Here is a 144,179-nt window from a genome sequence, read left to right as displayed (position 1 = left end):
ACTTGCTACTAACGAGATGTAAATGGGAGAGAACAGTTGCAAATTTTTACTGCGCTTATAACAAACCCCCCGACCCCCTGCATGTAAAAACTGGAGGCAAACAATACCAATTAACAAAGCCAGTTAGATTATGGAAAATATGTTAAAACCTATGGCAGCAGAGACGAGGTCAAACCGGGAAATAGTGGGTGTAAAAGAACACTTAGCGTTCCCCTTTGTTTCTTTGTCTTCCATGATTTTATTGCTGAATTAGACCCCTGTTAAGAACAGCACCTTGCAGACAGGGTCTCCTTTTACATGCAACAAGGTTCTCCACCTCGAGGCCTATAAAGTCCAGCCAGCTGGCTCTGGAGTGATGAATTTAACTCGTTACATTACAGTCAGAAAGAAAGGAAGGAAAGGAAGTAGGAAAAGCTGGACAGACGCGCAGATATTAATGATTATATACAAATAGTGTCCCAGAAATCCCAAAAGATAACAAGGTAACCGTAGGAATCATTCTAGTGAGACTAGCAGTGCAGATCTAGTCACGAAAGTCTGGCCCCTACATATAGTATCTTCATTGGGCCTCCTTATCATTTCATACACCGATTGTCACTGTATGAATGATGAAATGAAGGAATGTAATCTGTGCATCTTCTGTGGTTGTCATGGTGGATGTCATCATATAAACAGCTTCATGGATGTATCAACATCTGTCACCCCCCGACTGCTGATTGGAGCTTCGTCAAGCATGGCGACCTGCATGGCTCCGTTTCTGTGGTGGTCAGTAATGCAGTGTTTTGAATGCTTTCGAAAAGACCACACTGTTTAACATCTCGACATATGTCCACCTCCTCTTGGCATGATCTGATTACGGCGTGAATCTACGACATAACCTCTGTCAGTGTTAAGGTCTTCATTTTACACTAAGAATAAGACAGAGGTAGAAAAACACACTATGCCTGCTTCTTAATTTCAATATCAAACAAAGTCATAGTAGTCCTAACAGAAACAATGTTTTATTTGAAAAATGAATGATAATCACTGGCTACATCGGACGTTGTATAATAAAACTTTCAAAACAAATCACAATCTATGCTGATGTAAAGCCGGATTTAAATTGAGAAGACAGAATTACACCTATTGCTCAACTCAAAACTCAAACTGACTAACTGAGTTATGCAAGTTTTCTGATGCTGCAGCTTAAGGTTTGTTTCATCGATAAAAAGAATGCACAAATCATAAGAGTTGTATGTTTCAAAAGTTAGTGTGTGTCACAAGCATCATAAACCTGTGTAATATTGTCTGATATGTATAATGTATAATAAAACAGTAGACCACTTGGTATTTCTTTTTAGTGTGAGCTGTTCCAAAGAACTGCTGGAAGTGACTTTTAGTGTTCACTAACTGAGCTCAGCCTGACAATGCCTCCTCAGTAACACGAGAAGATGGTGATGATAGATCCGCAGCTGATACCATCTGGGTCTGTTTGTCAAGTTGAACACAGCGCTGCTTCAGTTCTCAAATTTTAACAATTGATGTAAAAACGTGTAAAATTCCAGAATTACAATTAAAAACTATTTCCAGGCAGTCCTCATATGGGGGCCGTGGTACCTTTCTACAGCGCACATAACTATAGGGTCAGCATTGTCACTCTATCCAACACTTTGAACAGAAAACTGTCAATAGGTAATTGATTTCCATTAACTTCTCTTCTTGCAGCACCATTAGGCAGCCATTTTTGCCGCAAATAGTGAAATAACCACAAAATAATAGATTACATTGAGTAAGCACTAACATTTATGGTCTCCAGAGGAAGACCATTTGGTTATTCTCTTCGCATTCAGTACAATTAGTAGGTTCAAGTGAAATGTCTCAACATCTACCCGATGGATTGCCACAACATTCTACACAAATATTCATGATCTCCAGATGATAACCCTCACCCTGACCCCTTAATCTAACATTATTAACATGTTGAAATGTATACCTGCTTAACTTGCTTGCATTTCATTGTGTTTCTATTTTGTGTTTTCTTGTAAACATTTAACTCAAAGTGCCACTGTGACAAAGTGCAGATGCTAGCAGGACGTTGGTTGTGTATAATACTTATACTTATTTTAACTACTTCCTCCTTCTCTGTTGTTGTGCATGTGAGTGACCGCTGACCACCAACAGCAGCGAGTACCAGTAAATCAAATATATCTACAGAAACAATTTCACCCACATTCACCACATTAATACATATAATGTGTCTTTTAACGTGAGTCATTACCGCCCTTCCCGTCATACAGGCTATATGTACAAAGCAGAAAAACACATTGACTGACCACTCCAAAGGCCGAACCTGGAAACAGTCAGCCTCGTCTGATTCCTCCTCTCACACAACGGGCCAGAAGTCGCAGGAGCGTGTGGAAACTAAATGCTACAAAAGAGAAAATATTTTGTGGATCAAGCACCTGTTTATTACTGTCATTAGCCAGCTATCTGAACAGGAGGCTCTGGGTTAAGTGCATCTGGCACGGCTTAATATAGCACGCAAACTACTGCAATGGCAAGTAACCATAAAACCGCACGTGTAGTAGTTAATATCCACCTCACTCTGCGCCATTAAAAACTGATTAAGGACTTCAAACAGCCTCCATTACAGGAGCGGTCTTCTGCTTTGGTTTAGGAGAAAACAGTGAGGGCTCTATAAACAGCTCTGGTTTGGACTGTTGTGGGCTGATTGGTGTTCTACTGTATTAATGTGGTCAAAGTTAGTCAGTAGGATTGCACTCCACTTTGACTGGGCCTGGGTGTAATTGTGGGGACAGGATATATGACTTCAATGTGTTTTTGTACTTAAACATAAACACAGATGCACTGACCCAACACAAACTTTGCTAAAGGAAAGGAGTCTTTTCTGAGTTGGAAGACAGACTGGAGGTGCGTTGAGCCACAAGGTGTTTGACTTTGGCAAAATGTCTAATCTGAAAAACATGGGGTTTGGATCGGGACATTATCTAATCAAAGCATCTCTATAGGTGCATGACATGCTCTTTTTTTTGTTTTTAAATCCTCATGTCAATCTCCTTGACCACAATACAAAGAAACGGAGTAGTAAGAAAAGCCAGAATGATTCATGAGTGCTCACTTAGATCATTTTGCAAATTCGATCTCATACAACCTCTGATGGTACGAGGAAATTCCAGATCGACGTGCACCTGAAAATAAACTAAAACAGACTATGCTTTAAGAGCTGCTGCATTTTTCTTCTGGTACAAGTAAGTGAGTGGAGAAAGGGGGAAAAAAACACAGTCGGCATATGTTAGGTACCACTACTATTCTTTCACATCATCTTCCAAAAAACATGAGGTATGCGAAACATCTGCAAAGCATTTGCAGAATTAAAAATAAATTAATAAATAATAACGGGCGTCTGGTGCTCTGCCAGGATTTGGAGTCCGGTTTAATAGCACATGGCTTTATGGTTTGTATTAATTTACCCTGGGCTTTGGCATTTGGCTGAAATGAAAGAGACTAGCCCCTGGCAAAATACATCATATTTACTAATAAAAATACATATTGGAGCTGCAGGATTTTCGACCTCACTTTTTCCATCCTGAATTACTGAGCTTGAAGTGCAAATGTGTCCGTGCCTGGTGAGAGGTTCATTTAAGTGTGAATACAATGTTCCAGCTATGCATACCTTTAGCAGCTGATTAGAGGCCCGATAAGACATTAATGCTTCTACGGAAATATAATTCAAGCATGAAAACGCCAACTTCCAACTCTGATTTACTGATACGACTTAGTACTTGTACTGCTTCTCAGTTAATACGTGTCGATTTTACATCTCATACTCTACCCTTATGTTATTCAGTGTCTATCTAATATTTTATAGTAATAAAAACTTGAAGAGGAATTAAATGTATTGTATGTATACAGATTTTTCATCCATGTGACTATCCATGTTTCTTTTTTCCTTGGCTAACTTCTTATTTTTTCGGTTTAATGTCAACCAACGTCAAGCTGCATTACCACCATCTATGTTAAACATCCTGATACAGAAGCCACTTTTATGAGCAGGCCGATTAAAGGCACCTGCCCTTTATCAAAGGCCATTTATACACCACAGATGCTATCACGTTTCATATTCCTGATGAAAGCTTACGGAAATGCAAAAAAAAATATTTTCCCACTTTGTCAAGAAAGTTGCAGCTGCTATTCGTGTTTTATCGGCAACGTAAATCAAATTGTGACTAGAAGCTTTAACAGGAAACTGTGAAGCTGAAAATGAAAAGATCAAAAACACTCAAACAGGGTCGCATGTTGTTAACAGATTGTTAGTATAATTCACATTGTGTGTTTGGACACAGCCAGGGAGCCATTTTAAACTCATTTGGTAGATAACCATAATACAAAAAGGGTCGTTTTTGATAATTAGCAAAGCATTGGCTGGCCTCAACACATTTTTCTACTTTCGGCTTTGCAGTGATGGTGGCTTCAGGCTCTGAAAGGCGATCAAAGGCGCTTCATACACCATTAACCAGGAAGTGCTGCTATAACGACTCAAGTCTGTTGCTACTTTTGACACCCTCTCAGTTCTGCTGGAAGTTTGCACTCACCCAGAGTAGATTCGTTCAGTTTAAATACACCTAATCTCTTTGTCATAGATTTCATACACAATAACAGTAAAACAGTGAAGGGAGAGCAGAATGGGATTCCAAACAGCTCAGTACTGCAAATGTCAATTAATTTTCTGTGTGATAATGAAGGTAAGCCTTCATTTGATATCATAACAGATGAATAAGTAGGGAATAATTACAAACATGTTGCATAAAATGTTTCATACTAGCTAGATTTTTTTAGATTTTGGACATAAACTTTTGATACTGCCTAGAACAAATTGATGTATGTGGACAGAGGGAGCTTAAATAGGTTTAATGACATATGGGACATTATTCCTGGGAAGTGATCAGACTAAAATTAAAAAGTGAAATATGAAGATCATAGCACCTATAAAAAGTAAAAAGCCTCTTATGATTGTTTCTATTATGTTCTGTTATAACTTATTTAAATATTTCATTTGATAAATATGTGTATTGTTTTGTGTTTAGTATCATTTACTTCTAATTTTATTCTACGGAATGTCTGTTGCTTTTAGTGCCAAAATCAATAGAAGTTCTTTGAAAATTGTGATCTTATCTTTTATTTTAAAAGTCTTTACGCAAAAAAAAAACAGCAGCTGCAGCTCTGAGTTCTCAGTTGTTACTTTGATTATCTTAAAACGGTTTGAATAAAATATGTCTTTATTACATGACAACTGATGATGATAACTTTTATTTTGAAGGCTAAACCTCTCAGTAGTGTTTGTCTCAGTGTGTTGTAGCCTAAGGTTGTTAAATTTAATTAATTAATACTTGTGGATTCTCCTTTCTCTGTTTCACCAATATCATTGTGTCTATTTTGTTATCCTGGGTCCTCACAATGCAAATATCTCATGTGCATGAACTCAAACAGCACAATATGTTTGACCTAACTTGGCTGTGAGTGTATCCATACACACCATAGAGTCCGTGCCCCTCCCTCAGTCTCACACACTATCGATCTCAGGTGTTGAGATTCCTCGGTTTTGACTGTGGGCCTTTTGAGGTGAAACGGTTTCCAGTTCAATGTGAGAGGCCCGACCGAGCCCTTCTGGATGTCATTGGTGTTCAACAAAGGGCAACCTCAGGTCACCACACACATACACGCACAATTATAGTATTTCATCACTGAAGTTATCACAGACTTAGCTTCAACCGGGGTCAGATGAATCAGTTTCTCCAGAGAAACTTCTCCTTTTCCACTTATACAAACACTGATCCTGACCCTGTGAGAACTCTGCTTAGAAAGACCTCCAGAGTTGATAGCTGAGAAACATAAAACCGGTGCGCACACACACATTAACACACAGACATTCAAAGAGAGGAAATGGCCTCTGAAATCCTGACAGAGAATGTGTGAAAGGGTGATTTTTTCCAGTTCTGCTGAATATCAATGCACATGTGCAGAGGTGTGTGGGCTTTGTATGAACAACTGTTTTCAAGTGGCTACGCTGTCATTGTGCCAGAAGAGAGAAAAAAACATAAACGATATAGGATTGTGATTATACAGTCACAATCTATATCTGCTTCATAAATACAATATTTCTTTTTATCAGCTTAAGGCCAAAAAACATAGTACATATAATTTATCTTCCATTTTATCATCAAATTTTTGCTCAAATTAATATATAATTCATTACATTCAAGACTTAGATTAAGTATGAGATCAATCAGTGGCTTTATCTTCTTTCTTTTCGCAGCTGGATGAATTTATAAACTGGTGTTTCATTAATCTTATCTCACAAAGCGTACAGCATCAGAGAGTCCGTCCTCTACCCCCTGTTGAGTTATATATATATTTCTATAGTAGGCAGACACAGGTTAGTGTAGATATCAGAGAGAGCAATTTGCCATGGTTTTAGTCACAGCAGGGGGTCAGGTGGTGAGGCTGTGACTCATTCTGCTCATCTGGTGTGAACAATGATTTCTTCAGCTTTCTTATCTACTAGATAACAGATATTAAAGAATGCCTTGAGAGAGGGATCTGGACAAATTACATTAAGTTGGTTATTATCCCCGATGCTACTGCACCAGGACACATGGTGAAGCTCTCAAGATCCATGAGCCACATATCTGCACCCTGATTTTATACCAGTGGTAATCATTGATTCAATCCCTCACACACTTCACATCCACTTTGATTTATCGACAGATGTCCCACGTGAGCCTCAACCCTTACATTGCGTGTTATTCATCTTAACCTTAATTATAACTTATTTAAGAGTTGTGGGTTAAGCAAGCGGACAGGGAGAGATTATTCTGTGTAGTTCCACACATGTTTAATGTCCCAGTCCAACAACGTGTGAGACTTCTCCTCAGAACCAAAGGCATCACATCTTACACCACATGCGTGTAACGTGCGCCATATGCTGTATATAATGAATATCAATTTAATTAAGTAAATTCTCAAACATAAAACTGAGAAAAAATAAGGTCTTCTAGATATTTATTTTGTATATTTTTGACAAATGAATGAGCAAATCTCTTTGAAGGTTTCCCATACGGCATTACTGATAAAGCTACTGTATATATACTATTTATTGAGTAAAATGTTACATAATAAATAAGAGTCCGAATATGAAGTACATTTCTAAGTAGGTTTCTAAGACAGCCATAACTAAAAGTATGTTTATAACTAAGAACTGTGACGCACACGTTACCCATGGTGCATGTGTGCACCCATGGCTCATTTAAATCGAACCTGTATGTTCGAGTCACACTTTATATTAGTAGCCATTAGCAAACGTGACAATAATTATAAATTCGTTTTAATGGTAAATGTATGTAGTTAGTAGTTGAGAAGAGTGTTGTATCGCTTAAAGGTTTTGTAACTTTGCAACAGAGAACTTGTGCGTGAGAAGAGATTTGCTGAAAGAGAAAGAGAACTAGCGAGGGAGTTTGTTTGCATTCCCACATAGTGTTTATATCATTGGTGAGCAGCACAGTGCACCCCGGCTCTCGAGGACTGTGTGTGTGTGTGTGTGTGTGTGTGTGTGTGTGTGTATGTGTGTGTGTGTGTGTGTGTGTGTGTGTGTGTGTGTGTGTGTGTGTGTGTGTGTGTGTGTGTGTGTGTGTATCATGAATCATTCACTCGAGGACTTGGGACAAGTCTATGACAGCAAAGTGAAACCATTAGACCTGGAACAAGGACATTTCATTCAGAAAATTCAATACAGTTTACTTCTCTGTACAACAACTTTCTGTTTCCCTCATGGAAAACATATTTACACAGAAGATTTAAACATAATGCATTTGATTTGTATAACTTTTACGTTTATGTTTGCAGTAATTAATTTCGAGTGGTGGCAGTCGGCCGACTCCACGGAAAGGAAAGAGAAATGGAGCCATAAGTGCTGAGTTGGCCATGTCAAAAACCTCAACAGATGTAAACCTTTGGTTTGCTTCAACCCCGTTTTGTTGAGTTTTGTGGAGCGTTTCCTAAAATATGTTGTTGTCTTAGAAATAATAATTGTGTTAAATTGTGAATACTGTTGGCTTAAAGGAAATCCATGTTTGCATGTGTTGAAATATTAAATTTAGTGAGGTAAATTCAATAATAACTATTTTAACCAGCACCACCAATGTGATAAACCAGAACTTAAACAGACACTAAAGAGTAGTATCAATCCTCTCAACCAACTTTTTCTCAAAGTGTCTAAACAAAAAAAATACAGTAATTAGTGAATAGAATAAGCAAACATTTAGTAATGTCCAAACTAAACTAAACATTTCAAAAGGCAATGGCAACCATTATTTTTCCTCAGGTGAACCACAGTCACACAAGAATAAATCCACCTTAACTACCAGCCTACAACAACACAGCTGCAATAGCAAAAGCCAACCAGTCCAATCCCGTGGTGTCAGGGTCCGGGGGTGTCGAGAGAGCTGACCCCCAACACACTGCAAATAAAACTGATTTACTGCTGCTTCGCTGGCTGCACCACACTTTATAAAGCTGTCCTGGACAGAGTTATGACCCCAGGTAACACACGCACACAGGAACATATAAACACACACATATGCATACGTACAGTACTTGAAGACACACTGAAAGATGGAGAGAGATCTGACCAGGAGTAGACCCATGAACATGTGAGCAGTTACGTTAACACAGCCACAAACAAACCTTTTAAGGGATAGATTAGGATTCGCATGAAATAACTATAATTGGCATTTTTAGGACCCAAAATATGAAAAAACAATTGAGCCTATCTCGTTCCTACTGCTGATTTATGACGATTTGATATTTCTATGATTAGTTTCTTAGGCGTTTTAACGATCATTGCACAACGGAGGGAAATGCAGTGCAACTTGATTTGGAGATATTGAGAGAATGTAAAAAAATACAAGGCCTCTCAGAGCACTTGTTTACGTTTTTGCCGGCTCGGCTTTGCCATTCTTCAGGGAGGTTGTGCAAGGCAGAGGTCCTACCTTGTGAAAGGGGGGGAAACGAGCAGAGCAACTTGCAGGAAGATACTTTGTGAAGCTTCTTCTAATCGCTGTGTTTCATCACACCATGAGATATCTCACACAGCGAGCTGACCTGGTCTCGATCATTCTGTCTCACATTGCTAAACTGGCGTACACAAAGTATCAAATAGTTTTAAAAAAGGACTAAACGCAATGAGATTGAAAAAGAAACATGACTCAGTTTTGTGAAATAGGCCTTAATGGTTGGATCCTCCTTTTTGGCTTCTTAAAACACATATGTATTAAATATGGAATATGTCATATGGCACGTTATAAGTTTTCATCATATCATTTGCTCTTCATAGCCTAATTTACTGGAACTGCCCATACCTAATGCACTATAGCCACTGCTCCCCAAATAAAGAAGAGGTCACTTGTCGAAGAAGCTAATAACATCCCATAATTGAGTTTTATTAAGTGGCATCCAGCAGCCGTGTTACACAGTCTTCAGCAAATCCCCCTGAACCAAAAGCTCCATACATTCCAACAAGTCTTCCAACCTAGAAACCCACATAGGTCATTTGTTCCAAGTAGCATATCCTGAAAGCCACAGGGGAGCGGACCTTCACCCTCATGATGATGAACATGACGATGATATGATGATAATGTTGAGCAAAGGCACGCATAAAAGAAACAAACAGAAGTCTGTGTGGAAATCCTGTGTTGGTCCTTCCACCTGAACGACACCACACTGTCTTCTCCTCGTCTTTGGAACATTATTCCAAAGACGAGGAAGAAGGGACACATCTGGGGGGGGGGGGGGGGGGGGCGCCTGGTCGTCTAGGTTGGAGGACTTGTTGGCTTTCTGATATATCTCATAACATTAACTGTGACTGTGTGCTATGCTGACCCACAGACTGTTTATTAAGGTGGACGTCTTCATTTCCTCACAGTAACCAGAAGTAAAGCCAAAATACACTGGAATCGAACCCTGCCTTCTTGCACCAGTGATGCCATTTGGAGTCTGCACAGTAGCTTGCCGCAGTATCGAGGTAGTAAATCAATCGGAGTCAGTCCCAGCTTTCAATCCTGTCAATCACCCTGTTCATAGCATCAAATAACTAATTAAAACTAAGTTTATTAAAGAAATAAATACTTGGACATACACCAGCGTAATTAGAACCACCTAAAATGACAGAAACCATATTTGAAAAAAAAGGAATTGGTCTGATGAGTTTGATTTAAGTTAGTGAGCACTCTCTCCACACAAACACACACGCACAAAACCTGAAAATAACAGCCCTCAGTTCCAGAGGGACTCAGCTAATTAGAGGATGACATTGTGAAACATCCAGTGGTGAGTGATGACACCATGATGAACCTGAACCTATTAGTCGAGGATGCAACTCCTCTTTGAGATGACTGTACTGTGCTGTGTTAACCTCCGACCGGCTCACACAGGGTACGGCACATGCATGTCGTTGTGTTGTAATTTGTGTATGAGAGAGCTGAGGACCACACACACGTCAATAATCAAAGTCTGCAAACTACCAGGCTAGAAAAAAGAAAAAAATATTTCACTTATTCATTTCTGCATCATCATTGCCCAATAATCAAATAAACCTACACTATATTATATCATGCTTTTACAGATACTCGATTACAACCCAACATTTGCATGACACACCCCATAACACACGCACACACACGTGACGCAGCATTGAGCCGGGCATTAAACCATCTGCATCTTTAGCTGGCCCCATTTTCCGACAGAGAAAAACCAGAGACATCAGCTCACGAGTTTACTTCTGCCACTCAGTCCACTCGACCAGTTTATCCCTCCAACCCGCTGCCGTGTTGGATCCCTGACACTGAGCAGATGTGCTGCGTTTTGTCTTGTCATGACACAAAGCTACTGAAGTAAATGTGGGAATCAGAGGTTGTGTTTGATTTCAAGAATACATAAAATACAACAATAATAAAATATATACGTGGCAATATACTGTGATAATCTGACAAACGAAACACCTAACTCTTTCGGAAGTTATTGCGGTGGCTTGATTCACAAATAGATCAGAAACTAAATGCAATCCTTGGACAATTACAAAAACACGTGTGACGCTTGACATTTCAATTACACTATGAGGGCCAGAGACATTTCAGCCGCAGCGGATCATGATAAAGTGTTGGTGCTGAGACTAAGCAGATGTGCTGTGTGTTATCTTGTCATGCTACGGTGCTACCAAAGTCAACCCCTCAGTCTTCAGAGGGCTCTGGCTGCCCGCTGCCCTCCTTTGTGGTCGGCCTCGAACAGTTTCCTGATTAACAGCAGCTGTCAGTGCGGGGGGGGGGGGGGGGGGGGATGACCAGACCCATTATTAACTATTAACTCTTTCTTGTGGGGCTGTTAGGAGAGGGACCTGGATCGCTAAATAGCAGCAGATAGCGTGTGTCAAGTTTGCACCGTGTGTGTGTCTGTGTGTGTGTTTGTGAGTGTGGAACTACTTTTTTGTCATTGCCACAATAGAAAAACTCACTTTAGCCTTTTAAGCCGATGTGTGTGTTTCATGTGATTCCTCTTATTAGGCCTCAGTGTGTTGTTGCTGAATCACATTGCAGGGGAGTGTTCGCTATGAGTGAGATGTAGCCACAAGCTTTCACCTTGTACCAGACAATTACACACACAATAAACAAAGGCTAAGTTGTGTCAATAAACAGCAGCCGCCACTTTGATTTATAGAAAAAAAAGGTAAGGCATGTGTCAGGGGTCTATCTGTCATTCTCTCAGCCGGCCGCTCTCACCCTGGGACCTCCACCTCTGTGCGGTGTGGTCCAGACGTGGAACTTGGACTGTAGAGTCCTGGTGGTGCAGGGAGGACGGCTGATCCCGCTCTCTGTCACCCAGAGATGAGAGGTGATCCTGGGATTACAGCTCTGTTGGTTCAGGTTGGGTCACTCCAGACACACTGAGGCTGGCATAGACACAGGAGCGAGAGAGAGAGAGAGAGAGAGAGAGAGAGAGATGAGGGGAGGAGGCAGGAGGCAGAGAGTTAAATAATAAAGAAATGAGATGAGAAGGAGGGGGGCTGAGATGAGAAGGAGGGGGGCTGATTGAAGGAGACATCTGATTGAGGAAAAACAACAGGAGGATATGTAAATGGTTACAGAATGGATGTGATGCTGTGCTGCTGAGAATGAATGGGTGGTTGATATGACGGTAAATGGACAGAAACTATCAAATTTATATAAGGAGTGAAGGAAGATTAAACATTCTGATAACTTACCGACTGCTCTACAACTTGAGCTCTTTCAATGTGATTTTCTGACACTAAGTGTTGGGCCTTAACTTCCACATCATACAATATATATTGTATCCTTTTTTAAAGATTTTATGTCGGATCAGTATCCCCTGCCCCTAATTCTCCCATTTCCTACATTGACTTGGATGTTTAAATATTTCATTCATCGTTGTCATCCTGACTGAAACTCAAACCGAGTATATGCAACCATCTGAAAAGAACAGAAAAGTGCTCCTGTCATGCTAAAGGCCTGTCATGGGTGGACGCATTGAGCTGAGGGTCAAAGAGGAATCCAACTAGCCTGCACGGGACCTGCTCTCTCCACAGGTGCAGCAGCTATTCTGTTTCAGACAGAGGTCATTGTCATCCCCTCCGAGGGGTGGAGAGATGAAGGGAGGGATGAAGCGACCAGAGGACAGGAGCCTTCAGCGCCTTTTTGGCTTGACAATGGGTTACTTCTGCCCGGCTAAACAGTTGGTTTGTGTGGAGGGTGGAGGGAGGGCTGTGTGTGAGAGAGAGAGTGTTACCACGTGCAAGAATGAACCCGCACACCCACACACGCACACACGCACACACACACACACACACACACACACACACACACACACACACACACACACACACACACAGCTCTGTGCTCTGACCTTGTCCTGACCCGAGCCAATATCGGGTTCACCTGTCCAGAGGGGGTCTCCTCCTCGTCCCACTGTCAGCTCATCACTCTCTGTCCAACCTGTGGCTGAAAAATGAACTATTCTTTTCCTCTGTTTGCAACAACTGTGAATGAGCTAAAAAAGGAGGGTTATTTACATGATGTAGACTATGGCAGGTTTATACACTGAACCTTTAATGTTGCTGAGATAATTCCCTTAAGTCACTTGAAAAACGTTCAGCCGTCCGATTCCATAGATTGTGGTGAAGTCAGTGACAAACAAAGCAAGATTTACAAAACCAAAGTGAGTGAAGTTGTGATTGTGTTCAACCTTATCTAAAATTGGGACAGGGCAAAAAAAAGACCCACACGCAGTGTGAGGGGATGGTGATAAGAAATGGCCCTTTTGCTCCCTCCTGTGGGCAAAGCAGTCACACATGACTAACTGACTCGTTCCATGCAGAACATTTGTAAATGAAGACCTGCCGAACATCGAAGAAAAAACATGCCATTGGCCATTGATACAATAAACCTTACATGTGAACCAAAAAAGGTACGGCACACTTAAGGGAGAGAAACAGAGAGCAACAGTTTGTCTGACACCAGGATGTTACAATCATTCCTCAAGCAAAGCTCTGAAAACATACATACACATTGCATTGTTAATAAATACAGAGGTATTAACAGTAAAGGTATAGATGTATGGAGCGGAGCAGTGGTCTGGAAGTAATAGGGTTGTCCTAAGTTCTCAGCCTCTCCTGCTGTGAGGGCTGAGCGATGGAGAGAGGAGTGCATGGCCTTCACCTCTGCACGACACCCATCTATCCACTGCTGTAACAGGAGCGCATCAGATTGACCGTTTGAGTCGTGCACTCACCACAACAAAAGGTCAGGGAGAATGTCTGTCTGTATGCGTGCGTGTCTGTGTGTGTGTGTGTGTGTGTGTGTGTGTGTGTGTGTGTGAGTGTGTGCGTGCGTGTATTTCATGAAAGAGACATCCGTGGTTTGCACTACTTAGCCTCTGTCCTCTCATCAAAGGACACAGGTGAGAGCAGCTTTGTGGATCCTCAGTTCTCATGTTACCCTTTCAGCTCAGCGAGTGCACATCAAAGACGGGGGCTTACAGAGTACAACACGCACGCACACACACACAAACGTGAAAAATGCACGAACAAATCCTGTGCACAGAACTTGTGCACGCATACGAAACATTATTAATACACACACTGAGTCGGAACGCTCAGCACCACGCACCAGCAGGCAGTATTATCTGTACGAACGAATGTATGCGTGCAAGCACACGCACACAGAGAATATGTGTGTGTTTGTGTGTGTGTGTGTGTGTGTGTGTGTGTGTGAGAGACTTATGTAACTCGTCCCAGTTTTATCAAATTACTCTGAGCCCGTCACACTATACATTTTACATACTAGTAATGACCTGCCAACTCATCATAATTTAAAAAAAACTTAAAGCGTTTTCCTTTGCTGGACCTGCATGAAGCAGACCTGTCAGGCCCTGTTAACAAGACAGTGGGGGTATGCCAGGTGCTTCATAGCAGCAGCCAGTGCATGCTGGACACACCATTTGCAGGCACAGCACACACAAATAGAAATTTAGCCAATGCTGACTCACAAGCACAAATATCCGCTTGACTAAACCTTTAATGTGCAGCAAAAAAAAGAAGCCAAATTGCAGCTCGTGAACAGCGGAAATATGGGAGATCAAGTATCAATGTGTTCAGTGGAAAGATGGATTTGTTCTTTCATTTGAGAAACTCTGCCAGACTTAAGTCATATGTATTACAAGCTGAGCTACAGATGGTTATTCAGGCTTTTATATCATCCTGCATGGCTAAACCACTGTAATCACCGTCTCACCTCCCTCTGCAAGTCCTATCTAAATGATGCAGAACGCTACGGCCAGGCTGTAGACCAGACCCAGCAAGGCGCCTCACATCACACCCGTTCTATATTCCATTAAGTTCAGGATTTAGGGTCTTATTCGAATCCACTCGCTGGTTGTTCCTCAACACTGGGGAAAGATCTTCATATAGATTTTTATTCACCTTTAAAATGAAGCTGAAAACTCATTTGTACAATCAGGCCTCCCTGGCAGACAGAGGATCATAACAGTCATTACAGAGATTGAAAAGGCAGAAAGCCTGTGTGCTTTCTAGAGATCAGTATGTCAGAGAGATTGAATGATACAGGTCGCATGTGTTTATGTGCTCGCGATACCGCTAATAGTGCAAATGAAGACAAACCATGCCTCAACCCACTTTCCCCCGCAGGCCACTCATAGCTAACATTGTGCTTTGCTCCATTTTAGGTTTTCTCACATTGTGTCATGAAGTCGAACCCAGTAAACCCTCTGTAACTCCCGACCTGACGTTGACATCCACACTGAAACTGAAGTTCCTTTCCAGATTATGCTCCAGCTCAAAACTTGCCAACATGTCAATGACTAAAAGAGTTGGACTAAAAATATACGTTTCATGTGTTGCTCATATTGAATATTCTGATCGGTAAATTCAGCCAAGGTTGATTATTGAAGGACCTCTCGTGATCACACAAACATTTTGTAACTATTGGACTGCTTGTGAGAACCCCAGTTGTAATACACAACTGGTTTACTGGTATGTATGTGTGTGTGTGTGTGTGTTTGTGTGTGTGTGTGTGTGTGTGTGTGTGTGTGTGTGTGTGTGTGTGTGTGTGTGTGTGTGTGTGTGTGTGTGTGTGTTTGTGTGTGAATGTGTGTGTATGTATGCGTTTACTCACTTTAGGGACTTTTCCAGGATAAACACTGACAAGACTTAATTAGGCAAAACCTAATATATGAGGTCCTGGTTAAGATTAGTTAAATTGTGAAAGTGGTTAGATTAAGGTTTGAGTTAAGTATAAACTGGTCATGGGTAAGGTAAGGGATACGGTTTCGGTAAGGCTTTACAAAATGGATGGAAGTCAATGCAAAGTCCTAATTAGGATATTTGCACAAAGTTGGACATGAAATAACCGAATGAATGAAAAATTTAAGCGTTTGTTAATATTTAATTACTCTCTGTATAATTCAATGGAAGATGTGTAATGGCAGTCTGGTTTTTAATCCATTGTGTTTATTTTGCATGTTTTTTTGCATGTTTACCTTTTCTGTTTTACTTTAAATGTCTTTCTTTGGTTTATTTATTGTGGGACTAACTAAGATCGGCTAGGACTCATACAGACCACAAACATGGTCTCATCTCTGTGCTAACTTCGCAATGAAGGAAATGGAAGGTTCTTTAGCAGCAAATCATCTTCAAAAACACAGACCCCTTTTGTCAGCTTTGTCTTTTTTGTTGTTGTCAATTAACAACTATGTTTGTGAAACGTTTGATTTGTTTCGTCAGTAAATCATATACAGCTACTGCATATGTATGGATCTCAAAGCTTCGACTCAATGTTTGAGGTGTCACACTAGATCTCAGAACATTAAGACACACAATCGATTATCCAACCGTGTCAAGAGGAAACACTGAAGACATTAAAACACGAGGCCTGACGGTCAATTGCAAAGTATCTTAGTCATTTCTCCTGACTTATGATATAATGTTTGCCACATGAAAGCATGAATCCAACGCAGAGGAATGCATAGTGTCATTACTTCTTTTTGCAGACACATAGAAATCCCTCTTCTGAGCCCACGAAGTGATGTCGCCTCTGATAGTTTTCTGCTCTGAGGTCATCTATGATTTGATATGGTGTATTTGTGTTTGTCTCTCTACAAATGCTCAAATCGAATGCCAATGTTGGTATCACAAGAAAAATGTCTCTTGTATAAAATCTGCCTTCTCCAAATTGGTGCTGCATTGGGATCAGCTTACCCCTGGAAACAACAACATGTCGTTCAGTCAATCTTCAGTGACAACCGCTGAAATGATCCAGGACCTGCTTCTTACAGGGAACCATAACCGACCCTGAGTCTGTTTCACAGTAGCACTCTCATCATTTCTCTTGAGATGTTGCAGAACCCGGTGTTGTGGTGAGAGGAAAACATCTGAGGAAAGAAGCAGGAAATGATCGGGAGATTCAATTAAACAGACAAAGGCAAAGGCAAAGCGTTCGCAAGGGAGGAACATAAACTGGAGCATGAAATGAAATGGTCCGTTTTAGAAGTATTGTAAATGAAGTAAAGCTTGTGCATATGTTTGCACAACCAAGCTTGTGTTTTATGACAGAGTCGCTAACAAATGCTCACACAAACTGTCCAGAATAGAACCAATTGTTGTCTGTGGGATCAAATCAAAGGAGCTGAAGAGAAACAGGGAAAGAAACCACATCACAGATTTCATATGTTGCAGTTCACTCATGAAAAGACAAACAGTTATTCTTCTTCTCACACAGCAAATCCAATAACCTGAGTTCTACTTTTTGAAAAAAATAAAATAATATATATATATATATATATATATATATATATATATATATATGCAAAATAATCTGCATATGAATATCTACATATGCACACATTGATTTATACGAATACTATTGCTACGATATTAGCCCCATCATTTTTTATCTGCGTGAACGCTCCTGGCTCAGTTTCCTGTGCAAAGATATGGTAAGGAAAGACGGTGTAGCTGAATTGCAAACTGTACATGTTTTATCCCCACTAAATAATATAAATTAGCAATTAGCAATCTCTACCATCAATTAATTGGACATTAAGTCACAGAGCTTACATTATTCGCATGTTTCCTGGATCGGACTCCCTGCTAAAGAGGGTGTGGAGAACAGATACAGCACAGCAGTCCACTACCTCGTGGCTTTTGCTTTTTTTTTAATAAGCATAACGTAGTCTTTTATGCCACTCACTGTGGGTGTTTAACAAAGCCAGGTTTGTCAAGTTGCCAGGAAGAATGGAAACAGGTGAAAAAAAACCTTTCTCCGACACTGTCTTATTTTAAAGCAAAGCATAATGTTGTCTATTATGTAGGTGAGGACCATGATACCCTGATGACGGCTGCTAAATTTTGCATGAGGAGCCACCGCTCACCTGTTGAGGATTATCTGAGGTGAACAGTATTAAAAATCCATCCAGGACAAAGACGCTCATCCACATCTGCTCGCACTGACCGGACTCAGAATAATCACTCTAACGCGAATGACCCGCTCTTCCACTCCTGCCTGCACTCACATCCGTGACCAGGTCTCCATAGTTTTTAATTCCAAATTTCACACTTCTGCACCGTGCAAGATGCAAGCATAAACAAGGATTACATGCATGTCTGCAATATTATGGATGGATAACGCTGGAATGTCAGCTTTGTGCCAGACTCTAGGACTGACTATAAACGTATAGGCAATTCTCTGAAGGACTGTTATGTTCATAAAATAAATTTTTCTCCAAGGGCAAAGTAAACCAAATAATGGTTCAGAGTATGTAAAGAAAGGATATCCCATTTCCACACACCCCTTTGGTACAGTACTTATTGAAAAAACTGAAAGATTGTTGTTGCAAATATACTTTTTTCTTCTTCAAATATTAAAGAAGTAAGGTATGGTCTTCTCAGTCTTTCAAACAAGTCTAAATGCATCTTGTTTACAGGAAATAAGAAATATGACAATGATCAAATTTGACTTCAGATTCATAATGAAACAAATATTAAGTTACGTCATGTTTTTGGGTGCTACGATTGATAATTAACTCGGTTTATTTTTCCACCATGTGTGTGAAATACTGCATAATATGTTTATTAGATTAACAAGTTTTTGGAAAGCTGTTTTACCAACAAGAAAGCTGCTCTTAATTTTTTCAAAGCAAAATATTCAAACTCAGATTTACCTCATTGTTTTCTTTACAATTTCAGGAGCAATTCACAGTTCAGGAGCTCAAACTAGACAGGCTGAGCATCTCCATCAACCTTTGTTTAAAACATCTCCTGGTCAGTTCTCTTTTGAATATTCTTCCGTTACTTTGTCGAACAAAAACTTATATTTATTGGATTCCTCTGTGTCATCAATAAAGAGGAAATGCTCTGCTGTTTATACAACTGAAATGAAAATAAGCTCTTTTAGGTTCTGCATTTATAGCATTTATTGTTCTCTCTTTATTACTTTCTGTTATATTAATATACATAAAATGTCCTTATTATAATAATAAATCACCTGTTGATAAGGTTTTGTATAAAACATTTTTTTTGCTGTCTTGGGAGAAGGTTTTAATTTAAGCCGTCCCTGGTTTCTACCACATCCCCACACATCTTATATTTAATTTATGTATTAGTATTAATGTTGTGTGAAATGAACTAAACTAAACTAATCAAAAAGTAATAATTTCCAACATCATCACTGAGACATCATCACTTTCCCTGCACATGTCCTCAAACTGCCCGTTCTTAACGTTGGTCGGAGAAACATCTGCCCCGCTGCTGGGCATACATTCTCACCATTTGTTTGGTGACATCTTAGCAGTGGAAAAATGGGCCTCAGTTCTGGGAACATGACAGTCAGTGGTGATGCCGCTGTGCAAAAGCATTCAGCTATTATGAGCCAACCCGATACCAGTAAGCTCGGTTCTGCTTGCAGCCTCATAAAAGTGGAGAGCATCTAACGCTCCCGCTTTGCATCAAAGCCCCAATTCATTCCCTATAATGTAATGTTTCCCACCCCCAACCACCAGCACCTTGGGGAGCGATGGCAGCGAATGAGACATCATCTCTGTGCCTCCTGCATGGCATGTCTGCTTTTTATTACAAGTTTCCTTTCTGAGCTTTCATTGCACAAATGTTTCTTTCTTTTTTTAAAGCTGTATTATGATAAATGAGTGTTGGAGGCACACACGGTGTTACGCTGCGGGCACATGTACCTTTGATGACGAATGGAGGGAGGGATGAGAGGTGTGAGGCTGGCGAGGTGAAAGAAGGATGAAGTCCTATTTTTCTTTCTTCAAAATAAAAGGTTCCCTGGTGACCATTTCAATTAGTCATCGAAAGGTAAATTGGTCCGTTTATTTGTCTGAACGCAGAGCGGATTTCAGGAAGAATGACTTCAGTGCTTATGAAGTCAGAGAGGAATTTCTCACACGACTCCCTCGACTGTGGGCTTTTGCATGTGGTGTTGATCTATATGTGTGGAGCAGTACGGTGCAGACCTGGTGTAAGTTTGGTTCAAATAGTTCCTTCTGACAAACTTCAAATATCTAATAACTTAAAAGACAACATGGCGTATGGCTGCCATTATTATTCAAAGCCAGTTTGGCCTGATGAAAGCACCGGGCTTTGTGTTGCCCGCTCAGATCAGGGTACAGCAGCTTTTAAACAGCCTGTTCACAGTATGGTGTGGACCGTACCAGGAAGTGCCACCGGCGGAAACACCCACCAACACCTGCCAGTCTTACTCAACATGGCTGCAGGTTGGCAAGCATCCAATCATCTGTTTTTACAGCGATACTCTGTCTGGAAAGTTCTGATGAGGTGCTAAGTGTCTAATAAAGGGCGAGATTAAACTCCAAGAATCAGGACACGACTCCTTCCTCACTCCTTTTACAATCTCTTTATCAGTTGCCAAATTATAACTGGTAGCACACACCATCAGTCGACAGTTTATGTGTTTTAAGCAACGAAAATATAAGGTTTCTAATTTTTCTAACTTACAACTATGGTGAAAATGACCCACTAAGTGATGGAAGTTCTTCACTTCCTGTTGATGTTGTCTACAAGGCCGGATCCAGTGATGTGCCAACTTCAAGATTTATTTTGGAGCTAATTTGCGCTAATTTGCTAATTTACTCCAGGTTTGGAACTTCTCTCAGTGACCCATGTTGGCATAACCAGAAAAATGGACATGGTTCAGTCAGGAGAAGAATTACATTTTTATGTAATGATATTTCTAAAAAAACATCCATAAGCCATTTTCAGATATAAACTCTGGAAAACATTTTTCCAGAGTTTTTCTTTCACAGATGAAGAATGCAACAGGGATTCTAAATCGGACGCATTCACGACAGATAAAATCTCTGGTGCCGGTGTGGCAGCATGAAGGAGGCAGGATGCAATCCCACGGCAGAAATCATGTGTTTTGGTTTACACCGACATCGCGATCAGGTCTTCAGTTTTGTGTATGTTTGCACAAAACTGAAGTGCCCACACTCATGGTGAGTCCTCGGGATAACCTCCTGATGTTTTCTCACATTTGGACACTAGACTAGTTTTTACAAGGGGGTGGGGGGGGGGGGTGTTGGGGGGGGGTTGTTGCGGGAGAATGACATTCTCACATACAGCCCCTCTGGAGTTCTGTGCATGACTGAAGGCAGCTACAGTGACTCTTCAGTCCTGCTTCTAAAGCCTTCATGAGGTCTCTTTCAGCATCCTGCTCTGTGGGGAGATCACTGAGGTCTGCCCACAAAACTATATGGAAACTTAAAAAAAATTCCATAAACAATAAATGTACACAAAACGGATTTGTTTAACCAAATCAGAACGAAATAATTCATTTTTTTTAAAGCATGTATAGACAGATGGGAACCTCAAACAGTGGTGCACGACATTGAGAGAGATTTTTGAGGAAAATGTAAAGATGGTGTTGATGAAAAGTCCAGGCTGTTTGTGCAGGTTTGTGCAGGAAGAATACTACAGAGTAAAGTCACGGGCCATTACATCTCAAATTCAGAACTGCTTCAACCCCTAACCAAATAGTAACTAAGACGGAATCATGGTAAAAGATCAGGTTCCTTCCATGCATGATCCATTGTACAAAAAAAAAAAAAATTGAACCATTTGTGCTTTGTATACAGAAAAACCCTTGGCCACAAAGAATGACCATGTTACACCTTGATTCAAATCAAATCCAAATAAAACAGAGTGGTGGTTTTGGACTGCCGGGCCTGGTTGCTGTTTTATGGCAGATGCTGAATCATTGCATGGGTCTGGCAGGTGGGAGGTAAAAGGCATCAGAGGGGGAAGAAAACACGAAGAGAGCAGATTTTTAAAAGGAGGAAGGAAAATGTGCGAGCAGAGACCGAGATGCAATGGAAAGCCCCCACGGTACCAACCATACCCACCGTCTGCTGCTGACACCTACTCACACAAACATGCTCCTGCATGCACACGCAGAAGCTTTCACAAACACACATTTCTATTTAGATTCATAAAGACTCAAATGTTCAACAAACGCTATGCTCCAATGAAATGAAAAACAACAGCAATAAACTTCTCATCATGGCTTATCCAAACACGCAAAGTAAACAGTTGTAACCAACGTCCCCTCCCGGCCTCATGTCACACACTATAGATCCTAACATGGAACCTATACAGTCTCATCAAAGAGTTTCAGTTCGAGGTGGAAGAGTGAGTCACGACTGTTATTTCCCGTCTCCTCAAGTTCACAAATCAAAGTGCGTCGAATCAGAAACACACAGAGACACATGTCCGTTCTATTCTACATGTTCTGGATAATCCAGTAACCTGGCAGCCCACTGTGCATGCCCCGAGCTCCCAGCAGGGTCTCTCTGCGGTCTGCAAATTGTTTATGGTGATGCGGCGAGGAGAGGTATCATAGCAACATTGTTTAAAGACAGTAAGAAAAGACAAGAACAAAAATAAACAGCATTTCTTGTGGTTTGTAGGAGAATGTTGTGTTTTCGTGTTAATCTGCGCGTAACACTTACTTTTATATCAAGCATTTAAAATGCCTCAAGAATCCTCTTCCTCCAAGACAGAGCCTGCTATCGTTCACAGGGGGAAATAAAATGGTTAAATATATCTCTTTTAAAACTTTGGAGGCAACGGAAGCCAGCAAGACTCCTTCTGTTCTCGACTATCTCTGCAGAATCTTAATTTATGGACAGCTTGGAGACCTTTACCAGCCTTTTGATTTCTCTCGCTGCCTTGCAATATAAAACAAAACTGTAACAGCTCTGGCCAGCGCTGAACGCTACATGGATGAAATTCAGTGTTGGTCCCGGCCTGTGCCAAGCCAAAAAGCTGTAACAACAAGAACAAGCACTAACTCAAATCTTCAGGGTTTATTTGGTTTGAGTTCCACACTGTCAGATACTGGCGAGACTGCTTTTGGCCACACAGCAGAGGAGAGAGGAAAATGAAGTTAGAAAAGTGCTTCAATCCAGGCATTTTTATAAGAACTGATTTATCAGATCAGAAAAACACAGAATGGAAAAAAATATAATTAAGTTGTGAAAATTGTGAGGACAAGTTGTTATTTTGGCCGTGCTTGAAGAGAAAAGTTTTTTCCAGGTCATTATAAGATGCTGGAATACGAAGCCGGAGGTATAAATGCGTTGCATTTCTTGTTTTTGTATTTACGGAGCATAAAGATATGATTACCTATTGTAACATTTTTCGTTTTAGTTCAACATCCTGGTCAATTTGCATATATCCTTTCCGTTTCATCAATAAGAAACAGACGGGGAAAAGGAAATAACGTGCATCTACGTGCTCCTTGGAACGTCCAACTTCCAGAATTTGGGAGTTGGGAAATTGTTCTGACTCTTGTTTGTGTTCATGTGCTTTATGCCGGAAAGCAGAAAAAACATGGTTACTGTGAATAAAATGTGTGGTACTAATGTGCTTACAGCCTTTAAACAACACGTCTGTCCAATATCTGTATAGCAACGAAAAACAAGAACAAGGATCAGGTGTGACGGGAGTATTTAATGCACGTTAACCATCACATACCAATCATACACTGCTGGATACACTGGAAGGCAGATTTGAGGAGCCGGGGATCAAACCGGCGACCTTCTCTACCTCCTGGGCCACATGTATGTGTAAACCTTAAATTAGGTTAGAGTAGAGTTACCAGAGCTGCTGCAGATGCGATTAAAGGAAAATACTAACACTCAGTGATTCATTCAGTAGACGTAGTGCACAGCGAACGTGAGCCGGGAGTAATAGTTAACAGCTCAATCTGTCAGAATCCAACCCAGCACGTTCAAGAGTAATGTCAAACAGTATATCGGTTCAAATGACTCAGTGTCACAGACCATCAGCTTTCCTCTTAGATATTCAGCAAGGGAACTTCAATATATAGAATTCGAAATGAAGTTTGGCATGTTTGTCAAAGCACTTCTGATTACAGAGCCATCCTAAAGGAATTAGTGGAAGTGGGTTATAAAAGCAGGTTTTATGATGAACACCTGTGTTGTGTTCAGCATGGAAGACACACACACATACAAATTCCCTGTGACTACCAGTATGTTTACTCCTAAAATCCTCAAACTAGATAGGCATTTAATATTGTCATACAACTGAGGGTTATGTTTTATGTAGGCTCAAACACACTCCTCTCGTAAAGTCAGGGAGTGAGTTTTAATTTTTCTCATTTTGCAGCCTCACTGCCCACACTGTTACTTACAGTCTCTTATTATTGATGTGACTAGGAGAAGAAGTTCCTCTGGTTTTTCACCGGAGGAGGTGGATGTGTGAACGCAAATGTCAGAGTGAGACGCTCTGCTTGTCTGTAGACCTTCTCTGCCTGGCCTCCTAAAGTCTGTAGAAATCCAGGAGAAGTCAATGTGTAAACAGCAGGGGAACCCAACTGGATTCACCACGAGCAGGTGGGGGGGGTAGATGACACTTCTAAAAATGCTGCTACATTGACACCTTCCATCCTAAAGAAAGCACATTCATTCATTCAGCCTGAGGGTTATCACATAGTTGTGACAGTGGAGGGAGGGTCTGGACTCGAGGGTATTTAATGTATACCCAGATAGAAATGCTCTGTGTTTATAAAGTCCTTTTCTAGTCTGTAGGACCATTCACACAAATGTATAGTCACACACATCAAATTGGGGAAATGAGGGGTTCAGTTTTAAATGGAGGAACAAGCTCCTGCTGGTATACATTCCAGCACGTGGAATGGCGGAGCAGGGGATCGAACCACCAAACCCTTTGGTTAGCGGAATACTCGTTCTACCTCCTGAGCAACAGCAATTGAAGAAATTGAATAGGCTGTGTTGTTTTGCTGTTAGAATTTTTTTTTCCTGTTAAAAACTAAATTCCAGTGGAATGGAGGAAGTGACGTAATGTAACAGGAACCAGTCAGGTAAAAATGACTGGACAGGGACTCGTGAGCTATGGCAGTAGCATGGCTACACTAACCTTAGCTCATTATCTCCTGGGTGTAGCTTCATATGTGCTAGACAGATATGAGAGTGGTATATTTTCCAATATGAGCTATTCTCTTAATCGAAGCTACATTGAAAGATTTCCAATATCACTGTGCATGTTAAGGTGAATACTGTCACGATGTACAGAAAACAATGCAAGAGACTAAGGATCCTTCACACTGGCAGAGAAAGTGCAGTTGAACGAAGACAAAGCGAGACCGAGATAGATCGTCCCATTGAGAAACAACCAGATGCAAGTAGGCATGCAGGTGAGCGGGGCTCAGCCGGTCCTCAGCAGGCCCACCTGTGCAGAACGGACAGGTGTGAGTGTGTTGGGAGCCAGGAGGCAGCTCACACCCAGCGGCGATAGGGGTGTGATACCCTCCACAGGTCCCAGAGGAGAAAACATTTGAGCATCATGCGTGTATCCTGGCCCTGACTAACGCACACCCCCATGGATAACACATTCCACTCAGCTAAACAACCGTGAGAGTGGTCGGTGTAATCGGCAAAGTAGATATCGACTCAGCAAGGGATGCTCACAAACACACACACAAAAACACACACACACATACACACACAAACACACACACACACAGTACCCCTACAGCTCAATCAGACCCTCCCAAAAGGCACTGAGGTGCATCGCTGAAATCCAAACCCTGCACAGACAGCACACTTCACTGCTGAGAGGCCGAGCAGCTCATCCTGAAAGATGTAATTTCTCAGGGAGAAGGATGGTGTGGGGGGGGAAGCAGGGACCAAAGTGGGCTGGAGGTGGAAGAGATAAAGAGATGACTTGAAGTAAAATAAAAGAAGTGGAGGAACAAGCATCTGCTGGTACTTTTACGCATAGGAACGTGGATGATATACTGTAGTGTTATAATGCAGAAGGGAGGCTCGAGGAAGAAGTAGTTTGCTATTAGTTCATTAAAAAGTCATTTTTAAAGCAGCTTCAAATATATCACGCAAAGCACAGAGAATATGAATATTTCCTCTCTGTAATGTTCTTCCTGTGTTCACAGATATTTCCTTTGGCACCTCCAGTTTCCTCCCACTTTGCAAATATGTGCAGGTCTAGTGAGACTGGAGACTCAAATTTGCTCATTAACGTGAATGTCAGTGTGAGGGTGTGTGTATGTACTCGCTCTGAGCAAATTGACCTGTCCAGGTTGTTTCCATGCCTTCAGCCCAGTGCATGCTGGGATTGGCTGGTAGTATCCCTGAATACGATAGTTAGGGAGAATGTATGAATGAATGAAAATTTGCTACACCCTCAATGGTGTCTTATATTTTTATATATTCCACCGAGTCAGAGATATTAGTGCTTTATGATCCTTGCAAGACTAGAAGAGGAAATGTGTCACCGCCACCATGTTTGCCATCTTGGCGGTGTGTGTATGCGTGTGTGTAAGTGTGTGTGTGTGTGTATGGGGGGGGTGGTAATTATGTGTGTACCCTCTTGGCAGTTGAGAGTCATTAAAAATGGGCGTGAGGGAGCCATCCAGCGGTTTCTTGTCATTAATGAAAAACAGCGCTGACAACCGCAGGAAATCACAAATACACACTATAAACACAAGATGAAGCACAAAATCCAAATACTCCCATTGGCTGTTTTGTCTTTGGCTCTTGGCTCCCTGCTACTAACACTTTTTTCTAATCTTCTTTCCGGTCATATTAAGAGTGATGACCCTATAAACACCCATAAAGACACGCACGCACAGACTCACTTGTGGGTCCGTCAACATCCATATGTGAAGCAGAACAAACTATTTCTTTCTGGTGGTTTATTTAAAGTTTGAAATAAACACGAATGGATTGCAAAGTTTTCTCGAACTCTGCTCTGTGATAAAACCGTGCACGATGGCGATCTAAACGTCAGATATGGTCATTGCGGTTGGGCTGTGAATAGGTGGAAGACGGACGAGGAAGTTGTGTGACAAGCCGTTCAATCAGCCCCTTTACTTCCTGTGCCAACAACCCTCATCACTTCCAGGCGAGTGTCTTTAACGAGGATGTGTTGTGCTCGGAGCTGCTCTGCACTTTCTCAACCGCAGCTCCATCACTTCAAACACAGCGTCCCTCAACTGTTTGTTTACAGGCTGCACAGCATTGATTGTATGGCAAACAGTGTGTAGGCCTGAGCACAGAACATACAGCACATGAGGAACCCTTGGCCATCGGTTCAGGAGCCAGTTTGATCCCTTTCTCTGCTCAAGGCTGTCATCTAGTGGCACCGAATATAATGGTACAAGAAAGAATTAGCTCTGAAGTTGCTTTATCATTAGTTGCAAAATAACCCAACGCCCTTAAATCACAGGATTTGCCCCTCGCTTCTCTCACAGCCCCCTCTTGGTTCCCTGTCTCACTCTTCTGCTTTCTCCCGAGCGTGGCTTGAGTTTCACACAGCTGCGTGAGCTGTGAACCCCTGTGGTGATTTGTAGCACTATAATGGCTCATCCACTGCTGTGCTGCTCCTCCCAGACACTGAGATAACAGCTCTCACCTTACTCCGATCCACAGCTGAAGGGGCTGCGGAGGGCTATCAGGGGTGGATGAGGGCGCCGGTGATGACCTCAGGGGCGGGGGAGGCAAGGGGAGAAGGGGCGGAGGACTTGCAGGTGTCCAAACCTCGCTGGCTAAGGACAGGTGCACTGCACCTGTGCCACATACGTATGTTCAGTCACTCACGTGTGTGTGTGTGTGTATCTGGAAACTCCTGAACTCCAGCTGTGCGCATTTTCTCTTTGGCCTTCACACGCTTCCCTATGAGACACACACACACATAAACACACACACATAAACACACACACACACACACACACACACACACACACACACACACTCACACACACCCATTCTCTGCCTATAAATCGTAGGTTTTTAGCAACTATGACTTTGGGATGAAAACCATTGTCCCTGCAGAATTGAACTCCATGTCATGTCTTTTAAATAGGGTTTCAAAGGGTCGGACAATTTGCGTTAAATTTCGGGAAACTTTCGGGAAACTTTCCATGGGAAGCTAAGCTCGGAAATTTTGGGAATTTTGAAAAAAAAAAGACGATTCCAATTGTTTGGCCAACTATTAATATCTCTGGCATTGCATTAGTGTTTCTTTACAAGCTTTTTTCTCATTTTACGGACCAATGCCACGTGCACTATTTCATGTGTGGAGACATTTCAATGTCAATGTAGAAGGAAAGAAGGAAAAGAATTAATTCCCATGGCAAGTTTCCAGCTTTGAATATTCCCAGGATTTTGCAACCCTACTTTTAAATTAAACCCACTCCGGACAAATTGCAGTAAAGAAATTTCTTCGTAGTCAAATGTGATTACAGCTAAAATATACTTTGCATGACCTGTTGCCACCACGACCGAACCCCAGATACACACTCATACAAAGCTAATTTATTTTTCATTTTATATCAGGTCTTGTTCACTGGCTGACAAATGTATGGCACCGCCATCCATTGCTATCACAGCTAACCATTACTCATAAAGACATCATGACTATAACATCCTCCTCTGACTGTCCAGCTTGGCTCCTGTAAAAGGCAACACATTTCACTTACTGCACTTCTCTTTCTCTACTTTGCTATTTGCTTCTGCAATCTGAATAAAGTGTGGTAAAGTTGAACAATCCATTTATATAGTGGCACTTTCTCTATCATACACCCATCACACACTGCAATCAAAACCATCAAGTAAAAGTAACAATCATTATTGTTATTTGGTTCTAATTTTGTATTAGATGTTTAGATTTAAGTTTGCTGTACATGTGGCGTTTACATTTTGTGCTCACTAAGCCTTTTTGTGTTCCAGCTGATTCAGCAGTCTGAAGGTTTCTATCAGATTTCGGACAGAGGGGAGTTTAATCAGGAGCCATTGTTCCGAACGAGCAGCCCGCTCCTCCTGCAGGGAGTTTGTCTTTGAGAGAAAAGAGAGGAGTAAAGGGCAGAGGTGAGATGGGTGAGGAGGGGAGGGAGAGGGCTGGGAGAGGGAAGGTGGACAAAGGAAGTGGAGGAGGAGGAATTTAACTAATGTAGAGTATATATATATATATATATATATATATATATATATATATATATATATATATGAACAGGGTTAGGCTAGGACAGATGAAAAGTAAAGACTTAAGTAAATCAAAGAAGGACCTAATTTGATTTATTATGTCGCAAACCAGTGGCTGGAAAATGACGATGTTATACAGGTTCGATCTCAAATCTATTTTAATGTCACTGAATTACATCAGGAAACGAAACCAGATCTAACAAGTAGGCAACACATCACACACACACACACACACACAGACAGAATTTCCTCAACGTCTGGACTGCATTACACAGTGTCGAGAGGAAACCCCCTGCTCCCTAATTATAGTCTGCATCATTGGAGACTGAGGGCTCTCGAGAAATCGTTTTATCATTGCAATGTGGCATAGAGAACACACACACACACACATACACACACACACAGCACTTTTCAAACCAACAATAGACAGCTGCAGCATTAAAACCACCATCAGCATTGAGGGGTCTTCTTATGTGGCAAAGATGGCACTTATTTACAAGTGACAGGAAAAGAAATGCCAAGAGAGAGAGGACAGAAGCAACGAGCAGAGAAAGACGAGGTCTCTCACTGCGGCATCATTTGATTACGCCCGATGCTGATGGACAACTGAAGGGCACTGTGGGAACTGTAAACACGAGGCACCACAAACGATGGCGAGCGGAGTATCATGTGATGGAGCCTGGAACCCTCTGCCTGAACAGGGAAGTGTGGTGGAGAAGGCAGAGGCCCAACCGATAAACAGAGTGAAGGGGTAATGTACATAAAGGCCCGCTGCGTCGCTCGCAGGAGATGAATAATGAGCCGGGCTGTGGTTGGAAAACAACAAAAGCTGCTGACTAACTGTAGCGGTGTGTGGTGAGGTGGGGACGCTCTGTCATCTGGGCTCTGGCCTGCGCAGGGGGGCCTCTTTCACCTAAACATGCTGTGTCTGAATACAGCAGGACCGTGGGTCTAAGTGTAGGTATACTCTATATGGCTTAGTAGCACCTTTTCTTAATACTAATAAATCCTTAAAAATTACAATCAAAATGAGAGCCAGTCCATAGCAAGGTGGTACATCAGGCCTGTAAACACGTAAGAGGTAAATTAAAGACAGTGCTAATAGTTGTACTGCAGTAAATACCCTTCTTAATTCAAATAGATCTATTTACAACAGAGATACCGATACTGTCAACAACATTGACGTTTAAATTGCAACTTTCTGTTGACGTGACGCACTGATCACCCTGTGGTCTTTTTTTCAGAATGTTCTATGTGGCTCTGGGGGAGCTTTGTTAAAACATGACACTATACCCCTGATTATGTCAACAGGATAATCACAAAAAAAAGATTGGTAGGATTTAGAATTCTAAAGATGTGGAGTTTTGCCTTTCACATGTGAGAAAAACGCAGCAGTGTAGAGATCAGGTCCGGGGCGGTCAGGACAACTGGAACATCTCAGAAGCGTTCAGCTATGAATATATAAATTCCAGTGTGGAGATTACATTTTTGTGTCTACACCACATCAACACCAGCATCGGCCTCTATCACCAAAAGCACTGGAATCTGGTGTTTTTTCCAAGTGGACATCGTCGCCTCTGCTACATGTATGACACGTCATTTTCAGACATTTGTGTTCTCACATACAGCCACTCCGGAGAGTTTCAGGAAACTAGCTAGAGATCAGTGCATGTCTGAAAGCAGCCCTGGGGAGTTAAGGTTTGAATATTCTGGGAGCTTAAACCGTTTAAATCTTATACATCTTATATCAGGATATCACTGCCTCTGTTGTTTGGATTTTGACCATTCCATTAATTCTCTTTTGCAAGTATTTCTTATGAAAGTAAATCACTGCAATATAAATGTAAGGCTTTAGATTGTATGTCCATGTAATAGTTGTCTTCATTTTCCATTCCACATGTCAAGTACATGTGCGGTTGCTGTAGTTGTAACCCCCTTTTTCAAGAAAAGGATCATTTGGTAAAAATTGTATCCATTTATTTGCAAAATAATAAGTACAGGCGTAAAAGTAATAACAATTAAAATAGTAAGAAAGATTAAAAAAAGCACAATTATAACAAATAAGTTTACACTTTGTTACTCTCTTGAATCCACTACCAAACTGATTCGTGGTTTGTCTTTTGGATAAGACACTGAAAAGTTGTTTTGTCAGATCTCCTGAGGCATCAAATTATTCTCCATTCAAATCCGATTTGTTCTCCTCCTTCCTCTTGTTGACTCCGCTGAAATACTTCTCTCTGAAGGCGTTGTGTCCCTGGAAGGGGCTGAAGCGGGGATCCGCCAGATGAGCCAGGCTGTCGAACTCCTGCAAAGAGACAAACTCAGAGATCATCGTACTGCACTAACTTAGCCCTGCTCCGCAAAAGTGTTGCTCGTTTTCTCAAATTAAGGAGCTTTCATAAGACATTGCATCATTATATGGATTGTAATATGTGCTTGAAAAGATCAGTTTTTATGAGTAAAATCCAAACTTGTATCCAGCTTCCCGGGACTTTTTCCTTTTTCCGATAAATTTTGATACAAAAATGAAACTGGACAAGTTAAAATAGTCTGTATTTATAGAGTGCTTCTCTAGTCTTGATGATCCCTCAAAGTGCTTCACAGTACAGTGCACCAATGGGCAGCACTTTCTCTATCACACATCCCTTACACACTGCCGACACTGCTGTCAGGGGTTTAGTATCTTAGGTTACTTTGGCAGGCGGAATGTGGGAGACAGTGATTGAACCTCCAACCCGCTGGACAACCCGCTATACCTCAAGAGCCACAACCGACATGTATATGCCCTTTTCTTCAAAAGGAGCACATGTGCAGATTTGATAACACCATATCAATACATATGTCATCTTGAAGGTTCTCTTCTCTTTCCCAGTCTATGACGCTCCTCCCGCCACATGTCTGTATATTATCCCAAGGTTTGCATAACTTCTCCATGTTCGTATGTCGGAGCAGGGCTGCGCTCTTGTGTCTGAACAATGTATATGAACTGTTATGAATCCCTACAACTAAACAGTTTGTCTTGGCTGTTAGGTAGCCGTTGGTCAACGGAGGGATGAAGGGAGGAAAAAAAAAAACAGCGATGCTGGGAGGAGGAATAATGAGGTGAGTTGAGTTGGACAGGATGACTCTGATGCTGGGGCCTGTAAGTTTTCAGCTAACACCTCTCGTTCGCTTGCTGATACTGCCAAGCAAACTAAAAACTGTTTCCATGACCACGTGGAGAAAAAAACTCAGAGCGGTAACAAGACTAACAAACCTAACCATGACCCCAAATGAAGAAGAATAGAGGGGCATGACTACGACCAACTGACAAACAGTGCAAATAATCACTCGGACTTTGCCAACAATTATACAGGTGGATGGATCCATATAACTTATGTGAAATACGTATTTGTCTAATTTAACACTATATCATGACCCATAAATTTAAAAGATCTGAGCGTTTTCTGCACTAGTTTAGCATAACCAGCAATTAGCCTGGCCCTGCTTTACTGTCAAAACACTGGAAGAGTGTGAGTCCACACATGTCATAGACATGCGAACCCATTCAAGTGTTCGCCCTGATGCGGACTGAGGCATATTGGGAAAGGAAAAAACCAGCGAGAGATACCAGTCAGATAAGATCAAACAAGTGTGTGTGCGTGTCATACGAGGCCCTTTATGGGAGCAATTTGGGGTTTTGAAGTGGAGCGGATGACAGATCCAAAGATGGATTGTTTTCCATACGATGTGATTAAGCCATTTAGGGTTGCAGTATAAAAGACATGAGCCAATGGCAGCCAGATGGTGAGGATTAACCCGAGACAGCCAGAGAGACACCATCACTTCCACTGGGATGACATGTCAAAAAACATACACAGGCATATCCTGCATACATGTAAATGGAACCTACTTATGTGGTTACATATACATTGTACAAACGTACGCTTTACAAATTAAAAAAAACACGGCACAGGCGGAAACACCAGTGCTCTCCGTTTACATAAAAGTCACATCTATGTTGCTGCTCATGCTCACACATACAAACACGTTGATCAAATTCCGCAGCACGCACAGTTTGCTATGTTCAAATGTGTTGTCATTTATGCTACGTGACCATGTTGCATAACTTAAAACAATATATTTACACTGTATGTTTAAATGTATGTTTCCTGAGCACACGTGGGAATGTTGGTCTTAAAATGACGTGGAGAGGAGTTATATGAGCACATCACATCAAAGAGATAGACTATAGGTTAGGGAGCTGCTTTTGTGTTTTATCCTCGGAAGTTAAAATCATGTTATTATCCACACAGATCTCATCCATGGCCTCCCTGGAATCTAACTGAGGGAGATCCATCAGAGAAACCCCTTGAGGTGGAACATGTTTGGCATGAATCATCAGATCAATTTTCTCTTACCCTTTTGCCATTTGAATGATTAATAAATTCAGCTCCATTGCAAACACATTCAGAAGCATAAGCACACACCTCTGGCTCCTTGATCTTCTCCATGGTGATGAGGCGTCGTGATGTGTGGCTGGAGAGCATCTGCTCACAGTTACTGATGAGCCGGAGACATGGATTAAGAGGAACCGTCTCCTCACAGTACCTGGAAAGGACAAACACACAAAGTTATTCATCTCCAAAAGGACACAGAAAGACAGGCATAGAGCACTTTCCTTCTTTTGGGCATGATGAACTGACTGGGAACACTTAGAGAAACAGATGAGAGGAACTTGTAAGGCCCCGGTGACAGTTCAGTTTGTCAGGAAGAAGTAAAAAAAAAAAAATCTCTCTGGACACAGGGACCAATCCTGTCAAATTTACAACCCAATTTTAGTTTCTCCGCCTTCTACGCCAACACATTTCTCACTAAATCCCTGCACATGTGACCGGTGGAGCGAGACCACAGCTGACACAGCTTTCTGTGCACAGACGTTGCTGGAAAAAGTAACTCTGACCCGACAGGTCGACCGCTGCTCTGTCATCACAGCCTGGCCAGGTTAGGAACCATTACCAGCACATGAGGTATGCGTTTGCATATTTGTGTCGGTAGCACTTTCTCCTGCACCATCCCTGGAAGCGACGGTCTCGAATCAAAGCTGGATTTGCATGTCACTGTCTGTCTGCCCTATTACCATGGCTACATGCAGGGCCTCGTCACAGTGAGGCGATAACTCTCTCCTGCCAATCAGGAGTTGTTAGCAGTCAGCCTGACCCAATGGAATGGTGCTAATCTCTAAGTGGAGGTGAGCGTCGTCTTCCATCTTCACTGCTTATTCTTTATTACAGTTTTTATTTTATCTTTATTTTATAGAGGGCACCTTCATAAAGGCTGCAGCTGATCACTGAATAATTAGTTTTACACTATTTTTCTTTTTCCTTATATTAATGAGCCATGAAGATGCACTTACATTTGAAAAGACAGTCACATAATTATCCGAATAGGACACAAGATTATTTCCTGCCTACTCTGATTGGATCACTGGATCAGTTCCCCTCTCGTAACAGATTACTTTTAAAATCATGAAAAAAAACTATATGAACATATAACGCAATGCATTATAAAAATGTAAAGTAGAATAATTAGTAAAGATATTTGCTGATATATGTGTTGGGAGTAAGAGTTTAAAAAAAGTAACCTCAAATAAATCTACAGAACGTACAGATAACACAGTAAATGTTATTTGTTACATCCCACCACTGGAAGCAATGAACAACGGCCTTAAGTTTAAGTGTCGAATATCTAAATGAATGATTGGCTAAAGTGTCAGAAAATATATACTGAGGTAAAAAATGATGGGCTGAAAATGAAACATTTGTACTCAACGACACAAGTATCCCCTTACTTCGGACAATTTAACTTTTTACTCTACGTCTTCACTTCGCTTGTTTATGTTGTAATTAGGTGAGTTTATGGCTGTGCTGACGGATGCTCCATCGTCTGTCTTTATACGTTTTCTTTCGGTCGTATATATTATTAAAAGGGGGAGACAGGTAAGAGAGTTTAAGGGGTCTAACCTGATGTAGGTGCCGTCTCTTACTGACAGGACTTTATGTCCCCTGTCATCAGACACACACACACACAACTCCCCTTTCTCATGAGGCAGACAGACACACACAATCCCCATTGGTTCTATCACAGCCATAGCCACATATGTGGGGGTGATAGAAACCTGATATCTCCCCTGTAGAGCCCCAGATTAGGCCCAGGAGACAGGCTACGTCTGAGCTTACACACACAGACATACATATTGAAAAACACACGTTGGGATTGTGCACAGAAACACACACACTGGTAGGTCGGCGTGCAGACCACAAGGACAGATAGTTCACATATCTGACTTGGCTGGCCTCAGACGTTTATTTTGGCTCAGTGCTCTGACAGGCACAGAGTAGAGCACCGGTAGATGAGTAGCAAAGACAAATGTGTGAACATGACGACACACATGTATGCATGTGCTCATATACCAGACCACACACATCCATGCCTATTTAGAAACATAAACTATGCCACGCTTTCCCTTAAAGTAGCAGTTTCTAGATGGGTTCGATGATACACTGACTTGGAATAGGGAAAATGGTGCAGCTTTCATTCCCAGTGCAACCTTAATACCCTAAGCCATGATAATCGCTGCTTAAGTTAGAAGAATCAGGCCTAGAAGATCAAGGGTAATGCATCTCCAATAAAAAGTATCTCCAATATTTGGTTTGGAAATATATAGATGAAGAATTCTAAACAGACTTTGGTGTATTTGTTGTAGCAGCCCCTCTTCTGTTTCAAGAAGCCGGGGATCATGGGTAATGTCCAGCTTTTAGTTGCGTTTCTGTTCCGTTTATAAGAAACTAAATAAATCAGTACATAGCGCTGCAGAGGGTGCTGTTGCTCAGTAAATATAACATGGTGTTGCTTAAATTGACAAATGCAAAGGGATGTGAACAAAAGTCAAAGATTGGCAAGCAGTGTTTGGTACATTTGTACTTTTTCACAAACACACTTGGAGAAAAAGAGAGGATGCACGATGGTCGTATTGCCTTCCCGGTCCTATAATCAGGGCCCTGAAGGAGTCTCAGCCCTGCAGGGTTTTTCTTCAGTTACTGCCACAGTCTGTTTTTAAGCCTGAACAGTCAAACACCTGCACTTCCAGTCAGCACTTACACTTTCTGCTTAAAACGCAGAACATCCAACAATGTACAACTCTGTTTCAGAGGAGCCTTCTTACATGTGGTCAACTCCCAAACTTTCAGTTGTGGTTTACTGAGGCCAAGCTGTATGGGCGGGAAACCCTCAACACACCTGAACACTGTCATGCACACAGGTGGTCACATAAAGAGGTCCATGTTTTATAGGAGTGGGAATGGAATAGTGCTGAAGGGAAATGCTCAAAGGTAAAACAAAAAACAAGTGGGAAAGTGAAGTGGAACGCTCGTTTTGTGTTTCTTATGGATTTACAAAGCCAGGTTCAATTAAATATAACTTTTGGATTTTATAAAAAGTTACCTTTTTTATAATATGATCTGTCTTTTCTTCATGTTGTTAGGTTATTTAAGCAATTCATGTTGTCAATTATAGTTTTGGAGGTTGTGCTCTGCATTTTAAGTCTGTATTGTGCAGTTGTGGTTTATGGTATAAGTCTGCCCCCTATTGATAGAAACTATTATTTGGAGAATAGCATCATTTAAAAAAAACAGGGCTCTCCATTGTTACCACAGTTTACCCTGTTTTATAAATAGAATGTATGTGAACATAAATCTTTTTGCACCAAGGCATGTTTTAAACAGAAAAAATATAAGTCATAAATGAAGTGTCAGTAAGACAGTCAGGTATGACAGTAACAGACATCAGCATGCTTAACTGAGCCTGAATGTAACTGTCAGAGGCTGAATTAAAACATAAACTACGAAAAACCATGATTGTGAACAGGCTCAACATACAGTCAGTTTGCAGACTCACTCTGGCCTGTAGACAGGCAGCCAATAGACGAGCCTCCCACCAATAACCAGGTGAAGAGCTGAGAAGTTTAACAGGTCTGTGAAGATGTCGCTGAGATGGTACGCCTGTGAGACGGGGACGTGAGACTCTAAATATCTGGGTAGAAGATTGAAAAAAATGTGAACAAGGTTAGAACAGAGTAATGATGACAAATACACATTTGACATTAAAAAAATGATTTGCTCAAGTTTTACAGTTGGAGAGATTGTTTAAGGATCTAATGGAAAGTTGCTCTTGAGCACGTTTGGCTTATGCTTTTAAAATTATCTCAGAGAAACAGGCCCAGCCAATATTACTGTCTGATATCAGTGTTGGTAAGATAGAAGGTGAACTTACAAGCCGTCAGCAGGTTTAGTGACGTCTTTGTGGGAGCCTGTTCGCCTTGTGGACTCACGGATACCATATGGAGCTGTAAACAAAAGAAACACAGAGGAATTTCAAAAACAAGAACTCAGAATTCAAATTGTGCACAGTCCTCCAAATATTTCTGCTTGATTTCATTAAGACATTGGCATTATTTCTTGAGAAATTCACCAAAATATTGAAAAACACGCCATTGAGATAAGGAAAGTGAAAAAAAATATTCCTGGATCTGATACTTGGTTTCAATAAAATCTTGGTGGAGCTAACAAAAGACGAGAAGAAAGGAACCTGAAGTCTGCAGACGTGTAGGTCGAGCACAGGCTGGTTGTAATACAGCAAAAAACTGTAATCCAGCGCGTTGAACACTACAAGTAAAATGTGTACAAGTAAAGCAGATCATTTCTACAATGGTGGTTTGGCAAAACTTAAGGTTTATGGACAAGCACCGATTTGGATATGTTGTCTCAGAATCCGCTACCAGGACAAAATGTTAACAGCCCCATCTAAAAAAATAAGCAGCTAGAATTATACCACAGTTACGATACATCAACAAAAGGTTTTCATACTCTGAATTTCTAAAATGTTAAATGTGTTTGTTAAGAACATAAGCAGCACCTACGATCAGTAATAATGGCGTCGAACAGAGCAGCCTCCCTCCACACAGACTTGGATGCATCGGACACCATCACATCCACATACATCTTCTCTTTTCCATATTGCCGCAGGTTAGCTCTGATATTCTCATCGGGTCCTCGCCATTTCTGGTTTGTACGGCTCGAGCGACCTGAACAACAAACGCACATTTAGGAAATCTCTGTGATAATAACGTAATAAGACCAAGTAAGCTACGAGTAGACAAAACTTACCTCTGCCGTGAATGGTGTTGTAATCAATGTCAATTCCACAGACATAGGATCCAAAATGAGAACATGCTACCAACAGGCTTCCTGAAACAGAGACAAAGAACTGACTCAGGATGTCCCACACACAGGTGGAAGTCTGTGGGTGATGGGCAGAGGCAGAAATAACTCACCTGTGCCAACAAAGGGGTCAAAAACCAGGTCATTCTCTTTGACCCCAGCGTGGTTTGCCATGATGAATGACAGGCCAGCATCCATACTGGTGTTTCCGATAAAGTGTCTGTTCTTCACACTGTGGGAGCGAATCAGTTCACGCTGGCCGTCCGCTATCTGGTACAGGATGAGGAGTGTTCAGCTGCAGGTAAGCTTTTCTTATGATTCTTCTGATGCAAACAAAAAATCCTGAGCCTCACCCATCGGCCAAAGTATATGTAGTATGGATCCTCGGGGATGTTGTTGGGGTCTGTGCCGTAATCCTCCAACAAGCAGAAGATGTGCTGAGGGCTCTTCAGGCTCACCGTGCCCTCAAATGGAAGATACTCCATAGCCTGACATGAAAGAACAGAACATGATGCTCTGAACGTATACACAAGCTTACAAAGAAAAATACACTACACATATTTCTGAACACATCCCACAAATCCTAGGACTCACATTAATCCTTTTGATTCGGTCTGGAAACTCAAGAGTCTTGTTGAAAGTGTAGACGTTGATTTTGTAGGTGGAGTCCTTGTGCAGGAATGGTGTCTGTAGAGGAATGCGGAGGAGGAGCACAAATACAAATAAAAACATATTATTATATACTCTAGATTGCATCAAATGGATTCCATCGGTTTGTCTGCATGAAACAATACAACAATAAACTGTAGCACCACAAACCATTAGCTCTGAAGGGTAGGTCAGGAGGGATGTTCTGAGTTCACTGTGCGTCTGTCCGTGGCCCCATAACTCAAAAGCTGACCTGGAAGGCAAATGCATCTTAGAATACATCTACATTACAGTCACTACAGTGTAGAAAATACTGCCAAGGTGACAGGACCACAGATTAATGGATGCATGGCAGGGACATCACTCACTTTGCACAAACTGATCTTGCCATGATGCCACGGACATCGTCCTCAGCCAAACCATCCAGACACCAGAAAGGAGCCTGGAGAGAAGAAGAGAAAAGTTCAGCGGCTGATGTGGCCTTGGTATGTCATTCTGTAGCAACACATTTTATTAGGCACAGCAAGGAAAACAAAGGAATAGGAATTATTACAAATGCACTGGACATGCAAACCTTTTCTTTGAAGTGTTCACCAGGATGGAAGGGTTTTCCTCTGAGGGCCAGCAGAGCCTTAATCTCCTGCAAGAGGGGGCGGAAAAAGCTCAAATACTGACTCATGATTTTAACTCTATTGGAAAATATTACACTTACAGGCAGATTAAGGAGAAACAATGGGGATAAATTGCGTTTATAAAGTGTGGGAATGTTAAAAGTTTGTTTCAGCAAGGACTAAATTATCCTGAGTTTTAATAATGCTGGAGCAACAGCAGTCTTTTGTTAGACCTTTCTCGTGTGGTAAATGCACATGTGGGTCATTGTGTGTCAAACCATCACACTTTTGTTTCACACATCACAGATATTAATGGTATTTTTCAAGCTGATTTGGTCACATGAGAAAACTAAAGAACTGAAATTGCATGCGTCTTGGATATGGGCTCAGTGTCACATCTCCTTAAATACAGGTAATACAGATCGTTTTTTTAAAGCTCTTTGCTTCACAGTTATCTGAACAGAAGTCTTTACCCAAATAAAAAAATAACAGCATTATAACAGAAATTATAACAGTTGAAGATTTAAAGTTTCACCAAAAGTTAGTTGATAATATCATCAAGACCTCAAAAAAGTTTGGTCTGAAGTTTGATAGTTGCTGAGATATAGTAGTGTATCGGAATTGGCATCACATCACAAATTCTTAATAATGTTTTAGAGCAGCAGTTTGTGATCAGAACATGTTCAGACAGACAGTAGGCAGCTTTCCAAACTGGATGTTTATTAAATTGATTGAAAGCAGTGGCCATTCTAAATTTCACTAGAAGTACTTTCATTCTCATTGTGACCAGTACTCAACATCAGAGAAATGCCCCTTTAGGTTATTTTCATTGGAAGGAGACATGTTATCACAGGAACAGAGTAAAATATATTTAAAGCAAAATCACTCAAATATCCTGTTCATGATTCTGTTTCAGTGTGCATTTCAACTGATGCCTTCTGAAAAGTGGGTCCACTGGGGCTGGGCGATAAAACCATGTGAAAAGTTATCACTGTGTAATTTTCATCAACAGCAATACAAAAAAGGTTCAATATATATGTTGATTTATTGTTTATGCATTGTGAAAGCACAGTGAGGAAGAATAACATATGGCTGATACAACTCAGATTTCTCATTATCCGTAATAAAGAGTAGTTTAAACCCACAACCTTGTATCAGGCGCACAGATCAGTATTTAAATGTGTCATGAATAATTATATGCTATAATGATCAATATCCCCTGATTTGTCCATAGCATCCGGCCCTAGTGTCCATTTGATCCGGAAACTGGTCCCCGCCATGAAGACAGAACACACAGAGACAGGTCAGGTGGAGAAACGTGTGGAGGAAATGTGGTAGAAGAAACCAGATCCTCTCATGGAGCTACATCAGACAGTGAGTTGTCCCAGGTTGACAAGCTAAGTGTGTTAGCTAACACAGAGCCCCGCACGGGAGGCGGGACTCTTCCCCCAACTCCTCAAGTGATTTAACTTTTACACGAAGGAACGGACAGAGGCCGCGAGTAGTTTATGCAGGTTACCGGTAACCTGAAGTCCAGATTATCCTGAGCCAGATGTAGCAGATACTGGAGGCGTGTTCGACCGGTGGAAGCCGCCATCTTTGTTGCGATCTCAAAATACGTCCGGTTGGAAACCCGGCTCTGAAACAACGTACCCAGGTGTCTGTTAAATTACCATAAATGGTTGAAGAATGGCCTCCTCTCTTTAGTTTATTAAAACACTTAAGCTGGATGGTGCCAACATTTTTCTCCAGGTGGTCATTAAACACATGTCATGATTATCGGCTGTTTTTCTTTGAAGAATCTTGTTATCATTGGTTATTATCACCATTTTACAGATACTTTATACAATTTATTTTTAACCAAATGAATTATGTAATCGCCATGTTTTTTTGTGTGTGTGTCATGCACAGATTTGTATAATACAATAACGTGAGTAGACAAAGTCGCGTCCTCTCTCCTCTCTAATCTGCTTTACTTCAGCGGCACCCTATCATCTCCTGATACTCACTGCTCATTGGCTGTCAGTATCTTCTCTAGCAGCCATTGGCCGAGACAGACGTCCATCACAGCGGGTTTGCCAGGCGTCTCTTGCTCAGTCCTGCTGTTGTCAGCACTGCTGCAGTGATGCCAGGTGAGATTCACATGAAACCACAGGATTGATGTGGTTTTTTCTACTTCTGGAACCATGACAGGGTGCTGCAGGTGAAGTGGGGATCCAGTCAGTGTCTGACATGTAAGTTCAATCATGTCTCATCAGTGTTTACTCCAAGTCTCTGAAAGGTTGTGCAGGTTGATTCGAGTCAGGCTACTTTACAAAGCAAGATGTTTCCTCATTGTAGACTTCTACACAGATTTTTTTTCAAATGTTGGACGTCTTTGCTTCAGTTGTTATGAAATGTGTGACAGGAAAACAGCAATCAGGTGGAAAGTACAAAACCTGTAATCCCTAAGATTACTGACATGTGTTTACGTTGTTGATATGAAATTTGCATATTAACACAAACCGTAACAGCAAGGTTTCACAATATTACATATTATTGTTTAGTTCTTCTAATAGAAATATTGAACAAAGGATTTGGTCTGATAACCAAGATGATGCATTATAATAATAAATAATATAATAATAAATATGTATCTGTCATAAAACTTCCTGGACCCATATCCAAACTTAAATTGAATGGGATCTTCCAGGCTTCATCCTTCCACAAAGTTTAGTTGTGGTTATTGGTTTATTAGTTTTCTTAAATGCCCAATTGCATTTATATAATCTTCTCCTAACAGAGCCAGTGATGGGGACAAACAGCCAGAGCAACGCCACGGTGGACACTGAAGATGACGCCCCAGCTCAGTTTGGCAACGACACTGCAGTGGGCATTGTCTCTGTGAAAGGCTTAAAGGAGAACTGGCAGAAGTGGTCTGAGCAGCACCAGGAGTACCAGAAGCACAACCCCTTCAGTCACGACGCCAGGCCCAGCGGGGCAGTCCCTCAGAGGGGGCAGGAGGACTACGGGAGGCCCCTGCAGGGCTCCATGACGGAGCAGCGGGGGAAGGATGCTCACTTGCGCATCAGCACAGAGGTTCAGGAGCTGTGTGAGGTGATCAGGAACATTGGGGAGCCGAGAGACTGCGAAGGGGAAGGAAGCAGCTGCGATGGGAAATCGGTCCGTGTAGAATTTGGGAAACTGTTTGAGCATTATGTGAATATCTCAAATAAACTGGTGGGGATTCTTCTGCGAGCGAGGAAGCAGGGGCTGGTTGACTTTGAGGGGGAGATGCTGTGGCAGGGGAAGGATGACCATGTGGTTATCACTCTGTTACAGTGAACTGGATTAGTGTTGATGCCTTTATTCGTGGTGCATCTCCAAAGAACATTAGATGTACAAGTGCATTTTCTCTAAATGCTAAAAACAAAATAATCTAACCTACTGTTCAGATGCATACAAGTTAATGGACGAACATAAGTCTTTGACAATCAGAAATGTTGTAAAGCAGACATCTACAATGCCAATTAGCAGCATTTGTGAGCAGTGAAAGATGTCAGGCCACCATCAGCATGTTGACAATTCCGTTTTCAAAAAGAATAATAGTCCTTTAAACCATTCGCTCCTATATCTAATAGAAGGATGAAAGTTCATCCATCTATAATATATACCACTTATCCTTTTGAGGGTCGCGGAGGGAGCTGGAGCCAATATCGGCTGCCATCGAGCAAGAGGCAGGGTAGACCCTGGGCAGGTCACCAGCACATTACAGGTCTGACAAACGGAGACAAGCAATCATTCCATCAATGTAGACACTCAAATGAACCCAGTCTTTTGATAGTGGGAGGAAGCAGAAAAAAATTCAAACATGCAAACTGCCATTCCGGGATTCAAACCGGGAACCTTGTTGCTGTGAGTGAGCGCTAACCACCACACCAGGAACGTAATCAATAGGGTATATGACAAACAAGTTTTTATATTTAACGATAAAGACATCAGGGATATAATGGATGTAAAAGTTCAATTCTACCTCATATTTCCCACCTTTGTAGCAGTGTTTGCAGCAACTAAGTTACTTCAAGTACAACAAATACTTTACCCACATTAAAAGCTGTACGGTTTTCCCACCCCATATGCAGTTAGCATCACTGAAATTAATCTACATAAGGTGTGGGGAAACCTTACAGCTTTTTGATCTGGGTAAAGCCTTGGAGCGAGCAGCTGAGATGAAGTCAGAGTGGTTAATGAGAGTGAACCAAATAGAACATGAGGCTCCCTTTGACAGACAATATGGTGCTATAGGATGAACCTGATCCGACTTGGCTTGGTGCTTCAGAGTGTGTATTTATTACCAGTGTGCTTGTAATTTAGGAAACCTTGTTGTAGTTTGAAACTCAGAATACAAGAACCACAAAGACACAGTATGAGACAGTATGATGAACTAGTGAGGCTGCTGCTATTGGAAGAGCACACACTCTGCCATGCACATTCATTTTACTTTCTTAACAGGAGCACCAGCGGATTGATAAATTAACCAGCACTTCTCATTGTCTTATAATAAAGTAACTAAAGACACCGTGTCCTGTTTGTTTTCTGTTACTTGGAGGTGTTTTGTGATCCTTAAGCACTAACTGCTGCATTTAAACTAATGAATGGGAAAGAGAGAGAGGTTCTAAAGGGACATCCTTATTAGGACTTTATACTTTGTACAATAGAAACACACTGAAGTCACCACAATGGAAGATATTCAGACTGAGAAGAAGCAATAAATTATTTATTCTAAATCAACAATTCTGAAAGTGCATACACATTTATACAGTAGGATTTCTTCACATTCCATTAATATATTAGGGAATAATACAGCTGCATTCGTAGTTACCACATGCACCATCTAGCTAGTTCATATTATATCTTAACACTGTTAGAGAACATTTCTTCAATTCAAACGATGAGTAAATAAGCCTTTTAATTTAGAGCCTTGTAAATGGTGAACTGCCTGTTTGATCTCTCAACATACGATTTATATCAATCGATCTTACATTCCAGTACACACCTATAAAGTCAAACCTGTGAAGCACTGCTGCATGACAAGAGACCAGTTTATGAATCATCACTTCTCTAGCTGTGAAATGATAATGATCTCAGGAAGTCTATTGTTCAATTCATCTCTCCTGTCCTCTCAGTAGAAAAAGACTGCCTTAAACAACAAGCTCTGGATTACACTGTCTATAACTTGGTCCAAAGAGTGAATAATGACTTATCTTTGGCGGATAAAAGAAGATTTAATTCACTTCTTCTTCTGTAAAAATACAAAAACTTATGTTAAGGTCTCAAGCAGCTAGACACATTTGGCTTTGTTAAAGCTTTCACTTTGGCTTTAAGTGTGAAGTGTTCTCACAAAACAAAAAACCTAAGTGGGCACTTATTACAAACATCATGGAATTACAAATATTATTTAATGTGTTCAAAGAGGCAGCCATCTAATGTGGGCGTGCAACATCCAACATGACAACTGCAAGAGGCTGGATTGTCCAGTCACTGCATCCCAGCCGAGTCCTGCAGGAAGTGGATTCAAGTGGTCAGTCGGTCTATTCTTTAGAGTTGAGAAGTTCAATCAGCTGCTCCGCCTGCAAAACATACACGAAAAGACAAAACAGAAAATATAATGACAACAGACCTGCTTCATCTTAAACACTGACATGACTTAACTGATGACCTGGACTAAATATGAGTTTGACTGTAGGTCTATGTTGTGCGGTCTCCAAGCAGGTGGCAGCATCTGGCTTTACTTTTAATCTATGTCCAAAAACCCAACCATATTATTATGGACTCATCTTGTGAAGAGAAACTGGAATCCCACTTCAAAATAAGAGACAGAAATGTGCAGGCACAGTAAAGACTGGCTGGGGATTAATCAGATAAGAAAAATATAACATCACAAGTCTTTTAAAACATGGTGCGTGCAAGAGATTGACACTTTGCTAATAACTCAATTATATACAATATATAAAGCCAAACACAAATGTAAAAAATGGGGCTTACCGTGATAAACCAATAGGAATTGAGCCTGTAGAATAGGCGGGACATGAAGCCCATTTGGCTGGCGGGCGCCAGGACATGAAGGTGTAAGTGTGTAACCGAACAGAATGGGGGCCAATGGAAACCAAACCTGCAGTCACAGGAGAGTGTTAGTGTTGACAACGATGTTTACTGAGTTTAATGGCGCTGAGCTGTTACAACAACAAAGCAACCGGGATGTTACCAAAGCTCAGTAATCACTCAGAAACAATCACACAGCATCTTACTAAATTATTTATCACAGTTGCCATTAGATAAAGTACTAATGCTCACTTGGTAAATATAGTTCAAAGGTGAAACTACTCCAAAATACATACTATAATGATCAGTACTGATAATTAGAACTTTTATCTGTGTCCGATTATCAGTGCCAATCGCTATTTGTTATCAGAGAAACGTAAGTAACTCTGTGCCTGAGGTTGATATGATCCAGATACAAAAGCGCCATCACTGAAAATGTTTGGGGATGTTCTTTTTGTAGTGGACTGGAGCATGTGACACAAACTGAAAGTGTGAAAAGGTACAAACAAGGAAAAGTAGCCTACCTGACGTCACTGAGGTCTGTGACATTGTTTTTCTGTAGGATCTCCTTCCCTTTCTCAACCATCCGCTTCACTGAGTGTAGCAACCAAAACAAAAAACTTGTAAAACTACTTTCCATTAATATCAGGATTTTTTTCTAACAAACAATGTTGCCACTCCGTTCCATTTTATCCAGTTGCTGGATTTAAGATAGTGAGAACTATACCTTGTTCATAGCATGTTTAGCATTTCTTTCCACACAAGATACAAGTAATGCATAGCCAGTGAAATAAAACTTGTTGACATGAATTGAAACCAGGGACATACAGTGGTCACAACCTTTTCAAAGTGCAAATATTTCCACAGGCACGTTGTTCAAACCTTACCCAAAGGCACGTCCTCCTTGTTGAGTGATTTACAGTTCCCTACATGTCTGGTTGGGACGACCAGGTAGTGGTGAGGAGCTGCAGGTTTGATGTCTCTGAAACACGAAATCTCTTCATCCTGCAGCAGAGATAAATGTATGAACAACAAGACAGCAAGTAGAAGTTTATTCTTGTGCTTCAAAACTGGGAGGGTTCATGAGTCCTTGAGATCCCCGAGTTGTGACACAGATATTTCCCCTCACTCTTGTTCATGGTGAGCCCCACTGCCTCAAGTTTCGTAAAATCTTTATTGAAAGTAAAGGGGAATTTGGCTACTTAGTCATCCTGCATTCATAACTTGCTCATATTAAATAGTATTTAGAAAATGCATGAGAGATGACACAGTTGAATTTCTTCAGTAACATTGTCTGAAACCTGACCTACAGACAGTGGGGGTCACCGTTAAGTAGACTGAGGTGAAATATCTGTCACCTCTCAAGAATTTGTTTAAATTCAAATTTAATAAGAGCAGGTTATGAGTGCCAACTATGCCTTTGATTTACTCAAGTTTCCGTTAAACTTGACATAGAGACAGTGGAGGTCATATCAAACCTTCAAAGTGCAGCTGGTGTGACTGGCGTTTTCGCACACAACCGACCACATGAGCGCATTGTGTTTGCTGTTGGGTATAATAACCATCCTAAACAGTAAAATAACAGACAAACAACAGGCTCTGTTCAGCTTTATATGGTTTCTCCGAAGGTTGTGACCCTGGAAGGACATAGCATCAGCATCCGTCTAGAGATCTGATCACAAGGGGACAGCTGTTTTCCAAGCTGTGACCTCTATTCTGAATTTACTCAGTGTTGTTAGTGATAGGGCAATGGGTTGGTAAATCTGGGCTACAGTAGAACTAGCTTGTTAGCTACAGAGGCTATTTCAGCTTGAAGTGGAAAAAGTGGAAAAGGACAACAGATTTAAAGTAGTTTATATCGCTAACCCTGGCTCATTAATTACATTTTACCTGTTGATTAATGAGCACTGTCGCTGTAAAATAAATGAACAAATAAAATACAATGTACGTGTATAGTATATATGATGGCTGGGTGTGGTTCACTTGGCAAAACAAATCAATAAATCAGAATATCTGCAACCATTGCACTTCATAAGAAACTTGACAGTTAAATTACTTTTTAAATCAACCTATAGAGACACGGAAACATGAGCTACAGCTTCACAAAGCTAGTTTTGATCTCGGAGAGGATTGTAAACACACAAAATAAACAGGCTAGCTAGCTAGCTAAAAGCCTCCACGTCATACATTATAGGATTTTAAATATTCTCACACAGAGAAGAAGCTCCGTTCCCATTTCATTGTGTACAATCTTGCAGAAGATACATTTCTTGTCGTATCCTTCCGCTGGTTCGCTGCTGCTTTTAGGAACTTCAGCCTGAGCAGATTGAGTCACTGGAACTTCCGCCATGTTGAACTGTTAAAGGTGAGACCTGCCCAGTCGTTTTCAGAGCTCATCGAGCTCACCAGGGGAAGCGAAAGACTATCTGTGTAAAAGATCGTGTAGTGAAAGACAACCACCACAAGAGGGCAATGGCCTCCAGCATATTATATACATCATATTCTATTAAGGGAAAGTTACATTTATATATAAATATCATTAGACATCTATAATAAACGACAAGTAAACATAAATATGTGCAGAAATATATAATCAAATATATAAATAAACAAAAATATATACACTTGATATATACATGATAAACATAAGCTCTTACCACATTTCTACATAAATGCATTACTAAATTGATACGTAATCGTATATACATGTATCAATTTATACATGTGAAAAGTTGCATGTCCGTCATATAAATGGGACTATTATTTCATCCATTAAAAAAATGACTTCAAACAAATCTTAATCCAACAAAGACATTTATATCTTTTTTTTTATAAGGGAGATACATTTATTGGTTCCACACACACATGCACACACACACGACATGTTAATTGGGGGAAAATTTGTTCTCTGTCTTTGACCCATCTGGTGAACACAGGAGGACACACAGAGCAGTGGGCATCCATGCACGGCGCCCAGGGAGCAGGTGGGGGAGTAAGGTGCCTTGCTCAGGGGCACTTAGACAGTGGGGTGGGGTAGGCACTTAGACAGTGGGGAACAGATCCAGGTATTGTCCATCCAGGCCAGTGAGATACCAAAGTCAGTAAATTGCGTGCTTACTGTACGTGAGCCCAGTGAAAGGGAGAGATTGAAATAATTTCCTTTATCAGAGTAGGTGAAGAACAGCAGTCATGATGAGATTGAGGTTTGTAACCAATGGCACAAAGGATGAAAAAACATGCATAATGTAGTGTGCAATGTATTAATCTCAGTAATGTTATTGTTACAACAGCATAATAATTTCTGACTTCAACAGACAGGCTTTGTTATATCATGCAACAGAGAGGAAAAATAAAGTTCCCCTATGCTGATGTAGTGTTCCTGCCTTGCTGTAAACACTCCATTTTCCTCTGTGGGTTGACATCTATTTCCATGGTATTTTATAGGTCAACTGTAAAGTTCAGTAACTGCTTGAAACTTCATTGTTTTGGTTGGAATGTAAAGAGCTTGAATAAATAGATTGAAAACTTTCCAGCCTTCATATATCTGACATGACACTTGTCCGCACTCTGCAGGCAAATTAAGGGGAAATCCATCTAACATTAGATCAGATTTGGTATCATTATGAGCTAATGAAAAAAAACAATCAGGGCATATTTACTTTGGACTGAGACCTGTGACTCCCAGAGTAAATGTTTCTTGGTTGAGACTCTGGGGCCCCTTGACTTCCATTTGACCCCACACACGCCCTCATCTCTGCTGGTTTCAGAGGAAACCAAGTTATGCAGGTAAGGTTTGACATATTTTGATTTGGTTTGTCTCAGTATTTTTCCTCAGCTTTTTGAACTGCAGGTTACCATCATGTGTCTGTACGTGACCCCTTGTTGCCCTGCAAACTGTGATGGTTGTTTGGATGATATTTTCTTTTCCAGATACCTGAAGTTCCTGAATGTACAGCGACCTATTGTGAGACTGCAACTTACGTTATCAAAGTTTATCTGTTTACTTCTATCTCTGCTCAGTTGATCAATATTTCTAGGTGAATGTTAATGATTCTGCTTGGGTTTTTTCCGTCTGTACTTATTTTAGTTATGTTCTAGCGCAATTGTAGGAGCATCAGTGAGCCTTAATTTAGAGTCCAACATACTTACTTGCTATTTCCTTATTTGGTTCATGTAAAGATAACTTTCTTGATAAGTGGAGAAATGTGATGTTGTAATGAGGATATATTCAAAATTAAGTCAGTGTCACCAGGAAAGATGAAGTTTAATGTGGGTCCACAAAAATAAAAAGACACACATTGGCAGTTCATAAACAGACACACTGGAACATGGAGGCTTTTGCTTTGAAATTTCTTAAAAATACATTTAAATATATAGATAAGTTAAAAGAAGTGAAATAGTTTAAAGGTTTCCTTATAAAACATGATCCATTCAAATGCAAATAGCCAGGCAGGTGTCACACTTACAAAAAACAGAAGTTACAGTTGACAGTCAACGGTCAGTACACAAACACACACACATGGATAATAATGAATTGTTCATAGTGCAACTATTTTCAGTTATTTTCACTCCTGAGAGGTGAGGAATTCATATGCTGCTGTAAGAGAACATAAATTGGAGACATCATGTTGGAAAAAGCTCAAAAATACAATCTCCCCCAATAAGGCACAATATCATGTTACAGTGTTTATACCATTAATCAACTATGTAGCTTTTTGTCTCAAAGGTTTATAAGGCTGCTCATGTCTTTTAGTGAAACACAATAGAACATATTCACCTGTTCACACATGGCAACACTTACTGTAAACATGTAGTTTTGAATTTCAGGTGTTCTTTTTAGACAAAATAGAAATTAATAGACTTTCCAAAATCCCTGAATGTGCTTACACTAGGTACTTGGAACTTTGTGTTATTACCGTCCATAACCCCAGGAGGGCATGCAGGACTTAAAGCTTCAGACGCTGACAGTTACTTTCTGGGTTCAGCACAGGGCAAGTCTAAGGCAGCAGGGAGCTTAACAACAGGGTTTATCTAGACACCTCTATTTAACAGGCACAGATGAAACCAGTGCAAGCAGAAGGTCCGGCCTAGGAACCACCAGAACAGGCCTCATACGAGCTGTGTGTGGACTAATCTCAGCCAGGCACACACGTGATACAGTGGCGACTGTTCTTTCAGGTTTAGTACAGTAGTAGCTAACCCACTTGAAGTGTCAAGGTTGTGTAACTGACGTTCCTCGCTCACTTCTGAACAGTCCAGACCTCGAGGTCTTGTACGATGAAGTCCTCCTGCGTGGAGAGCGGTGGGTTGTGAAAAGTTGGACAGGAAAAACTGGCCCCATGGTTCAGATCAGCATCCAGCCACAGAGCGAAGCCATCCCTACAGATGGAGCAAAAACCAACACTTTAACATCAGATCTTTACTGCAGGTGACTGGCATTGTAAGCTTTCATATCTCACAGCTTGCCGGTTCAGTTTTTATTACTTTACTGCACTGATAACCACTGCATTATCTTATTGATCTTTCCGTGAGCCTGTCTTTATTTTACTGGGAGAAATCATTAACCACATGACTTACCCTCCTCCACCAATCTGCAGAGTATCATATTTGCCATTGACAAAGTAGGAATTCTCTCCACTCCACCTGTACGCCTGAATAAAAGCCAAACACACGACATTAGAAACTAATACTCAAGCTTTCATATATGTGAGATTCTACATACTAATATTTTGTATTCCTTTCTACATTTCACAACTTTCTAGAGATTTTGTTTAATTTCAAAACTTGAGAAATTCTCTTCAATGTTTCCAAAAATTATGGAAATAATACTTTCTTCTTAATAAAAACACACCTGCTGTCAGACCTACTGATAAACTATAGGTAACACAGAATGATCGGTTGCTCTCTTTACCTGAAAGTCTGGGTTGAAGCTGAACAGAAAGGTTTCACCAGTGCCATAGAAGTGTTTACTGACTCTGAATGGATCTGTGGAAAACGCTCCGAACACCTGAAAACACAAAGGCAACGGTTATTAAACGAGAAGCCACAGATGTCAGTCTATACATATATATATATGATCTTTGTAGCTTTAAATGATATATTCTGAACAATGAGCGTTATCACTTTTGATACATTTATAAACATCCTTAACTAAAAATAATTTGCCCATCATTTTGAGAAATGTGCCTTTTTATCGATAGTGATATATATTGATATATTTGTTATTTATCTTTTGGAGGACATTGGTACAAATGAAGATGCAAACCTTTTTGTGCATGTCTCTGACGATCAGCAGCACAGGATTGTCCAGTTCAGCCATATTCCTGTAGAGTGTCTTCAGGCTGCTGCCATGGATGGCAGTGCTGTAGGCCAGCTGCCATGGATAGCCCCAGGTCCTTGCTGGCATCTGAGCCGCAAGCTGTTGGTAAAAAGGAAATTAGTGGTTAATCTCATGATTTCACAATATTTCACAAGGCTGTAACTAATTCAAGATCCTCCTCTTAGATTCATCGGGAACTCACCTGCTCCAGGTCGTGGGCATCCAGCAGCAGGCTGTGCTTGCTCAGCACCAGCAGAGCATCATCTACCTCCTCCGGCTGCTCGGGCTCCTCGGCCTCTGAGTCCTCAGAGCTGCACAGACTCATGCGGCGTCTGGAGTCCTTCATTCTGATAATCTGCAGGAGAAAACACAGGCTTGTCAAACCTTTTCACACTTTATAGTAGCTTGAAGAACAACCATTTCTCCAGATGCAACAGATGAAACCTGCACTTGTCCTACCTCCACATAGGGCTCCACACAGTCACTTGCTATGTAAAGTACTTTGACATTCTCTGGCAGCAGCTTCATTTCTCCTACAGTTCTCTGTCAAGTTCTACACATCAAGGCTGCACTCATTTTATTGTACTCTCTGGGTAACTTTCACTTTCCCCTTTTGAAAGGCCATTGGTTGGAAATTTGGGTAGAGGGGCCTCCCATTGGTTAGCCCTGACACTGTTAACTTTCTTTTCTCATCAAACAGGAAAGTGAGGCACGGTTTATTTGTGACTGGGAGGGAGGTTGGGAGGATGTCCATATATGGACACTTGGGATTTCCCAGAACATCTGGGCGCACAGCCAATCTCCCAAATTCTCCATCTGCTAATTTACCGTAATTCAGGAGATGCTTGCAGGGTTTATATGGCTGCAGATAAGCATGGCAGCTTAACATTTACTTCTTTAGCATATGTGTCTGTCAGTGCAGTGCAGTCCTCACCTCCCAATTCTTCTCAGTGGGGTTGACAGGGTGGCTGAGGAGCTTGTGGACCTTGTTCTTCTTCACGACCAGGTGGTGGTTCGGATGCTTCTCTCTGATGAGGAGTCGGGGCTGACGGTGCTTGAGGTGGTCGACCCTAAAGGGGCGAAGGGAGACCGTGATTAAAAATAAAAAGATAAACAAGCATCATAAACTGTACTGACATGCAATGCTGTTGTGGCTTTAATAAGTGGTCACAGTTGAACAGATGAGATTCCACATTCCTATTATGTGTGGAAACGTGCCTGGGCTTGAAACGTGCCTGGGAAAGTGACACACAGTTTGAATTTTTGAAGGGATCACAGAGAAGTTATTAACCCCTACAGGAAGTTTTATTTATCTATTCTCAACTCTCTTCTATTAACAGTTAATGAGAAACAGGGATTCGAAGTACAAAGCTACTTGATTTATGGATGTCAAACCTTGATTAAATCTCTCTCTCTCTCTTTCCTCTCACTATTTCAATCCCTGCCTGTCACAGACACATAGACTCCAGCTCTTTGGCTTCCACCCTTCCACCATTAGACGCCAAACTAACTCTGCTTGCTGTTCTTGCACATATTTAATAACTAATAAAAACAACACCACCAAGTAGTTCTCAATAGGTTTGAAAAAGGTTCATTCCTCTTGCATTTGATCGGAGTTGACTTGATTCAAACCCTGGTTTCAATTAGAATCTCATCGCAGTTCTCACAATTTCTTTGCATTAAGTAGAAACAAGCTGAACTAAATACTTTCTATTTTAAATCCAGGGAACCCCACCATATACAGGACCCTGCAGCTGTGTCGATGAGCTGTGTCACTTACTCTCCGACGCTGTAGGCAACTCCCATGGCTGACTGCGGATGAAGGTGTTGAGACTGTGAAAAGAAGGAGGTAGTTGGTTTGGTAAGAGCTGATCCAGTGTGTCTGCTCCGAGTCTGCCATTGCCTGCATTATATACCAACGGATCAATTGTGTTATAAGACCCTATTGACCGTAAACCCTCCCCTTCTCCCCTCGCAGCTCTGCAGGCCCTGCAGGTTTTCTCTCAAGGATTTCATTATGACGCCTGGAGGCCAAACCTGGTTACACATTAACTTGACCTGCTCTAGGTCCCTGTCCTTAACTTTTAGGTGCATTTCAGACTGTTACTGTGTCAAGGCTGTGGCTCAGATTTGTAATGAAGTGGCTTGATAACATGAAAGAGGCCTGTCTAGCCTGGCCTGGCTTGATTGTCTCAAACTCCTCATATGAGTGTGATTATGCAGGACATTACATTAATTATTTTATCACATCACATGAAACAAGCAAAACATTTGAATTAACAAATCATCAGGCACTAATAATCGACTGCAGTGGCAGTTGAGTGGGTGAGTAACTGTTGAGTACAGAAAGGTTGGGTGTGGGAAGATTTTTTTATTTTGGCAGCAGTGTGTATGTTAATTTTGTCTAGTTTGTTACACAAAAGCATGTTAAAAAAAACTTTCTAGATACTAGATATCTCCTTTAGTTTTTCTTTGTTTCTCTCGGTTTATCGCTCTGGGTTTCCTTCTCTAAGATTTGTCTTCTCGGTTTCCTTCTCTAAGTTTAGAGAAAAAGAGAAGTCAGTGTAATTATTATTATATATATTTTTAACCAGCCCAAAATGGAAGTTTCTCAGAGCGGGAAGAGAAGCCGTTGAATGAATAGTTGCTGCCTGTTGTAAGAGGAGCCAAGCAGTCATTAAATGTGTGGGCTATTTGGGATTGTGTAACATCCAGGAACTGGTTGAACAGTCATGTGGCAGCATAGCTTTGTGTGATATCTACTGTCAGTTAGGGTGTGTTTTTTATAGAATATGCATATTGCTTTTGATGTTTTTTTTCTTTCTGATTGTAGGTTTGAAAACAATCGGAGACATAGACACTTATCGCCCTGCATTTATCATTTGAGACCTTTATCATTTGAGACCTTTATCTTAACAGTCTCAAGTCTTTCAGGATTAGTCTCAGGCATTAATAGCAAGATTTAATCAAAGCAGCAACCCTTGATTAGAGTGTTGACCATTTAATCAATGTTCAATATCATTCAGACTTGATCAATTTCCATAGTAGGCTTTATCTCTCAGCGCTAATGCTCAAATAGAATTAGAGTTGTTTGTTGGTTCTGTTTGTGGTCACTGGAATTACATGTGTAAACAGTATCATAGGGCCATTTGAATGTGCTCCTGTGGAAGGACTAATCCTTATTGTGAGAGCCGCATGAAGCTTATGTAAACAGAAATATAAACTTTTTATCACCACGTCTGTCTTCAGTCCTCCATCCACTTCAGTAGCGAATAATTTAAGAAAACACAACAGCAGCAAATGTGTTTTAACAGCTCCTTTTGCAGGACGGCGTTTCAGTTAAATTACAAAATGGCAGCTTATGATAATAGTCCCAGTACTCAGGTTTGTTCATGTTAAGATATCAGGTCAGGAGATTGCAGGAGATTGCAGACTGGACACTGCGGGGTCAACAATCAGCTATGAGATGCTCTTACACAAGAGAAATAGAAAGAGATCAATTGGAGGCAGTGGTCCGGTCTGACGCACAGACAAGTTCGATTTGTAAACTCACATATATACAGATACACACGCTCAAAAGCTATTTAGGTAAATATACATGTATGTTCGCAAACACTATCAAAAGTCCCATACTTACACCTGATGCATGCAAACATGTTAGACACAGGCAGTGTTGAGAAAAGTAACATGTTTATTTTATGATGCAATTCATTATTTTGCTGGAGAAAGCAGTACAGATATTGGTCAGTTCCTCTGCACTGCTGCTGTGAGATAAAGGGGAAGGAAGGATATCTGCTTAGCCCTCTGCATTTGTTGCTCTGTGGTTTGTTGCTCTGGGGTTTCTGCTCTGCAAAGCTACACAGCCAAACTGGGATTCAAACCAGGAAACATAATGCCAAGAGGCTACAGTGCCCCCACACCACTGTTTCCACCCAATCCGTTTAAATGCAACTTGCAAAATGAATGAAAAAATTAAGCATAACTGAGGTCATGATGAGCAACTATATTTGTCTATTACCATCAAGCTTTTACATGACCAAATTTAGAGCTCTATTTTTAAGGCAGGATAATAAACAATTAAGGAAATGGTTAAGATAATAAATATGGCAAATTCCTCCCACCATGACTTTAAGGAAAAACTGAATTAATTAATAAATTTAAGTTTGATCAGACCATCAGTTAATGTTTGGGGACTTTACCAGGGGGTGGTTGTCTCTGAGAAATGAGCTGTGTATACAGCGCACACACACACACACACACACACACACACACACAAACGCTCACAAACACAAGAACAACGTCAAATTTCGTGGCAGTAAGTTGTGGCATCACTTGCTGCAGCACAATCATTTCTTCATCTCCACTTCAATTCCTGTAAATCCTGTCTGCTGAATTCTCTTTTGGCTCCAATCAGCCATGGGAAAAAACTTCGATGAGACAGCAGGCTCAGCTCCCGTGGGCACACAAGCACAGAAACCATGCATCACTCTGCTGGCTGACGTACTCTGGTGGTGTAGGTCTTTTTAAAGTGTTTGGGTTTTGGAGCCTGGGATGTAGACACACATTGGTCTCCTCTAAAACACAGTGCTGTCAGTGTGTGTGTGTGTGTGTGTGTGCATGTGTGTGTGTGCTTGAGAGAGCATGGAGTCTTTCCAGTCGGCTATGGCCGAACAGTCACTAAAAGATAAATACAAAAACTGACGCCATTGTTCCAGGAAGATATTTTTTACCACTTCAAATCATATCAATGTGTGCTGCCAGGTAGTACCAGCTCAGATTCCTGTTTATAAGTGTATGCGTATGTGCCAGATATTCTCATCTGTATGTTGTGTATGGGTGTACATGCATTCAAGTCAACAGCATACGTGTCTTAATGATAATAAAACACAAGTGAAGATTTGTCAATCAATTCAGAGAGCCGGGCCACAGTTCACAAAGAGGTAACAGGTGAGTGTGTCGGTACAACACAGAGTGAGGAATTGTTAACTGTATAAAATAGAATAATGGCTAAATGTAGTTTTGAAACCAAAAAGTTGCCATTCATATAAGATACCCCCCCCCCCTTGTGTTTTATAATATGTATGTTTCTTTATTAATGTAGAAAACTGGATCATCTCCGGGAACTAAGTAAACCACCAAGACATTAACAAACACTCAATTTAACAGAGACTGCCATTCATATATAAATTGTCTTGTACACTACATCCTGTTTTGCAGGAAATATTATCAGAACACCATTCAATACCTATACCAACTTCTTTCTATTTCGTTTTTTTCTGACAGTGGACGACAACCTTTGTGGTTTGGTTGGGAACTTCTCTGAGATGCAGAGAAACTGTAAAGAAGAGGAGCGCTCATTGTTCCTGTCGGTGGTTAATGCTTTTCTCTCGCTCAGCTTTTTTAGATTCTATTGTTCTTCACATCTTACATGGAACTCAGTACTTAGTTTTATTCAGTACTTAGTTTTATTCCCTCTCACGTACCTCATGTTTGGGAAGGATAATAAATCTTAAGGAAGCTCCACTTTAACAACTTACTTCTGGATATGGGCTGTGGTTCAGCAGTATGTGTCTCTCTGCGCAAGACCCCAGTCATGTACAGTGAGAACGCAGTCAGGATAGTGTCAGACAGATACGCCAGCACAAAACAAAACACAGTGACAAATGCGGACCTAATGAAATGATTGTTTGAGTTCATTAAAGTCCTGTGAGGGCCACAGACACAGATTCCTTATTTCTTTTTCAGATGACAATATTAATTGATTGCTATCAGGACGTGGAGAGGATTTCACCAAATCTGATAAAAAGTGTTTCCTTTGTGCCTTGGTGGTTTGGTCGGGAACTTCTCAGAGATCTAGAGAAACTGTGAGAAGAAGGGGGCTCGTTGTTTCTGTCAGTGGTTAATGCTTTTCTCCCGCTGAATGTTAACTTCATAAGACGCTGCAAAGTAAACACCGTAGTCTGATTACCTTAACTTTAAAAAGGTCACACTCAGAATAAACTATTATGAAATTAATTCATGAGTACCCCCACCTTAGTCGTGTAATGTTACCATGTCTTAATCGCAATACGTCGTCCTTTCAGAGTTGGAACAGTTACCATGAGTCCGAACAAGATGGAAAATAGGAATTTGTAGATTTAGCAAATTTCTAAAACAGTAAATGGTAATATCGTTCATCAAAATATGTCAGGTCGAGGTTTAAAAGCTGGATAATATTGGACGTGATAAAGTAGTGAACATAATGACGTAAGTTTTCTTTTACCATCTATCCGTTTGGGGGTCGCGGTGGCAACAAGTCAAAAAAAGAAAAGTTAAGCGATAGTCACATTTAATTATATAGGTATTATATAAATAAAAATGTGTGTGTCTCTGGAGTGAATATGCAGCTGAAATGAAGCAGTGCAGGGGTCATTTAAAGTAACATGACCACGAGTTCAACCCTGCAGGGACATTGATTTTCAGCCAAAGGTCATAATTGCAACGATTTGTATGCAAATGTGTATACACAGTATGTGTGTGTGTGTGTGTGTGAGTGTGTGTGTGTGTGTGTGTGTCGGTACAACACAGACAGTTGAAATGAGGAAGCTGAGAGAGCATGGAGTCTTTCCAGTCGGCTATGGCTGAACAGTCACTAAAAGATAAATACAAAAACTGACGCCATTGTTCCAGGAAGATATTTTTTACCATTTCAAATCATATCGATGTGTGCTGCCAGGTCGTGCCAGCTCAGATTCCTGTTTATAAGTGTATGCGTATGTGCCAGATATTCTCATCTGTATGTTGTGTATGGGTGTACATGCATTCAAGTCAACAGCATACGTGTCTTAATGATAATAAAACACAAGTGAAGATTTGTCAATCAATTCAGAGAGCCGGGCCACAGTTCACAAAGAGGTAACAGGTGAAGGTGTATCAGGTGCATCAGGTTTACATGTGAATATACATGTTTCACAAAACAGTCATCTTAGCTAAGGGTGATTCAGATGGATCAACCAAAACAATGCAATCAGTTTGAATCAATATATTTTCAGTGAGATAACAGAGAGAATAAACACATGCCTTGTACAGATGTCTGTTGACCTTGATTTCAAACTCATCATTCTACAGTTGCTCGAATTGTAGGTGTTAAAAACAATTTCACCTCCATATCCTTCCAGCAAATTGATGAAAGCAGGACAGTTTCAAACAGAGGTTTTGAAAACCACATTAAGACGTAGAGCTAGGGTTGGTAATCCTGGCCATGGGCTGTGGCTCAGCAGTATGTGGCTCTCTGCTGAAGACTCCAGTCACGTACAGTGAGTACATCAATTGTCGAGTTTCTAACAGTCTCACAGACAGGGAGCCAAAGACTCCAGCCCCTTATCCTTGTTTTTCAGATGGCGATATTAATTGATTGCTATCGGGAGGTGAAGAGGATTTCCCACAATATGATACAAATGTGTTTATGAATCAAATTTCCAACCCTACCTTTAGCTCAAGACAACTCCAGGAGTCTACGGACAACTCGGATCTGTTTGGTTCTTGATATTTCAATAAATGGGCTGATAAATGTTTCCATAATTCTGTCAGGTCCTTTAATTCCAATCGTTCCTTTCTTTTCTCCATTAGGTTTTGTATAATCATTGAACTTTTCGCAAGTAGCAGGTCCTTGAGAAGTATTAGTAAACAAAAGCATGTCAGTGCAGTTAGGCTTTTGTTCTATTTTTGCCTGCATTCTGAGACGCTAAATCGCCGAGCTCACAGAGCTGGTTTGGACTGGATACAGCACTGATCTTAATACTGTGTATGTGTGTGTGTGTGTTTGTGAGTGTGTGTGAGAGAGAGAGAGATCAACATTCGTTCTCTCTATATATATATGACTTTCCATCCCTCTCACCCAGTTAAACGCCACCCGGGACAAACTGCTGACTGAGCCCTCTGTTCCCAGAAGCATTTAACTTTAAAAACCATTGAGTGGTCCTCTAATGCAACCTGTGAAGCAGCAGGTAGTAAAGCACAGATTCAGGTCTGGTGACAGTGATATAGCTCTCTGACTGCTGTATCAGTGAGGCTCAATCAGTGATGTTTCAAAAGGAGTAAGGTTAAGGTGACCCACATCATCATGACCACAAGTGCAGACCACAAGCACTTTCAGAAATTTGCAAGAAGAATTTCCCCTGAAACTGCATGCAGCCTTGCTTCTCGGGTAATTTGTGGGTGCGGGGTCAGACTAGGGTTGAGTCAAGGAAATGCGTCATTAAATGGAGCGACGACGGCAAAAGAGTTCAGGCAGCTAACTCAAGCTGTTAAGGTGATAATCCATAGTATAAATTCCACTGTAGGTTTAAAGTGATATGTATCATAATCTGAAAAGGTCATATAGGAAAAAGAATGTGACCTACAGTTTGTTTTTAGGCAACATGACACAAAAAATACAGGACGGATTACCATGAAAAGGAAGGATGTGGTATAGGTAAGGAGATAACTCATTAGATGAAATTTCTCTGAAATTTGTTCAGAGAAACCTCACTCTGCAAAACCAATGCAAACTTCTCTCTCTGACTACTGTTCGCATAACAATAAAAGTTTGAGTCAGTTTGCTCTACTTTTGCAATCGTGTCAGATTAATTGATTCTGGTGGCCTGACTCCAAGCAAACTGACCAGTACTCACTTCTGCACTTTAGACCAGACAGAGCAATAGCCAATGTCAGCGCTATGCTCAATGTCCATTCATGCCAAAGCTGGGTTTTTGTATAGTAAAATGTTACTTCAGTTCACATTGTTACCTAATTTTCAGGGCAAACGTAAAACTTTTTCTCACAAGGTAACAAAGCAATTATTTTTGCCACTCTCACAAGTTATATAGTCAATACACCATAGGAGATTACAAAATGTATGCATTTATGAGTGTGGTCTGGTTGAGGCCTCCATGACAAATCATACATTTATGGGTTTTTCTCACCCTGGAACAGTGTGATTGTTAAACCAGTGCTGACATCTGGTACCCCCTTCCTAGTTTAGTTAATTTTGAACTAAAGATCTATTTAGAATGTATAAAAATGTTATATGATATAAAGATTGGAGGATAAATCCCTAATTAATGTTTCACAGAACAGAGAAAATACATTTTTTAGGTTTTTGACCAATCGTTTTTTTGAGAATCTACTCACACAACGTCAGGTCTTTATTTTTTTATCAAGCCATTGAAAAATAACAGCCATAAAGAGTTAAAGGACCCATCGTATGCCCATTTGACCACAGTTGATATGGTTCCTTGAGTTCTTAATGAAATTTCTCTGACATATTTTGGTTCAAAAGAATAATTTAAAACAGCACCTTTTTACCCTGTCTAAAACAGCCCTCCTCAGATTGACCTGTTTTGAGCATCTTCAGCATCTGTATTAAGAGTTTTCCGCCATGTTGTCTACCTGCTCTGACACAACCTCCTCCAAATCACTATCTGCTTCCTCATCTTGGAAAATCAGATCAAGGGCCTCTTATATCTTGCTGCCATAACCTCAGTCAGTGAAATGGCAGCTCACTAACCTTTATAATCTTATGACCCTCCAACCCCTCTTTTGATCTATTGATTCTAATTTGTTTATTTTTTGATTATTTTGTGATATAGCTTGTGCTTTCAGGTGCAGATCTTGTGTCTGTGTCAAGGCACCCTCCGACCTCTGAATGGCCTCTGTTCCTTTTGTGCACCATATATGATCACCCCTATGCTGTTTTACTTTTTTCACTGTTTCGAGATTCACCAAGATTCCCAAATGACCTTTCAAAGACCAGCAGGTGCCTGTATCTGCCCAAACCTGGGTACATGTGGAGGGGACACAGACAGTTCTTGTGACAATGTCAAGTTCCCCTGAAACTCTGTCTGTTTTAGTTCTAGAAGACGTTAAAAAAGTAAAAGGTAGATAGCCTATGCATTTTGGTTGCTGTGTACAAAACAGTTGAGAACTGGGTGACTGCCCTCTCTCCTCGGCCAAATCCCCTTCTCCTGTTCCACGGCCGAACAAAGTGTTCCTGTCCATCCAGGAAACTGTGAGACAGGGATACGCTCCACATGTTCCAGATCAACTGCTTTCTTAAAAAACATCGCTTATGTTGCTGCTGAGAGGATCTGTGAGCTGTCTAAGCCACAAATATCCAAGAATGTACCTTTTAGCACAGACATGAACTGCACTCAGCCAGCACATGTGATGGAGTCTGCAAAGAGTGAACTCCGGTCATGGTAGAGGAGCTACCACAGCACCAGACACTGCAGGGGCGTTGCCTCCACCATCTTCTGTGACCCCTCCTGCTGACCATGGGTCTTTGTCCGTTACCCAGCAGACACTGCGCTCCACCAGCTCCTGTGACCCCGCTGCAGAGCATAACAAATTGTGAAAAGTAACAAGTCATATATTCAAAATTCCACTTGAATAGAATTATAAGAATAATTATTGAAATAAATGATATCTTAACAACCAAAGCCTAAATTAGCTCATTAGGTCATAATTATCCATTTCAAAATAATGAATTTTATATTACCTGATTACAAGTGGTGATTCATTAGGGGAATGCATGTGATGGGTATAACACGTCAGTATGAGCTTTTACTGAAACAACTCAGGCCTTGTACATTCTTTAACATTGTGAGTTAGGGCGTCTTTCAACATATTAGGAATCTTGATAAAAAAAAAAAATCAGACATCTCACGTGCAATTTTGTGCAGTTCCAGATAGAATCGGGAGCTAATGAATTTATCAGGGGACTGTTGGCCCGTGTTGGGAGATGCATTCTATAGAGTGCGATTCTAATTATTATAAGAGAAGATAAAAGTGACAATGATCTACTCCTGGTCTTACCGTAGAGATGACTTTGAGTTAGAAGAGCTTGCATGCACGTTGTAGAGCTCGTTCTCTGTCCAAACTCATAAACGCTTTTCACAGTTATAGAATGTTAGTGTAAAACTAATTAAGTGAAGTTCAACCTGGATCATTGTTGCTCAGGTTGGACATTTGTATAGAATCATTGGCAGTTTGTGGTTTTTCATAAATTTCAGTTAAACTATTCAAATATTTCATTTAGACCAAAGTGTTACACTACGAGTTTTACAGGAAAAGAAATGAGGCATGTCTGCGGGTAGAATCCAACATTCTAAATTAATATTTAACTAAACACAACTGATATTGAAAAGATTAGCTGATATGGCACAATGTGCACAGATTTGGGGATAGGGCAATCACCCCGAACATTCATGCTCCTCTACGAGAATCTATAATAATGTGTGTCATCAGCCTGTCTACAGAGTTCATATCTAATGTGGCACTTCAGATGCTCTGTAGTGAAAATTGCATCACTGTTAGATTGGAAACTAGTTACAATTAGTACAATTAGAAACGATTAGAAACTGTTCAGCATAGCCACGTACTTTGTGTGGAGAATCAAACATAAACATTGTGAAACCATTGTGATACCAGTGCTTGCTGCTCATAAGGGGGAGTGCATGCCCACAGATTAAAGACAGATGGTTTTATAGCACATTCAGGTTGAATCAACAGTTTGGCAATGTGATCATTTCAACAGTTGTGGCGGTGCCAGTAAAGAGTGTTGCCCAAATTAAGGAGGATTTTGATATTTGTTTGCACTTAAAGCCACACATTTCAATTCATAATAACGAAACAGACTAAAATGTGTATACAACTTGTATAATTTAGGCTTTAAGCTGATCTCAAGCAAGCTGTGTCAATGGATCAGCAACTAGTGAGTAACAGTAGTGAAAAAATCTTACAAAAGTACAGAATGAAACTTCCTTCTACTGCAATAGACTGTGTACTGCAGGGAGCATGAGTGACTGCAGCGCTATGTGTGCAGTGCTTCTTCAGAAGCTAAATACCGCCCTCTACTGGGGAGGTGTGGCGTGCCATGGCGCAGTGTGTGACGCAAAACACCAATCCCCTTTGTTTCGGCCTCAACCTCAAATATTTACCAGGCTCCATCCCGTTACTGCAACACACAAGGAGGACGCCACATCAATGTTACAGTTAAATCTAAAAGGTGTTATCAACAGGAAAAAAAAAAGGAATTATGGTAGATTAAACTGGAAGAGGAGAAACATTCACAAGAAAAGGAGAGGAAGATAAAAACATAACAGGGAGTGCGTACCCCCCCCCCCCCCCCCCCACACACACACACACACACACACACTTGTAGTGTTTATTTTAATTAAATTTTTTAATTAAAATAAACACTATTTCTCACACTATTACTCAGCTGCCTTGCTGGATGTCACAATGTCTGCCAGCTGCTCCCGTGCCAATGACATTTACCAAGGCTTTCTTGAACCACTCTACAATTTTTCCATGGCAACGTTTTCTTCAGGCAAACGACAAGTTGCCTGATGGAAGGGAAATCCTGCATAGCAAAATAGATTTGGCCCCGATTTGGCCCACATCACATGTCCCACATTCAGCCCACGTACCACACAGAGTCATGGCACGTGGGTGGTCCGCTCCTGTTTGCCAGATCTGGGCCACAAGTCAGCCATAGCAGCAGTGGCCTGACTTAGATTTGTGCAATTTTGGCATAGTCACTGTTTACCACATGGGCAACAGTAGATTCTCATCCAGATAACACCTTGCCTAGATCACTGCATGTTTGCCAAAAAAGGCCCAAAATATTTTTAGGGATATTTTGGCCACTTTTGCTTTTTTACAAGTGGGCCACTTTAATTGATTTTGTTCAGGCTGCAAGAAGGCCAGAAATGCTGCATCACTTCCTGAAGTAGCCCATATCCTAATGGTATCCGGATCTTCTCAGTTGAAGAAGTGCACGGGTCACAGCACAATTAACACCTTGGGATACTTTTTTATTTTTCACCAAATCTTTACTCTTGACCAAATCATTGCCCAACATGAAACTAACGCTGTCTATAGGACAACACGGGTGAATCCCCACAACCACTGGACCTGTAACCACGTCTGACTCCATGTGAACAGTATGCAAAAGCCTATCTAAGATTTGCATTCCAGAGCAAGAACGCCATCCACAGCAGACTCCTAAGGGAAAACCAAAACACTATTTAAAATGAATGCCTGAGGCGCTGCTGCAGTCCTCAAATTACTGACTCGCACACGAAGCCGTGCATCAGAAATGGAGCATGAGCTTGAATATGCTGACAATCATTTGGAGCAAAATCAAGTTAAGAAACTTAATCTTTCCAAAAGTATAATAGTCCCAGTCATCTCAAGGCACAATGACACACCGTATGTAGTAGTGTGTGTATAGGCGAATGGCTGTTGTAAAATATAAATATAGACCATTTACCACCTCGCTCTCACCATTTGCAGTTTCTAATCATTGTTAATATAGTTCGAATTTTTGCTCTGCCAAAATTTGTATTCCTGTATCTGCGCACTCAAGTATTTGCTTTTTACTAATTCAATTTTGCAATATCTCATGCAGAATAACATAACTCCTTTCACATTGGGAGCTGGGGTTGTCTTTTCTACTGGTTTTGTAATCAATTTCATTCTGATGTCACATAGAAAGGGAGGATTGGGCAAAGATGGAAACTAAGACAAAGATGCCTCCCTTCTTCATGGTCACGATGATTTACTCACCTCTACTCACTCCTTACCCGAAGTAAGGGAATCCAAAAATCTCATATCCTCTAACTTATGTATTTATTGAGTCTTCCAAACATTTAATCATTAACAGGATCTTTTTTCAATACCAAATACAAAGTATTTACAAATCGTAACATTTACAACAAAATGCACAATACACTGTGCAGCCTCAATGAAAAAAGATATGAAAAGAGGATTTGGGAGTGGAAATCATGGAAAACTGCCAGAGAAAGACCCAGGAACACATCCATTGTTCAGACAAGCTCTGATAGAATTCGAAATATTACACATATTTACCATATAAACCATGACTCACATGAGAAGAGTGTCTCACATGTGACAGTGAACACCACCGTGGTACAGAGATCCTGCAGATTAGGACAGGATGGTTTGGGGCGAGGACACAGAAAGGACACACCGGTAGTGGGTGTATCCTGTGTAGGCTGCAGTCACAAGAGCAGGGAAAGTGAAGTGCTAACAACCTACAACCGAAAAGACCTGACATAACTCCAGGGGGATTATCCAGTCGACTGCCATCTCAGAACAACATGGCAAGGACTAAACTGGGTAAAGACATGTCCTTTCTAAAGCTGAGTTTCATTGATAACGACTGAAGGTGTGTGTGTGTGTGTGTTACCACTGTAGAACGGAACTACTCCAATCAGCTTAAGTGCTTATTTTGTGATCATACATTCATTGCTTTTATTTCTACATGTTAAGAAGGCAAATAATTGTTCCTAACTTTGAGAGGGTTACAATATTCAAACTTTCTTTTTTTCTATTGCTCCTTTTGCTCTGCCTTGACTAGCAGCAGTCATAGTTTCATGCCATTGTTGGAGTCAGGAGTGTGTAGAGATAGAAATCATGGCAGCATGGTGGCTCTGCTGGTGAAACTAGATCAGCCAGTCTGGTGAGTCTGTGACTGCAGGGTTGTCATGCGTTACCAGCGTGGGGTGATGCAATTGCACATGCCAACAGGGAGTCAGATAAGATAAGCCATTAACCGCTACATCTGAATGAAGAACACAGCCATTGTTCATCATTTAACACTAAAGCTAAAAGCTTAAGTCAAAGAATGGATTCAAATTTCATATAGTCCTGAAAACCATCTGCAGAAAATAAAATGTCCTTTCCTGTAGTCAATAAATCTTACCTTACTTGATACATCAATGTACAAGGGCACTGTGCAGTAAAATGTACATTGTCCAAGACAACGCAACAGTGCAGTAAAAATATAATATATCAAATATGAAATATCTCAGTCAATCAGTCATGCGTAACAAGTTGTGACAAACCTAAAAAAAACTAGATGGAAGAACTCTTAAAAAGTGGTTAATGTTTTTTTTTTCATGTCTCAGCTGCTAGGAGCCCTTTAACTGAAGCAGCCGTGGGCTTTGCACTGGGAGCTGTGGGAGGCTGCATAATGGGAGCCATAGAGGACCCAGTGGACCAGACCCTGTCAATGCTGACTGCAGCGGAACCACTGAAACCACTGATGGAGGAAGTCAGGACAGTGGGTGCTCTGGGGCTGGGGAGCCTCATAGGAGCCACAGCACTGACCACAGCCATGACTTCAGTAGTAGCTGGTGTGATTCTGGCTGCAAGTGTAGCGTCGATGTACGTGGCCACCAGGAGCTGCGGTGCCTCCCAAACACACTCTCGTGGCGTCTGGGCCTCAGCGGGACTGGCTGCGGCCTTCGGCACGACTCTCAGTGGAGCCACGTTCGGGATGGCTGTTGAATGGATTGTGAGGAGTTACGGCATGGTGGGCCTCCTGTGGGCGCTGAGCATATTCACCCTCCTCAAACCGCCCCTGCACCTTGTACTGAAGCTCCTCTGGAAGCAGGGAGAGGCCTGCCGCACTCTGGGATCCGTGGTCTTGGCCAGAGAAAGGGAACGGATTGAACTTGCAGAGACTCAGCAGAAACACAGAGTGGCTGTGCAGATGGAGCAGAGGATCCTGACGCTGGAGAAGGGAGACAGCTCCGGCGGGACCGAGCACGAGACGACATGGGCCGCTGAGCGCAGGCAGAGGGAGGAGATAGAGAGGAAGAAGAAGGAGAGTGAAGAAGCAGAGTTTGATCAGAGAACCGTCCAAGACTGGATCAACATCATGGTGGTCAAACACGTGGACTTCTTGGCTTTCTCAGGGATACCGATGACAGTTGTTGCCATAGTAACATCGGGCTTTGGGGTGCTAGGTTATGGAGGCCACCAGTCTGTGCTCACGGTGCTCCTGGCTTTGGTTGCAGTCATGGCCTATTTGCTTATAAAGTCCTCTGACTTTAAGTTCTGGATGTTGGTGGGATGCATGGGAATGCTAGCAACGTTTGTCATCGCCATGCTCACCCTGCACGCTGGCCAGTTGGTCGTTACTTCGGCCATGAGGATGCAAGCAGCAGGGCAGCAGCAGTCCAGAGAAAACATTAGCACTCGTATGAACTACCAATCCTCGTTGGAAGCACTGAATTCAGGTTTCTTTGTGGCAAAAATGTGTCAGCTGGGTTTAGGGGCTGCGGTGGGGGGTCCGCTAGTGAGGCATGCAGTTGGAGAGGTGAAAGTCATAGTGGGGGCCGCTATAGTGGCGGGTAGCCTACTGGCCGGGGTGGAGGGTTTGGCTCCGGCTCTGGGAGAAGGAGGGAAAGCTGGGGCACTGCTTGGTGTGGTGGCGGCAGCGGGGGTGTCGGTGGGTGGAGCATCAGCTTTGGCTGGAAGGTGGTCCTCATGGCCGGGAACTTTGGGAACATTAGCAGGGTTAGTGATTGGGGCATTAGGAATGGGTAAATGGCACCTAGTCAACATTGGATTGCAGGTGCCTGTGGCTTATGTATTCGCTATGACTAACGCATTTTAACATAACACTTGTACTGTGAACATTTTTGTCAGTGCCCTGATTTAAAACTAGATGACTGTTTGAGTACCTGCCATAAAGGATGATGATATTCTACCTTTTGTTCTTGTCACATGGAATGTGCCAAAAATAACCAGTGTTTTTCTACATTAAATAATGCGTTTGAAAAATGAGTATTTTTGAGAATCCAAGTGTCTTTTAGAGCTAAACTCACATTCATGTAACTAAATGTCTGCCTCCACCAGTTAACTTTCAGTTAACCTTCATGTAAATCCACACTCATGTGATATTTGGAGTGGAGACCTCGAAGAAATATAATATTTTGTTTCAAATTTGAATGTTGTTGCAGCGAAGCTACGATTTCAATGAGGATACGTCACATATCTTCAACCCAGAAACATAGAAGATCTACATCAGGGCTTCTCAACCTCAATATCAAGTGGGCCAAATAAGGAAAATGACACAGAGAGTATTTGTCAACTAATGGCAACAAAAAACTATTGTTATGTGGCAATGTGCATCATAAGTGTAAGTAATTGTTTATAGCTAATTAACTAGTGACACACATCCCTTTTCTTTTTCACTCTTATGTCATACTAATCAATTTCAGACTGCGGACAGTTTATACAAATAAGGAGGAAGGATTCATATAGAAATGCACATACTTACATCTATCCCCGCACAAAAACAACATCAAGAGGTGTTTTACTGACAGGTCCATTAATGTAAAAGCAAGATGAATATACTGTAAAAAAGGATCCATTGAGGAGGTCTTGTCTGAACAGCTACAGAGAAACATCCAACTGGAATTGTGATCATTGTCAGATATACAGAAAGAGTAGAACATGTTTGTTCATCATCAATTCTTCTGCAAACATAATCAGTTGGTGAGGTTGATGATTCTGAATAAAAACAAAAAGGTGAAACTTGATAAAGATCAGTTACCAAGCTGAATTTGAACTGACTTAAGGAAATATTGAGCAACATGATATCAATTTCACATTGTTAAGCAGCATGAAGATTTCAAATATCATTGAATCCGACTAAGCTTTTCAGAATTGATTATTTCTTCACTCTTTCTCTTTACTCAGAGTGCATATCCTTGCATCGGTAGGCTGTGACAGAATGCTGTGAAACCTGTTTTGAACAGTGGAGCAAATCAAAATAAATAAAAGGACAGTCCACCGGCAAAACAATAGAAGTGAAAACTTGATAAACATCAGTTACCTCAACATTGAGAAGGCTTGGAGTCACTGAAAATGCTCGTAGTCGAAAGTCTTTCCCAGTTTGGGGTTGGTTTCATTCACTACAGTATGAATGTAAATTTATAAATACATTGTTTCTACCTCCCCTGACAATGGACACAATCTAAATATTGTTATAATTTTGTTAATTCCCTTTATCATTATGCTGCTGCTGTTTGGTGTGCATAAATACATTTCATTCATAACGAGAAAAAACCTTGTATTCATATCACAACATTTTACTAGATATATTAGTTACTGAATATAAGTTAGTCCTTATGTGCTTTCATAATAGCTGTAATTATTAAATTATTTGCTCAACCTGAGACTGTATTATTTGATCAAGAAAATATGACTGTGCCCTGTTTGAAGTTGTATCTGATTTGATAAACAAAACAATTTTCACGTGTGGAGAGTTTGGCCCGCCCATCGCAGTGACGTACAGCGTGGGCCAATGACGTGTTTAGGCATGGGCCGGAAACGGACAGTTCTTGTGGCGGAACCCCCGCCACTTGGTAGCTTTTCGTACACGGAGCATAATTAGTGTAACTCCATGATGGCAGCGGTGATGGAAAAACATGTGGAGATGCCAGGTGAGTTCTTGTTTTCTGAAAAAAATCACGACTTGTCGATGAGCGATCTGCTTCCTGTGTTCTGCTGCCGCTGCCGCTGCCGCTCTTTATCAGTGTACAAATAAAGTCGATTGTGACGAAGACTATGGCTGCGATCGAAAAAAGTCCAAGCAATCTCCTTTCCTAACCCCTTCTCCTTGATCCTAAAGGTAAACAGCACGAGGTCAAGGGAAGGTGTGAAGTGGAATCCTAAAGGAGTTAGGAAAGGATAATCACAGAGCAGAGAACATCCCACTCCACTAACACTGAGAGTTTTTCTTAGATACCATCTATTTCTAATCGAAGCAGCGCACAGACCGCTGCTCTGTGCTGTGAGCTGACAGTTACAGTGAAGTTGTGAGAACAGATGTTTTCAGTTCATTCATCAGGAACAACTCCATAGAATGGAGAATAAAACCAACAGGCCGGAAATGTTTAAATAATATAACGTGAGTAATAAACGTGAAGAAAACGGTATTTATATGGAGAATATTCTTAGGTATGGGAGATGAAGATAATGTATGAGTACATAATTGAAATGATCGAGTGCTGGCTGTTGTCTTTTCATAGTCTCCTTTTTTCAAGTTAACCTTAAATGTTACACTCATAATGCTCTTATTCTTTATATCGATGTTTCCATGGAGCTGTAAAGACACTTTAAAAATGTATGAGAACTATTTCTCAGTGATTGACCACGTATAGTGGTACTGTGAGGAGAGCTGGGACCTCATTGAATATATAAGTATTTCTATTTGTCCCACACAGGGGACGATGCTGAGCCTCAGTTAGAGGACAACGATGACCAGAGTGGTTCCGAAGGAGGGAATGAAGAAGAAGGGTCAGATGATGGAAGGAATGAGGAAGAAGGGTCAGATGATGGAGAGAGCAATGGAGAGGAGGCAGATGATGATGCTGATGATGATGATGATAATGATGATGATGGGGACAAGGAGGAAGAGGCAGGGGAAGGTGAAGGTAATACCAATGCTGGATGGGCAGAAGCCATGGCAAAGATCCTGGGGAAGAAAACTGCTCCGAGCAAAAGCATCATCTTGGTCAAGAACAAAGAGTTGGACAAGATGAAGGAGAGAGAGAGGCAGGAGCAGCAGGAGAGAAAGAAACAGGTAATGAGCCGTGTGATCTGTGTGTGTCTGTGAGTTCTATGAGACACAACAATATTAACCTGTCTCCCTAATGTCCCTTTTTGGAAAAAAACAAGTCTGCCGGGGAAATCGCAGCCTTCCCTGAAGCTTTAATAATACCTGCAGTTTTGCATGGTAATACTACAATGTATGAAGTTCCCTCAGATTCTAACAGTGTGAGCTGTCCTTTCTGTCTTAATTACTGCATTAACCGCAGCAGCAACATGTTATGCCGGGTTTACACAGGAAGCGGAAGCACCGCAGCACCAAGGAAAGCCAGGCTCCCCCTTTTCTCCCCCTGTTACACAATTGTGCTTTTCATATGGACTGCGATTCGCAGCACAGCGCCAAGGGCCAATGTGAATGAGCACCGTTTTATAAATCAGATTTTTTGGTGTATTCCATTTCAGCTTTTGTGCGCATGCACATTATTAGTGTAAATATTTAGATGTTTGATAAATGAGACCCCTGGGTGAGTAGATTGAAGCCTCTTCCCAGGGAAAAACATATAAAAGTTGATTTCTTCTGACAACCTAACCATATATTTCTTATGCTGTATATGTGACTACATACTGTATTTGTGCTTGTGTCTAACAGGTTGACGAGAAGCGATCATGGGAGATGATGTCCAGGGAGAAACCTGACATAGTGGTGGACCGAGAAACTGAGCGAGCTCTTCAGAGGATTGCTACCAGGTATCTATCTTTTATGAGGCTGTGTTTGACATTGTTACACCTGCAATTCCTTCCAGATGTGACCGTGTGTTCTTCTGCTCAGAGGGGTGGTGCAGCTATTCAATGCTGTGAAGAAACACCAGAAGAATGTGGATGACAAGGTGAAGGAAGTGGGTGGCTCGGAGAGGAAGAAAGCCAAGATTCTTGGGACTGTGTCTAAGAGGGATTTCATCGATGTGCTGAGGAGGACTGAGGAAGGCCCCAGAGGCACCGGCACACCCACCGACACTGTGAGTTCAGTCATATCTAATACTCTGTTTGTTGCCTCCAAAACTGATACATTACTGCACTTTACTCTGAATGACAATTATTCTGGTAAATGAGAAGAAAATCCCAATCACCGGTTGGTTTATTTGGATGCCCATAGCTATAGACTGGGGGGGAATAAAATAATACTTTATTAATCCTAATTGAGGTAAAAGTTTGAAATAATCGTGATATTGATTTGACGTCATATCCTGAGGCGTAACACGTGACCTTTTCTCAGGGAGTAATAACATGTAATACCACTGAGTGTTCACATGGTGTCACTGCCGCCTCATAAAAGCCCTCACTGAACGTGTGTGTTGTCTCTGTGCGAGTGTAGGCTGCTGCAGCAGAGGAGAAGCCTGCCTGGAGCATCCTCAGAGATGACTTCATGATGGGGGCCACCATGAAGGACTGGGACAAAGACAGTGACAAGGAGGAGACTGAGCCTTAGACAGCAGAGGGGTTAGAGGAGAGTGATTCAGACTGACCTCATCTACACAGACTGAGGGGACTGCGTTGAGCAGGCTCAGGTGCCTTCTGCGGGAAAAGTCTGAGTTAAGGAACTGGGACGGAAAAAAATGCTTCTTTAATAACTTTTTTATAGCAGGTTACACTCTGATATAATTTGATGAATAACTGTCCAGGGATGGGAAAGTCTGTGCCCTGAAGAGAGTACGTGGACTGGAAGAAGTCAAAGGAGCTCGTCTGTGTGGCCTTTCATCACAGAGTCAGCGTCAATCGGCTGATGTTATTACCTGGAAACTCTGTAAATAGTAGTGTTTTGTACAGTGCTAGTTGAATAAACAGCCATGTTGTGTATCACCCACAATGCTCTGTGCTCTTATTGTCTAATGGACTGCAGTCGGTTCATGGTACTACAGGAGTCTCTGTAATTTACTAAAACAGCTGCTCCCTTTTAATTTGTATCAACCACCCAGGGGAAATGGTGCATCTGTTGGGAACTATTTCCTGCTGTGGATTCATGCATATTTGAAGCTGTAGTAAATTTTTGGGACTATACCAAATTAAACGTAAGAATGTGTGTTAATGGTAATGAAAGAGAAGAAATGAAATATAAAATGCCACCATACTGATCCATTTAATGGAAATGATAATCTATACAAATATACACATACTTGCATCACAGTGGAGCAAACTCAAACAAGTGAGCAGCTGGTGACCTTTGAGCTGAAATAGTTTGTCTGAAGTGTCTCTGCAAAATAAGCGCTATATTTGTTTTGATATTGAGACGAAAACAATAAAAGCTCATTTGCAAGCTAAAGACTTGGAGATTTTTGTTTTCATAAACCTGTTCTATAACGTTGTTTTCAAACCTTTGCCCGGATTAGGTTGGCAGAGAGTACATTGTGCTGGTGTGTAGAGCCCTATTAATAACAAAGGCTGTTTGTGTATGTTACACAGCCTGAGAGATGCACCATTCCATGTCTCACATCTGTCAGTGTGGCTACTGATTTAGCGACGCCATCTGGTTTGCAGTGGAGTGGGACTGTCATGCCTGATGGATGTCCTGCTTAGGTAGGGCACACCATGGAGGGCTGACAATAGTGCATGGCAAATAATAAAAGCAGAGAAAACGGAGGGGTGTAAAATAAATCCTGGTTCCTGTGTGAGTGCACAGAAGACACATGGCTATAGAATTGACAGTGAAACCGGTGAAGCCATCCGGTCAGTGGACAGGTGAATGGTGCAGACATCCTGGTTCATTGGCACCTGTCATGGATTTCTATGGGCTGGTCAGACAAGTCTGCTGGGTTTATTGAATCCCTGAGATGTATCTGTCAGAGCAACACAGCTACAACAAATAATAACTGTATGTTAGATTTACTTTTTTTTTTTAAGGTTCACTGAGTGAAAATGGTTCTTAATTAAATCCTAAGACTTATAAAGGACCCTTTAACTGGTTCTTCAGAATCAACTGGAACCAAAGCCCTTCAGGAAGAAAACTTCTGGAAAAGAGTTTGAGGAGGGTTCACAAATGACATATTATATGTTGTTCAGTCACAGGTGTATATATGTATGTGTTTTAATGGGGATAACTTTCCTTATAGGAACATAGTTTGCAACTAGACTGTTACTGGCTGTTACTTTAAAAAATATAGTCCGCCAACAGAACTATCGGATGGAGTCAAATTCCCAGCCTGAATGACTGTTTGCTCCTTTGTGCTGATTTAAAATCAAAATTGTAACTTTTAAAGCCATCATCCCTCAGTGTATGAAAGAAACTGATGGCATGTAAATATAATTCCTTGATGTGAAATACCACATAGCAGGTCTGGGACCAGTTAGTGAACATCAGAGGAAAAATGCATATTTTGCATGGTTGGCACTGTTGTTTTACACATTGTCTTCTTAAATGGTGTAGTGATGTCATTGAAATCTTTGTTAAATGTCAAATCGGAAAATGAATGAGATCCCTTTGGAATAAGAATATCCCAGCATAAAGAACAGCTAGATGTTAAAAATACATTCCACAGTGTCAGTATGTCACCTGCACAATGAGAGGATTCACAATAAGCTCACTAACCACTACAATCACGTGAATGGCAAACAACAGGTTATAAAAGTAATTGAAATAACATGGAGCAAAACAGTGTCACGTACAGACAACTGAAGAGATGTTTCTGTGGAATCGCTCAAAAGGTTTCGCCAAACTCCCAGTGGTCGGCTTTAGGACCCTGCGTCACGACGCACCACAGGCCAATGGGCCATTAGCTGTTGCAGCGCCGTCCCAATGGGCATAGCAAGCACTCCTATTTACTAAACCGCCTCGTAACGTGGAGCTGCAGCGGTGCTCTGCTTCCACAGCCGTGACCACAGTCTGAAGTGTGAGGAGGGGAAACACGTTGGACCATTCGCCGCATCTCCTGCCAGCGTCCGCCGCTGTCCGCTTGGCACGCGTAAAGAGACGAGTCGAGCCCAGCTAGATGGGGCTGGGGAAGACGCGCAAGAAACTGCACACGCTCCGAACGCACACTCCGAGGTTCTTGGTCAGCGGGCTACCTCTGAAGAAAGGTTCGCTCTCAGAGTGGAGCCGCTACTTTGAGCGGATTTCTCATTTCGCCGTACCGCGACATTATACCGTTCGCACCTTGCGCCACAACAACTAATCGCTGCAGTTTAGCGGAGAAACGTGAGATGCAGAGTGGTGGGAGCTCCGGTGCGGTGGAGGTGTGCTCGCGGCTGTGCGCCCCGCTGACGGTAATACTCAGCTGTTTGAACTCCCCTGTGTTCATCCATAGAGTTTAGATCTACCTCCATCAACTCACGGCACCTCAAGGCGCCTGTGGTCAGGAGTAGATCACCTTGATCCCTGGATCTCCTTTTCCTCTGGGGAAAGTTGAATGTATTTTCAGGCACACTTAACTGAAACTGGGGTACTGGAGCCAAAAAAGTGTTCAACCTCCTGTTTTTGGCCACTCGGCCAGTCTGCGTAAATGCGCTCCACTTTGATTTTTGTGCCAGAAACGCGTCTGCATGGCGATATTTAAATCGCCGCGGTAAACTCCCTCCAGGATCTGTTTTTATTCGTTTGAAATTGGAAGACGCGTACAAGTGGAGAAGATGAACCTGTGCATCGTCAGTCTTCTGCTCACCTTGGATTTAGCCACTGTGGCGCTCAGTTTGTCCACATGCAGCACGCTGGACATGGATCAGTTCAAGAAGAAGCGCATCGAGGCCATTCGAGGGCAGATCCTGAGCAAGCTGAAGCTCACCAACCCCCCAGAGGACTTCCCCGAGCCCGAGGAGGTGTCCCGGGACATCGTCGCCATTTACAACAGCACCCGGGACCTGCTGCAGGAGAAAGCCAACGATCGGGCGGCGACGTGCGAGCGGCAGCGCAGCGAGGAGGAGTATTACGCGAAGGAGGTGCACAAGATCGACATGTATCCCTTCTACCCGTCAGAGAGTAAGTGGAACACAAAAAGAGTGTGTGCGGATTTGAACGTGCGTGTGCCTGCGTTAAATGTATGTATGTGTGCCCACACATGTGGGTCCGATGCGCAGCCGACTGCTGGATCATTACCTGAGAGTGAAGTTCCAAATAGCGTTTGTGCGTGGTTACGTGTGCGTGTGTTTGTTTTGGAAAATCGGACCCATGCTCCTCTGGAGGGAATGTTGAAACAAGTTCTGAAACTCAGACCGCAGAGCCAGCACACAGTCCCTCTGCTGTACCTTCACACACACACTCTCTTTCGAGCATCAATAGATATGGTTTTGAAGGTAATCCCTTAAACGATTCAACGTCTTACTTATTCATGTTCAGTCAGAGAACAATTTTGGTTGGGTATTAAAATAGATCATTCAACACACATAATCAGATTTACATATGTAATCAGTTATGTCAACATACATTGTTAATAGCTGAGGATTAAAATAAGTCAATGTTCCTGGTTTTGTTCACAAAGGGTTTGGATTTAGATATCTCTGAGTTTTTGAGTTGTCTGTCTCAACCCCACTCACGCGATCAACTTTCTGCTAGAATTGTAATCCCATAAACAACTGACTATGAGGTTTGTGGATTATCCAGAATAACAGGGACACGATTTGCTGTGAAGGCACATTTGTTGTGAAAACACTTGCTGGGGATCAAACCACCAACCTACTGGTTACACTGCAGCTGCTAATGTACACCACATTATGCGGCTGCAGGGAGAACCCAGTGCACCATCGTCCCAGCTGTCAATGAGCTGAACAAAATGTGGCTTTGTCCATGTGTAATTTTCACACGATGGGTCGTCCACTAATCGGAGGGTTGGCGGGTAAATTATCTTTAAACTGTCAACCTGCCCTTGGGCTAGACACTGAACCCTGGCAGTGTGAGAAGAATGCATCCATGAAGACAAAGTGATAGATGTAGCAGCTCTTTGGCATTATTATCACTGAGAACCATTTATCATGCCCAATTTGTTCCTGATAACTGTGTCTAATTTGGATTCCCCACATTACTGTTAGTTTTATGAGTAGATTTTGAAACCTGTTGATGTTTGGTTTTTTCCCAGATTGCATTAACGGGAATTACATTTAGTGTTGTCATAGGCTGATTTGAGCCCTGAGGAAACTGTGAGCACTTGACTATATGCTTCTGCATCTTTGTGTCATTCTTAACATAGGTATTTGCACAGTATTTGCAAATGTACACAGCCTTTCCTTCTACATTGGCTGGGGTGAAATGTCTCCACACATGAGATAGTGCACGTGGAATTGTTCTGTAGAATAAGATGAGAAAAAAGCTTGTAAAAAAAAACACTAATGTAATGCCAGAGATATAAATAGTTGGCCAAACAATTGGAGTCGTCTTTAAAAATATTCTACAATTGATGGATAAATTAATAGAAATAGGCTAGATGAACAGATGAACAATCCTCAATTAGCATGCTAATATATTTCCCCCAGTAATATCATCGAAACTTACCTGACTAGTCCTGCACACTACAGCAGACCTCAATAGCTCTGCTGTAGTGTGCAGGATGTGCATGTGATGGAGAAATGCACAGTGGACGGTTGGAATTCAACGTGCAGCGTGTGCTGCATTCAATACATCTTTAAAATAGAGTTCTGAATGATGTTTCTATTGCTCAGCGTTTTTATTTTGTGTATTTTTTCTTTTTTTTTCAAAATTCCCAAAATTCCCGAGCTTAATATTCCCATGGAAAGTTTCCGGAAATTTACCGGAAATTGTCCACCCCTTTGCAACCCTAATTGTGACTACTCTAACTTTCTGTTTTATGTAGTTGTTCACTGTGTACATGGACTCCAGCCTCACTTCCTTCTATTGTTCAGTTTCCAGCCACTGCACTCACCTCATCACTACTCAGTTACCCAGCATACATTCACCTGGTCACACCTCTCTGTACTTCATGAGGATCTTATCACCGTTCATTCCTCGTGTAGCCCTCCTCTGTATGAACATCGCCTGTTTTTCTTTCTGAGACTGCCTGTGCCCTGTAGGTTTTGCAGCCTTGCTCTTGTTTTTGGATGTTTTTGATATCCTTTGCCTTCCAGTGTATGAACTCCGCCTGCATTCAAACTTAGACTGATTCCTGCTTGTGAGTCTCTGTTCTTGGTCAAGTCATCACTCTGGGGGATTTGCAACACAGAGCTGAGGAAGCCCTGTTTGAGTAATAATCTCTGCCGACAGCATCTGTGTTGAAATTACCAGCTTCAGTGGTTCTGACCTTTCACCTCCCATTTTGATAAAGCAGATTTGAGCCGATCAGAGAAACATCAGAAGAAAGACATGGCTATAGAAGCAAAGAAGTCATTGTAAAAGCCATTTCAATCAGGAGAGATTTCTAATTATCAAAATTGATTGCAATGCAGAATAAGAATAATTTGTCCATTTGGTGCTTAGGCCCCTCGTTGCGTCATCAAGGTCGAAAAGCGGTGTGGCTGCATAGAAACCAACAGAATCTGGTGATATAGAGATCCAGCAGGATGAGTGCAGAGACAGATCCATTGTCATAATGTTTGTAGAGGAGCGACATGAGTCAGTGGCTGGCCTCTCTGCTGCTGTGAATCTGTAGGTGCCACTGGGGGAAAGAGGCGGCTGGTTTCTCCGGCAGACTGAGAACCAAACAGATGAAACTACCTTATGTCTCTGTGTTTGTTGAACATGAATAAATGTTTTGATAAAGTTCTGTATCGTCCTTTTACTTTCTGAACAAAAATGTATAAGCGCAGTTTTCCACTCGAGTGAACGTCACATCACCTGCTTCACTGTGTCATGTCGGTGTCTTGTGTTCACTCTGTGTATGAGTGCGAGTCAAGTCGTGTGTCAGAATGTTTGTGTTCGAACCTTTCAGAGTAAGGCCGATAAAAAAAGTTCTATTGAGACTGTTATGGTGGTTTCCAGCGTTGATGACTGAGGCTTTCAAATGAACTACGATTCCCTTTCAGTCGGATGTTGATTGATAAGTCCGATTAAAAATAGCTGCAGGCAGTGCTTTGAGGACTATGAGTATTAATATGAATACGGGAATGTTGATTCAATTATATTCGCATATTCTTCTTCTTGTTGCAGCTGCAGGTTTCAGTCACACAGAGTAAATCAATGTGTTGAATAGTTATCGGTTCACTGACTAGTAGAGAGTAGATCTGAGTGACCTAACATGTGATGATCAATACTTAATGGTTCTAAAGTTTAGTTCAGTTATAATAGTTTGATTTTGATTAGGTCTGTATGTTTTACTGCTCTCCTGTTACTGCTCTCCTGGTCAATCGCATCTAGTTTCTAAAGGGTATAGCGGGGCCACTGCTCTAATAGAATCACAGAGAAGCGTACATGACTGCAAGTCTCTAACTCCTGGGCTCAACTCTGGGCGGTCACTTATTTTTTCTCATGCAAAAATAAATTAGCACGTTGTTTTGTTTGCCTTGAGATGTATTTAGCCTTAAATGATATCCTCGGTAAATACCATAAATATAAATAGATTGGGCCTGATACCTCAAGTGCAGTACGTCAGGAAAGTATTTACAGGGTATAAATAATATTGACTCAACAGGCTAAGAGGAAGGAGGTCGGAACTGATTCCCATTCATGTGAACTGGTAACACTGGCCAGGTCCTGGAGAAAAATGTTGACAGGAGAGAGATAAAGCAGTTAACCCTTAAGCTGAGGGTCTCCTTCACTTGACGTGCCAGCGTGAGTTGCTGTGAAAGTCACACACACACACACAGTATCAACCTTATATGGTTGGGCACCAGGAAGTCCCAAGGGGCAGCGACGTGTGGCCAAACAGGCCTGGGCCTTTACAAACATGTTGGGCAGCAGGTCGAGGGTTTATATGGCAGGTTGGAGATACTGTCCCTGGTCTCAGAGCCATCTAATTAAACCAAGTTCACTATGAGGCATTGTGTGTAGACCCTGTCTGCCATTTGCTCCATGGAAAATCAGTCTATTGGTATCTGCAGGTTACCAGGATGCTATTCTGGGGTCTCATACTGAAATCACAATTTATTTAAATGACAACAGGTGTCATGTCTACTCAACTTGTGGAAAATAGCTTCATAATGTCCTCCATGTCTCCTAAGAAGGATGGGACAGTGTGACATTGTGAAAGTGACATAATCAGGGTTGTAGATTGAAGATAAATCATGGGTGTTACCAGGTAGGGAGTGTTCTTGCTTCATAATAACAAAAAAACAAATAAAGATGTATTATTTTAAGGACACAATATGATGAAGTTGTGATGTGGTGGTATTAGGTGCAATCAAGGGCATTACACACCGAGGCTGCATATTCATATTTCCTGTTTGGCTTGAAAGTAGAAATTTGAGCAGCTCGTGTTCAGTGACCTTAGATGCTACAAAGGTCGCACTGAAGAGGACAGTTAGGTTGATCAGTTTTCATCAGGCACTAAACTCAGTCACCACTTCCAAACTTCAAACCCCTCTGACCTCTGTCAGTCATGTCTGGACGTCTACGACAAATATGTTAACTTTTACATGAACACTGTTTCCTGTGGTGGAAAAGAAGTGACCAGACTAAATTAAGGTTCAGGTTGTTGGGTAAATGCTTGGTGGTGGGCATGCTAGATGCTTGGCGTGAGCAATACAATACCCACAATACAGTTTGGCAATGCATGACATCAGCCCATTCCAAGTGTTTCCCTCAGTCACTGATTAAAAGTATTCTGTCACAGCCAATGTTTGTCCTTAATGATAAGTAGGTAACTGGTATACTCCACTGTTTGCTTTGGAAGAACTCTGGAAACACACACACACACACGCACGCACACACACACACACACTGACACACACACACATATTATACCATGATTCCAGCGTCAGTCCATGTGACAGGGACACGGTGCCCACTGCTATAAATATCCTGTCAGAACACGAATAAACTTGGCAAACATTTCAAACTGAATTTGTCTGTCTGCCCAACACAGGTAACAGGGCCTGTTCCAATTCCAAAGTTCTGTTGAGAAAAAATGGGGTTACCTGGTTCAGAGTGGCCCCTGCCTTTGTGAGCTTCTTTTAGAACTTTCCACTGGTGGAAATTTTTATCTTATTTTCAATATCAACTTGTGTAGCTTCTTTTGATTGCCGTAGCAAAAATGATTGGACTCGTGTGTTCACACTTAAAAGGTTTCGGTGTTGGCCGTCTCTGATAGACTGGGCTCCTGCAGGTTCTTTTCCACTGGTGTTTGCACTTGAAGTGAGAGAAAATGGAGGTTGTGTGTTCATGTTTTGAAGTGAAGATGTAGATATGGGCATGTGGCTTTTTATTAGTTTGCCTTGCTGAGACATGGTTTGTGTGTTGAGATGTATAGAGCCCGTGTGCGTGTTGTTGAGCTTGAGTGTGATGGATAATGATAGTCGGAAATCTCTGGCTAATCTCCCCTGCATTTCTCTAAATAAACCCAGTCGTGTGGCGGCAGTTGGTTTGAGGAGGGAGGTTTGTAAAAACAGCCTACACACAAACACAAACACACTGAGATCAGGTATGATTTAGTGCTGGGCGTTGGTCCAGACCGGACTAAATCAAGATATCGTTTATTTTAAAATTGTCTACTACAATTGGGTTTTTTTTGCATTTCACTCAGCATAAGAATAGCACTTTAGACAAGCCACAACATAATACAACTTGTTTGACTGTTGTAGCTGATCCCAGGCACTCATAGAGTCAAACTTAAGTTTGAATCAGTGTCCTGTATGCTAATTGAAAACATCACCAAACAAATCTGCATTTGTGGTTAAAACAGAGAGGATTTCAATAAAATGTCTCAAAGCTTCTTGGAAAACTTATTATAATTATAACTCTTATTATAATAAGAGTTGATTAAAATAAACACCCTTGACACTGTAACATCCAATCTTGGTATTATTTTTATTCGCATTGAGTCTCCTGCAGATGTGGAAATAAAATATATTAACATCAACCAGAGTTCTGACACGCACATTCAAATTGAAACATATCACTCCCGTAATAAAATCTCTCTGTTGGCTGCCATCACAACAGACAATCAACTTCAAAATCCTCAATCCTCAAGCACTCAATGGCTTCACTTCACAGTAAATGTCTGACTTGCATACTGGATACAACCTGGTCAGACCAATCAGACAGTGCTCTCTAGCTGTACCTAGAATCAGATCCAATCATATTGAGAGACTAGATTAGGATTTCAGGAGGTTTGAGGAGGGACCAAGTGGGAGGATAGGAGAGAGGTATACACGTAGATGGGTATACCACCAGTAATCAATTGGTGCAATATTTAAGTAATATTCTAAAATTGTTTGTGATACTTAAGCCAGGTAGTAATCATTTGTGAGCACCTGCTCGTGCTGGAATTCAATATGGTGCAGTGGTTACACAGCATATAAGGAGCTAGTTAACATCCGTCTTTCCTGCTGGTTAAACCTCACGTTGACGCTGTCATGTTGTCGCAATTTCCACAGTAACTGCCAGGTTGTCGGAGATATTAAGGTTTAGACTGGAGAGGTGGTGTAGGGTGAGACCAGTGGAGAAGACCAATTCCAAGATGTGGCCATGGCTGTGGTTGGGGAAGTCAAGATGTTGTGTAAAAATTGGAGCAACTGAAGGAATTTTGTTGTGGCTTTTAAATCTGTGATGTATCGAAAATTGAAATCCCCCCAGGAGGAGAACTGAGGGTGAGATGGGTCAGAAAGTCAGAGAACGCAGAGAGAAAGGAGGGATTTGGTCAACCTATGAAGGAATAGGGCAACGGTTTACCTTCAGGTAGTGCAGTTGTAGTGCAACACTGATGGCATTGATATTGATGCCAGAACGTAACTTTTCCTGGACCTGTGTTGTATTTAAATAAAGTTTTTCAACAATCCGACACAGTCACACTAATGGGGTTAACAGTCTTTTCAGCAGCGAGACATTATAGCTTTGCACTTGGATTTTCACACTTGATTTGTGAAGCGAAGACTCATCAACACATACAGAGAGACAGAGATGTCAAACCTTACCTAGCACACACAGCCACCCAATCACTGCATCAGAAGGTGTACTATTGAATACTGTGGTCCGCTACTTGTCGGACTGCCATTATATATGGTTAGCATACTGACACCTTACTGAAGTGTTCAGTAGGTATTTAGACAGGTTAATTTGTACATGTTGTGCCAATTCCATGTCCAAGCAGACGTCAAGTGAGTGTCCTCTTCCATCCAGGATCTGAGCCTCTTTCGTTGCCATCTTTTCTTCAGCTAATGCCCTACTGAGGATGTTCTCACACCTTTATACTTATATAATTCACAGTCATAGTGTTAGTGCCACATTTCTGCAAAAAGTCTGGATGGTAACTGACACGCAGTCATCAGCTGTGATGACTGCAATCTAGGCTTATTATTTTTGTATCAGCAACCTGATGGAGTGATCAGAGAGGTAGAGAAGGCAGCTGTAGGGGGAGATGAAAACTTTAAGACCTCAGGTATTTGCCTGAGTGACAGAACTCACCACAAGTTTGTTGTTGAGAGTCCGTTTTTTTGTTCACTTACGCAAGACCTGGACGCTGCTGCTGCTTGAACTGCTCAGCCTCTGTGGCCAAGCTGCATTGCATAACAGAGGGGAGAGACAGAGAGTGATTGAGCGAGAGAGTTAAAAGAATAACAAGCTCTACTCCAGAACGTTCTTTATTGTTTACAGCAATGGCACAAGTCCTGTGTGAGATGACAGTGTTAACAGGAGGGCAGAAGAGGGATTGGTGGGTGGGGGTTGTTGCACTGGCTGGGGCTGGGCTGTGTTGCGGCCAACATGCTGGATGGGACAGTGTTTGTGGCTCAGTCTCAGGTTGCTCGAGTAGAGCCTGTTGTAGCTGTGGTCACGGTTTTGCTGCCCGGATGACACACTGCAGCTGCACCCTCCATAGTTAGTCTGATGAGGGGGGGGGGGGGTGATAGGTTTAGCACAATGAACATCCATGCAGGATTCCAGAGATTACCTCCTGTCACAGACTTGCAAAGCCAATTTGCCTTTTCCCAACCAAAGATGTGTGCAACTCTAGAGAGGGTTGCAAAATCATTTGTCCTATATTTAGGGAAATTAGTTTTATATATTTACTTTGATGTACCTTGGGTCTGTAGAAACAAGTTAATTCATCATTCAAAGCTAATCTCATTACAATATGATGGGATTCTGTAGAAATTAAGCTTAAGTGTAAATAATAAACGCTCACATCCCGTAAACATATTTTAGAAGAATTAAGGTTTCACCATGAAGAATATGTTATGTAAAGAGAAATAGTTGAAAAATGGTGATGCAGTAATAAGCGCTGTAACCTTAGGTGTGTGTTTGAATCCCTGAGTTTGCATGTTCTCAATAGCTGCTTTCAAACGTGCACTGAACTCTGGAGATCCTCTGGAGTTTCTCTCATATGTATGCAAATGTCTGAGTGAGAGCCTCCATAGAGTTTCTATGGACCTTTTGCACCTGGTCCCTCAGTATAAAGTTTCCAGAAAGTTCTGAGGAGCCAATGTGAGAACACAACAGGAGTTCAGATCATCCGTAGGAGCAGGTGGACTTGTTTACGATGCTTCTAACATGTGACAGACGCAATAAATAAAAAAATAAAACCAAAATAATACAAATATCTCTGGATGAAAAAGCAGACGTTGCTTCCTGTCTCGGCCTGCTGCACCAGCCCACACCTGATCACTCCAGAGGATTTAGTTTCTGTCGTGAACGGACCTGAGCAGAGAATTTCCCTCTGCGTTGTTCGTGAGTGTTAGGAAACCTATGGAGAAGGTCCGGACCCAATTCTGCGGGGTTCCCCTGGAGGTCATGTCTGAAAACGGCTCATGTCTCTGCGTGGGTTTCTCCCTCAGGCCAGAGGGAAGGGGGGCTAGGCTGGTTTGGAACACTAAATTGTCGGTGTGGGTGTGAAGGGTTGTATGTTGCAATGTGCTGCGGCGACCTGTCCAAGATGTACCCTGCCTCACACGCAATGTCAGCTGGGATTATTAGTTGTATTTTTGGATTTGCACAGCCAGTGACCAAGGTTCCAGCCCCCTGCCTCTATCAGTGTCTGACCCGTGTGCACATGCTGTAGGGGATCATGTCACTGCATTTGTGTGCTTCTGGTTTGGCTGTTTTGATTTGTGTTTTTGTGTCGTGCTCGTGTCTGTTTATCTGTTGCTGGGCACTGGGCCTATGGAGACTGACAGGTCACTGTGGATAGGCCTTCAAAGTAATGGGTATTTTTAGTTCCCAGGGCTTATGTGCACAGTTGTTTTTTGTTTTCAATTTGCTTTTGGCAGGTGAGCGGCTGGGCGGAGGCGTCTGCAGGGAACCAGACAGGCGAGCGCTCACATTCCCTCACTGGAGATCCTTTTCTTTTCCTCTCCTGCTCTCGCCTCAGCCTGTTATCTTACTCCGGCTTCTCTTTAAATCTCTCATTTCTGATGCTTCCCTCCCCCTCCCCTTCCCCCTTGCTGTTTTCATTTTTCTAAATTCCCTCCTCTGACAGGAGCTGATCGCGCCAATCTATGCACTCTGTCTTTCTTTCATTCATCCTCCTCTACTTTGTCACAATCACCCAACTCCTCAGTTGTTGGCTTGTCCCTCCTCTGATCACTGTCAATAGGAGCTCACCACAGCTGACCAGCAGCATGGCGTGAGCCCCAATGTAGCGGAGATGCTCCGACCAAGTTGTCTGGTTGTGACCGGTATTTACACCTGCTATTTACTGTATGTGTCAGGTGTATCATTTGAATCAACTCATGTTAGAGTCTGGGTTTGTTTCACAGCTGTTTTCATTGTATGATTTGGGAACATGCACTGAAAATAAGTTTCCATGGTTATCCTGATGATCTCCAGATTTATGTGGAGATCCACTGGTGTTCTAAACCTGGATTGTTGTTTAACTACAGCTTGGCTGTGTGGGAACTTCCTCCACCAAATAACGATCAAGCTGAAATACTCATCACTTAGCCAGGACAGTCAAATAGGGATGCTGTCCCATTTGTGATTTGGATAACATGGACAGGTGAAGTTGAATCAAAATCATATTTGCATCTATTAGAATTTATTTTGCTTTATGGATATGAAATATGGGAATTTAAAAGTTCATTTGGTGGAACGCAAACCACAACTAATGCTACTTAACTCCTTGTGCATCCGTGTATCCAGGCCTGTTGCTGCTTTTCTACATGTGCACACAGACAGCAATCTCATTAGTCCTTTACTCTTACATGTCGGAAAAACGAATTATTTGAACTGACACCAAGTTAGTTGTTTAAACTGGTTCTGTTTCAGATTTGACATCAATATTCTTTCTGTTTTTCTAAACATTTCTCTTTCTGTACCTTTTTTTTCCTGAGCATGACATGTCAGCAATATCAAAAGTAGGTCAAATAGTTTTCCCTCAAGTCAGTTTTAATATTTGGACCCTGAAGACCAATACTTAGTCCCTGTTTCCATCCTCGAATGGTAAGTGATTCCGAGGTAGTAAACAGTTGCTTCCAGTAATAAATCTGATGGAACTTGCACAAAATAAAATAGCCCCTGCATTGTAATATTTAATTAAATCTCCATGCATTGTGTTAAATGTCTCCATGGGAACTGAAACGTTTAAAATATGATACCGGACACCCAATAATATGACATTGTGTGTGTGTGTGTGTGTGTGTGAGTGTGTGTGCGCGTGCGTGCATATGTGTGTGAGAGTGAAGATAATGATGATGTCTGTGCCAGAACTCACTACCAGTGCTCAGGAGACACATGTGCACATGTGGATTTCTTCATGCCAACACATCTGCAAAAGCAGTCACAGCTGAATTCCTAACAGCTCAGGATCACAGCGTAATTATTTCACAGCAAATGTTTTCATTTATGTATTCCCACACTCTGAATATGTTATTGTTTAGCATACAGAGAGAGCTGAATAATGTGGATGCCACCTGTTCAGGTCATGAAAGAGAACTGAGGTTTGGAAAATAAAATGGAGACGGCAAACAAAAAAAATGTCATGACCGAGAATTAATAATAAGAGCTGAGGTGGAGTGTTGAAGCTGCCTTAATCCCTGTGAGTTGCCTTCAAATGAAACAGTTTTAGCTCAGATTATTTCTTCCTGTCGTCAGGGTCAGATGTTTACCCCCTGCACAAGTTTTGCTCAGGCCAGGCCGAGACTAGGGTGACCTTCAACTCCCTGATAGGGATATCATGGGGATATCATGGTGTGGAAGTTTACCCACCGTGTAATAAAACCCGAGTGTCCCCGATTACCAGGAAAGACGTTTGTTGGCTCAGTGTCTATAGAGCTCTTACTGAATGAGATGTTTAACTTTTTAAGTATGAATGGTCATTTGTCTCGTGGCCCTGTGATAGGCTCTCGCCAAATGTTAGCTGGGGTTGGCACAACCTCCCCCCTGTAACCAACAAAAAGGTAAGCGGAACCTATGATGGTTTACCAACTGAACACTATTAGTTTAGTTGAAGTTGGGCTTCATGGTATATTGACAGTACAGTTATTGCACCCGCAGCAACCCACTATTCAACTAGAACAATAGGAGGGAGGGATGGGAAGAGGCACATGAGAGAAGGGCCTTGAAATACCAACCGTGGACAAGGGGGGCATGGAGTAGGAGACAGAACGGCCCACCTGCTGGATCTGGAGTGGGTGGTCGGAAGGAAGCTGGAAACCAGGAGCAGATGGGCAATGATTTGGCCACCGCTGCCAGCACACCAACTAGAGTGTTAAGGGTTGAAACAATTAATAATAGTTGGGTACCACCTGATGACATCTGCTTCTAGGCGAAAGCTACAGGTACCTCTTAAGGTATTTCTAGACTACACTCCAACAGGTGTATTACACAAGATACCTGGGGGTATGTAATGTTAAAAAATATATATATATCATCATTAGATTATACATTTTGTTGACAGAACAAAGAAGGAGAGAGGTGGATAGACAGGGAAAACAGAAGGGGGAGCAGGATGGAATCAACAGAGACAGAGCAAGAAGCACCTCATGAGAAAGTGATGAGGACCACATTCACTGCAAATGTATGCAGTGAATGTTTTTAGACTAATAAATAAAGTATTAATAAAGTATTTTTTATTCTTCAACTATAACCCTCCTGTTATCCTCAATGTCATTATGACCCCAGCAATTTAAACCTCCAGTAAATTATTAAAATCCAAATGATTACCAATGGTTATTTTCCAGGTACGTAATAATTATTTGTTAACTACTTAAATATTGCTTAATTAAAAACATAACACCACTTACTTTGCCTTTTGACTTGTGCACTCACGTGTAGGTATAGTACACCTGCATTAAGTGTTATACATCAGCAGTGAATAAAGCTAAAGTTGCTGTTTGGATAAATATTACTTTAGCTGAGTACTTGCAAAACTCAGGGGCCGTTGCTCTCATTCCATGATAATCCAAAAAGACTAGATTAAAGCAGACTGTAATTCTTTCTTATTAGTCAAAATGAACCCAGAGATCATTAGAGATTGTTTCACTCCTCTCTAATCAAAGGTTTCTTTCTCCCAATACCATTGTCCCATGTGCTGTGCAGCCTAATGTTATTTTCACATTGTATAACCGATGTGACTCCAGAGGTCCGGCACTCATAGTGGTAATAGCGAGAGGCGTGAGAAGAAACTGGTTTCTGCTGACAAAGCCACCAGTCAGAGGGGAGACGAGAGCAGCCAGCGCTCTCAACCCTTTCAACTCAGGAAGGAAGTGTGTGTTTGACAGAGCCTCACACAGGCTTCCCATGAGCTCCAAGGTCCTTCAGTCAGGAAAACAGCTTCATTATTTGAAATAGATAGGTTATTGACAGATTTTGAATATTTCGTTTCTTGCTCAATATTAAAACTGTACTTGTGGGATTTCTGTCTAATATCATGTGAAGGATTCCTGAATATATAAAGAACGTTAGACCTTGGAACTTCAAAACATTGTGCTTTCGAAATTTTGTTCAGTAGAAAAAGAAATTACAAGTGTCCCAACACGGCCTAACTTTTAGTATAGTTTAGTTTACCTTACAAATATTATAATATTTTCACAATATTTCACAAAATCTGATTATCATGATGATGCTGTAACAGATCTTTTAAGTTCTGAATTTTTTTTAGCTTCAGTCTGAAGATTGTTTTGCTTGCTTTACAGACTTCTGAAGTAGCCCACAGGCAAGGTGTGGTAAAACAAAAATAACACCAGTTAAGTAAATTATTAAACCTCTATATGCATCACACACAGTAACAAAGCAAATCCAATTTCATTATATGAAGAACACTGATCACAAAGAATGGACACAAAAAAATCTTCCCTGCAGACCACAAACAGGAATTGTTGTTCATTTTCTGAAGGCAGTAATATAATTTGAAAGGCCAATGGTAGTGTTTATTCTTCGAAAGAGCCTGAAATATTTATAAGGGGGAGAAAGCTCTAGCAGAATCAGACTCAATTTATAATAACAATAATAATATAATTGAGTAGTATCAGATCTGGATCCTTTAGTCAGAGACATGCAAAATGAGAATGATATATATATATATATATATATATTTGATCTATACAAAATGATATTACTCTTTTCAGATATTCATCTCTTCTATGTTGAAATACAAGATGAATATGTGCAACAGGTGAGGCGGGTACAGGTTCATCTTGTCTGGTTCCAATAGGCCACAAGCCATACAATGTTGGTATCTATAGGCCTACAGCAGAAAGAGGAAACCTCAGAGCTCGCAGTGGAGCATGGATGGTTGGATGTATTGATGTCCATGTTCTCACTGTACAGTATAACCTCAAATCAATCGCTCATGAACTCTCTGTACTCCTTTGACATGTCTTTTGTGAGCACATGCTTTAATGTTCTGCCAGTGGTATGTGAGGTAATGGGAGTGATGAGTAACCGAGTGACTGATTAAAGGATTCGGGCCCGGTGTCGGCTCTGTGTGACAGCTCTCATGTGACATCAGCTTCTCTAAGAGGGAGTGACTGCGTGAAGAATGACATCCATATCTATGTGTGTGAGTGTGTTTGCCTGCGTGGAGGATGGTTACATCACTCATCTCACTGCTGTCTTTGTCATAAATGTGACAGGGCGATGCACACACACACACAAACACACACACACACACACACATGCAGAGGGAGAGAGAGTGAGAGAGAAGTACAGCGGCGCCAGTTGTGGTGGATCATTTTTAATGTCAGGTTCGGATAAATCAGTGGTAATGTGGGCTGATTCTGTTGCCTGCAGGCTCTGGTGGTGGTGATTTGCTTACACCCCACACCCTTAACCAACCCTTCCAAATTTTCACTCTAGATAAAGGAAGTGCACAAAGAAGATACCAACATCTTTATTTAGCGATTTATGTCAAACCTCCACCATGTGACAATCAATAGTCAGGATGTGGTTAGCCTGGCTTAGTGACTGGGAGCAGAGAGTATGTCACAAAAACACAGGTTAAAGAGAATGGCTGGTTTGTTCTTAGGGGAGCTATATTCACTGTATTTCTTTATAAAGAGGTTATTCATGCACCTGGTCTGTGCAGTGTGTCTGGCTACAGTAAAAGTACAGGGGTGCTTGCTGATTATATCTAGTTTTACCCTGTCACTCGCCAAAAATGTATGCTGGCAAATAAAATAAAAAGAGCACTTGCCATTGGCGGGCTATTACTTCACTGCAAACTTTCCTTATTGTATAATTGTAAAAGTGAAAATAGTCCAAGCTCTCCTTATTATAAATATAGTAAAACTGGATGTTTTTACAAACTTTCTTGGAGGATGGATTAATCAGGCATACATTTTGACCGCGAAGATCTCTAATTCAGAAAATACCAGTTACAAGGCGACTGCGAGAGGGGATTCAGAGATAGTTTAAACAGAGGGGAGATCAAGGTTGCTGGGTGTGGACACATTGTGTCTACATGTACATCCCCAGACATTCCAGAGCATGTCCCCGACCCTGCAGTCAAACTGTGGCACTCTGACTTCCTCAGAATCTGGAGTCCTCATTTCATTGAGCACCATTCTGAGAGAGAACTTGTTTTTGAGGATGAAATTTAAGTCGTAGTGGGTAGATCAAAATTTGCATTTACATTCCAGTTCTATGGCCGCTTAAACAATATTTTGGGTGGCGAATATTTTCAGCTCACCAGCCATTGGCAGATGGACCAAAAGGTTAATTTTGGGCCCTGCAGGTAACACCTTGTAAACAAGACTTCAGGAAGCTGCACCAAGTGACAGCACCAGCGTTCAAATATAGCTCCAGGACAACACCCCACAACCACAACATTTTAATTTGATTTAAATTGTTGTTAAGTCAAGCTTCATATTAAACATGATCAGACTGACATCCAACTGAATACACCCATGCTTAGAAAACAGGCACATTTCCTAAATTGCCATTCTTAGAGCCTTAGAATTAGTTTGTAGATTTGCTGTTCAGGTGTCGCTAGAGGAAATGTTGTGGGGATATTTATTAACAGAGCGTATCCCCTGTAAGATATGAGCACATATTGCCATGAGATTAAAATTCATGGCAATATCACAGACAGATATTTATAATGATCAGTGTAGATCATTTGATGGAGACTATTGATATGGAATCATAGATTACAGGTCTTTTGGGGCCTATGGTTTATTAAAAGCTTATTCTTCACACCTATATTTCTGCTCTGTATGTAAAACAAGCATAATCTCTGTCAGTTCATCTATAACATCTGAAACTCCCTCTACGGTCAAACAGCTGTATCTCCTGTATCTTATTAAAATAGGCAATCACTGCCAATTATGCCTGGTTCACACAGTGATGGTCCAAATGCGTGGAGGTGTGCAGGCAGGCAGGGTTTGAAGTTATCTCTCAAGCGTCACTTTGAGCTATTTCTGATGCTTTTCGTGTGAGAAATCAAGTTCAGCTGAAAGGCTTTGGAGGAGAGACTGTCTCAAAGTGTGCTTTGTTATCCCCATCTGTATGATTCATTATGTTGAGGCTTTATAGACATAGTTTTTGGAAACTGCTCTGAGTGGACAGGTTTCAAAAGGTTCCTGTTACTCATAGCTGGACAACACATTTCTTTGAAGCACATTGACGTTCTGCTGATAGCTATCAGGCAGTCCAGTCTGGATCACAAGGTTATTGCAATTGGATGAGTGAACTGAAATGGGCTGATAACCCACCAGAACCATTCTTTTTACTGTTTGAGTGAAGAATTTGTGAATCCTGCCAGGCTTCAACAGGTGATGCATTCAATGACATTGAGAAGGAATCTATTGGTATCACTCTAGACGAAGGCAGATCCGATCAGTGCGGCCAAGGCACTGAGCTCTCTTTGTGAATGTCCATCAGGACTGTGTGTGTTTGTCTGCCATCCACAGCATGTGTCAGCGTAACTGTGGCCCTGCCCTGAACCTCTGCTCAATGCGTCCAGTGTTGTGCTGCAGCACAGCGGGCTCATTCATGAGGCTCTGCAGCGGTGTGTGTAAACAGTCTCGCTCTTCCGGGAGCTGTAAGTGTGACTTTCTCTGCTGAGGCACAGGAAGGAAATGAGAAAGAGCATCGTTAGTCTTGGCTCATCTGCCTCGCGCTGCATGCTGTTTAATGTTGACCACTGATCAGTAGCACAGGGATGAACCCCCAACGTGTTGATGTGTGATTATTAAGTCAAGTTATTCACGTTGAGTTGAAAGTTTCTAATCAGGTTTGTGCTGTTTGCAACAGGTTCTTGTTGACCTGCCTATTCATCCCACAGTAGATTTAGTCACTGAATGGTTTGATGACTATTATATCATTCATTCCTTCTCTTGTGTGATGGGATCAGACATAAATTTGATCCCTTCCCTACTTAACTCATTACTATCTAGAGTATCAGTCCTGCTCAGGCGTGGACGTTGTCCAGTATAAAGCAGTAAGTTGCTCAAGAGAACCTCTAACTGGAATTGTATTGCAGCGCATGAATGGATTTGTCAGCTGTACATTGCTGACACTGCAAATCATTGTGTTGAACTGCTGAGGATCTAACAAGGACCTTTATCAAGGACTTGGTTGACATGGCCATCCAATGGGTAAATTGAAACGCAGACCCAATCTCATGTGGGAAAGCTAACAAAGTGGCTTGCAGTGGAACCAAGAGAATTAGGCAGCTAAAGCAGCTTGAATAAGATAGGAGGGCACCAGATAGGTAAGTTGATGTAAATCACTGTTTAAAAAATATACATACACAACTATATACATGCTTAAACTGTGGGTATTGATAAAAAACGGAGGCACCACGGCAGCAGAGGTTTTTCACAGGTGGCTGTGAGAATCCTGACTGTTGGCTGAACAAACAGCCAGTGGCTGAATCCGACAGTAAATTCCTCTGGAGGGTTCATTTTTCTACTGCCTGCTCTCTGTTGTGTGCTTCCACCTTCTACTCACTTACACACATACTCCAAATCCCCCCAGGATGTACGTTTTTCTCATCAAGCAAAATTCTCACTGGCTTGGTCAGATCACATGAAAACAAGTGGATGACATAGAGAACAGACGGGTGATGAAAAGAGAAACTGATATCAGCCCAGGATGACAAATCCACTCTGGAATACTCTGGAATTGTGTTGCTACGGTTACTATCCTTTCATCCATGTAACAGTGGAAACACTTATTGGTTAAAGAAGCATGAAATTGTTCCTTTATGCATAAAGTCATAAAATGTGCTGGTTCCACCTTAGCAGTCTTCGACTGTTCCAGCTCTCCTTGCGATCTCACTGTTACATCCGTGTAGGCTACATTTGTAAATTGATAAATAGGGGGGCTGTGGCTGAGGGGGTAGAGCTGTCGTCCTCTAACCAGAAGGTCGGCTGTTCGATTCTTATATTCTATGAGGTTCAGTATCTTGAAGATGGGCAAGGCCATCGAAAAACATTAAATGAAAAAAGTGCGTCCCATACATGCACTGTATGAATGTGTGTGTGAATGGGTGAATAGCAAAAAAACTGTACTCTTAGGTGCTTTGAGTGGTCATCAAAACTAGAAAAGCTCTATACACAGTAATACAGACCATTTAAGCAACTACGTTATTTGTTGGTGCAGCCTTATTGCTGCCATCATAGTCAGTGTCTATTAACATCCATTGTCTTGTAGTAATCACCACTATCCTGCTCTAATTTTGACAACTCTGTCCGATATAGTCAAATAAAGCTGAAATATACTGTCAGTATGTTTTTTACTGGTCATTTGTCAGATCTGCAGAAACAACAGAGATAAGACGCACTCTCACAGCCATCTTCCTGTATAGTAGATACTGGTTCCAGTTCTGCAGTCCACTTTCAGTAATGAGGAGTGATTACGCCGGGTTCACACCGGACGCGGAAGCGACGCCAAAGCGAGGCGTAGGCGGAGCGCCAATCCTCTGGCTCCCATCCACTCCCATGTTAAACCGCAGCGCTGAACACACCGGAGGCGTAGCGTTACGCCGCGGCTGCCTCGCGCCGAGCAGCGATCGTTTCGGCGTCGAGTCTATTTTTTCCGCTTGACGCGAGCGTATCGCGACAGGAAACACAGTGAAAAATGATTTTAAACGATATTGACGATATATTTTGTATGATATAAATGATCAAATATGCATCCCATACTTTGTATTCACCTTCTGTTGTCCAAGAGTTTTAATTTTACCACTTTTAACGACCACATTATTAAATGTCCCCCTCTGCCCATCCACTACAGCCACACAAGCAGTGATACAGATAAAAAGAGAAAGAGAGAGGGGGGGGGGGGGGCTACGTATTCTCCACATAGGCTTGAGTGGAGAACATGAACATGTTGTATAAAGACAAGACTAAAAAGGACACATGTTGGGACGCTGTTGCAGTTAATTTTGGAGCAACAAGTAAGTATATGCTTGAAAAAAAATATGAAAGGCCGTTTTTACTGCAGGCTGATAACAGCGGCGCTTCGGCGTCGCTACCGCGCCCGGTGTGGACCGCCAAGCGCCGGCGCTCTAGGGATTAGCGCTCACGCCTCGCTTCGGCGTAGCTTCCGCGTCCGGTGTGAACCCGGCGTAGAGTTAAGTTAGTAAACTTTCTTTGACAAAGTGGATGACAATTTTAATAGATTTCAAGATTCCTTATTTAACTCTTGAAAAATAGTTAAGCGAACCTCTCTCTTTTCTGTGTGTGTGCGTGTTTGTGTGTGTTTGTGTGTGTGTGTCAGCTGTTACCAGTCCATGTTTGTTTGCTGTGGTTGTCTACTTTGTTTAAATAAACTCACTGTGTATTGTTAATCCCAGGCATCTGCCTCAGATGACAGCCATCTATTTCAGACCCCCTGGCCTCCTAACCCACAGTGCTTGGGGAGACTGTTAAACACCCATGCACTGCACACATGGTTTCCAGTGTTGCACTGTACATGCGTGTGTTCTGCAGCATCTGTCAGAAATGGCAACACATATGGCTGTCAGTGCTGCTGGTGTCACCACGGTCCTGTGTAAGCATCTGTCAAACGTTTCGAAACCCATGTTTCAAAGTACTCTGTGAGGGGGATTGTCCTGCTGCTACTGTGCAAGGCTGCTGTGGTACTGAGGGAGAATTTATTTAGGTCATGGGGGTCAGGGTTCTCCTGATTTGGTTTTCGTGACTCTGTGCTATCAAGGCATTATGTTCAGATTGTCCATGTTTGCCATTCTTGTGAACACAATTACTTGTGAACACCTTGAGGAAATCTATTCAAATGCGGTATAAATGTATTAGAATTTGGTGGTCAAAGGTATAGAGAATTTTGTTAATTACCCACCTCAACTAACTTGCAAATTTAACCATATTTAGCCATTTTTTAATAAATTGAATTAAATTTAGCTTAAAAGGTACGATTGAACCAATGTTGTATTTGAGTACACTAACATACTAGTGTTTAGATAATATGCAGCTGGAAAAGAGTTTAAAATGATATGGGATCAATTTGAAATCCCCATAAACTATAGTAAGGACAATGTGACCAGACAGCCCATATCTCCTTGATTGTGATCCAAATTATGTAAATGTTTGTTCCATAGGTTTCTCACATTATTAAATCAGCATGGCAATTCCATTAAGATCTGTGATGATGCAATCCAAAGTGATTTGACACAGAATGATCCAATATTTAATAGAACCCCACAGACTGACCTCATCTAATATATGCTTCGGTATCAAAGTGTCCCAAACCCTTAACACCTCCACCTCTGTGTTTGTCATACACACACCTACGCTCAGTCACCCATTCTCTCTCCTTTTTTTTGTAGATGTCATCTCTGCAACTCACTTCAACCCTTACTTCAGACGGCTGACATTTGATGTTTCCTTTATGGAGAAGAATGCATCCAACCTGGTGAAGGCTGAGCTTAGGGTCTTCCGTCTTCAAAACCCTGTGGCCCGAGTGTCTGAGCAGCGCATCGAGCTCTACCAGGTACAGACACCTGTTCGATCCCATGTCCTGAATCACACAAATAAAAAAGTTTAAAAAAACATTTCACAGTCTGCATTTAGGGGGCAGAGGGTGCGGAGTGTTGCAATATATTTCTCTTTTATCCACTGTTATAAGAATGCAATAACATAAATACATGTGCTTGTAGTGCACAGTGAGTTTTGATTTCTTTTTCTGTCTCTCAGACTTCCTTTACTCCATTGTCATACAATGGATTATCTCAGTCTTCCAAGGCAATACAGGAGGAGAATTGGATTTCAGTGAACAGTAAAGAGGAGCAATGCTATCTTACGTGAATTGTACTTTAAAGAAAAGGGTCTTAAAACAAGAGAGATCGTTTAAACGTAAAGCTGAACATGCTTAAAGGTCTTTTGGGAAATAACACCTAGCCCACAACCAAGACCACATGGTCTGGGGGAGCTGTTAAAATCATAATCAGACAAGCTCTGCCCATCTGCTTTGAACCAGGTGTCAGTAAAGAAGATAAAGACAAGGTTTTCAGATAAAACAAAATCACTCGTGTAAGACAAAGAGCTTTGAGAACACTTTCCTCTTCCTTATGCTGGTAAAGGAAGGAAAGGCAGACATTGGGGCTGCTTCATGGTGTGCGGGGAGTGCCACATCAGCAGTGGTGGGTCCATACCCAGAAATCAGAGGGAGGCAGGAGACAGGGTGGGGGGTGGCGTGGGTAGGACCTAGATGTGAACATGCCCTGGAATGCTGAGTGCCGGGAGGTGTTCCTTGCTTTTCACGAACCTTCGGTGCCAAATTGTAACAGCTTGGCGATGCCTTTTTGTCTGCATGCTGAGCTAGAGTGAGATATCCCTGACAGGCAACGAGGAAAGAGAGGGCTGGAAAGGATCTGTGGTATTGTCTTAGTTGAACTTGGCAGGGGATTTAGTTTGAGTTATCTGGGGGTCGGCTCTCTGACTCTTCGCTCATCCCAGAAAATGTCTTTCTAGAGCTCTGTGTTGTCGAGGAGGTCTTTAGTCTTACATCCTCGTTTAGCCAATGGCATATATCTAGATCCATATAGGTGCTGTTAGTTTCAAGCAGGTTTGTGTCACTTAGGGGCTCATTAAATCTGAGTGATGCTTTGCAAGCGTCATCAATCCATCCTCTTGTCTTTCATGAAGATGATTGATTATTTTTTCCAGCTCAATGCTTTTATGGGTGAGCATGGGACATGCTGGGGTGGTGGTGGGGAGAAGTGAGATGAGGCAGCTTTTTCCCAGTGACACGGTTGCACTGTTGAGCCCTGACAAGCTTTGCAACTGTGATCCGGGAACAGGCAGTTGACAGTTGGGATACAGGTGTTGGGCTGGACAGTATGTGCTGAAATCAAGACTCAGACACAGAAGCAGTTTGAAGTATTCATATTAAAAATAGTGGTAGTGCTCAACTGACAGGACACCAAACAAAGATCTAAACAGAAGAGACAGGAACAAAGTAGGGCAGGCTGAGCAAAGCAGGTTGAGCATGGTGATATTTCAGGCATGGCTGGATGTTGGATGATATTAATTCCCATTAACAAAATCAGACACACACAAAGTTAAAAAAGAACCTTAAAATACAAATATTGAGAAGAGACATTAGCATTTCTAACCCACGTGGTTGATCTGGTGAAGCCTGTTTCCTTGTGCTAAAATACTGCCTGTTGGTATGGCATTGATTAAAGCCGCAGTTACGATTGACTGATTGATTACTGTGCATGCCAACTGTGGTGCCTTCCCCTTTCTCACTGGAGGCATAGTGACTTGCCAGAATAATACAACCACACCACCAGAAAAAGGCAAAAAGAGGGAAACACAGAATAGTTTTGGCACTGGCTTGTTTCTTCCAGGAACACCCCAGACTAGTGCACGCTTCTGTGGTCACAGAAGTTTTTCCATAGTTTCCTGAAGAATGCCTCATCTTTACCAACAGTCTCTGTAGTCGCCCTCCAGGAGCCATCTGGGAATCCCTATGAGGGGGTCATAGAGATTTGTGTAGAAACGGACCAGTTAACAGACTTTTGCCTCCAGCTAATGTTGTGCTAGCCACGCTGTGCATGCCAAGTTAAAAAACTTGGGAGGTGTGTAAGGATAGTAAGAGCAAGCATATGACGGGGCAGGGGGGGGGGGGGGGGGGGGCATAAGAGGGACCTAAGAGAGAAGGAACCACATGAGGCGTTGTCTTAATCTACAGCCTCAGAGGGGATTGTAGCACCAGTGCACAAAATAAAAGAATAGTTTGAATGTTTTCAGCACAGTTCTAACATACAAAGGTAAGTTCTGCATGGAGGTTTTTTTTGTCTTGTCAAATTGTGATATTTGCTCAATATGAACTGAGAGTTTGAGCTTTCTCCTGTTCTCGTTTGAGAACATGTTGCCTATTTAATAACATTTAGCAGCATCTATGGTTCCGTTGTTCTCCTCCTCTGGTCCACTATTCATTTTCTTCTCTCAATAATGACATCATAATAATAATATCCATCTCACCAATGTTAGGCTTCCTGCTTTCGAACAGTGCTGTTGCTCCAGTGACTGGATATGTTGTCCTTAGCCAAAGCTAATATAGAAGGAAGATACCTCCTAGTTTTCCATATATGACTACCACAAATTTTTACATAGTATTGCGGTGCTGGAAACCAAAGTTCAGCGGTTAGAGGTGAACATGGAGGTAAATAATGAACTATGTGAAGTATGATTGCCAAGAAACAGGAGGGCTAGATATCCTGCATAATCCTTCCACTCACAAGTTCTCCTTATCTGCTGAAACCTATTAAAGAATTTCTAAATTTGTTGCACCTGATTGTGTGGCATCATTCTCAACTGTCCAAGTGAAGTTTAGGAATTTCTGGTGAAGTGTGCTTATTGAAAGAATTAAAAAATTGACCTATTACATTTCTGGTTTGCCCGCAGATTTTAGGACACAAAGATCTGACTTCCCCAACACAGCGGTACATTGACAGCAAGGTGGTGCGGACACAAACAGAGGGAGAGTGGCTGTCCTTTGACGTCACAGAGGCAGTGAATGAATGGTTGAACCACAGAGGTGAGTGCATATTTCCTTCATCACTGTCGCTCGACCTCATCACGCACCTCAAATGTTACATTCTGACATAATTCATCATGACCTTTGTTTCTCTAAAGACAGAAACAATGGATTCAAGATCAGCCTTCACTGCCCCTGCTGCACATTTGTGCCGTCAAATAACTACATTATTCCCAACAAGAGTGAAGAATTGGAGGCACGGTTTGCAGGTTATATGATTCAAATAATTGTAAATTGTTGTCCAAGTCTTATAATGCTGGTGTTATTCTATGTTTTGGTATGATCAAGAAATCCTATCGATAGACCAAAGCCAACAATGCATTAGAATTTCCTATCTAAATTTCCTTTCCTATCCTATTCTGTCCTGCTTTGGCTAGATAATATCTATATTTGATTCTAACATCAGTGAGGGGTAAAGGTCTTATATCTATAGGTAACACTCATTGGTTGGACTGGATATTGAAAGTTGGGTTTGTGTGTGGTTGAGGGCGACCACCCATAGTCTTATTCTGCAGCTGCCAAGATATTGAGTTATCACACACCAGTTTGGTTGTTATTGGCCCTCCAATCTCCATAAACTGGCAACCACAAGCATTATCTTCTAGTTAATGTATTGCTCTTACAATGATAGGATCCTGCTTTAAACAATGTCAGAGGTCTTACACCCACAAATGTGCAGAAAGTAAGATCCTTCCCTTTCTGCCCATTTCAAGTAAAAAAAAATTCTATTCATAGATAATGTTTTCAATATTGTTACTTTTTATAGTAGTTTTTCTTCTTTTAAATATTTTTTCCTAATTTCGGAGTCTATGTTGAGCAATTACAACAACGCAATTTGCCTGCAGGGTTCTATTTAGTTTTTCTGATTCTGGAATATATTTCAGTATCACTTCTGTGAAAATGTGTTCGATTTTATTAATTGATGGTTTGGCTCTATTTTGATACCTACCTGCCCTTCCTCATCCATAGTTAGGAAAGCCTAAGGTAGGGACTACACACCTCTCTACCCTGCCATTAGCCTTCAAGGAAATTCAGGCAGGGAGAGCAGCAATAACCTGACACAAAACAGAGCAGGCATCAGTGAAAACACACAACTCTGATTATGTCAGATTCAGTATGAAAAGGAAGTGCTCGGGTGGAGGAGGGCTGTGAAGTGGCTTGAAGTGGAAGCAGGAAGAGTAGAGCATGTGCACAATACGAGCTTTGCCAATTGAATGCATAGAAATCTGCTGCTGTCGGCTGACGCTCATGATTTTAGCTGAGCTTGACTTTGTGGCCTGCCAGAACTTTCGCTATGCACAATTTAATAGGAGGCATGAATTGATGGTTTACATCTGCACATGGGATTTGTTACAAACGTTTTGAATATTGCAAGTTGTATAATTTATGAATACATTATTTATGTAGGTTTTTGAAACACACAGATCTGCTGGGCTAGATCTTCAACATGCTCTATTTCATCCATTAATTCCGTCATTGAGATACATTTACCACACACTTCCTCAATTCATTTAAATCTGATATTTTGATCTGTTGATTAACACTTTTTTCCCTTGTATATATTTGCAGGTATTGACGACAGCTTCATTCATGGTGGTGACCTAAAGGTGTTTAGGAAGCGCCGGCACAGTGCTCGGGCTCCACATCTTCTCCTCATGCTTCTCCCTTCATACCGGCTGGAGTCCCAGTCCCGGCACAAGAACCATAGATCCAAGAGAGCCCTGGATGCCGCCTACTGCTCCAAGTAATAACCTGGGACTAACTCTTACTGTCTTTACACACACACACAAAATCACCTTTCTGAACAGAAACAACACACAACTGACAGAGTCACATTTTACTGGAGTCCTGGTCTATGTCACAGTGTGTGTCAGGAGACAGTGCATGTTCTGCATAATATAGGGTTTTTAAAATTTCAATTACACGTTCAGCTCATATATTTAGGTTCATAGTTTAAAGTTAGGTTATTACCTGTTTAAAAGTTTTCATGGACTTTTCAGAAAATGCATAATTTCCCTAATACTGTCCATTGTTGCACCTCCCCTTTCAGCCTCTGGCTGAAACCATTGATTTTAGTCCCTGTCTGGTAGAGGCCCCCCTCCCTAAAAGGCCCAATCGGCTCTGGTTGAACCGACTGGCACCCACTGTTGTGATTGGACAACCACTTCCACTGTTTATAGAAAATGTCGTCTTGTGCTCTTGCTTTACTTGGCTTTGTTAGGGGGCGTGGCTAGGTATCCATTTTCAAGATTTATGACATGACATCATGACTCCACAGAGGTATCTGCCAGGCTTCTGACAAGGCATCGCAGAAGCCTCTGGAGAAGTGTTTTCTGTGGGGGAGAGGAGCTCCCTTCACCACAGAGCTTTTACACACACAAAAACCTTCATAACACACTAGAGGAAAAGGGAAAAACTGAAAAAGCACAATATGTCTCCTCTAACAGATATGGAAAATTCAAAAAGCAGGAGTGGCCTTGACTACAGTAATTTATAATGATAGAAATGATGACTACACATTCAAAAGAAAGTACAAACTATGAGAACAAACAGGAGGCCGTCACCATGATTAACCTCCCTGCTGCATCTCTTTGTAGAAATGTGCAGGACAACTGCTGCTTGCGCTCACTCTACATCGACTTTAAGAAGGACCTGGGCTGGAGGTGGATCCATGAGCCAAAGGGATATGAGGCCAACTTCTGTGCCGGGGCATGTCCATATCTATGGAGTGCTGACACACAGCATTCCAAGGTAGTGTATGGGGGATAGGGTCAAGGTATCAGTCTGTGGGATCAGTTAGTAACTTGAATGTAAACTTATATACTACTATATTCCTGATGGCCATCTTTCTTCTCTAGATATTAGGCCTTTATAACGCCATCAACCCTGAAGCTTCAGCATCGCCCTGCTGCGTCTCCCAGGACCTGGAGCCCCTCACCATCCTCTACTACATCGGCAAGACACCCAAAATAGAACAGCTCTCTAATATGAAGGTCAAGTCCTGCAAGTGCAGCTAGAAAGCCATAAAGGCCAGCATCAACACTACCCCCCCTGCCTCAACACGCACACACACTAACACACAAAAACACACACAGGACATACACACAGTCAAGCCATGACTCTACTGTACAGTGTTTACACAGAGGCAAAGGCAGGAGGGGTGTGAATTACAGAACAAGTCAGTGGTACTTCATTGAGTACACAACACACATGACCAGTGCTTCTCCAGAAACCTGACTTTGATACCAATGCTTTAAGGATGAAATAAACAAAGTTGCGCTGAACTATGCCGGTGTCATAGGTTCACAAGGCCTAATATTGATAAAAGCTGGTCGGACTGAAACCAGGCTGATTCCCGGTCGAGGCAGCAGGTTGTAGTGTAATGTTTGGCTGTCCAATCGTCAAGAGCTGTTGGCTATCCAACATCAACATGTGCAGCTTTTTTACACCAAACAAACTCCCTCCTGGTGGAGAGCCAGAGCAGCCACTCAGTGCTGCACAGGTCTCAATTCTATTGGGCCTCATTCCAACCAACTGTTCATAAGAGGAAATTTATTTTTCAAACCCAATTATGCAGGTATCCACGCTCTAGTCCAGATGCTCAGCTGACGGTACACCCGCGAGTGCTGTGTTTCCAGTGATGGTCCCCAAGCGCTGGTCCAGCTCAGATAACTCTGGACATCCTGTCCCCCTCCCTGTACCTTTTTCCTTTCCCCCCTATCTTTTCTGTGTTTGACAATATTTCTTTTAAATTCAGACTTTTTTTTACATCATCAGCTTTGCCACTTTTTCCCAATAGAGCTTTTACTGAATGTGTAACTGCGTCTCATTTAGCTTTATGTTATATCCATTGCAGACGCTACAAAACATAACAGTTTTTTAACGTCCGATATGCCAACATCTCTTTGTTTAGGCATTCTTGACTCCTCAAATTTTCCTTTATATGTCTGTGATTTCCTGCCTTTTTATGGGCATTAACGGGGCGTTTACCTCAACTTATTAGGAATAACTGATTCAGCTTTCAACTTATGAGGACAGTGGAATTCATCAATGTAAGAACAAGTGAGAACAAATCTGCAGTTTGAAGATACGTCGTGAATCTGATGTAGGTGTTTTTAGCAACTTTCTTTAGAAGAAATTTAAGAGAAAACTTAAGAGGATATAAGTGAATAAGAGACTTTTTTATGAGGTCAAACTAATCAAACAACATACATACAAATGACATCTGGAGCTTTTCATTAAGTATAACAGGGGTTCAGATTTATTGTTGAAATAGATCCTTCTAGCAACCACAGTATTTCTAAACCCAATTGAATGGAATGGAAACCAGTTGATGGTGTGATTAACTAGTTGGAACAAATAAAATGCACGTATTGGGTCATTCAAAGGAAGGCCTGTCCTAATTTACATGCAGGGTTTGTTTTTCTCAGCTGTTATAATACATATTCCCTAATTCTTTAATAAACAAATTTGAGGATACAATCTTTATATTTTGCAGTGGTATCAAAGGCATGGACTAAATGTGACAACATACACACAGACACACATGCATAAATACATACATACATACATACACACATGCATACATGCAGTTACACAGGCAGGGCTTTTGTACTGGTATATCCTTTGGCATTTTGAAGGCCCTGTCAACATGCATCACCTCAGAAACTTGTCACACCGAGACACGAGAGTAAGGCTAACACTGGAAGTTTAAATAATGATTGTCTATTTGTCCTGAAAAAGACATTGCCCCACCCCAACAACCACCCACCATTTCACCCCCCTCTCCCCCAATTCACCATCTGCAGTCACTCCACATTCTCATCTCTGTGTTTGTCTTTGTTTTGAATCCATCGTTTTCAACATCCTCTCATTCCATTATGTTTAAGCTGTTTATAAAAACCTAAAAAGTGAAAATGAAAGAATAGGTGGGATTGTCATTTATACCATATGTTGATGAAGGATCGCCTAATCTGAATAAAACGCAGATCATCTTGCTAAAGTTATTGGTTACGAAAACAATTGCCAAACTATATGGTGTCATTTTCGGACTTCATAGGGATGATGATGATGTCATTTCTACCAAATGATCATTATTTATTTTTTGATCGATGTAAGTTCTGGTCTATTTTTCCTTCGGATGCAGAACTACTCGGAAAGTTGCATCTCATGACATCACTTATCATGTATCATCATGATGAAGGAATACTCTTTTGATCCATATAAGCTTTAGATCGTCTCTAGTGTTTTATTTGAGGAAATATCTTGAAAAATTCTTTATTTTTATTTTCGTTGCTCTTATATTTCGACTGATAGTCTGCAAAAGTTTAACTTTTGGAGGTAACCTCCAATGTAACATAACCACCAAGTTTTGAAAAATCCGTCCGTGTGTTTTGGTTATATTGTACTACCACAACCAACACACACACACTCACATAGAGGTTTGTGCAGCTATCCTCACTACGACTTTCCACTGACTTCCATTTATGGTGGACAGCCTAACCAAAACCTTATCCCTACCCTTAACCAGGACCTCAGAAATAACACTTAGCCTCATTAGGGCTGGGCCTTGGTCCCATTGAGGTCTGCTGGTCCTGACTAGGTCAGTCATTATGCTGGAAAAGGTCCTAAATAGGTAATAAAATGAGTATAAACACAAGCACACACAGGGGTTAAAAAAACAATCCCCTGCTTCTGGCTATGCAGGCGTGCAGGGTAATAATTCAAGCAATATGTTTGAAGCAACTCACCTAATTTTACAGTATGTAATATTTGTGGTGTCACAATCCACTCACAGCACCTGAGTCAGTCAGGAAACAAGTTGCACCTTTACCTTTTCAAGCTTTCAAACAATTTGGTAACAGGATTATTTTTTCTAAAATGTACAAGTGCCAACTGATCATTTCAGACTCAATATCTAAATGTGACCCATGTTCAAACAATAGTTTGAATGTCAAGTAAAAAGTTGTAGCATATTCAGACCTGTCTCCACATCACGGAGAACGATCTGGCTGCATCCATTATCCTTTTGCTATAGGGGCAAATAAATCTCTGGCTTGTTTTTATTTCTCCGACCAATCACTACAATCTCGGGCTAAGTCCAGAATACATTAACAGTGCAAAGTGACAAGGAAGTGTCGTGGTGAGGGGGACTTGTTAAGGTGGGATTATTTAATGCATCAAAATGAACTATTTAATGATACGAACCTGCCATTAATCGAGTAATGTTTTGTAGTGTCATCAGTGTGTTGTCATGCCAACAGAAAACTATGATTTCACCCTCTACACTGCAAGAGCTGTCGGTCAGTCATTATTCTCTGTTACTTTAATTAAAAAACAAACCATTGCACTGATGCTGTTTTAAATTTTTCCTATTTTAAAATATCTAGTTTTCCTATTTAGTCTGCCCCCCCTCTTCCCCCCCTTATCAAATAAGAAGTGTTCATGTAGGTGCCCTGACCCTGGCCGTGTTTAGTGCCAGTGGACTTACTGAGTAGCAGGAAAGAAGGCTAGGCACCAACTCTGTCACGATAGAGCTGTAATTTTGTATGTGTATTTGTTGTTGTTTTAATGATGATAATGATGATGTTATTGTGATCCACTATGCTGTATTGTAACACAGTATTGTTGTGGTGTTTCATTGGTAAATAAATTATTTAAGTTTCAAGGGACCTCAGTGTTCTGTGTGTTTTCTCTGTTGTTGAAGGGATCTTTAACCAGACTGCTGCATCACACATATATATATATATATATATATATATATATATATATATATTCTGCACAGGCACTGGAACTATATCTAAAACATCGGATTTAGATTTTTCCTTCAAGGATTTATTATCTATGTAACACACATAGAATCAATCACCTAAGAGAATCAAGAGTTTGTGTTGATAACTGATAGGTGTAAATAATACAGATGCAGTGATGTGCATATTGTACAATAATGTATTGGAATATTGTATTTGAAAGAGTCATTAGTCATTTAAATGGTACTAAACTGTTTTTTGGCTGTTTAAAAAGTCTAAAAAGTGTATACATTTTCTGGAGCATCATATAGTTTGAAGAACTTCAGAATCTTGACCCTGGTTTGTGTGCCCGCCTCTTCTGAAACCAAAACTCTGCTCCTTCCCCTGTGTGAGAGTGACACCACTAGTACCAGTTTTATAGATTTTACAATACATAATCCCTGGCTCCACCATGATGTTGAGAGTATGAGAGAGATGGGATTTGTGGAATTGAGAGAGATGGGAGTGGGAGCCGTAAGGTTTTGTCAGCTCTGGAATGAGGCTTTCCACCACGCTCTGTATGAGGGAGAGCGTGTGGTTCCAGCTCTGTGTAGTTCCTGTCCAGGGGAGAAGACCAGAGGAGAGCTTGGCACTGGTTCCCAATCGTAATCTGGACCACCTCGAATTATAACTCAGCATCTCGCCTGGGGTGTTTCATCATCATGGTTAATGGTGATCATGCCGAGCAGAGCAAATCTGTCCTGGGTCGGACAGGGATACACATTGTCATATATCATCAGATTTGAATTAGATATATCAACATGGTGAGAATCTACTTCTCTTGAGCAGCTTGTAATGTGGTGTGCTGTTATGGTTTACCTTACTGTGAGACACATTCCCTGATTTTATTGTGTCCTCAAATATCACCTCAGATGTCCCTCAGCTCACTGTTGATGTCCCAAACTCAAATTACACATCTGTGGCACAGAGGTTGGGCAGTTTTCTTGCAGACAGAGTCGGAAGAGCTGGAACATGGAGTCTAAATGATTGTCTTTGGCTCCAACCTTGAATCTATTCAGATTCCTGCGGCAATATCTGATTTGCACATACAGCCACCACAACTGTGATGTGAGAGGTTGCGTTGAAGCCCCGTTGGATGTTGCACAGCAGCTGAAAAGGGCCCTCTGTCCTCGGCCATGCAGCAGGCAGCTCCTGTGAAAGGCCTGTGACTGTGCAACAGGGCGAGCACAGATTTCCAGGGTGAAAGGGCTCACTGTCCCAGGAGAGAAAAGCAATTTGGAGATTTTGGTTACTCAGCTGCAGCTGCCGGCACAAAATAACACAAAATTAGAGAGAGGTGACTGTGACATCAGCACTCAGCAATGCACTGGCTTCCATCAGCAGAGAGAAGAATCTCAGAGATTGGGCTGAGGATAGAAAGTCCATTGCTAACTACACAATGTGTGTGAGCCAGTGTGTTTGTGTGTTTGGATGCCAAGGCATTCCTTTAATAGTGATTTGACCGAACTTGATACCATCTCGGTCTGGTTCATTGTGCCTGCCCGCCCCACCTCTGGCTCTGCTCGCCCTGCGTCTCGTGTGGCAGCAGAAATAGCTCATAAGACAGAGTATTGTGTAGCTTCTGTAATTACACAGGAAGGCTAGCGCTCTTTGAGCTCTGGATTAGTGACTCTCTTTGTGTTTCCTTCAGAAAGGGGGCACAAAGAAGTATTGCTGACAACCTCAGTACAAAGTGAGTTTTTTTTTTTTCCCCTTCTTTCTTTCCTCAATGCTGCCTTCCTCTAAAGTTTGACAGGCATCTTGGAGATATCACAAAAGAGAAAAAGGCAGGAAGGCCGCCCTGGAGCCCCGGACATTCAATCCCTCCAGCGCCAGACTGCCTGACTGCCTGTCTGTCTGGCGTAGAAGTCAAGTTCACTTTATTGTATTGAGCCTGGACACAAAACACTTTGAAATGAAGTGGCCTGAAAATTTAAAAGAGAAGAAAACAGGAGAGTAAGAATAAACAAAATGGAAAATGTCTGGTTTTGGATGACAGAAAAAACAAATAAGACATGGCCACTCCATGAAGTAAAAATAGTCCATCCACCCATTATCCTGCACTAGCTTATCTTCGAGGGGGCTGGGGTTTCTCCCAGTTGACACTGATCAGGATAGACGCTGGACAAGTTGTCAGATAGTCACAGATACATGGACAAATCCCCAGTTAACCAAGCTCTGTGTCATTGGACTGTGGGGCAAGAATCCATTAAGGGAGAAAATGCGAATGCGTAGATGGTCTGTATTTATGTGGCACTTTTCTAGTCTTGATCACCACTTAAAACACTTTCTCTATCACACAAAACTCCAGACACTGTCAGCACAGCCGGGCAAGTTGGAGCTCAACATCTTGGCCAAAGACACTTTGGCATGTGGGGTGCTATGTAGAAGTCAACCTGCATAATAGTTTTTATGGACCGAAAATTAAATGTTTTTGCATTTCTGTGCAAAAATGGTGTTTGTAAGAAGAAATCTTCATTTGTGCATTTGTGGATCTGAATCTTTCAATCTTACACTGTGGATGGAAACCTACATAAACTCTATTATATGGGGAAAAAATTCCCCTTGGAAAGTGATGAATATTTCACAGAAGAAACGGTGTTCTCACATGCACGCAACTTAAACCTGACATTTAAAGTTCAAACAATTAGTGTAAACCTTTGATATCATGAAATCTTGACAGCTAAGCAGCTCAGACTCAAAGATCCAATCCAGCTGCAAAAGGGCAGAATCCAGCAGCTCACCACTCACATTAGCATTCATCTGTGGATCTCGTTAGTTTCTCTACAATTGCAAAAGCACTTTTTTGAACACAGGGCTCATTTTGTCCAAAAAATTAACTGAATAGCAAACACATAATTCATATGATCTGATGATGTTTGAATCAGTTACATACTCCAGCACAATCTAAAATCCAACACGTAAGACAACTTCTGTACACTGATAAGAAATCTAATTTTACAAAGACATATTACTGTTTACAAAGCAAATACATTTGTGGACACAAACAAGTAAGAATGACTAATTATTTATTGTAACGTAAAAAATAGAAGCGGCATACTAAACAGTATGTGTGAACCCTCACATGGGATTGGACAGGCACCTGGAGGTTCCAGCTCTACAACAAAGATGTGTCAATCAAGACATGGGACATTAAGAGACCTTGTGTGTGTGTGTGTGTGTGTGTGTGTGAGACTGTGTGTGAGACTGTGTGTGAGACTGTGTGTGTGTGAGACTGTTTGGGAGACTGTGTGTCTGTGAGACATAAGGGATGAGAACATTTGATTCCAGTGACCCTGTGTTACATCAAAGATGTGTGTAAAATCCTACTTGGGATAAAAACCAATAATTATTAAAAAATAAAGGAAATAAACTGGAATCAAGTTGGAGATTCCCATCCGTAATGTGTGTTGGATGGGAATATAATGGGGAGGGTTACTAGGCACTGTAGTAATAGTGATCTGGTATTATCATTATGGGAAGCCAGCCAGCACATCCAAAGCAGACCACATTTGCATGCTTTTAACTCTTAGTTTGCACAGAGCTGCAGAGAACAACGCTCAGCTCTCCGCAAATGAGGACCACATTTTCATTCTGCGGTCAGACCACATCAGTACGCAGGTTCAGTTGGCCAGGGTGTTTGCATGTGGAGCACACACACACACACACACACACATTCCAACAAGCTGGCAATTCCACACTGAGGAGACGACCTCTGAGAAGTGTAAATACTCGTGAGTGTTGGATTGCAAAATGCAGGCTGTTCTCTACAGTAATTGAAGATCAGAGGTCCACTCAACAGCTTTTCAACTACATCTTATAATGTTGTTCATTCAGTAACTGGAGTATCAGGAGTCATAATGTCACCATAAATACTGGAAATCGAAAGAAATCATCAACTCCAGACCACAGGTCACAGTATTCACTGCATAGGGGTCAAGGTAATATATTTTGATGTCTTACAAAGGGATTAGCACACAGTAGAGTGCATACCTCCGCCAGGGTTTATACACCTGTGGAAAGGTTTCCCTAAATATTAAGACCTATTTATTTAACATAGAGCTTTTAAGTGATAGAGTGACACTATAAATATTATAATAAAAACATGCAAAAGTTACGTTGATGCCCTTTGTCCTAGGAACTGGACTTTCATTTGCATCAAGGGTTACTACTACTGTACCTTTTTTATCCTCAACATTACAGATGTTTAAAAATGAGGCAGAGTCTCACTCTCCAGGGCTCAGCAGAACCACCACACCCCTTGAAGCGTACAAAGAAAAAATTATCAGTTTCATGAAATTAAATAATGTGACTAACATGATAAAGGTAAAAAACATTATATTGATTATTGCCTTTTAAAAATTGCTTTGGTTTGACAGCATTGCATGAAGTATTTCTGCATGAAATCCACCTTAAATGAGATGACAGCATCATCATGCAGATTGAGTGCCTCTGCCAGAGCGAACGGAATGCATGCGGGTGTAAGAGGATGTGGAGCTTCCTCAGTGAAGCCGACATAGCTACTGTTTATTGTTGTAGGATCCTGATACTCAGCTAAATTAGACAGATGAAAGCTCAGATCATGCTCAACCACGATATCTTTGTCACGCAGCCAACTTCTTTTGTGCATTGATGCTGTGTGCCTCTCCATTAAAAAAGTATATGTATATCTCTCTGTGTGTGTGTGTGTGTGTGTGTGTGTGTGTGTGTTTGTGTGTGTGTTCTTCAGGCTATGTGAGAGAGCAGCAGTGGATTGAATAACTCCTTGATCTTCCCTCTGGGATGGACCCCCTTATTGAATGGAGCGTTGTCTTTCAGGCCAAGTGCTGGCTTTGATTTGACGCCAGGAAATCCAACTGTCCCTGTCCATCAGCATGACGGGCCAAGCCAGGGATAAACCCAACGACCTAACAGAGGGGGGCACTCAAGTATGGGCTTGGGTAAGGTAGGGACTGGGCAGAGGGTTTGGATGTATGGAAGGGGGCAGGCACAGGGAGGAGAGCCATACGTTATATATTTGATTCAAGGCAGGAGGGTAAGATTCAGATCAAAAGTATTGAGTCATCGAAGAATGACTGCACATACTATTTGAACATTAGGTTAAGGTTACCTTGACCCTGACATCTGTTACTTTGTCCAATACTATAAAGCCTGGGTCAGCACATGACGGCAGCTCTTGCGTGTGTGTTGTTGACACAGGCGGTGTGTCCTTTGTGTGCCTCCTGCTGAGCTGCTACATGAGATCCCTGCTATGACTTATGTATTTCCCCTAATAAAAACAGGCCTATGTACTGAACGAAATGCCAGGACTCTATGGTATGAAGCCGGTCATCTTCCGGTCCTGCAATTGTCACAGATGAGAGTCTGTTTTTATTGACTGTGTTGGGCCTTGGGCATCCAGACATTCATGATTTTTATTATTATCAAATAATAATTGAATTCCACCTTTATGAGAGTGGGAGCCTTTGCAGTCAGATCTTCAATGTTGTTGTCAACCACAAGTTTTAAATATATGTATTTTGTTTTTTTGTCTATCACTGCTTGCCATTTTTTGCATTTATTGATGTTTAACAACTGTGGGTGTTTCCCTGTCATCCAAATGCATGTGGTGGGTGTTTACATGTGGTCTTTCACCTCCAGATCCATTTACACCATGTTTCTGCCAAGTCCTGCTCCTATAGTTGTTTTACTTTACAGACCAGTAGGCCAGCAGGGTATCACTCAGCTGAGGTGCCACAAATGTGTCAAAAAAAGTCAAGTCCTGGAATAGGAATATCATCCATAAAAACCCATACGTCAAACAGCAGCAGGCTCTTCCTTGGATGACAGAGCAGTGAAATAGTGATGACCCAGTCAACTTCCAGAGCACTATATACACATCGCAAACTCACCTATTGTATGAGAGGGGGGGTCTTCATTCACTTTGTCTGAGAATGAATGGTTAAAACCCTCTCAGTTTGGGAAAGGGCCTCACCAATCCAAGCTGGAAGTTTTCATCATTGGTGGGAAAGTAGGCTGACAGGAGATGGAAACTGCAGAAGCGTGGCAGAGCAGCCGCAGTCATCAAATTGGAGAAGGAAGTGCAGCTGCACTTATCACATATGGCTGCATTTCTAACTCTATGGGAAAATTACTCGACTGAGTTAACAAACCTGGAAAGTATGGCTGTTGCGTGGAGGCTTTTCATGTACAATTGGATCTCAACATGTTAAATTCATCACAGTTAAAATGAAAGAATGAATAAGAGAAAGAAAAAAGTCAGTTTTTCCATTCTCTCATTACGTTGACCTCAGCTTTGGTGAACTAGGCGCCCATACTGTAATGTAAAACAAGAATGGATTTGGGACTTACGGGATTTCTGCTGGGACTTAGGGAGGAGCCGGGAATGGAAGAGTTCTTTTTGCCTTTGAATGAATCCAAAGTCATGGATCATTCTCATGAAGACGAAATATCATATATACACAGTACTTCATAGACATGGTATACTGCAAGCAATGTGCTACTGAGGTTGACACCTTCCCTTGAGGGCATCACCCGTGTAGGTACAGTATTTGCTCTGCATAGCTTTTTGTAGTCACATCATTGAGGTGAGCTTTGTACTCCTGATAAAACAGTTCACTGCTCTGAAACTTCCTATTCAGGCCACGTATCCTTTGCTCCACCACAGAGAAGTTATTTGGCAGAGATACACTGTCCTTCTTAAAGTGGCAAATTCAGTTTATATTGACCCTTTTCGTGTGATGCAGAGTTTTCAACAGTTGTCATGTACTTGGTAGCACTCACATCTTTCCTGCAGGACTGTTGACCCATATCAATGCCATTCTTATAGCATATGGGTCATCACCATGACTTTTAATGAACTCCTACGTTTCCAACAACTTGAGCATTGCTTCTAATCAACAGGTCACAATGCTGTCTGCACTTACAGGCATTTTCTTCTGTGTGAGTACCTCGTGGAGTTTGTAGAAAAGGTTTGTCTCCAACCCAAACATCTCTAAGCCCTGACACTCATGCGGGCAGGCACAACCCTTAACTGTCCCATGGTTCTTGGGAGAAAGTGAGTTTGTCTACCAGCCAGATCAAGACTATTTATGAGATCCTCAGAACAAGAGCTTTGATGGACTTAACTTGTACTGGTAGGATGGAGAGTAAACAACAATCATCTCCAGTCCCTGATGTTGTTTCGATGATTATATGCCACCAGGTCTTTGGAATGTTCTGTTTCTGTTGTGAATTATGAAGCATTGTGGGATGGTGTTGTCAACAAATCTTGCAGGTCAAATGCTTATCACAGTCTCAACTCCTGTGCCCCAACCATAAGCAGCCACTCTCTGTGCTTTTAGATTTTAACTTGACTTTCAATGAATGCAACCGGATAATTGAAAAACGATCTTTGCTTAGATGTTTCAATAACATTATGCACAATAGTTGTGTAACAATTGACGATGCCTCATGGGTCTCCCAAACACAGCCAAAGACAAACCATTTGCTTTTCAGCATCTTCATTTAGTTAACAGGTGCAAAAACAAACTCAAACATTACACTTAAATGGAAAAAGAAAGAGGTGGCAGGCGCACTACTGGTGTACCTAAATTACACACACCCTTTTCAGGTTTCTCGGCTCAGCTTTGTCTCTGTGTCCTCTCCTGTCCACGGTATGTGATTCTCGTGTCTCTCTGCCATGTGTCTCTCTTCCTGTGGCAGCTCTCCTACTGCCTTTTGAATATAGGGAGAGCTAATAGGTCAACTAATCATAGTTTTGCCAATCACTGGTCCCTCCCTTTCCCTGGTTCACCTAGAGGTGCTCTCTGAACCACCTCCATGCCCACATGGTCCCCTCAACGTAAAAGGGAACTTAGTCAGGACTGCCAGTCACCTTCAGGAACATTTTAATCTTCAACGAAAAAAATGAAATCAGAATTTGAAACCTCTATTTCATGGATAAAATGACTTTTTATTTGAACTATGTGTTTGATTTTTTTTGGAGCAAATTACCCACACTGCTGCTATTTAGATCAACAGTTTTTTGTCGTCTGTGAAACAAAAACTCTACCTTTGTTGATACATAAAGAAATCAGTAGTGGAGGAGGCCGGAGGGCTCCACTCCCAGTTACGGCTCCATTCATTTCAACACAACATGCCCTGTGTGTACAGAATATGCACGGCAATTTTGTCACCAATTGACACAAAACACCCCTGTTCCTGTGTATAACCAGACATGCACTCATGAACCCATGCTGGGGCTTAGTGAGGTGGGTAGGGCAGGGTCTCAGGGAAATTGACAGGAGGTCTAGGGACCTCCAACCCATTTACCATCCAAACCACTACCCCTCCACAGACCTGCAGGTCTCAATGCTGCAGTATTCAAACAATCCCACACAGGAGGTCTGTTGCACCTACATGTTAAGACAGAGGGTCAGTGTATCGCACACACACACAAACTCACTTACAGACACAAACACCAGACACACATTCAATCCACAGAATGTTGCCTTTGGATTTAAATGCAGATTATGGGACTATGCTCAGTGGAAAAAAGAATCGCAATAAAATGTAGAAATCATCACCATAACAGTCTTCTTCCACTAACTTTGATATAAATCATAAAAACAATCATTAGTGTGAAATGAACCTTTCAATCACCACTAATTATGCTGATTGGATAATAACATGTTGTTAGTATTAGTTGTGGCTCTTAAGGGCTGGTTGAGGCATGGAATTTAAGGCTTCTCACTTTTTCTGCAGGCAGTGAGGAGACACTGACGTCAGTGTTCCCATACACACCAAGATTACTGATGTGAAATCTAGTTTTGCACTTTAGCCTATAGAGCTCAATTCCAAGCTTAGAATTTTACTGCCAATAAAGAACCTGTTATTCTGTACTTGATTTCAGATATTACAGAACATATTCTATTGCTCCCCTCAGCCTCTGTGTTACAGCTACTACCAAAAAAATGCTTAAATATGTCACTGATATCTCCTTGTTATATGGATATGGGGGGGGGGGGGCATCTTTGAGTTCTAAAAAGGACAATACAGCCTGGAAAGCACAAACAAGAAAGAAAAATATTATGACACAATGAGTAATCCTACAGGCTCAGTTACAAATTAAAATTCCAAATATTGTGTAGACCTCCACCAATCCCAGTGCATGTCAATGGGACACAGCCACAAAGATTACATAAATGGTTGATGCATCATCTGGTAGTCAACGTGCCTTTAAGAGAAAATAGCCGACAGCAGCCACAAAATGCTGGATAGAAGATGAATTAATACAGGCAACACCAGCTCCTTTATAGGACAGAACACTGTTAAGAGGTAAGCAGCTGTCCACTAATGCCTTGCTTGTACTGTACCATGAGTGGATGTTTTGAGCAGGGGCTGGCCGAAAGAGGGGGAGAGAAAGAAAAAAAAAAAAGTAATTGACAAATGTCATCATCATTATCTTTTTTTTTTTAAAACCTTTATTGTACGAAATAATGTTCATAACTTTCCCTTGAGGTACTTTGTGTTGCCTCTGAATATCCATCAGCCACTGAGTCAAGTCATGTGTATATTGACCCTTTCGGACGACATCTGTCTGGTTGAAAATCCCCCGGATCACTCGCATCAACTTTCATGCTTTCTTTTTTCAAACGACAGGCAGTGCAATTCAACCACTATTAAGGGAAAGTCGTCAGTGGTCACTTCTCCAGGTAAACAGGACATTCCCATTCTGAGAAACCACTTACAAACTTGAGATGATATAGAGTTTAATCTTTACAGTTACACTACAAAATCCTACTGGTAACTTCAATATACATTTTGAAGCACCCTCAATAACAACCTCTACACGTGATGGCTGGATAATATCTGATCAAAACACCACTATAGGTTCGATATATGATACAGAAACTGTAGACCTATGTTGCAGGAGGAAACTCATGCCCCTGATTCCCCCTCCTTAGACCCTCTTAGGATCATGTTCTGGTGCACACATTTTCCTCAGCACTGGAATGTCTTCGATACATATTCAGATGGAAAACAACAATAGTGCAGTAGAAATTCAACTAGCAGTTGTGTTCACATCGGATTATTAATTACCGCGATGGTGTTTTTCTTTCGGTGCCAAAGTGTGTTTCGCCCCTGGGAGAGGCATGAACGTGGGTTGTGTATCTGCCAGCTCGAGTGCACATTAATCACCAGGTCCACCTAGGGCTGCTCTCATTCCCCTCTTTTTCCCTCGATAAGACGGTAAACTCCCCGACATTCCCTTCAGTCACATCCTGTGGTCTGCAGTTATCGCATAAACCTAGAAAAATAACAGTGCAATTTGTCATCCACACTGCTGCTACTCTGCAACGTATCCAGTAAACATCGTACATGGAGCTATCAGCTTCTGGAATTGCCACTGCCCTTGCTCAAAGTGATAATGACGCTGTGAATGTTTTAATGAAGTAAATAACTTAACTGCAACAGGGAGGGTCTGTTTGAAGGTCAGTATGTACTATGCAGTGTCTTAGTGAGTGAGTGGGGAAGAGTGTGTGTATGTGTGCGAAACACAAATGCCAAAGTCAGTCAACACACGAGGGGAGAGAGAGAAAGGATTGGACAGTTCTGCTTTATAGCCTTTCTGATCCCAGCCTGTTTAGGTGTGCTGAATTAGTAACCAGGCCTCAGCTCCACATCAGTTTCCTTACACAAGCGATACAGGACTAACTCTCTTTTCCATGTGTGCAAATTAAGCTTTAGATCAGTGATACTGTTTGACATTCTTGCACAGACAGGCAACCTTAAGCTGTATGAAACTCGTTGTGTATTTAAGGTCATAAACACACATACCAACAACTCTAAAGCCTTTTAGAAATCCTTTTAATTAGAAAAACCTTAATTCAACATGTTGCATGTCACACTGACAGGTTGGCAGTTTAACTGTTACTGACCTGTAACATTTCACTTGAAACACAGATATAATATATAAAATAAACACCTTTCACAGATGTTCAAATATTATTGAAGCAAGATTAACAATGAAGTTTACATTTCTTTTGCCTTGTAACTAAAGTATATACAATGTGTTTATCAGTGAGCTTTGGAGTTGTTGATTGGTTGATTAACTCGACGAAAAATCTTCTCAGATAAAAAAAACAAATAGGCTTTTCCCATTCCAATTTCCTACTTCTCCAAGTTCCAGTCCTCTGGTTATTGTATGTGACAGATTCATCAAAAAACAAAAGGCAAAGATCCATCCCAGAGGGCGTCCATCCAAAATCCACCCGAGCAGAGCTTGTACCGTGCAAAGCAGCAGAATGACTCCCATCACCCTTTATTTTCCAGAAAACACTATTGGAAGTTGGCAGGAGAGACACACAGCTCAGAAAACACTGCGTTCCCTTTTCTGCACTATGTAATGGAAACTGATGTGAAGTCAGGCTCACTATAGAAACTCTGTGTTAGGGTTGAATCCAAGGCCTGAGCAGGTGCTTCCCCAACACCCATAGGAGACACATTTCCTCCTGAGTGCTGGTCATCTGACCTCAACAGCACAGAATTAGAGGGGCCAAAGCTTCCCTGGAATATTTTTGCGAGGTGAAAGCCACCCGCACGCCCATCCACCCGCAGCAGGACGACTTCCACAGTGGCTGCCCTGTTCATGAGGGGAGGCAGGGGGGGAAGGAGGCATGGGGATTACTGAGGATGAGAAGTTTGGAGAGTGGGCAAGAGACAGCTTGTGGCTAAAGCAAGGTCATAAACAGGATCATTTATTTCTCAATCATGCTTTTGGGACAGATTAAGTAGTTTCATTAGACCAATTTTGTCCAGTGAAACTGCACTATATCAAACTGTTTCCCTGTTGACCTCTGTGCTGACATGTATGCCTCTAAATTTCCACTATGAAAAAAATAAGACTACATCAATCCACATCAAAGTCAAACATGAGAATAATACAGTGTTGCCATTAAAATTCCTTGGCCTCCTGTGAACATTCCTGCAAATCCAAAACTTCTGCTCCCATGCTGTAGGTAAAGGAAGTCACAGATTACATACAGCATACAGTGAGCAAGGTCACAGTGAACAAGCAGTTTAGTGCACATTGCCACAACAGGCCAGCAGCATTCGTGTAGCCCCTCTGTTATGGTAAATAGTCTGTATTTATATGCTTTAGAGAACAGTTTTGCAATTCACCCATTCACCCTTCACTCACACACTGGCGGAACTGCGGCATGGCAGTTTGGGGCTCAGTGTATTGCCCAAAGACACTTTGGCACACAGAATGGAGCAGCCTGGGATCGAACCACTTCTGGTTAGTGGATGACCCGCTCTTCATCCTGAGCCAAAGTCACCCCATATCTGTTAAAGGTTCGGCATGTTTATAGTTTTTCTCTCCACGAAAAAATGTACACTCTGCCGCACTTTCATGTTGTTTGAGTTATGTGGTTCTCTGGGCTTTGATGTGAGGCTATAAAAGCTTAAAGAGAGCAGCCAAGGCTGCATACTGCAGTGTATGCTGAAGCAGGATACTGAGGTCAGTGGTGATACACTGTTTAACAGGGTGAAGGTACCACTGATCAAAAAGCAGGGAAAACACTGAGAGTGAAAAGTGGTTGCAGGAAGAAACAGGCAAGTAAGGTCTTCAAATGTGAAGCATGAAGTGTATGCATTGAAAGAAGCCCAGTTGCCATTTCAACATGCCTCTGATATTTTGACATGTGACAGAAACTAAATAAAAGTGAATGTTAACGTTATCAAAGCCCTGTGCTTTTCCTTTGATAAGTTAAAATAGCCGATGCTTAAGACCTTTCGCAAGAGCTAATGGGGTCAGAATTAATTCGCAGCACTTTCACTGGTCAGGCTCATGGTTGAATCTTGTAACCACTTCAAGACTTTCTACTGTCTCATTTCCTAAAAAACACACCTTCAGTGTGTCACTGATACACTGTGTGTTGTTCATTAGGGATATATGAAAAGTTGCTTTGAATAGAATCTGTCAAATGAACGTTAGAGGCAATTTTTGTTTACAATGATTTAATGCTTGAGCATAAAAGTTTGTGCTTGAGCACAAACTTTGTGTTTACTGTGATTTTCAGTCTCGGTCTGCCGTCTTACCATACAGCGCTATGCGTCTTACCCAAAGTAATAACACTAGGGACCCATATGTTTCTGCGGAAAGTGTCATTGATGAGAAATAAGGGGAAAAAACAAAATTGAAACATTTCCAATTGATGTTGAGAATATATACTTATACTATAATTGTATTTCTAATGGCTAATTTTTGCCCTGGGATCAACTTGTGACTGAATGTTAGATCTGGAGGACAGGACCTCAGTCCTCTTATCCATTACAACAGGAACTAGACTTGGTTCAGGCCTCATTAAGCCAAACTCCGGTCACCCCAATCTCAGCATCATTAGCAGAGTTCAGGGCAGGGACAATGTTCATGTTGTTCTTTGAGTGTGAGACCGAAGAGAATGACCAGAATCCAAGTTAAAGAGGCCAAAGTTTATACAAGATAAAACTAACAAATGTGTTTAAGCTGATATGCACATGAAGACATTCCATTATATCACCTCATTGTGTATGAAACAGTGCTGGAAAACAGGCTTACGTTAAGATAACACCAACAGTCATTGCACAAGTGCAGCATAACAGTTTTTAGTTTAGATGTCTTTGTTGTTTTTTAGTGTCACCCAGTTGCTCATACATCTATTTGTCATCTCATGATGTGTAGAGCTTTACAATCAATTCCTGTACACTTAACTACACCATGCTCTGGATAATGGGTCGTGTTTTTCTATATCCATTCAGTGTTGTAATCGAATATGCTGTATTAAACTGTCTTTTGCAACATGTATCCTGTCTGACTGAACTGAATGAAACCTTTTACTTCGGCAGCAGACACAAAGGAAAACACGTTTTCATGAATTCTCTCACCTGGGACAAGGACCTGTAATTAAAGAAAGTGCATTATAACCAGGATAATGTTTAGTGATCTGGCTTCACTGATCCTATCATTGGCCGTCCTGATAACCTGTACTTACCTATAAGTAAGTCAACTGTCAACATTGTCAGCATTAAGTATAAACATGCATAGTTATTTATTCAGCCTTTTTCCTGATGATGAACAAATTATTATAAACATATAATGCAGATAAAAGAATGAAGTAAAGTCAGAAGTATGTGTGATGAGCCACAACTGGCAGAAATAATAAAGACATAAGAAGCTTTAGCTTTGTTGTTTTGTGCTGCAGTGATAGAACAAAAGTCAAAGCACAGACACTGTCAGGAACCCTGTCTGAATTATATTAGTTGTTGTATTCTTACTCATTGTGAAACTCTTATTTGTGTTTAAACCAGTGTGGACATATGAAGCATGGAACAGTCAAACAAATGATCTTATTTATAATGGGACCAGTTGCTCTTTATTATTGCTCTCCATATTAAAAAGTGTTGTATTGCCCTCAGGGTCCTGTAGATCGATGACTCAGGTTTTCCAGTGATCTACTTTGTCAGTTGAGCTGTTGACAGGTTTTGACCTGCTATCGGGAAGTTAACCTCTGAATCCCAGAGTGTTCGGATGAGGGGTGGTGGAGTAGCAGAGGCAGGAAGTAATTCTGCTGTGGAGATCACTTGTTTGTGTTTACAGCACATTGACACCGGCATGGACCTTTAACATCAGAAGCTCTCTTGACACCTGCATTACTGTGTGCATGGCACCGCTTTTTCATCCTGAGAGATCTGTTGGCACTAGCTAGAGAAAGTTCAAAGAATCTAACTCGGACATTTGAGTTCACAAATACAGGCGCTCCAGAGAATGACAGGAGGATCTCTTGGGTTCATGTCTGAGATTAGCTATATTGTCTCTTTCTCTCTCTCTCTCTCTCTCTCTCTCTCTCTCTCTCTCTCTCTCTCTCTCTCTCTCTCTCTCTCTCTCTCTCTCTCTCTCTCTCTCCCTCTCTCTCTCTCTCTCTCTCTCTCTTTCTCTCTCTCTCTCTCTCTCTCTCTCTCACACACACACACACATCACATTGTACTTCAATCTTGGGGAGGACACTCATTGGCATGAGACATTCTCTAGCCCCTGACTCTGTAACGCTATCCATCACATCTTAATGCATAATACCCTAACCCTAATTCTGATCATAAAAACAAGACCCTCAAACAGCCTAATGACAGTGTGTCAGAAAGTGGGAACCGGTCCAAATGTCCTCACATCCCCAAAATAGATTTATTCGTATTTATTTTAATGAAGATGTTCACTATGGTCCTCACAAAGGGTCTGTGCAAGTACACGCATACACACACACACACACACAAACACACACACGCGTACCAGAAATCTCGCGAGGTTTCCCACTGACGGCGAGATCTTCTCGATCTGTCATGGCTGCTGCGCGGAGGCTGAAGACATGTGCGGTTTCTCCGGCGGGGAAACACTCTGCCTCGGTCATCTTCCTGCACGGCTCAGGTGCTTACAGTGTGTTGTTACTGTGCCTCACAACATGGCGGAGTGAGGACCTGCTCCCCGTTGACTCCGCTGGGGAAACTGACCTGTTCTCTCATGCAGAGTTCAACGTGGTTAAAGCTGACGAAGCCTGGTCGCTGTGAAACCTGCAGTGTTAGTGTTTGTTATGGTGGACAATGTGCAGCTCTGCCAGATTCAGGGATAAGCTGAAACACTGCAGCTCATTGTGTAGAGATCAGAGTCAAATCTTACTTGCACTGAAAAAGCATCAGATACTTTAAATGCACCTAAGTTATTTATTCACAGAGAAGGAAGTCCTGCAGGGAAACGTTCACATGACCAGACTTTTAAGGACACTAGAGTTCACTCCAGTGGAAGTGTTTACATGAATGTTTGCTGCATTCAGGATAATGATCAACTGACTTATATTGTTATCATGTTATTCCTCCCAGTATTCTGCTGTTCTTTATTTTACACAGCATTTCCACTCTTCCTACAAGAGCTGTAAACCTTAAACATTACCCTAAAAGTTGTAATTCCTAGGTGCATGAAACCTTGCCATGCCATTAAAAGTTGAATACAAGCTTTTGGGTCAAACATGAGGATACATGATACAGTCTGATGGGTCATAGCCGATTTCCGGCAGCCACTGACCTCCACAGAATTTCTGGACATTCTCCGAAGTGGCTTTGTGTGGGAAATGTCTGTGCGAGAACCTCCGGGCTTTCTGCAGAGTTTTCACTGCCAAGTTTCTCCGCCAAATAAGAACAAAGCAGGAGATCCTTTGCAAGATTCACTGCGATTTGCTGTAAACAAAAACATGTGATCTCAGCAGCAGAATTAATACGTTATCCTGCCTCTGCCTGCTGCACCCCACCCCCCACCCGAACGCTCTCGAGGTTTCTGTGTTGTTGTGACCTTGAGCAGAGGATCACCCCCAGAGGTCATGTCTGAAAACAGCTTATGTCATTATCCTGGATTCATGGCCAATATAATCATCAATAGGTGGTGCTGTACTCTGTCTGCTTCTTTTTGTAGTCTACTGATTTTTTTTGTTCTCCTTGTCTAGGTGACACTGGGAGGGGACTGAGAGCCTGGGTTCGAGATGTAATGGCGCCAGATCTGGCCTTCAGCCACATCAAAGTTATTTACCCCACAGCCCCAGCTAGGTAAGTCTTCAGCTGGGCGAGGCAATTGCGTTGCCATTAACCTCAGAAGCTGCAGATTAAACTCCCCCTGATAAGTTGGATAGACAGTGTCATTGACCTGTAACTGATATGTTGACACAAATTTAATTTTCTTCAATGCTCCTTGTCATGAATGAGCTGTATTTTTTTCTGTATTTTCTGGAGAAAGCCAAAGTAGTAAGATCACTCCTCTCCTATGGTAAATTGACTTTTTCTGTATGTTTGGAACATTCATAGCACAAATCCAATTGGCTTTCAATATCATACACTGTTGACCTGTGCAGACTAGAGGAGGACCGAACCACTGACCTTATGGTCTATATCTCCTGAGCCACAGCCTGCTGACACAGTTCCTGTCAGTGTATATACCCGTCCAGTTAGCCTGAAATGAAGATGTAGAAATGTGGCTGACATCTGACCTTCCTGTTGATGCCATCAGGCCGTACACACCGATGAGAGGGGCTATGTCCACTGTCTGGTTTGACCGTCTCAAGATCTCGCGGGACTGCCCAGAGGACCTTGAGTCAATAGACGACATGTGCAGCACCTTAGGGTCCATCATCGAGGGCGAGGTCAACGCCGGGATCCACAAAGACAGGGTGGTCATTGGTATGGATCTAGTTTTGACTTCATGTGTGGTATGAATGCTTGTGTATTTTTTTTACCGATACTGATGGTAATTTAATACTTTAAAAATGGAAGCAGGGCCTACACGGTGCCAGAATAAATTTTTCTTTAAAGGGGACACATTATGAAAATTCCACTTTTGTAGTGCTTCTAGTTAATTTGGGTATCTGGCATGTCTACCGCCCCAAAAACTCTGGGAAAAAACAACTCCCGCGATTTGTTGTGGTTCCTCTATGTCAGAAGGGATACGCTAGAGTGCGTCGAATGGGATTACGACCGAATAAACGTCATAGTCACACAATGCCCATGTAGGGAGTCTCGCTACATAGCCTTGGACGAGCGAGCTAACGCTAGCCGGGCTCCACCGGCCCGGTTAGCTTGCGGCCGGTGGAGCCCGGCTAGCGTTAGCTCGCTGCTGCTACCCGTCAGACATTTAAGTGGCCGCATAAACAAGGGACCTCCGGGACACCTCTAGACGTTGACTTAACAGTGTGGAAGATGCCGCTGCTGCGCCAGCTCAAGCTCCCACTGCTCCCACTGCGGGGCTGCGCTGGGGAGCTGGGCCCCCCCAGCCTGTTTATTATGACCTCACAGTAGTGTGTGGCGGTACAGTTATTTCACAATAAATGCTAAATATCCACTGGACACAATGACTGACTGTACTGCATGTGCACCAGAGAATAGTGAGGATGCCATCTGTCAGCCTTTTACTCCCTCACTGTGTCTGTTTTCTCACACCCCTTCACTCTTACTGGATCCCTTTTCCTCGGTATTCTCCCACTTCTTTTACACACACACACACACACACACGCTCAGCCGATCTGAGCCTGGCTGTTCCTTACTCCCTCTGTCATGATATAAAATGAAGAATGCATCTCTCTCATCAGGTTACAGTGTCCTTTCATATGCTGCCAACAGAGAATAAAACAGGATTTTCGGTAGGAATTCTAAGGTCCTCAAAAGCTTTTAGTCTCAAATATTCTGCTTATCAAATTCACATATAAATAACAATAAAACGGATCAAGCAGTATTTACACGGCTGATGCAATTCAAGAGTTCCCACAAGAAACAAATAGGAGGCTATTGAGTGTTTTGATGTCCGCGAGTGATGGCTGCACTATAAGTGGAAACCAGTGGGAAAAGGGTTAACCTCCCAACTCAGAAATGTATAACTATTGAGGCACAGCCGTTGGAGGGGGGGTGGGTGGGTGAAAGACTTGACTCGAGACAAAGTGAAAAAACACATGCTCCTGGGAAACTGCTGAAATATTATCTTACTAAATCATAACATTTTGTCATTAACTATAAATACTCAGTGCTGGAAAAATGTTGCAGCGTGTACCCAGAGTCCATTTCCCCAGCTGACGGACTGACAAGCGGCAAAAGTTTCCATGGAAAAGGTTTTTTGAGGAGGCTGGCTGCAGGCTGCAGTGCTGTTGTGTTTCAGTGTGCAGAGGTGAGGGAACCTCATACACACACACACACACACTGCAGGCCTGCTTAGCTCAATATGACAAATGCTGTGCTTCATGTTGATGATGTGGAAATAATTTTTGATTTATGGTTAAACTCTTTTCTTATTGCACGTTGTCTGCTTCAACACATTAATGGATAGATCCCTTTTAAATTTTTTGAGAACTGTAATAAAAAACGTGAGTTTGACGTACAGTTTGTACATGTACGATAATTAATGTACGGTTATATGACTGTTGGACCCGTTTACTATTTACTACTATAGTGTTTTTCCAATTTGTTGTAACATGGGCCTTACTTTCATAGTTTTGACCATCATAACTTTAAACTATGATTACATTTTAATTAATGAGTTAATCCTTAAGATCCTGGGGCAGCTACCTAGAGGTTCAATGTTTTCATCCCCGTCTGCTCCAATCAACATTGCTGAAGTGTCCTTGGGCAAGACACTGAAATCCCCAAATGGCCCCTGACGCCTCTGCTGGCAGTGAATGAATGTTGAAGTAATAGAAAAAAACACTGTGTATAGAGGCCCTGTATGAATGTGTGTGTGTGAATGTGACTTGTAATGAAAAGAAAACTTTGAGTGGTCAACATGAGCAGAAAAAGCGCTTTATAAATACAATTCATTATGACTTAGCTCTGGGAACAGAGACCTATTCATAGTCAAAAGACACAAGCAGATTATAAAGTTTTCCTTTTAACGTGTTGACGAAGAATGGAAATATATTTAGAGGGTCAAGCCTTTGCCTCCACTGTCCAAACAAAATGTGGCATTTACAATGTTTTAAACAATAGTAAACCATTTGATTTTTATGTGGCTCTCAAAAGCTTTCACATCTGTATCTCTTAAAAGTCAAAACCAATCTCACTGGTCTCTGTCTGAGTCTAATATTCCATCTTGACATTGTAACATCCTTAATTTTACCTTGAATATATCTCTGCTGATGTTTTGAGCATAACAAAGCATTTCTCTTGTGCTGGCAAGGTACTATGTCTGGAGATAAGACTGGCTATACAGAATCTCCAGCAGCTATTTACTGACACTTGTGTTGATGTTAAATGCCATGAGCAAATTGATGATGCCTGCTTGTGTGATGGTGGTGAGCTGAATACTTATGTGTTACAATTTGTTGAGTTAAAATCAAAGCAAACTAAGTGCGCTTTTAGATGTAGCAGACTTGTGTGTGTGTGTGTGTGGCAGAGACCGGCATAGTTTACTGAAGAGTGGACTTCAACACCAAGTTTGTGCTTTTTCCATTTCACACACGTTTGTACATCTATGTTACTGAGGACACTCATTGGCATAATGCATTCCTTACTCACCTACCCTAACTGTTAACACTAAACTGGTCCCTAAAATCAAGTCTTAATCCTCAAACAGTCCATTAAAAGTGGGTCAGAAAGTGGAGACCGGCCCAAATCTTCTCACTTTCCCAAAATATCCTCACTTCGTAGTTTGTAGGTTCAAAATGGTCCTCACAGATATAGCTGTACAAGTGCACACACACTCACACAAAGAGGGGCGACTTCAGTAAACATATTGCTGCAGGTCATTTTCATTTTTGGACCAATTTGTCCTGGCATGTGAATTCCACCTCTTCTTCATCTCTTCACCCCCTCTCTTTTCTCTCTTTTCACTTGCCTTCATTCGTCAACCCTCTGACAGGATGATGGGTACTTGCACACTTTCCCAGATGTACACAGTGTGCCCAGATGTACCCAGATGTGTGAGATTAAGGACAGATTCATGAACAACTGCTAATTCCAAGAGGGAAAAAGAAGCTGAAACTGTGGAACTGTGGAGTCTTATCCATCTTAATGTCTTTTTAAGAGAGGTATTTTCCACCTTTCTGAGAAAGCTGCTGTTACCCATATGTTTATGATACTTAGTGTTACACAGAATTAAATCTGCTCCCAGACTTTCGGTTGATGCTTCTACTGATGCTGCAATGAATTCTATTTTTTTTGTGCCTAATTAAAGGTGGATTCTCCATGGGCGGAGCCATGGCGCTCCATCTGGCGTGTCGGTACCACCCTGATGTAGCAGGAGTTTTCGCTCTATCCAGCTTTCTCAACAAGGACTCTGTCAATTTTCAGGTACATCAGCAGTAATGGTTGTGAAAGTGAAAAATCTCATTCTATATAATATGGGTTCAAAAATATATTAAAGAACATTAGTATTTCTAAAGAAATTACACTTTTGGCTCAATGCAATCGAACAGCCCTGCTGTTTAATTGTGTTATTGTTTAGTGGATGTATGTAGGTGCATGTCTCAATCTATTTTTTTCCTTTAATCGCTGTGAACCAAATTGGCTTCAGAATTGTTGAGTTGTATTGTATGGGTTATTAGTATAACCAACTCTGAAGTTCCTCTCAGGTCTACGGAGCTTTTGAGTGTCTTTGACCTCATTGTTTTGTTTTGACACACAGTTTTATAGTTTTGCTTCACTCTTTACGCTCACATCAAGTTTAGAGTTTACATTAATTAGGGACAGCTGAATCGGGTGCCTGGTTACATTTTAAAATGTTGGAGCAAACTTGGAAAGATGCATAACTGGAGTGGGTGTGGGAATCCTCTGCCTAGACACAAGAGTACAGCACTGAGTGGTTTGTCATATCAATATTCAGGGTTAAACAAGGACAACAATTCCACAAATCACAAATCCACCCACCACAACTTGATCTGGATGATTAAACCTGGTTAATCAATGTTAAACCTGAGCGCTGCTATTCTACATACACACAAGGTATGTTATAGTTGTGCTCAACTGCTCACTTTAAGAGCTAATTAGTCGTAAGGCAGATGCTGCGTGGCAAGAACACCTTCTCTGACTTGACTCTTGACCTGTAAATCCATGTTGCAGGAAGTCAGGCTGATATTTCAGATGCTTGTCGTGAGCAGAGGGCTCTGTTGAAACTAAGGCATTTTGTTTCACACCAGATGTGTTGGAAAACTTGAGAAGTTACATCCACTCATGCCATAGCTAGCAAGCTTGATGGTAAAACAAGACAAAACTTTTCGGTCTATGTAATTTTATTTTGAGTATATTTGTCTCCACAACCATCTGCCATCCCCCAGGAATGTGCGACCCCCAGGTTGAGAATAACTGCATAGGACAGCTGATATCTTTAGAGCAGCGCCATGAGAAAAACATATGAAAAGAAATATATTTGTTTTCCTTTTTATATTTCGTGAATACAGTTGGAATGCCAGCTCTTCACAAGATCTCTTGGCTGCCCCCTTGTGAAATGCTCTAAGAAGTGCAGGCCGTCAGTCAAGCTGTTAGTTTCTTCTTTCAGCTCAATTTTCAAAAGCTGGAATTAATGACTGCAACTGAAGAGCGTCGTGGTCATCGACCACAGGGATATTTCTTACTAGCTTTCTTAACCCATAATGCATTGGTATCATTCTGTTCTTGCATGATTTTCAAAATATCATTCTGGCTGTTATTGTTGCATGCAGGCTCAGATGTGAAGTGTGTCCTTTTAGGTGATTATCGTGAGCCACTTGTTCAGGGATGTTACTTATTGCAGGTCTGATGTCAGTTTGTGCATCTGCTATCTGTTTAGGCTGGATGGTGACAGCCGGGGCTGGTTGAGCTTCACTTGTGATGTTTTCATCACCATTAAATGGGACAAAATGTTCTGCATAAGGATTCAGTCCACTTGTTCTCGGAGCTCTGTTCCTTTCAAAATCAGAGTTTATTCCACCAGATGTTTTACAACCACACTTTTATTTCCAGCACGTGAAGTTTTGCATTTACTGCAGCCAGTTCGGTTTCCAGAGCAAATTGTTCTTTTCCCCTCCTTAGTTCCTCCTCTTTGGCTTCCAATAAATGTTTCCTTTTTAATGCAGCCATGTGATCCATTAGTGCTGCCTTATCAGCCTCCGCTTGTATCATCGCAGCTGAGGTGGATGATGCTCTGGATACCTGAGAATGTGGTCTGGAGAGATTCCACTTTGATCACGAGATGATTGAACCACCGTCCTCAGGGTTTAACAGAAACCACACTTTGCTTGTCAGGGCGTTCATAATTTTAATGTAATTTCATAAAAATACAAGATAACAACCAAGAAAATAAATATTTACTCAATATTACAAACTTTAGAATAGCCCCAGCCTCTAACCCACTGCATGTTGCATATTGAGTGAATTGCTGCACTGTAGACTGATGTGAACAAAACAAAGCAGGGGTAATTTATTATGTCATTGTCAAGCTCTGGTTCATGTAGTATTAGTCATTGGGTGATAATTGTCAATATTGCAGATGTAGGATGTATTTAATTTGCCGTGTGTCCATTTCATAACTTACAGGACTTATAGGGGTCGGCTGCTAATGTCTGGATGTCAGATATTAAGGACCTTCAGAGTCCAAACCTTAATGGATCAGAGCTGTTTTGGCAGCATATTTAGGACCAACAGAATGCTAGGTAGTGGTAGTCATAATGTTTTGCCTCATCAGCGTAGGCAGTAATGTTAATAATGAAGTTACATATTATTAATATTATCCTGCACCTGTAAGCCTGAGCAGCCCTGGGTTGCGGACCTAATCAGTACAAACAATATTGATGAAGATTTGCCACAATACTGATGTTTTTTTTCTATCCGACTTTGGTGCATGGTGAAGGCTGTGGAGGAGCGGCTCAGAGCAGGACTATCGCTGCCCGAGTTGATCCAGTGCCATGGGACCAAGGATGAGCTGGTGCTTCATCAGTGGGGAGAGGACACATCCATGCTGCTGAAGAAGGCTGGCATGACCACTACCTTCCACTCCTTTCCAGGCCTTAATCATCAGCTCTCCCAGCCTGAAATGGAGCTGCTGAGAGGCTGGATCCTCAACAAGCTTCCTCCTACCACCTCTGCTGACTCCCAGAGCTAGTGATTTTACCTAATGTATACTGCAGCTCTCAATACCTTTACACAAAGACATTTGAAGAAGCCACACAGTAAGAACCCAATGTGTGTTTTCTGTATGGAGTGTATCTTAATAATTTGTTCATCAGCTGAGATGGATGTCGGTTAACTAATAAAGAGGCTTTATGTTTTTATTAATAGGTACATATCTACAATTTGACAGATGCTGTAAATATCTGTCCCAACATCCATTTAAGTAAATTTAATTATACGTTTATCAAGGGTAGGTTTGGCAAATATTTTATTTTTAACTAGTTTGAAATCCTTTTCATGTCCAGATAGCTTTAATAAATGAAGTTGTCTGAAAATAAGGCAGTGTCTGTGGCATTTCTTGCAGGAGTGTAATAAAAAAAACAAATCATTTCATTCAAACCAAATCAAATGTTTTACTGGTCTACCTGTCTACCATTAACCGACCTGCCTGTGAATCCAGCCCGTAAGCTACACTGCATGAGGCTTCACAAGTTTACAACTTTACAAGTTTCTGAACGTTGAAGCCCGTTTCTGTCTATTATTGATAGTGGGCCAGTCACTGACACTGACTCTGCTGACCCCCCCCCCCCCCACCCTCGCACATAATTTATAACACTACATTATTGGCACTACCACCAATCTTTGCACCTTAAAACCGCACACAACACATTTACTGTATATATTATTTTTTCGATATTGTTGTTTTTTATATTGATGTTTATATTGCTCTATATTGTTGTTTTTATATTGTTGTTTGTAAAGTGCACCAACCACACCAAGGCAATTTCCTGTATGTGAAAATATACAAGGCAATAAAAAGAATTCTGATTCTGATTCTGATTCTGATTCAGTCTTGGCCCATATGGTGCCAGGATGTATAAGATGACAACTCTGCTTTAATACTGGTTGCATGCTTTCCCACTGACTGCAGGGCACTGTTTGCCTGTTTATTCACATTTTATTAATAGTGAACATTAGACATGTTCAAATTGAACTAAATTCAGACTTTACTTCATCAGGCCATTAATAATACATATGTCAAGTGTGAAGCTGATAAGATGAACAGTTAGTGAGCTATACATTCACATACAGTCAGACAGACATTTGTAGAGTTAGTAAGTATATGGAGTGGTTATTTACAGAAAAATAGGAATTAAGAGTATTTAGAATGAACATGTACTTTGTTTCACACAAAGCAAAAGACAGGCGAGCTGTCAGTGCAATAGGAGATGGAGAACAAGGGCAATTATGTAGTCCTGAATTATTAGTTAACTATTTGTTGAATCAGATTTACTGAAAATATATCAATCCTCTCTTTAGGATGATCGTGACTCTGTAGGTTGTTTTTTTTTCTTTGTTTGGACTATGTGTTGGAAAGCTTATGAAAACCCTGATTTTACTGAGTCCCTCGCCAACTTCTGAGAAAAGAAATAGTCAGTAATGGACAACTGCCCTCATTTTACACACATCACTAGATCCAAATCTATTTTTACATTTCAAGTCAACGTTTTCCACATGTGCAAATTCTCAGTGTGAAACCTCTGGAGAAGACATCTCAATACTTAAACACAAGTATTTCAACCACATAGTAATTCATGCCATTCTTCGACATAATAAAATATCTTTTCCATATTTAGCATGCGCTCCTTCCAGTTCAGGGCAGAGAACTACAGATGATGAAGGAAACACTTCCTGATTGACTGCAGACCATTGTCATTTGGGGATGATAATCCAGTTCAAATTCAGGTTTCATGTACACAAAACATAATGTCCCCTATTTGTCCTCTCAGATATTAGGTCTATTAATCATGCCCAATTACTTCCGCCCCCCTCCTGTTTTTGTTGTATAATTTAGTGAATTTCCCCATTGCAGGAATTCTTAACTTTCGATGGAAACTATGGCTGTAGCAGTTACCATCACATTCGATTAAAGGCCGGTGCTTAATGACAGACAGCAGCCACATCATTGCACAAGCACAACCTCAGACTTTGAACTGATACCCACTTTATCTCCGTCTCATTAATGTCTCATTCTTATTTTGACATTAACACCATGGCTGATTCAATAAGGAAACTAAAATTACTGGCCTGCGGTTGTATGTCCCCCACCAACCAGTACCAGGTCACAATGACTTTTTAACATTAGACAAAATCGGTTCATCTGTGAGTCCAAGTGAAACAGAAAAGAAACAGACGGACTTACCAATGGGACAGAGGGAAGGACCACCCAAAAAGATAATGCCTCTGGCTACTAGAAAATATGCCAAAGATTGTGAACTGATGCTTGAGTGCAGTGGTGCTACAGAAACCTGAAGAACAGTAATACATGGGAACACTCCATGAACTGTTTGGCAGTACACCAGTACTGAAAAGCATTGGCCATTCGGAGCATGTAAATAAGGTGCTCTGTGCCAACAACTAAGACTCTTGAGAAAGTATAGAGACTGCTGCCACTTCCTTTTGTAAATGTACCATTGCACTTTAATACCTCGGCTAACAAAAGCTGTCTGCCCTTAGCTTATCAGCAGCAGCTACCAAAAGAAGGGCCAAATTAGGTATCATGAAAACACTAACATGGCTGAGGCAGTGTACAAGGACAAGAGTGTATCAGTGTATTTGTAGTGAAACAGTTCTTACTACATCCACGGCTGTCCTCTTTCCAACATATAAACTCAAAGTCCAAAAAGCTCTGGCAGCTCTGCGCTGCTTTTATAGTGCCAATGAGGCCATTTGAATTCAATTGGGACTCAAGACTTATGCAACATCCTGTTCTTGACATCAGCAAGTAAAGCTCTATCCTACAGCATCTGTCTCATCCCGGCTGTGTGTGCCTAACTCTCAAGTGATGAGTTCTCTCTGTGCTCGACAGGTTCACAGAAATGTATACCAGAGCAGGGGTGAGATACCTTTCTTCATTCAAACAGGGGATGCATTCATCCGAGGCTACATCCATACTAAATTGTTTCTGTTACAAAACTAAAACCATTACTGTCCACATAACTGTCTCAGCTCCAAAAAGTAACAACCCCCATTCAGACCAACCCATCTATAAATCTAAATCATGCGCATGCCGGTGTAAACAGGAAGCAGATTGTCTACTATGCAGTTGGTTGCTTCATTACAGGAAGTATGATGAACGACAAAAGAAACCAAGGTGAGGGGTAAGATGAGGGATACATTTTGTTGGACCAACCATGAGGTAGAAATGTAACTGACTGTACGCATTTCAAACATTTTGCATTCACCGCTGGTGGTCGAGTCGTGACCGAAGCAAATGGGAGGAAGCGAGTGAGAGTGATTTTGTCATCTAAGTTTTTGCTCGTCCAGACTACAACAAGGTTTCCATACATCTCAGTTTTAGGCAGTCAAACACATCTGGATTATTGTGGACAGCAGATGTTAAAGCCGCAGAAGTTGTAAAACTGAAAGGTAGTCATTTGGTTGTAGCCCAAGAATGCTAAGTACCTGACAATTCTTCTCACCATCTTTTCTTTATCTGTCTGAATGTCCTCTTCAGCAGGGAGTAGGGAGACAAGGAGCGGTTGCACTCTGATTAGGCAACACTGCTGAGATCATGTGGACTGTTTGGTGTGGATGGATGAATGGGTGCTGGGCTGGGGTAAAGATCCAGGATAAGGACATAGGATCAACTGGGGCCTTTGCATCAGGAGGTGGAGGCAGGAGGAAGAGAAAGTCTCTGATTAAATGCTATGCGTAAAAAAATGCTACTGTTGAGCAGCCAGTACCTACCCTCCCACCTGACACCCCCACTGATGAACTAAAAACCTTCTCTTCATCCCTCCTCTCGCTTTCCTCGCTAACCCTCCCCTTTACTGGCAGAGCAGGCCCTAGACTGTTTGGCTGCCTAGACCTTTATGATTTTGTGACAGGAGATGAATGTATCCAATGATCACGCCTATGCTGATGATTTTTAGAAATCCTTCCTTTTATTTCATCAAAAATTGCACCCCCGGCTTTCACGAGATTCTCTTGGTCCCAGCACAAGTGCCCACTTCTCACAGTTTAGGATTTCCATGTAATGTATTTGCATAAAATGGTGATTGCAGTGCTTTGTGACTGCAATACTGCCCGCCTTTCTGCATATCTTCACTGATTCACCCTCTTCTTCAGTGGTGCTCATTTAAATCCCTCGCCACACCGAAGTGCATCCCCTGTTGGTGGAATGATGATGTAGCCTACTCCTCAGTCTGCGTGTCAGGGGGAAGGAATGCTAATCTGGACGTGTTGCAGACTCCGAACTCTGAGGGATTTTTTGTTTTTTTGGCTGCCAGTTTCCACTGCACAGTACTTTCCATGTGGAGCTGATCCAGAGTAGCCGGGCTACAGAAGGAATTCCCGGCCGAGGGAGCCGAGGTGTTGACAGATTCCAGATTGCTCATCTGACCACACCTCCTCAATAAAGATGACAGGGCTGATGGGATGATTACAGGATCAGGACTTTATTCATCTGGATAGATAATAAGAGATGATAGGTGAGACTGTACAAACCTTGAGATCACTAGTGGATCTAATCATGTATTACCGTGATACCCATGATGATTGGTTAAGACAGTGACACATGCAGTACCTCAAACGTTTTTAGCCAGAATGAGACAACACTGATCTCCATTCAATTTTATCCAAAAAAATCACACATTATAATTCAAATTCAAAATGATCACTGTGTCTGTACCAACATACCGACGATAAATTATTCCTCACACGGAAGAATACAAATCAGATGTTTTCATTTTTTACAAGCCTTTATTCACAGAAAGTTTGTGATAGGTAATAACCGTCTGCCAGTGAACCATAACCCCATCGTTTCCTGGTCTGCATCTGTATTTAAGATATCAGAAATGAAAACATGTTAATTCAGGTGTACATGCTCAAAGAATGCATCCCAGTCTAAATGGAATTGAATCAGCCAGATCACACATCTGGAGGCGGTCTGGGTTATATTATGATGTGAAAAATCTAAACCGGGTGCAACGTCAGCTGAGTTTGACCATATTCTGAAGAAAAGTCCAGCAAATTCAGGTCACCTGACATTCAGCCCTCCTACAGTATGGAACTTTGGCATAACCACCAAGGCTGTTGAAAACCAGCCTACCTTCAGCACAGGTAACAATCCTCACCTACAGGATAACAGAGGACCATCAAGAGTATCTGGCTTTCCCTCATCTGAGATTCAGTTCCACCTGCACAGCTAGTCACAATGCAGTTCAGTTTCTTGCCCAAGAACACTTTGGCAGACAGACTATAAAAGCTGGTGATTGAACCACCAACCATCTGGTTAGTTGGAACCCCATTCATCCTTCCGAGCCACAGCCGCCATATGAAGGTAAAGTATGTAAACATCATTTAAGTTCTAACATGATCTCCAAAAACTGATATAAAAAAACGTCCTCACATTCAGAGGCCAGAGGTGCAGGGAGGCTGGACTTCAGCATTGCCCCAGTCTCCTGATTGGTGGTTCATGGAGAGGATTCCCAATGTTTTTAAAATAGCTTATTCATTTATTGGGTTCACGTGCATCCAGCCTTTGCCAAACTTTACTTGGACATAGAGCTTATTCTTTCTCCTGCTACTTTCCTGGAACTCAGTGTACAACTCAGATCAACCAAGTGCTATTGTCCCATACTCCTACATTTTTTAACGTGAAAAAAATTAAGTCACTGCAAGTTCACCTGCAATCTAACACCACCTCCTTGCAACATGTCGCCTGACTTTACAGTGAACAATTTACAATAACACTCCTCAGTCAAATAGCATCTTATGAAGTCAGATGTGGGACATCCTGATTGAATATTCGCTCATATTGTCTTTAATCAAATTGTGATGTTGTTGTATTTTGATTGTGTCAGAGATAGAGTGAAACTAGCAGTGTGCTGCAGTGTTTCCACAGTCGGCTGCTGATAGGTTTTCCTGTGATTGGAAAAGCAGCTTCTGGCATCCAGCAGAGGAAGGAGGCCTGTTGACTCAGGGCCTGTGGGTGCTGCCATGTTTTCCTATGCTGTTTTGGGGGCTTGGCTGTTGAAGTACTCAGGGTGACAGAAACTCACTTAGTTTCTGGAACCTCCTAGCACTTCACTTGAGCTGGTTTGGGTCAAGGTTGCCAGAGAAAACCTCTCTGAAGCAGAATGTGGAGCCCCAACGCAGGAAAAACACTAACCCCTCCAATCACAATATGCCCCTCCCCAGCCATGCTTATTTTGAAGAGGGATCACGTTATAATTTTTGTCCTATTAACATTTCAAAGCATGATCAAATCATGAAGTACCACAAGCACTCTTTCCCCTCCTCCTCTTTCCCTAGTCACAAATGGCTGCTGTTTGAACATAAAAGTGTGGAACCTGATGACCGGATAAAATCTAATTTCATGAAGCTTATTGTTCCCAATCTTTCCTCTCGTCTACTGCAGTGATTCAATTTAAACATTTTCGGGGGCCTTTGACATCACAGCGAATGACTGCTGGTTTATATAACTGCCTTGAGTGGACTCTATCTAAAAGTGTGGGCCCTCATCCAACATATATATTATTCTAACTTTCTTACTGCCAGGAGACAGTGGCTCCTCTGTGCTGAGGCCATAGATGGCCCACCTCATTTACACCCAGTTCTACTTTACTGCTGAGCCCGACCAGCTCCAAGTACCTGACTCTATGAGGCAATTTGTGATTTGTGAATATGGGCTATACAAATAAAAATTTGATTGATTGTTTGATTTATTGTTGGTTTATTGGCTGGTTGGCTAACTGGCTGGCTGGCTGGCTGGCTGGCTGGCTGACTGGCTGGCTGGTTGGTTCGTTGGTTAGTTGACTGGTTGATTTACTCTTTATGACTAGTTAAACACTGCTAGTGTGTCACCAGTCTGAGTGATTTAATGCTGGAAAGCATCCTTTTGCTTTATGTGACATGAGCATGCAGGAAAAATAATTAAAATGTATTTTATGAATATTCATTTCTGCTCCCTTCATCTCTGTCTGACATTTATGTTAGACAACCTTTTATGATAGACTAAAGTGGCCCATATCCTTAGGGCTATCTGGAAAAATAGTGTCTCTCTCTGCGGAGAATATTTGTATTAATATAAATATTTTTTGGTCAACTTTCTCACTCAAGCTGATGGTTAATTCAGTCTGATCCCTGGTGGCTGCTTACACCTCAGACACTGAGCTGCTGCCCCCACACCACTGTGCAGATGTGGTTTGACTTTTATTCTCACATTATTTGTTTTGGTCACATACAATATTACTGATTCAGTGAGTCATGTTCTTATTTGAATTCTTCATTCACGCAGCTGTAGCTTCTTTTTTTTTTTGTTTAATATTCCTACTATGACGTGACCCTTTACATTTACCCATAGAAACTGTTGTGTTTCAGACAGACTGTTTGATAAATGTTGTTTGCCACTATGTTCACAGAGGCGTACAGGATGTGGGTATGTTGTTAATAAGACCACTAACTATTTCAAAAGACAAGTCCGTTTTAAACATATTTTTGATTTTATTTATAGTCTCATAGTAAAATCCTTATGGGACCTGTTATTTGGAGGGTGCTCTCCCTTGTCTCTGAAGAATTGTAAACCACTTTAATGCACATCAGATGCTGAAAGACAGTTGACAAAGTACCCTTTAATGCCGAGTAAAGAACATTTGTACTTTGAAGAGCAAAGAGCCACTATGAAACTAATATTAGTTTATAATAAACTGCAAAATCATTTCTTTCTTTATGTTAAACCCTTGGTGTCCCGCAGTGACCTGAAAAACAACGATGATGGTGGTTATTCTGTGTCTGAATTGCACGCCACTTGTATGTGCACAACTTGATAGACAATAGTGCAAGTGCATAAGCGAGCACACTGCAAATAGCACTGCACTCAACTATACAGTGCAGCAATGGTGCAAGAAACCAAATTAGGAATCTCTTATGTAAAAATAAATGTGTTCAATTTAAAACTGTGGCGGGACAAATTAGATTATGGTAGGCCACGAAAGTCTAGATAATTAATGAGAAAAGATTGCTCTGACAAGGGGAGACAGAGTATTAGCCTTGGCGGCCTTCGCATCAATGTCCCGATCCCCCCCCCCCCCCCCCCCCCCCCCCTCGAGGTATATGTGTGTGTCTGGCTCTGGGTCTATGGGAGACACCAGAATTTAACCACTGCTGTTGTCACTCATCCATCTCTCAGACTGGTTGGCCAGTGGTTCATGTGGCGTGTGATGCCCCTGCTACTTCTGCTGTATCATTTTTCCCACCGTGTGGCTTCAGAGTGGCTCAGTCACTGCTCTGTGGTGAGGGACAGTTCAAGTCACCCACAGAGAGAGGCAGTCGGCCCCAGACAGACAGTGGAACATGCTTACTCCACTCCCTGTCATTTTCTTTGTCTCATTACCCCTTTGGTCCGAAACCAAAAGCTAAGTCCTAATAGGACCTTGTTTGCTTTTCCATATTTGTCTTAGGACTATTAAATACAAGATAATTCCTTGAATTACCCCTCAATGAAAGAAGGGTGTATGCACAGTATCCCTATCATTCGTTTAATTGAGTCCCATGGTATTAAACACACTGAAGCTGTGACACAAAGAGCAAAGAGGGAGCAGCAGTCTGCAGTCTAATTTATATCTGGTTAAATAGAAATCAAACTGAAGGGTTTTGGTGTAAATAAACACCATTGACTTTCAATGAAAAGGGCCCTCAACCACTGCAGACATGGTGATGATGTAAACTGGGGAGGACCGTGCGTCACGACCATAAGCAGAGAAACACAAGTGGTTTGGAACAATAAACCAGAGGTGAGCCTTCTGTGCCTTACACGAACTGAGCACTTCTTCAAATGAATATAATGAATATTATGTCTTCCTCACACAAACATTCTACAGTCATCTAACATGTACCCTGGAAAATTCAATTGTTCAGTGAATTTAGTAAACCAAAGCAATATGTTGTGCTGTCCTGTGGGGAACCTTCACTGCCCCATCTTTGCCTCCGATTTGTGTAAGGTACCCTACCTACATCTTTCAGGTTTGCTGACTCTGTGGATTCATTCAAAGTCCACTTACAAACATACCCGTTGAAACAGGCATTCAGAGGATTTATATGCAACAAGTCTGTCTCTCTATTATTCTTTGTAGTGTGTATGTGTCTGTCTGTTTGTTTTCTGTATTTTCCATTGTATTGTGTAACACTGCTTTGGATGAGTAAAGCACTTTGTGACTCTTGACTGTGAAAAGCTCTAAATATATAACTTACCTCATAGTGAGAGGTGTTTCTAATATGGATGATAGTACTTAAAGTTTATATTGATCTTAATATCATTGTGTTGATAGGTAAATCTTAAAGTCCTCAACCTACATGTTTTCCACACTGTGCTCAGTGTATCAAAATGCTGTTTTAGTCATGATACTCAAAGTGTTTGACCTCTGTTACATTTGGCACAGCCCTTTAAATAAAGTCTGGCCAGCTTTTCTCCCTCTTGTTTGTGTGGCTTTGGTCTCTGGCGTGTGTAGTTGTCATCCATTTTTAGCAGTGTGACATCTTTCCCACTCGCGCAAACCATGAGCAAACGGGCCCCATGACTGACGTCAACGTGTGGAGGCTTGTGGTGAGTGGCTGAGTTGTCGGGTGAGAGAGTGAGTGAGCGAGTGAGTGTGTTATCACACTGCTTAACCACCGGACCATGATCCACATTGCGTCACAAAACCGGATTATGACTCTGTCCCAACACAGGATCTACAGTGCTGTAAATGTAGTTGTGGCTCAGGCGATAGAGCAAGACGACCACTGTTTGGACGGTTGGTGGTTTGATCCCCGGCGTGTTGTTCACTGTGGTTCCTGAGTGGTCAAAATTAACTATTGGAAGAAGTGTGGAGGTTGAACATGAATCAGGTGAAAGGAGCCACACCCACCACTCACAAACATACACACAGTCAGCGGATGAGGATACACAGGGGAAGACAGGAAAGAGCACAGAGACTCTCGGAAAACACAGAGTCACGGCTAAGCTGTGGCAAAAATTGTGTAAGCATGAATGTCCCGAGTGAATCGGGGGACAGCTTTAAGACCATGACGGTTTACGTTTCACGAGAACAAATCAGTCACAGTCACATTTGGTCTGGTCCTATTCAGGTAGGCTATATGCAATAACAAGTTGGGTTTTTTGCTATGGCAGCGAAACATTACAACAGGATAATATATTTCAAGTTTTACAGAGAACTTGAACCTTCATCTGTCAGTGTCAGCTATGACAACAACAATTAACACAGGATTTCCCAGGATTCCAGAGGAGTAGCTGACAGAGCAATGCTGGCAGCTCATGTATGTCGTACCCCTCTGTTTCATATTATCCTTGATGCTAACTTATGCCTTTAAAAGGCATTTGGTATTTTATATGCTTCTCACCCCAGAGCACGTTTTTCATCTGAGAGAAAACTTTTATTCCTGTTTAATTTGAAATGCTTGATCTTCAGCTCAAGTGGAGCAGCAACAAGAGAGGTTTGCTTTTTATAGTGGAAACATGCTGTATGATCTATCTCGTGCTTTTGGAAAACATTCAAAACTCTGATAGCACCAAGGTATCCACAGTGTTCACAGAGACAGACAGATGGTGTTACTTCCGTCATTTCAACATGGCAAACTAAATTCCATTAACCTCAGTTGTACTGGGTGAAGGTAAAATTATCAGAGATGTCAAATCACAGATGACAAAACTGTCAAGGCAAATAGACACCATGGTTCAAGGCGACACCCTGTTCATTTCTACACTGTCTGACTCTGGACCAAGTGAAAAAAGAGCAGTGCTGTTCTTCTGTGGCCGAATCAGCCCAGACAAAACAAAAACTGTTCAAACTTTTCAAAGGAATGGTTCAAAAGAGTTGACTCAGGGTGTTTGTGTAAAAAAAAAAAAAAAAATCCATTTAACGTTTTACAGTCTTTTTGTTTTACACTTGTGCTGGATATAGCACATATTGAATATTTACAATTGCATACTGCATTATATTTTCTGAGTGGATTTCCTATTATACCATGATTTTTATTTCTTCTCCATTAGAAGCTTTTTATTTATAATACTCATGTGTTCTGCAGAAGATTGTTTGCACTGAAGTGTAGAATGACAATTAAGATAAAGGTTTAGCTTCAAGTATTCCACAGTGTATTAGCTGCCAGAAAACCAACACTGATTCATCAAAACCTCACTGCTCACTACAGCACACTTAACAGGGACATGGTGCCACCTGTTGGAAAATAAAGGAACTTTTCCTGCAGCATGTGTTTAGGTCAGGGTTCTTCAACGTGTTTCAGGCCAAGGACCCCCAAACTGGTGGAGAGATGAAGCAGGAACACCATACTATATATATTTTATAAAACTGTGTTTTATATTAAACTGGGCCTAGTGCCATGTATAAACATAGGTATCCTGTTATTGTGCATTCAATACTAAACTAGTCAAATATTACATAGGTTCACATATTCATGTTTTTAAATTTAAACATGTACAAGGTACAGGGTGGTACACTGCCATTTATAAACATACATCTTGCATACGACACTGAGCTATTAAAGTAATTCACAGATTCATGTTTTTATTTTAAACATACATGTAGAAGAGACAGTGAATCTTCAAGCCATCTGTGGATGGCACACATACTCCTACATTAGTGAGATGTCGGACCCTGATGGGTAGCACACAACTTATCTAACCTTGCACAGATGGAGGTTGTAAGGCAGAGGGTAATATCAGCCTCACAATATGTTGGATGCAATTTAATGTGTATTTAGAGACATTTAAATTTGTGGGGAAAAATTGGTTGGAAAAATTATAATTGGTTATAAAAAATTGTCACAACCAAAAATGTCGCGACCCCCCTGCAGTACCTCCGCAGACCCCCTAGGGGTCGCGGACCCCCTGTTGAAGACCTCTGGTTTAGGTTGTATCAGAGAAAATATAAAGGGTGCAGAGCCAGCACCAGTGGCTCCAGGTCTTTACTCCTGCTGGTTTTTTTCAGGGACTGATTCACTTAAGCCAGCAGGACTCTGTAACTGGGCTTGGGAGCATCATGAGGCTAATAACCAGCAATACTAAAATCTGTTGCACCAAACCATCAGTTCAATGTAAGGATCCTCCTGTGCAGGAGACTGGAACTTTATCCTCTAACTAAAGATTGTATGACTCAGTACAGTTGATTGGTCAGCTCTTTCCTGCTGATAGAAGAAAGAAATACTAATGATCATTCCCACAAAGCCTTCTACGCATGTAACCCACTGTAGGGCTTTCACTTCATTTCCCTCCATTCAGGTGAGATGTTGCTGTGGGGTCTACGTTTCACTTTATTAAAACATAGGTCACACTGCCACTGCTGGTTTTAGTTGCTATTACAGTCAATAACAATTGTAATTTTTTTTTAAATCATGATTAATTTATAGGCATTTCTAATAAATAAAAATAAAAAACACCCTTCCATACGGCTGGACAAGTGGGGTAAAGGAAACAGCTTGTAAATGTGCATTAAAACAAAAAGACAGAAATAAACAATAATCAACAAATAAGAAAAGTTAAATTAAGTTAAATAGTAACAATAGCAGTTAAATAAATGCTTCCAGTGGTGAAGCTCGTCTGAAAGAAGTCTGTGCAGCGGCTCCCTTACCTCCGACACACTGGCCGATGATGTCATTGGATAGCCACCTGATATCTGTTTAACAAGAGGTGTTGTGCTCTGTTTCCTCACTGAGCTGTTCATACAGACTCGAGCAAAGGTTGTGTGCTTTGATTTGATTGATAACTTTAATAACATCGCTCAATACGCGGTTAAAATCAGGAGATTGTTTTCAGCTGTAGCCAGCATTTCTCTGTCAATGACACAGTGTGTAGACTCACATTTAAATGCAATTATAGTTCTCTTGCTATTTTGTTATAGTCAGCAGTGATAGCACACAACATATCCTTGTGCACCTGAAATATATATGGCACAAAAACAAGCAGGATTTCCTTGTTGTCGACATCAGTGGATTCATAAATCTGGATTGTGTATCATGGTGAGTCATTACGTCTGGATTTGTGCCGGCCACAATAGTGTGTTGAGACTGGTAAAGATTAGCAAATGCTGAAAAGTGCAAAATGCGGTTCATCTGCATTGGGAATGTTTCAGGAGACTTACATTTTGTGATTGCATACATTTTTGTACAAGGCATAATATGTTCATTGTTTGATTATGAGGTAATCCCCCAGAAAAAAAATCAGATTATGTTTACATACCACTAGAAAGACAATTTGTCTATGACATGGAGTTTAGAGAACACAATATTTTAGGTTACCGACTCCAGGCATTTTGTTTAAGCTAATCCATCTGAAAAAAAGGAAGTAGCGCAGAACTTGATTTCCGTAGAGAGATGTGCCAACACTTAAAGATTTCTGCATGAAATAACATTGCGTGTGTGCCACTGTAACGTGACTATTAACCTTTTACTGGATGGTTGAAATATATTTCACATGAACTATCAAGGAGCGCTCCTTTCACCAGAGAGGATTGAGAGAGATCATGAAACTACCTTACCTTATTAATATTTTATTTCATCATTATACTTAATTACATAATAGGAATCACTTTATTAATGATTAATTTTTCACATCGGCTGGGCCGAAATATGCCGTCAGAACATATATATATATATATATATATATAGTTAAAATGTCTCAGCTTTGACTCTTGTACATTACCATTCTATAAGTTTACAGACAACTTGTTGTTGGTTCCTTTAACAGCTATTCCCTCACGTTTTGGTACAATATCAAATGCTTTTCCACTGTTGGGGATATTGCAATGTTGTGTGAAATCATTACTCAGT

General features: G+C 41.5%; 8 protein-coding genes across 10 annotated transcripts; 5 read left to right on the top strand and 3 right to left on the bottom strand.

The window, feature by feature from the left end:
* Positions 1–31,112: 31,112 nt before the first annotated feature.
* Positions 31,113–41,295, bottom strand: trmt11 (tRNA methyltransferase 11 homolog). Its single transcript, XM_062399870.1, has 13 exons — positions 41,187–41,295; positions 39,631–39,696; positions 39,425–39,498; positions 39,228–39,309; positions 39,003–39,095; positions 38,762–38,896; positions 38,522–38,678; positions 38,355–38,435; positions 38,108–38,272; positions 37,462–37,534; positions 37,087–37,221; positions 33,621–33,741; positions 31,113–31,456 (listed from the first exon to the last, which is right to left on the bottom strand). The coding sequence occupies exons 1-13, from the start codon at positions 41,262–41,264 to the stop codon at positions 31,322–31,324; spliced, it is 1,395 nt and encodes a 464-aa protein (XP_062255854.1). The 5' UTR covers positions 41,265–41,295; the 3' UTR covers positions 31,113–31,321.
* Positions 41,296–41,727: 432 nt separating this feature from the next.
* si:dkey-29b11.3 (actin-binding Rho-activating protein-like) lies at positions 41,728–43,415 on the top strand. The gene is made up of 2 exons (XM_062399634.1): positions 41,728–41,901; positions 42,450–43,415. The coding sequence occupies exon 2, from the start codon at positions 42,458–42,460 to the stop codon at positions 42,989–42,991; it is 534 nt and encodes a 177-aa protein (XP_062255618.1). The 5' UTR covers positions 41,728–41,901; positions 42,450–42,457; the 3' UTR covers positions 42,992–43,415.
* Positions 43,416–44,402: 987 nt separating this feature from the next.
* hint3 (histidine triad nucleotide binding protein 3) lies at positions 44,403–48,118 on the bottom strand. Its single transcript, XM_062399635.1, has 5 exons — positions 47,961–48,118; positions 46,636–46,753; positions 46,273–46,342; positions 45,692–45,818; positions 44,403–45,276 (listed from the first exon to the last, which is right to left on the bottom strand). The coding sequence occupies exons 1-5, from the start codon at positions 48,096–48,098 to the stop codon at positions 45,238–45,240; spliced, it is 492 nt and encodes a 163-aa protein (XP_062255619.1). The 5' UTR covers positions 48,099–48,118; the 3' UTR covers positions 44,403–45,237.
* A 1,875-nt stretch (positions 48,119–49,993) lies between these two features.
* On the bottom strand, positions 49,994–54,046 carry LOC133965308 (nuclear receptor coactivator 7). Of its 2 annotated transcripts, XM_062399790.1 has the most exons (7): positions 53,848–54,046; positions 53,002–53,137; positions 52,270–52,422; positions 52,014–52,166; positions 51,660–51,755; positions 51,326–51,399; positions 49,994–51,127 (listed from the first exon to the last, which is right to left on the bottom strand). In XM_062399790.1, exons 1-7 carry the CDS (start codon positions 53,871–53,873, stop codon positions 50,989–50,991), a joined length of 777 nt encoding a protein of 258 aa, XP_062255774.1. In that variant the 5' UTR covers positions 53,874–54,046; the 3' UTR covers positions 49,994–50,988. The 2 variants fall into 2 exon arrangements, with proteins under 2 accessions (XP_062255774.1, XP_062255775.1); XM_062399791.1 differs by lacking the exons at positions 53,002–53,137; positions 53,848–54,046 and adding an exon at positions 52,527–52,664.
* A 12,080-nt stretch (positions 54,047–66,126) lies between these two features.
* On the top strand, positions 66,127–68,687 carry LOC133965049 (uncharacterized). Its single transcript, XM_062399433.1, has 2 exons — positions 66,127–66,230; positions 67,022–68,687. The coding sequence occupies exons 1-2, from the start codon at positions 66,212–66,214 to the stop codon at positions 68,515–68,517; spliced, it is 1,515 nt and encodes a 504-aa protein (XP_062255417.1). The 5' UTR covers positions 66,127–66,211; the 3' UTR covers positions 68,518–68,687.
* A 1,542-nt stretch (positions 68,688–70,229) lies between these two features.
* Positions 70,230–73,323, top strand: rrp15 (ribosomal RNA processing 15 homolog). The gene is made up of 5 exons (XM_062399795.1): positions 70,230–70,351; positions 71,135–71,493; positions 72,109–72,206; positions 72,289–72,475; positions 72,832–73,323. The coding sequence occupies exons 1-5, from the start codon at positions 70,312–70,314 to the stop codon at positions 72,943–72,945; spliced, it is 798 nt and encodes a 265-aa protein (XP_062255779.1). The 5' UTR covers positions 70,230–70,311; the 3' UTR covers positions 72,946–73,323.
* Positions 73,324–75,279: 1,956 nt separating this feature from the next.
* Positions 75,280–106,595, top strand: tgfb2 (transforming growth factor, beta 2). The gene is made up of 7 exons (XM_062399291.1): positions 75,280–76,422; positions 96,707–96,870; positions 99,792–99,924; positions 100,023–100,133; positions 101,494–101,668; positions 102,522–102,675; positions 102,783–106,595. The coding sequence occupies exons 1-7, from the start codon at positions 76,077–76,079 to the stop codon at positions 102,939–102,941; spliced, it is 1,242 nt and encodes a 413-aa protein (XP_062255275.1). The 5' UTR covers positions 75,280–76,076; the 3' UTR covers positions 102,942–106,595.
* A 15,433-nt stretch (positions 106,596–122,028) lies between these two features.
* lyplal1 (lysophospholipase like 1) lies at positions 122,029–130,672 on the top strand. 2 transcript variants are annotated; one of them, XR_009923858.1, is made up of 6 exons: positions 122,052–122,157; positions 123,224–123,323; positions 123,781–123,950; positions 125,285–125,424; positions 127,111–127,279; positions 127,426–127,541. XR_009923858.1 is itself a non-coding variant. In XM_062399672.1 (5 exons), exons 1-5 carry the CDS (start codon positions 122,073–122,075, stop codon positions 130,324–130,326), a joined length of 723 nt encoding a protein of 240 aa, XP_062255656.1. In that variant the 5' UTR covers positions 122,029–122,072; the 3' UTR covers positions 130,327–130,672. The 2 variants fall into 2 exon arrangements, 1 of the variants encoding a protein (XP_062255656.1); XM_062399672.1 differs by lacking the exons at positions 125,285–125,424; positions 127,111–127,279 and adding an exon at positions 130,075–130,672 and having other exon boundaries at positions 122,029–122,157.
* The last annotated feature ends 13,507 nt before the right edge of the window (positions 130,673–144,179 follow it).

This window comes from Platichthys flesus, chromosome 11 (assembly GCF_949316205.1).
Source record: "Platichthys flesus chromosome 11, fPlaFle2.1, whole genome shotgun sequence".
In the NCBI taxonomy this organism is placed as follows: Eukaryota; Metazoa; Chordata; class Actinopteri; order Pleuronectiformes; family Pleuronectidae; genus Platichthys; species Platichthys flesus.
This window is presented reverse-complemented; position numbering and strand designations above follow the sequence as displayed.

Bases quoted from the DNA above. Each gene is read 5' to 3' on its own strand.
- trmt11 (XM_062399870.1), bottom strand. From the start codon at position 41,264: ATGGCGGCTTCCACCGGTCGAACACGCCTCCAGTATCTGCTACATCTG. The intron at 37,535-38,107 runs GTAGGTGCTGCT...TTTTGTTTACAG, and splicing joins CGACGCCATTATTACTGATC to CTCCATATGGTATCCGTGAG. The intron at 31,457-33,620 runs GTGTGTGCTTAT...GTCTCTTTGCAG, and splicing joins AGAAGATCAAGGAGCCAGAG to GAGTTCGACAGCCTGGCTCA.
- si:dkey-29b11.3 (XM_062399634.1), top strand. From the start codon at position 42,458: ATGGGGACAAACAGCCAGAGCAACGCCACGGTGGACACTGAAGATGAC.
- hint3 (XM_062399635.1), bottom strand. From the start codon at position 48,098: ATGGCGGAAGTTCCAGTGACTCAATCTGCTCAGGCTGAAGTTCCTAAA. The intron at 46,754-47,960 runs GTGAGAATATTT...TCTCTGCTGCAG, and splicing joins GAACGGAGCTTCTTCTCTGT to GATGAAGAGATTTCGTGTTT. The intron at 45,277-45,691 runs GTAAGCCCCATT...TATGTTTTGCAG, and splicing joins ATTCCTATTGGTTTATCACG to GCGGAGCAGCTGATTGAACT.
- LOC133965308 (XM_062399790.1), bottom strand. From the start codon at position 53,873: ATGGGAGTTGCCTACAGCGTCGGAGA. The intron at 51,756-52,013 runs GTTTGCATCTTC...TTGTGTTTTCAG, and splicing joins TCAGAGACATGCACAAAAAG to GTGTTCGGAGCGTTTTCCAC. The intron at 51,400-51,659 runs GTAAAGAGAGCA...GCTTTTATTCAG, and splicing joins GCTTCAACCCAGACTTTCAG to GCGTACAGGTGGAGTGGAGA.
- rrp15 (XM_062399795.1), top strand. From the start codon at position 70,312: ATGATGGCAGCGGTGATGGAAAAACATGTGGAGATGCCAG. The intron at 71,494-72,108 runs GTAATGAGCCGT...TGTGTCTAACAG, and splicing joins AGCAGGAGAGAAAGAAACAG to GTTGACGAGAAGCGATCATG. The intron at 72,476-72,831 runs GTGAGTTCAGTC...GTGCGAGTGTAG, and splicing joins CCGGCACACCCACCGACACT to GCTGCTGCAGCAGAGGAGAA.
- tgfb2 (XM_062399291.1), top strand. From the start codon at position 76,077: ATGAACCTGTGCATCGTCAGTCTTCTGCTCACCTTGGATTTAGCCACT. The intron at 100,134-101,493 runs GTTATATGATTC...ATATATTTGCAG, and splicing joins ATTGGAGGCACGGTTTGCAG to GTATTGACGACAGCTTCATT. The intron at 102,676-102,782 runs GTAGTGTATGGG...TTTCTTCTCTAG, and splicing joins CTGACACACAGCATTCCAAG to ATATTAGGCCTTTATAACGC.
- lyplal1 (XM_062399672.1), top strand. From the start codon at position 122,073: ATGGCTGCTGCGCGGAGGCTGAAGACATGTGCGGTTTCTCCGGCGGGG. The intron at 122,158-123,223 runs GTGCTTACAGTG...CTCCTTGTCTAG, and splicing joins CATCTTCCTGCACGGCTCAG to GTGACACTGGGAGGGGACTG. The intron at 123,324-123,780 runs GTAAGTCTTCAG...TGATGCCATCAG, and splicing joins TACCCCACAGCCCCAGCTAG to GCCGTACACACCGATGAGAG.